The sequence below is a fragment of the Arvicola amphibius genome, chromosome 6, assembly GCF_903992535.2.
Source record: "Arvicola amphibius chromosome 6, mArvAmp1.2, whole genome shotgun sequence".
NCBI classification, from domain to species: Eukaryota; Metazoa; Chordata; class Mammalia; order Rodentia; family Cricetidae; genus Arvicola; species Arvicola amphibius.
In genome coordinates, this window is record NC_052052.2 from 13,474,388 (window position 1) to 13,618,566 (window position 144,179).

Consider the following 144,179-nt stretch of genomic DNA (forward strand, 5'->3'; position numbering starts at 1 on the left):
TTTAAAAAATTGATCTTGGACTGGATGTGGTGGCACACATCTTTAATCCCAGCACTCCAGAGGCTGAAGCAGGAGGTTCGTGAGTTCAAGGCCAATCTGGGCTATCTAGGGAGACCCTGTAACCCTGAACTCCTGATCTTCCTCCTTTCGTCTCTGAATTGCTGGGATTACACGTGTAGCCACCACTCCTGTCCGTTCATTCTCTTTTAAATTATTTTACGCATTTGGTTATTTTACTTACATGTATGTAAGCGCACCACATGTGTGCTTGACACCTGGTGCCCATAGACTGTATCTGGACCCTTTGGGACTGTATTTCACAGATGGTTGTGAGCCTCCATGTGGGTACTGGGAACTGAATCTGGGTCTTCTGCAAGAGCAGCAGGCACTTGTACCTGCAGAGATGTCTTTCTAGTCTCATGAGCTTCTTTTTAAAAATTGCTATTATTATTTTTTTTTTCTTTTTGAGACAGGGCCCTTCTACTTAGCCTTGACTGTCATGGAACTCACTCCATAGACCAGGCTGGCCTCAATCTCAGAGACCCATCTGCCTCTGCCTCCCGAGTGCTGGGATTAAAGGCATGCGCCACCACTACCCAGCTATTTATTATTGATTGATTAATTAATTTTGAGACAGAGTCTCACTATCCCCAGCAGCCTGAAACTCTCTGTGTAGACCAGGTTGTCCTCAAATTCATAGGGATCCACCTGCCTCTGCCTCCTGAGTCTTGTGCCATTGCACCTGGCTTTGAGTTTCTTTTTTTGGTGGGGTGGGGTTAAAATTTTTATCTTATTATTTTATATGTACCAATGTTTAGCCTGAATGTGTGTCTGTGCATCATGTGTGTGCAGTGCCCTCAGAAGCTAGAAGGAGGAGTCTGATGTCTTGGAACTGGAGTTACAGGTGGTTGGGAACCATCATGAGTAACAGTCAAGAGACTGAAGAGCCAGGAATGGAGGCATACACAGAGAGTTCAAGGCCAGCATGGACTGTCTGAGGCCTTGTCACATGCAAACCAATAGTGACAACAGCAACAGAGCTTTCAGGTTTGAGGCTCTGGCCAGGGTGAACCTTAGGAGTGACACAGCCATCTCTGTCCCCACTGTGCAGTATCCTGATAGATCTGACTGTCCTTGTGTTGGGACTCAAGCAGTCAGTACCCACTGGGGGCTTAGTCTGTGCCCAGACCCTTTGGCAGCATCTCACATTACATTTGGCTTCATACCCAACCCAGCCACAGCCTGAAGGGCCTTAGGGAAGACAGTCAGGGGACCAAAACCCATGAAACAGCTACAGGAGTCTGGCCATCCTTCTGTTGTGCCCTGTGAGTGACCAGGCTATAGGTCTGCATGTCTTACCATCAGTGGCTCCTAAAAGAGGGCCAGACTGGGCCTCGGACCCACCTTAGCTGCCCTACCCTTGCTTCCAGCTCCCACCAACTAGATATTAAAGAAGCAGCCAAGGCATTTCTCAAGGCCGGGCACAGGTTTCAGAAACCTGCACAGACCCTTTGCCCCTTCTGGAGACCCCAGGGAGCAGTGGGAGAGAATCTGATTAAGGCTGTGGCTCTGTCTGGAAAGATGCACAGTGCTGTGCTCCTGAGCTAGTAAGGGTTCCCGCTGGTAGAATTCCAACCCAGATCAAAGAAACGCTCTGAGGATATTGCCTCTGAAGTTCTAGGTTCCAGCCTGAGCTCTGGGCCCTCTCTTGCCCATCACTGCCCCAGTCATACTGTGACTGTTAAGGCCCTCCTTTCGACCTTGTTTTGGTTTGGTTTGGTTTAGTTTTGGTTTTTCAAGACAGGGTTTCTCTGTGTAGCCTTGGCTGTCCTGGAACTTACTCTGTAGACCAAGCTGGCCTCAAACTCACAGAGATCCGCCTGACTCTGCCTCCTGAGTGCTGGGATTAAAGGCGTGCGCCACCACCGCCCAGCTCTTATTGGCCTTTTAAGTGGGCCTCAGCCTCTGAGCACGTGTCCCCTCCTCTCCCATAGCCAGTACATCAAGGCCTGCAAGACGGGGAACATGGACCAGGCCCTGTCACTGTGGTTCCTTCTGGGCTGGATCGGTGGAGATTCCTGCAACCTCATTGGCTCCTTCCTGGCAGACCAGCTACCCCTGCAGGTGGGTGGGTCCCAGGCACAGTAGGGCAGCTAAGGACAAGTGGGAACAGCTGTGGGAGAAGAGACTAGGGCTTCAAATCTGCCAGCCAACACTCAGTGGCCACCATGCTGTGGAACCATGGGTGAGTCAGGGTTCTGTCTCTCAGTTCCCCCAATTGCCATGTAAGCATACCACACCACAGGGGTCTGTGGTTCTGAGGGTTTGGGACCCAACTGAAATTTTTGAGTGTGGGGTCTGCAAAGTAGCAAATGGGGTTTTCCTTGGGAATCACGGACATCATTCTAAGGCCAGCAGAAGTAGGGTCAGTGAAGGCCTTGGCCAATCTGCCTCAACTCTGGTACTCGATGCTTTGTGGACTGTTCAGGCTGGATTCTCCCTGGACCCCTTGTCCACCTGACCCCGCATTCGCCTAGGTAGGAACAGGGAACCTTCCGTTCAGTTGAGGGAACAAGAGGCTCGAAGAGGTGGTCACCAGTTGGGGTGCAATGGAGGGCTGCCAGGGTTGAATTGGGGCCTATTGGCAGCCATTGCCCAGGTCCACTTCTCTTTCCCAGACCTACACGGCTGTGTACTACGTCTTGGCCGACCTCATGATGCTGACCCTGTACTTCCATTACAAGTTCAAGAACCGGCCTTCTGCGTGTGAGTCCAGGGGTCACTTCGGATCACGCTCTGCTGGCCTTGGGAGGCCTGGGACCTGAGTTGGATTGGGCCGAGATGGAGACATATACAGATCAAGCTGCAGGAAGACCCCACTTGCCCCCTCCTCTCTGGTTCAGAGCCAGAAAGGAGGGTGCGTCATAGAGCAGACTGACCCCTCTGCCCTTGACGGTCTTTCCTTTGTATCCTTAGGGGAAGGGTACTGTTGTATCCCCATTCTGCAGATGAAGGACTGAAGCTCAGAGAGGCTAGGCCACTTGTCCAAGGTCACATAGCTACTGAGAAGCAAGGCTGGGACTCCCATCCCAGGCTGTCTGCTGTCACCTAGATCCCTAATCTTGGCCTCTCTCCTACCTCAATCCAGTGTCTGCCCCTATCAATTCTGTGCTCTTCTTCATCTTGGGGACGGTGTGTATCACACCACTCTTAAGCGTCAGTGATCCTGTGGCTGTCCCCAGGGAAAGCTTCCGGGGAAGGATGCTCTTGTCTGTGGAGCCAGGCAATAAGGTAGAGGATGGGCCTGTGGTGGTAACATGGTGGGGGGGGAGGGGCTGACTCTCATTGCCCTGCGTGATCATGTAGATGTTAAACGGCTACTCATCCCCCTGGGAAGACTGCTCCCTAAAACTCCCACCAGATAGTGAATGCCCCTTTCTTTCCCGCCCACAGCCCTTCACAAAGAAGGAGGTCATCGGCTTTGTCATCGGCTCCATCTCCAGTGTACTGTACCTGCTCTCAAGGCTGCCTCAGATCCGCACTAATGTGAGCTTTCGGTAGGGGTGTGGGTCATGTGGAAGGAGGGCCGGCAGGTTAAGCACAGCAGCTGTTGATATGGGCAGAGGCCCCCAGCTGGGGAAATTGGCCCCATGACACTTGCCGGGAGGGGTGATTGAGACTGTGTCTCGGCAACGTTGGAAGTCAAGTGTGAGGGAGCCGCCGAGCTGAGAAGCCCGAGAGAGCGGACAGGAGATGCTGAAGACCCCCGCTGGAGGCTTGCCTGGCAGGAGGAGTCCAGTGAGGGGGCCAGCAGGTATAGACAGCCATGATGTCTGTGGTATTGGGAGAAGTGCTTGGAGTTGGGCCCCAGATAGGGCTGTTTTGGGTGCCAAGCCATGCTGCGCATTGGGCACACAATGAAAAACCAGCTCACAGTATGAACCACACAGGGCACACACACGGACACTTACAATCCAGAGTCTTCCAAGCCTGGGGACAGGGCTGTCTGTGTAGCCCAGACTCACCCTTAACTGGCTATATAGTCTAAGCCTGGCCATGAACTCATGATCCTCCTGCCTTAGCCTCCCAAATGCTGGTATTATAGACAAGAACCCTCTCTGAGGGCTCCAACACCACCCTTTTCCTTCTAGTTTCTACGGCAGTCCACCCAAGGAATTTCCTACTCACTGTTTGCATTGGTGATGTTGGGGAACACGTTGTACGGGCTGAGCGTGCTGCTCAAGAACCCTGAGGTGGGCCAGAGCGAGGGCAGCTACCTGCTGCACCACCTGCCCTGGCTCGTGGGCAGCCTGGGTGTGCTGCTGCTTGACACCATTGTATCCTTTAAGGTGGGTCATGTTGGCAAAGTCATGGGGGCAAGGCAGCCACTGCTTCAGCATGCACGGCCCTGTCAGTGCACCCCTCTGTCTGCACATCCACCCTCCCATCCGTTCGTCTGTTTACATATGCATCTACACATCTGTCCACCCATCTGTTCGTCCATCTACAGTCCAGTCTTTTTTTTTTTTTTTTTTTTTTTTTTGGTTTTTCGAGACAGGGTTTCTCTGAAGCTTTTTTAGAACCTGTCCTGGAACTAGCTCTTGTAGACCAGGCTGGCCTTGAACTCACAGAGATCCACCTGCCTCTGCCTCCCGAGTGCTGGGATTAAAGGCGTGCGCCACCACCGCCCGGTTTACAGTCCAGTCTTTTATCCATCCTCCATTTACCCGTATCCAACATCATCCATCCAACATTCAACTATCCATTCACCCACCACCCATCCATCCACTCACTCATCTATCTATCTACCTGTCCATCTATCCTCCCATCCTCCCATCCATCCATCCATCCATTCACCTCTTCGTCCACACATCCAATCATCTACCTATCCTTCCATCTACAATCTGACCTTTCATTCAAACTATGTTTACCCCTCCCACCTCATCCATCACCCACTCACCCACCCATCCATCCATTCTTCATCTGTCCACTCACCCACCCATCCAACCTCCCATCCATCTGTCCATTCATCCAGCCATTCATTCAGCTTCCCATCTGTCCATCTGCCCAGACGTCTACTCACCCCCCATCCATCCCTCTGTACCCATCAGTTTGCCCGTTCATCAAGAGTGTGCACCTCTTTTGTGTGACAGGCACCTAGGCAGGACCAGCACCATCAGAGAGCAAAGAGTGCAAGGACAGAACACACCGGGTTTTTAGATGGTCACTTCACTTCAGTGGCACCACGTGCTACAGAGAGAGTGAGCAGGAGCATGTCACCACTGGGCTACTGTCCTAGTTTGGGGTAAACAGAGGCCTCAACAGGTGTCATCTCACCTGGGTTGAGGGAGAAGTTATTCAGGCGAGAAAGCAAGGGAGCTTTTGTGCAGCAAGAGTCCAGCCGCAGCCTGTGTAAAGGTCCCGGGGAATAGAAGGGCCAGGGCACCCATCCACTGGAAATGAGAGCTAGCTCATGAAGACGCAGGTGAGCGGGCTTAGATCCTGACCCCCGCTGCCTCCTCACAGAGTGACACAGCGTAAACCCTCAGTCCCTCAGTGTTTCTCTCCTTTCATATGAGTTGTTAGTCGTTGTCCCACCCCGGTAACAGCTGACGGCATCAATATCTGAGCACCGTCCCCATGGGACCCAGCACTCAGTGAGTGCTCTGCCAGTGTTTGCCAAGAGGCTCAACAGGATATTATTTGGGTCCCACTTGGCAGAAAGTAAACATGGCCCTTGCTAAGTCCTCATAGGATATCGCGAGAAAGGCCCACAGTGGTCCAGCCTCGTAGTGTTGTAGAGAAAGGCAGGGTCCTAATCCAGGGTTCCTGATGGCTGAGCTGGGAGATCAGGGTTGGTACTCAGGGTGGTGGGAGAGCAAGGGCAAGGCTCAGAAGTCCTGGCTGGCACCTGCAGATCAGGGAAGAGTCATGCGAACAGCTCCGGTCCAATGTGTCTGCCGCAGCCTTAACGCCGCCCTCAGATCTCTGTTCAGTTCCTGGTGTACAGGAACCGCTCCGCTGCTACTGCCTCAGAGCAAGAGCCTCTCCTCCCAAGCTGACCTGTGCCGTGGATGACGGGAACCTCGGCTGCCATCCCAGGAAGAGTAAAGCGTGGGCAGTGATACTGCAGCCCCCGGACTGGGCCTAGGAGGCGGCCTGAGGGAGGCCTGGGACTCTGGGCCTGGTTGCCTCCCGTCCGTGCTTGGACTTAGGACAAGTCTGGAGTTGGATCATGCTATGTCGGGACATTACCTCTCAGGTATAAGACAGCTGCTCGAGGAGTCTGTAGGAGACCCATAGCTGAGCCCCCAGAAGATGGTGTGGCCACCTCCCATCCACCTACCTCAATCTGCCTGTGCACCCCAGGCTACATCCGATCCAGGGGACCCAGGGTTGTCCCTCTGACTGGACACAACCTAGTAAACGATACCTTCCATCTGGGCCTGTTTCTGCTGCTCCTTCCCATGACAGCTGGGGTCTGGGCAGGGACCCATGGTAAGTTCATACTGATGGGGGAACCGTGTCCAGTATCCATGGGCCCTTGGCTTTCTAACTTTTTATCTCTCTGCCCTACTCTGGTGGCATGACATGGCAGTAACAGGGACACCTCAGTGGGCTCCCTGCTCCTGAGGCTCGGGAAGAGACAGATAGCTAGGTGGGTTTGGCTGGACATCCCCAGAGGCTTGGCATGACCATGCTACTGTTCCAGCATTCTCTCCGGGGCTATGTAGGGTGGGGCTTCTGTCCAAGTCAGAACTCAGTGAAGGTCACTTTGGAGGTAAAAAAGAAGGACAAACTGGTGCTTTTCTGAAGAAGGTAGTGATCTAAGCATGGGTGGAAGAGGAGAAGAGTGGGGGACAGGGCACAGAAGTGGCAAGGCTGAAAGGAAGGGAGAAAGGGTTGGTTCCACATTCCTGTGGGCCTCCACCTTTTGGTGACCGGGGGCAGAGAACTAGCTACCTTTCCTGTTAGCCCCAGCTTGTGCACATATATTATTTTAGTTCCAAAAAAGCCAGATGCATGGCCAGGGGCCACCTGACAGACAGACAGACTGCCACCTCTGAGTGCTCTTTTAGCTTCTCTGTCCGCAGCTGCAGAAAAGAGAGGGTCTATGTTGTGGCATAGACCCAGGCAAAGCACTGCTGGCTTCAGGTGCTCCTTGTATCCTGGGACCTGGCTCTATGCTACTTTCCTTGGGCTGGATGGCACCTTTCCCAGTTGGGAGATCTGGGGCCTCGGTGTGGCACATGACCTCAGGCACAGGCCTGAACCGAAGCTGGGTGGGCAGGAGAAGATGAAATGACAGTCCTGCTTGAGAAGCCCTCCTCTGTCCCTCCAGCAGGGGTGACATCCCTTCACGGGGGGGGGGGGGGGAGAGATTTCTTTTTTTTTTTGCCTGTGGCGAATGCCTGGCTGACAGGAGGTGTGGTCTCTACCCAGGGAGTCAGACTGCCTATCTAACCCCGATTCCTCCTCTGTTTTGGAGGCTTGCTCCAGTGCTCCATGGCGGGATCAGTGTCAGGCTTGCATCGTCTGGTTATGCTTACCAGGTCTGTCCCTGGTGAGTGGTCCAGGGACTTGAGGATCTCAAGCCTGCATCAGCCACTGGTGAGCCTTGTGATTTGGGCTGACTCCCTCAGCCTGTTCTTTCCCATGACCAAAAGCGGTACTAGTGACTTTCGAGGGAGTTTAGCCATCTCCCATCTCCTCAGGCTCCTGGGGGACAGCCAGTTTGACTAACAGGACCCTGCTGTAATGATGGCCCCAGCTGTCTTCCCTTTCTTCTTCCTCTCCCACACCTCTTGTTACTTTTTACAGGTCAAGGAGGGGTGGGATGCTCATCTTGACGTGACCTGAAGGTACAGTAGGCCCCTTAGATCTTTCCTCAGGCCTCGTGTGGGCATTTTGGTTCCAGTTCAGGCTCAGCCACAGAAATGGAAATATATGTGCTAGGAGGGTCTCCCTCAAGCCACTCAGAGGGAGTGGAGTGGAGGCCGGACTGTATACCTGCCAGAGATCCCTCCTGTAGTGAGTCAGATAGGTGTGTGTGTGTGTGTGTGTGTGTGTGTGTGTGTGTGTGTGAATTTTTTGAGATAGGGTCTTCCTATAGCTCACATCCGCTCCCAGACTAGGCTTCTCATTGGTTATTTATCAGACCTGGGCTTCTTTCCCCAGTCACTACAACTAGCACAGTATGGCTTCCAGATCTCCTCTTCTCTTGGAGGTGGGGTCCAAAATCACCCTTCTCCACCCCTTCTGAATTGGCTTCAGGGACCACTTTCCCGTCCCTACCTGTCACCCAGCCCTGCCCACCATAGCTGAGGATGCAGCTGCCCCCTTCCTCCTTCCTTCCACACCTGAAGCAGAAAACTGAGCAGAGAGCGTCCGTCTCTACACTGCTATGTCCCCAGGATACAGTAGATGATGTTCAGTAAAACGCCCGAGACACTGTCCGTCTAGAGACTGGCAGTGGGGACCTGGCTGGCTTGCACTAGGTCACTAGCAACCGTACTTGGCGTGGACCACCTAGGGAGCACTGCTTGCTTGACAAAGTCCCAGCATTTCGCTATTGCGGATCAGGGGATCAGGATTCTCCAGCACACTTTTACTTATGCCTTTCCCTTGGGGAAATTCTGTGCGGGCTTTGGTGAAGGATGAACGTGTGTACAACAGTAGCTCTCTCTAAACAAAATAATTCTTTGGGAAAAAAACCAAGCCACCACCCTGGGACCATCCAGTGTGAGAACTCTGCCTCCTCCCACACAAGTTAGCACCAGGCTGCTAGAAAACAGACAAGTAACATCTGCTTGATAGGTGACAATCAAGACTTATAAATTCCTAAGGTCTGCTCAGGCTCACGGTAATGCTTGTCTGGCCTCCTCTTTGCTCACTTTTAAGCTTTAGTTAATCGAATAAACAAAGCCACATAAGAAACTACAATATTCTGTGAGAGTGTCTGATTCCACCAAGAAAGTCCTTTTCCCAAGATCAGGCATTTAGACGTGTCCCCGTTTCCTCAGGGGCTTGAGGAAAATTCCCGCTTGCTAAAAAAAGACAGATTCTTCTGTTTGGCAAGAGGAACTTGTGGCCCTTCCATTAACATATGACTGGCGCCTATTGCCAACGCCAGTGCTTCCTGAACCCCCATCTCAAGCCACACGCCAGCTCACGTGCCTTTTTCCCCCATTTAATCCTATGTGCAACTGTAGCGTTTAAAAGATGTATTTTTTTTCTTCAGTAAACTCGAGGGCAGCCATCCCAATTCACCCTCAGATGGTGTCCATCTCCTCCTTTCCCCTTGCCGCCGACTCCACGCATCCTCTCTGGAACCTGAACAGCACTACCTCCACCACCTGACCCCAGCCCTGCTCCCATCCCCCAGGAAGCAGGTCTCCGGTATATCCTTAACGATTGTGAGACCAGCCTAGGCTACACTGGACCCTGTCTTAACAACAGAAACCTATAGCAAGTGCAAATAAGGCACCAGAACATAGCAATTTAAATAGATTTCAGAGTTTTGTGAGTTTATATAGTCTGAATTTCATGTGTTTGAAAGTATTTATCGAAACTAAGCTTGGTCAGGCAGCAGAAATGACTCAGTTATTAAGAGCACATCCTGTTCTTGCAGACTTGCGTTCTGATTTCCAGCCCCCACAGCAGGCAGCTCACAACTGCCTGTATGTAACTCCAGCTCCAGGGGATCTGATACTCCTCTGCCCCACCCCCAAGTAATAAATAAAATTTTTATTTTTTATTATTTATTTGGTTGGTTTACTTATTTGGCTTATTTGACAGGGTTTTTCTGTAGCTTTGAACCCTGTCCTGGAACTAGCTCTTATAGACCAGGCTGGCCTTGAACTCACAGAGCTCTTGCCTGCCTCTGCCTCCTGAGCGCTGGGATTAAAGGCATGCACCACCACCACCCAGCTTAATTTTTGTGTTTTTTTGGTTCTTTTGAGACAGGGTTTCTCTGTGTAGCTTTGGAGTCTGTCCAGGAACTCACTCTGAAGACCAGGCTAGCTTAGAACTCACAGATCCGCCTGCCTCTGCCTCCTGAGAGCTGGGATTAAAGGCATGCACCACTGCCGCCCTAATAAAAACATAAAATAAAATAAAACCAAGCTTGCTTGGTGGCATAGGCCTTTTATCTCAGCACTGGGAAGGCCGAACACAAATTGAACATCAGCTTGGGCTACAAAGCAAGTAAAAAGGCCCAACTGGGCAACAAAGCAAGACTCTCAAAATTAAAAACAAACAAAAAACCAACTAACTAAGGGAGACACAAATTAAAGCTTAACTATAGAGCAAGCAAGAAAAAACAATGCCAACTTGTTTGTTCTAGGGAACTGTCTACACATCCCAGGCTGACCTTGAACTTTAGGGGCAGCTAAGGATGATCCTCCTGCCCCTGTCTCCCAAGTGCTGGAATTCCAGGCCTACACCACCACACCCGGCTCTACAATCTGTCTTCAGTTTTACAGAAGAGAGACGACAGAGTAATAAGAAAACACACACACACACACACAAGTCTTTAAAAAAAAAAAAAACATCATGTGGTTGCCATATGATTAGGGAGGATCAGGGAGGGCAAGGGTATCCTCAAAAACAATAACAACAACAAAAAAATCAAGGTCATGGTTTGGGGAAGGTCAGGTTCCTGGGCAACTCTCATAATAAATAGAAACTTATTTTTAAAAATACAGCATAATGGCTCCTATCTTCAAGATGGGGTCAGTCAGGCTCCTCACCAGGGCTACATAGGAACACCCGGCCCCACCACGTGAGGACCTGGCAGAGTATGTCACCCTTGAGTGCATGTCCCTTTAAAAGGTGGAACTCCACCTACTTCTCTCTTCCACCTCCTCCCTCCCTCCCTCCCTCCCTCCCTCCCTCCCTCCCTCCCTCCCTCCCTCTCTCCCTCCCTCTCTCTCTCTCTCTCTCTCTCTCTCTCTGCTGTCCCCCAGAGTCTCCTCTGTCCCCCCCCCCCCCTTTTTTTGGTTTTTCGAGACAGGGTTTCTCTGCAGCTTCTCTGTCCCCTTTTTATGTTCCCTTTTCCTTCCACACCACATCACACCCAGCTCTTGGGCTGGGAGTTTTTGAGACAGTATTTCCCTACAGAGATCTGGATCTCCCTAAAGAGAGCTAGCTAAAGATGAAGATGACCTTGAACTTTTAAAACCCTGTGTGAGAATGTTTTACCTGTGATGTGGGATTCCTCTCTGTATGCTGTGAATGCTTTATTGCCATTTATTAACAAAACAGCTGCTTTGGCCTATGATGGCAGAATAGAGCTAGGTGGGGGAAATTAAACTGAATCCTGGGAGAAAGAAGGCAGGGTCAGGGAGACGCCATGTAGCTGCCGAAGGATTAAGATGCGGAAACCTTACCGGTAGGTCACAACCTTGTAGTGATACACAGATTAATAGAAATGAGTTAGTTTAACATATAAGAGTTAGCTAGGAATATGCCTAAGCTATTGGCCAAACAGTGTTGTAATTAATATAGTTTCTGTGTGATTATTCGGGTATGGGCAGCCGGGAAACGTGCAGTCTCCACTTACATACATGTATGTGCGGCAACCCTGTGCGTGCCTGATACCCATGGAAGCTAGAATATGACTTTGGATCACCTGGAACTGTGGTTAAACAGTTCTGAGCCATCATCATGTGGGTGCTGGGAGTTGAACCTGGGTCCTGTAGAAGAGCAACGAGTGCTTAACTGAACCACCACTGCAGTCCCGAGGACCTTGAATGGTTGGTCCTTGTGCTAACTCCTGAGCCCAGGATTTCAGGTGTCCACCACCATGCCCAGTGTGTGTGGTGCTGGAAATCACCTCAGAGCTTTTTTGCGTGCTGGGAAAGCACTCTATTCTATACCTCTAGTCCTCCCGTTTCTTCTTCAGAATCCCCATGGGCCCTGCTAGCCATCACGGCTCTCCCACTGATGGGCATCAAGGAAAGAGCAGAGCGCCAGAGTAAGCCAGGCTGCAAATGCTCTTGGACGTGTCCCATGCTGTCCCTTAGCTAAGTGGCATCCTCACTGCATAGAAGGAAGTTTGCTGTGCCTGTCCCAAGAGTCCAAGAGTAAGAATAAAGAAATGTGGGTTCCAGAAATGGGAATGTAGAAATACATATAAAGTTGTAAGCCTGGGAGAATGAGAGCAGACCGTCAGCCGCTTCAAATTAACTATTAACAATGGGTTACTTTGCTTTACAACCCACAGCTCTGTCTGCAAGGCTGAAGCAGCTCTCTGCAAACTGAGGGTCAGCTTTTTAGATACATCCCTTGGCCACTCATGATCAACAACTGATGTGAGCTGAGTTAACCTTTAAAGGATGGGATGTACTGACTTTTTGGTTGTGCACTGTCCCTTACCCTTCCCTGCTAAGCAAAACTGGCCGTATCGGGAGCGTAGAGCTTCGGTAAACACCATCAGAGAGTGCCACAGAGAAACAATGGGCTAAATACAAACTAGTTTAACTGAAAAACCCTGTTAATGGAAATTGAAAAAAAAAAAAAAAAAAAGCAATTTGTATCTGAGTTTTACCTCGAGATTGTAAAAATTCTTTTGTTCATGCCTAGTGCTTGCTTCTTGCTATAAAAGGGGAGTTCGGAAACCACCGTGGCCATGGCTACAGAAGCCCACCTCTGGCTGTGGTCACAGCTATAGCTGAGCAGCTTTGTGTGCCCTATGGAGATTTTCTTTTTCTGGAATAAAGTTTGCTTCTGATTTAATAGACTCTGGTGGTCTGTCCCCATCTTTGCACGACACGAGGACCCAACAGTCCTACTCACAGCCCATGGAAATGGGTTTTAGGCAAGGCCCCCCTTTTCATCATTCTGATCTGTCCTTACAGGTTGCTTTATTAAACAAAACCCAAAAAACCTAGTTGATTCATGCTTGTTTGCTACATTTTCTCTGAGTTCAAAGCCACTAATCTATGTGACACTACAAGTAGCATTTGTGTGCGCGCGTACGTGTGTGCCTCGCTACGGCTGGCACATGCTAGTGGAGTGCTTGTTCACCGAGCTGCATCTCCACCCAATTCTGTTATTCTTTTTACATTAATTCTGTTTTCGTGTGCACACACGCCGGCCAGTTCTCTCCCCACGTGAGTTCCAGAGATGGAGCCCAAGCCCTCAGGCTTGGCAGCAAGCAGCCTTTCCTACCAGGCAGCATCTTGCTGGCTCACAGCCTCTGATTTCAGTATTTGCTTTGGGACGGTCTCACGGTCTCACTAAGCAAGCCTCAAGTTACTCTGAGGACCAGGCTGGCCGCGGATCTCTGGCAGTCCTCCGGCCACTGACCCCCAAGTGCTGTAATTACAAATGTGTGCCAACGCCCAGTTTTCTTTTTTAGTTGAGACAACATATGGATGTATAGTCCAGGCCAGACCAGCCTTGAACTCACAATCCTCCTGCCTCAGCTTCAACGCTGACAGCACAAGTATGAGTCATGGCACCCAGCCTGCTCTACCTCCCTCCCATGGAATTCTGTACTCCACACAGGACCAAATAAGAGAAACCAGGAGTAATGAGTTGGGGACATCACAGAAGATGGGGCGGCAAACATGGCAGCCACAGAAGCCAGGGAAAGGGATGACCGTCCAGCTAGATAAGGAACGGCGTTAGGAAGCCCTGGGCTCTGCTTCAGTCCCTGAGGGCGCGAGGGGACAGGAACCTGCATGGGGAACGGCTGGTCCCCAGGCCACTGCTGTGCTCCTGAGGTGAAAGTGGACTAAGTGGGCAGATGTGCTGCAGCTGGATGTGGGATGGGAAGAGCTCCAAGATGAGGGAGACAGGTGAGAAAGAACACAAGGCCAGCACTAACTGTGTCCCAGTTTCTTTTTATTTATTTTTTTGTTCTTTTTTTTTCCTTTTTTTTAAGTATGGAGGCTCAAGTAGAAGATGTAGATTTTTTGTTTAAGCTTTACAAAAAAAACCAAAATAAAACAAAAAACTCCTTTTGCATTCCATAAAAATCGACAGGAAAGCACCTGGCCGGAAGCGCAGCCGGTCGCCAGCCGCCACCCCCACTGTGGTCTCCTTGGGTGGGCACGTCCACCGTCTGCGCAGGACAGTGCCGAGGAGGACGCCTCTCTGTCCTCCGTAGCTGTCTGCTGTCCCCCCGGCCCCCAACTCCAAGCAACTCCCAAGTACACATGGAATCTGATTTCCAGTTCTTCTCTCTCACACACCAGTTAGTTCATAAAATGTTTTTGTTTTACATTTTTTACACCAATGTAACAAAAAGATGGGAGGAGAAGTGGCTGACAGTATATATGCTTATAAATGGGACAGGGAGGAAGACGGGGCCCAGGCAAACAAAAAAAAAAAAAAAAACACATGGTCTCTATGGAAATGTCGTGGGAAGCGGGCCTTGGAGCCAGAGGAGGGTGGTTATCGGGCTTTATTCTTGGGGAGCGATGGCGCTGCGTGGTCGATGCAAACTGTTACGTGACCCATTGGGGAGGGAAGGAGGAGGGAAAAGGAGCAGAAAACGAGTTTTCTAAGAAAGGAACCTAACGAGTGCATGGCATGTCCGGTTAGCGTGAAGCAGAGGTTTAACACTGCTGCTTTCTCTTCAAGGCCTCCACCAGGTCGTTCTTGAGAGCTTCTTGCTTTGATTTGTCTGCAAATGTCTGCACAGACCTACAGGAGAGGAGAGATGACATCAGCCATGGAACAGAGACGGGGAGGCAGCCTGGGACCACTGTGGGCTGCCAGGCTGTACCATCAACCCTGAAGAGTGGGAAGAGGACCTGGCTGGGGGCCTGCACGCAGTAACTTGCTGGGCATCATGAGCAGAGGTCATCTCTGCCCAGGCTGTGGGTGACCTGACCAGTAGATCCCTAGTCCACAGTTCGGGGTACAGCCTCAAGCTGCTGGGTGCTTTCAGGAACCATGCAGCCTGGGCCATCTGACCTTGGACCTGCTGCCCAAGCTGAGAGGTGAAGACACTGGGCAGTGAGGGCTTCTACTGGAGCATCTGCCCCACCCCCTCTACCTACAGCCTAGGCTGGCTCCTTACCCTGGAGAAGCAGTGTAGCAGCCCCTCCCCCTGGCCCTGCCCCACCAAGTACATAAGAACCAGCCTCTGAGTCAGTGCAGCTGGCTGCGAACCCAGCCCCTAAGGGGCAGCCTTGGGTCCCGGTGTCACATCCTGGGTTGGCAGGGAAGCACTCTTCATCAGGGCTGGACCTCAACTTGTCTGGTGCTTCTCACGCAGACTCAGTTCTCAGAAGCATCTCAGGGTGGAGCTTCTTCATTAAGCCTAATTCCCAGGTCAGGAAACAAAGCTGAGAGCCGGAGAAAGGTCCCCCACGGCAGCTCTTTCCCCAGCGCACCAGTTAATTAAGAGCATACTAGACTATTTGCAGCAACCGTGGGGAGCTCGGAAGCAGTGGAAGAGCAGGGCAGCATGCTTGGCAAGTGGCTCTAGTGCGCACTGGGAGAGGCGCTGTCAGGAAGTCTACCCTCGTGTGCTGAGAATGGCGAAGGTGAGATGGAGTGGAACACGGAGCGGCAACCCATGAAAACCTGAGAAGAGTCTTCAAGACGGGGAGGACAGGACCCGAACGAAGAAGCCACTGGACGTTAGTGTGAGCTGCTGCCACTCAGGTGTAATTTGCTTCCGCTGGGATGTTTAGGGTCCCAAACTCTCACCAGAGGCCAACACTAGTGTGGCAGCGAGAGGAGCAGTGTGAGGGCTCAGGCAGAGCTTGAGTCGGGCAGGGAGGAAGACACATCTGGCTGATGGGCCGGGGCTCCCCTCAGGATACCTCCAGCTCGTTTGTCAGGGAATGGCGGTAGTGGCAGCGTCCCTTAAAAGGGCTTTCTTCAGCTGGGACACGGGAGGTCTGGAGATGCCAAAGCTAGAACTGATGGCCGCCTTGGGCCTGACCACAGTGGCAGGGAAGTCCCCATTTTGGAGCTTCACGGTAAATCCCATAGGCCCTTGTCTGGGTTGGGCCTTTGGTGTCCAGCCCCGGGGCCTGCAGCTTCCCAGGAGCCTCATTTTAAAACCCTCCTCCTTTCCGAGATGCTGACTGCGTTTGCACATCTGTATTTGTCCCAGGCCAAGTCATGGTTCTTGGCCATTGTCAACAAGCAGGGCTGTTTTCCTTTCCACCAGCATGGCTGCTGGAGGACAGCTGCAGCTCATTAAGGGAGGTTGTGGGGACACACAGCATGGGTAGAGTGCCCAGCAGTGGCCAGTCTGGAGGCGTGCTGGCCTGGCTTAGGGAGTGTTCCATCACTCAGAGGGACTCAGAGGGAGACCATGCTTTCTGAGTCAACAGCCCAAGGGGCCCTGAGACGTAGCTTGTGGGATCCTTGGTAGGAGAGCAGGCAGGAGGAACCGGCTGTACTTCTGTCAGACAAGCGGTGTGTGGCAGCTGGCACAGACCCTGTGCCTTAGCCAGTGGGATGTGTGCACACAGCGCACTCTGCTGGAGAGGCCATAGTAGTGCCAAAGACTGAGCTTTGTCAGGAGCAAAAAGCCCAAACCTGGCCTTTGCTCAAAGTGCGAAGCACACACACTGCACACACGTGTCCACACTATGTGGGGCTGAGGCTATGCGTTAATGTGGCTACCCACCAGCTGTGAGTGGACACAGGTTAGTGGCAGGGTCTTGGCAGGTTGGTGAGTCCTGTTTAGTGGGGAAGTCTCACGCCCTTCAGGCAGGGTACCTGGGTCGGCTCAATTATCAGGCTGGATGTAGACCTGGCGCTGGGTCAGCACTTGAGAAAGCTCCCTCTGCAACTGCTTAAACTTGTGGTTGTCAGGGATAGCGTCAAGAGATCTACAGAGAGTGTTCGGAGAGGATGAAGCCGTAGCAAGAGAGCAACAGCAATGCAGAACAAGAGGCCAGCAGTCATGGGCAAAGGCAAAGGCAAAGGCAGGAGAGGCTGCCTTGGTCCTGGGGCTGAGTGCGCGTCTCAGCCACAGTGGTCTAAGTTGGCAGAGGCCTCGGTCTTGAGGGGTTCACACGTGCCTCCACACAGGCTCAGATTTTCCGTGTTTCCCTGTTATTACTGGGAATGGTGGGGGCTGTCCAGGCCGGAGAGTATATACGGTACATTTGGTACCACAGCCCCCAAGTGTCAGGCCTGATCAGATACTCAGGTCCACTGGGGATCAAGAGGGGCTACTATCTCACTTAACTCAAGACTGCTGGACAAGCTCACAAACTTCCTTGGCCTGCAATATGAAACCGGGGCCAGGAAAGGGCACTGGAAGACTGGGCCCCAAGGGCACAGCAGAGCCCATGAACTCACGGCAGAGCTGAGCTGTAGCGCCCTTCCCAGTTGTTATCAGCTCTCCTAACCCTGCTGGCACTCTGCCTCCCACACAGGACAAGGGCCACTGAGAAAGGTGTGGGAAGGACCCTGTGACTCCAAGGCCATCGCTCTCTTCTTCACTCCCTCCTCAGTTACCGCCCCGTCCCCACTGGGTTCTGCCTCCCACTGTACTACACCAGAGCCAGAGGTCACAGTGCGTCCTGCCCTCTTCTGCAGAACCCAGATCCTGAGACAGTGCTGGGGCCCTCAAAGGGAACACCATGCCAGGCAGCTCAGCTGTCTTCGGCGTCTTGGGATCTGTGTGTGGCTGTCAGGCCCCAATGCCAAAGGGGCTGGGGACAGTCTCTAGGGGCCAGTGCCGAGCTCCAAGGTGAAGGCACCAAAGGTTGCTAAGGTGAATGAGCCCAGTGGACAGAGCTGGTAGAGGTCATAGAAAGTGCTGGACCAGCTTCTGAGTCTTTCAAACTGAAAGCAATCCCTGACCACATCTTGTGATGAGGAACCGGGAGGCCCAAGACCACAGAGCGCTAAGTAGACAGGATGTAAGTCCCATGTTTGGCCTCAACGCTTCAGAGTTTTGGTACATTACCTCAGCCCATTGACGATATCCTTTGTTTTCCCAAAGTAGATCTCATTCAGTGTACTTCTGATTTTATTTTCCATGTCCTGGGAAGGGAGGTAAGTCAGCAGAGATGGCAAACAGGAACCCTGAGGCCCATATCCACCTGCCACCACCAACCCTGCAGTCCCCTCTGTGGCCACAGGAGGGAGGTAAGAGGCTGCTCCCTTGTGCTGAGAGGCATAGCCAGAACCCCACCTATAATTTGTGTTTTGGGTCTTTCTTGTCCTTCAGCATGGAGGAAGCCAACAGCTAGAGACTGATGGCCAATTCTGACCACTGCTGGGCGCGGGTCTAAACCACATTACCAGCACACTGCCTGGCCACCAACTCTGTGAACAGTTCTGTGAAACCAGAGAACACGTCTCCAGTCCAAACAACCCCCCTTCCAAACGAGACGTGGTGACAGGCCAGGCTGTGGCAGCCACAAGTGAAGCTGCTCCAAGGGCCCTGGTGTTCCAGGGATCTGTTTTCACCCCAAGTTCAGATCACTGTTCACACCCAGTGATCAGGGGAAACAGGACTTCATACTTCCAAGGGCCAGCGACAGAGCAGAAGCACTGGGGTGGGTAGGCTTGGAGCCGAGCTCTGCTTGAATCCAAGTCAGAAGAAAGCTCAGAAAACCCGGACAGGACCAGCTGCAGCAGAGACGGAAGCTGCGGAGAAGCACGCTGGTCTATGCTGTACCCGGACTGGGTGAGCCCGGGGCCACTCACCTCCACCAGGCGCCCAATGTTGGCTATGTGTGGAGAACAGTCACTCACGGTTTCATCTTTCTCCATCTGCAAAGACACCAACGTTTAGTCAGAAGAAGCTGCAGCTCCAGGCTGCCGCCAACTCACGGCTGCCCCTGCACGTTGAGGTCCTCTGCCCCCTGGTGGCTGTCCCTGCACATCACAGCCCTCTGCCCCTGGTGGCTCTGTGGAGCTTTTCTAGCACAAGTGACTGAAGTTTGTGGTTGCAAACAGTCCAGTCAGCAGACATTCTGAAGCCCTATTATTTCTAGGGCAGTGTTTCTTGATGCTGCTCTGAGAACAGACTCCCCACTTAGCCCCTAGGGCTACAGTAGTGAGGGCAAAGGGCCACAAGGGACAGGTCATCCTGGGCCGCACTGGGCCACGTCACTCCTGGCAGGCACAGGTCCAGGCTGCTACCCAGATGTGAGCGAGGCCTGGTGTGGGACTGGAAGCTTCCCTGTGTCACAACACTGTCACATGGCAGCCATGGGGACTCCCGGCCTTGCCAGCAAAGACTCCAGGACCAGCAGAATGTAGTGCCATGCCCACAACCATGTGAGCAGCTGTGGAGGAACCCCCTTCTTGCCATCGTGCCAAGGCTGGGAGCCATGCAGGGAAATGGTGGGTTCCTGGTTTACAAAGGACGGGGGACAGCAGCCAGCTCTGAGTGCGTGAAGGGAGGCGACGGCAGGGAGGTGCGAGCCTCTGCCGTTGGCTTCTGGGTCTCCCATGGTAAGCTTTACCTCCCTGAGAAGGGAGTAACCGTGTAAAAGAGAGCAGCCTATCTTCTGTCTCACAGGGTGCCAGGAGACGCAAGTATTTACGAGCTCAACACTGGGGCTGGAGCGACGGCTCAGTGGTTAGAGCACCGGCTGCTCCCCAGGAGACCTGATTCAATTCCCAGCACCCACACGGTGGTATGTAATTGTGATTCCAGTTCTCTCCTCCTGGATGAGACATGGGCTACTGAGAGAGGCCAAGGGATGGCAGAACCTAGGACAAGAGAGATAGAAAAGCCAGTGTAGGTGTGTGGGACCCCAGGATGCCAGCAGGGCTGAGCCGGCCTGCAATCTGGCAGAGTGATCTCTCACGGTGTATGGCATAGGTGGGCAAAAGAGGGAGAACACAGGTGATGGCAGAGGTGGGTAAAAGTGGGGAGCACACAGCTGATGCCAGAGGTGGGTAAAAGTGGGGAGCACACAGCTGATGGCAGAGGTGGGTCTCATCGGTCTCCACAACAGGCATATGCTCACTCTACAGTCAGCTCCAGACTACCAAGGAGAAAGAAGGGGGTGGCCATTTGGTAGAGTGTTGCAAGGCAAGAGTCCAGTCTGAGGTAATTTGGACCCAAGGACCTTCCAAAACAGAGGTCTGGTCCTAGCAAGGGGTTTGCCCAAAAATGGTGGTGATGGGGAGCTGCTAGTTATGGGTGCCTTGATCCCTTACTGGAGGCCCTGAAATTTCCTTGGCACTCTTTGGCAAGGGGTTCCAGGGAGTCTTACTGCTTAGACAGCTGTCTCTGAAGCAGTGAGAATGCTCGTGATGGCCATGGGCCCACTTCAGGTGTGGTCAGCACTTCACAATACCAGAGGAACATCATTTCCCCCAAGCAAAAGCCTGCTGCTAGGACAACTGGTTAGTGTGCGTGTTGAACGGAGCTGGGGAGACACCTAAAGGGCAGGGCCTGCCCCCCATTTCTAAAAGGAGTGTTAAGAAACCAACATCCCACATGGAAATGGCTGCTGTGTCCAGCCTCCAGACTGCTCAGAGTTGCTCTGTGGGTATTTCTGATACAGCCAACTGCACCCTCCCAGTCTTGCTCAGCCTCCTGCTCTATGCAGAGGGAGATTCTTGCCTCCATCCCGCCAGAGTAAGAGGTGAGGGTTTTGTGGTCTCTCATGGGCCATCTCAGTGAGTGCTGGCAGCCCGGGGTGAGCACAGCACCCGGGGTGAAGGGCACTTTCTGCTAGGTGAGAGAGCAAATCAATGCCTTCTCTCCACACCCCCCCCCCCCGCCCTTTTAACTTCAGAATCAAGAGCCACCTTCCAGCAGAGAAAGGCTGAAACCACCAGACCCTCAAAGGAATGGTGTGTATGTGTGTGTGTTTGGGGCGGGGGCAGAAGGACTCCCCAGCAGCACACAGGGGGCCTCTAAACTCAAGATCCTGGCACATACAGGCAGTTTCCATAGCCCCCTTGCCTGCCCCCACTGCCTCCCCCCTCTCCACACCTGGCTGGGGTCAGCTTGCTGGCAACGCTGACCCACCAGGAACAGAACTATTTTTGTAATGCATATATTATTACACCCTCATAAAAGAAGCTGCCAGAAGGAAAACATTTTTATGTTCTGTGGCGGCACAGATGTTCCACAAGGTGGTTCCAACTGAGTCTGGAGTCAGGGCCTAGCTTGCCTGTCCCCAGTGAGACCCTTTCCTCCCTCTCTGCAGCTAAGATGGGGAAGATACAAGTGTACTTGAATCTGGTGGTTGTTGTCCTCAAACAGGGTGGGTGGTGTTTCCCACTGGCACAGAGTATCTTTTCTAGTCTGTTCAAGCCAACAGGAGGGCCCATTCAGCAGCACGGTGTCTGCGCGCCTCCACGCCCTTGCCGCTACTGCACGCTAAGGGATGACCATACATACACACAGTGCCACGGTATGCCTAGCAGCACACACTGTTCGTTAAGGAAGTCCCATGCCCAGGGCCCCATGGCTCGTGCCCAGCTTGTGCCATAGACATGAGGCTGTGTCCGGCTAGGATCAAACCTGCCACCCAGCTGAAGAGGAGGGGAGGACTGTCCGACTTTTGAGTTGGCAGCTGCTCTTCTGGAAGATACAATGGGATCTGCAGAATTAGCTACTTCTTCCTGGGTGGAAATCAGGGGTCAGAGTAGCACAGGCTTTCAATAGACACCGTCCCCCCACAGCTGATGAGAAATGAGAGGATCTGTCTGGTCACACGCTGTGAGGTGACAGAGCTATAGCCTCGACCAAGTTATGGAGGATTCTGAAGGCAGCTTTCGAGGTGACCTCTCTGGTGGGTGGATTTTGTATAATGCTTACCAAAAAAGCAAGGAAAACCCACAACCCGAGATTCAGATTATGAGATGGGTCTCTTCCAATCTCATTGGCCTCATGGAAACCCAGCACCCTGGCCCCTCGTCTCTTCCCCTGTCTTCCACAGCCAGACCAGGCTCTCCTTCTGGCTTACTGTGTCCCAGGTCATTTGAAAAACACTCAACTGCTTCTAGACTTTGCACCACTCAAATAGCACCATCCAGGCCACCTCATCCAGAGCCCATTGTTGGGAGCTATGTTCCCAAGGCAGGCTGTCTCTAAAGGTCTGTGCTACACTTCATTCCCTCCAACACCCACAAGGAAAGGCCATGAGCCAGGGTCCACAGGCAGAGGCTACCGACGGCTGGTTTCTTACTGGACCCTATGGCTCATGAGGAGGGAGGTCTGCCTGCAAACGCCCAATCTCCCCACTCAACACAATATTCCACCTTCCTGTCTAAATATTTAGAATCTGAAAAGAAAATGAAGCGAACATCTGCAGAGCCCTGCCCCGGATGGAAGTCCTTGGATCTCTTTCCGGAGATTTATGGTCCGCCTCATTCCCACATCTCTGCTGTCACACAGCAAAGTGACCTCTCCTAGCAGCTTCCCTTTCCGATCTAGGGCTTGGCAAGCAGCACTTTGTCACTTGTTCCCTGGCCTTCCAGCTGGGGCCTCGGTGGCAGCCTGCCAAGGGGCACCTCTGCCACCGCCCTCACATGGGGCCTCTGCCCTGGCAGGAGGACGCAATGATGCTGTAGTGAGTGTCCAGAAAGGCTGTGCCCACAGCCCCACAGATGCAGGGTTTGCTGAAAGCCTCTCTCCCATCTAACTGATGTTCCCAAGGGACAGCTCTGAGTGGAGGCAACAAAAGGACACAGTGAAGGACAAGGCAAAGCTCCCAGCAGGGCGTCCTGAAAAGCTGAGACAAGCAGCTGGGGCCATTTATCACAGTGACAGGTGCCACCAAGAGGGGTTCTCAACTCCCTCGATGTATCCCCAGAAGCTGTAAGGAAAAGAGGACAGGAAGCATACTTCAACTACTGCCGGGAGGGGACCCCCGAGGAAACAGCCCCTGGCCTTCCAGTATATGGGGCCTGGGATACTTGGGACCTTGGGAAGTGCCTGGGGTCAGGCTGCTGGGGAAGAGCCACACTGGCGAAACAGGGACTTGCTCATCCCTGATGAGGAGTCTCCCGACAGCTGGACAGCGTGGCATGCAAGGTCAGTGCCTGGCACCAGAGGCCTGGTGAGACAGCTCCTCCAACCACCGCCCCCCCGACATGTGGAGTGGGTATAAGAGTGACCAAAACTGCGCGGTCAATGTGTGTGGGGGGACCACCCTCTTTCCCTGCCACTCACAAACGGAGGTCATCCGAGCCCTGACTGTAAATCCAGGCTCTGCCACTTTTGTTCTAGTCAATTATTTAATAGCATGGGCCTCAGTTTCTTCACCTGTGAAGTGGGAATGGCAACTGGCTAGAATGTAGTTCAAGAGACACTTTCCCAGGGTGCATCTGGAACTCACAGCTGAGCCCTCAGCAGCCCCCCTCACCCCGCTCGCTATGCTTTGCTCCCATGCACTGGTCGACCCCCATGGCTCAGTTTCCTTGCTCTGTAAGTTACTTGTACTGGAGCGGAGCCTCGGCTTTGATGCGTGTTGGATGAGTTATGACTCTGGCCCTCAGGATGATGACAGAAGCATGGATTTCCTCAGTAAAGTCCCAAGAGCACAAGGCAGCAGAGGCGATGTGGACAAGGTGTGCCGAGAACAGCCACTCACCAGGGCGAGTTTGGCTTGGCAGGGCTACTGAGTATGGCAGGGCCAGATGTTGGCCACGGTGGACGGCCCTGATTTAAACTATCAGGAAGACGGAGGATTAAATATTTGTGCAGGTCACTGTACACCAGGTGTAATTATAGATAGTTTCCAGCAGCAAGGCAGGCAGGAAGCAGCCTCCGGATGGACTTAGGAGCTCCCGCCCATCCCCTGGGTGGCAGGGAGAAGGAGAGGGGAGGCTGCAGTGGCCCTGGCTGCTGGAGAACTTGGCTGGCCCGCCTATGTCAAGGGGCCATGTCCACAGAGCAGGATGGGCTCTGCCCTGGGTACTAGCGCCTGGTTCTGTGCTGGGCCTGGGACGGTCTGTCTTGAAGATGTAGGCTCCCTACAGTCACTAACCCTTGACACAGCAGAGGCACGGAGGGTTTTCCATGGGAGACTCTAAGGCTCCCATAGTTGCAAGATGTGCAGGCTGGTACTGGCTATCCTGCTTTGCACTGTTGTTTTTCAAATGTATGTAGATGCCCTTGCACATTGCAGAATGCAAACCTACATAAGAGTTCCTAATCTAAACTCTCCTGCAAAGGTTTTCTCTTAAGAGTTATCAAACATAAAATTATCTTGCGTGGTTTTGGTCCTGTGAAGTGAGTCTTCTAGGCAAGAAGTACTCTCCCACTGAGCCTTGTCCCGGCCCCCAGAGTAATAATCTTGTGGAGCGGAGGCTCTTCAGAAGCCAGACGCTCAGGAACAGGAGTTCATGAGCGCTTCTGCTCCTGAGGCCCCGTGCTGTGCTTAGTCTGCTCTCCTATGCTCCCTGTGCACGTGGCTTCCTGCCAGAAAGCCCTCTCTCTCCTAAGATGCGCAGGTGTGTAAAGGGTCCTGAAGGTGTCAAGGTTATAAACATGAAACTTTGGATGGAGTGCTGAGGGTCTGAAACCTGCTTAGGTGCCTCTAGTAGTTCCTGATGTAGCTGCTAAGAGAGGGTTATGCCAGGAAGGCCAGGCTCTATGTTCTACTCACAGCCCGAAGAGACATCATGCAATGTGGCTGCTAGCAGGACAGGGGAGCAATAGACAGGTAGAACTTGGCAAATCTGTGTACAGAGATGAAGAGTCCCCCACCCAGAATCCTCCACATCCAACACACGGGACTCAGACCAAGCTGGGGAGCAGGCACCTAGGACTGAAATGCAAGAAGCAGTTCACGTGGAGTCCGGTCTGACTGCTGGCAAACCGAGCAAAACGTGAGCAGACGACACCAAGCCCTGGTGGATGACAAGCAGCAATCATTCAGTCCTACTACACCAAGCAGCTGGCTGGGAGGCAGCTGGTGTGTAGCCACAAGCAGCTCAGAGGACAGGAAGGCACGAACTATAAGTCGCCCTTAGCTGGTGGGTCGACAGCTGGCCATACACACCCCTAACCCGGGCCAAGAGCTCATTTGCTCTTGCACCAGAGGGCACTGGCAAGAGGCGGGAACACAAGTTCTACCTGTCTAGTCAGGCTGCCTCCCAGGTTCATGGTGCCTGAGCCGGATTTGTTGGTTTGCAGCCACAGCATCACCGTGGACGTCAACTTGTAATGGGCGGTACGGCCGCTGGACTTCTCCTGGGGGAAAAGATGGAGAGCATAGCCTGGGTGAACCAGAGCTGAGGAGAAAGCCATGCCCCACCCCCATGCCATGGTTTTTATAGGGCAGATCTGCAATCATGCCTTAAGCACTCTGGGGAGTTTCAGCATCGCTAAGTACTATTCCCCTGACTTATCTTCATCCAAATGGCTCTGGGCATTTTTTTGGAATTAGTGGGGGGTTATATATCTTAGCATGTCCCTGGGGAAGCATCTGGAGATCAGGGCTGCCATGCAGGGTGTGGCACATGCACTGGGGGGCAGTACCTGTACTTCCACCACATGGATGGAATCCCAGCAGCCTTTGATCTTCTTTGACCCGTCTCCAGCCTTCTTTATGAGGATCACTCCAGCGAAGCCGTGATCCAGATCCCAGAGGTAGACAGATGAGACGCCACCTTCAAAGTACCTGCAAGCGATAATGCCCATGGACTGCTATCAGTAATGGTGTGCTTGGACGATGCCCGAGACACCTGTCTAGGATTAAGAACCTTTCACGCAAGGTGCCAGGGTTGACCTTTTGACATGCCCTGGCTATCCCATGGCTGCAGAGGCAGAAAAGCAAGGCCTTAGATGCCAGGAAGATAGAAGATCAGTCTCAGTTTGAGCTTTGTGCTTCTGGCAAGCTTACTGAACTCCTCTGGGCGTCAGCTTCCTCCCCAGTACAAGATCCAGCACAGTGTGTACCCTCACAGTAGACTTGGCCATCACTGGAAAACATAGCCTTTGCAATCAACAGTCACCTTGTGTAGCATCTGTCTTTCATGAAGGCTGACAAGCCTGCCCCACATCCCCACATCTACCAGCAATCAATCATGCTGTTTTCTCAGAGTGACTTGTTTCAGAAGCCGACAGAAAGAGGGTCGCGTGTGGGACAGCCTTTCCTCTTCAGGTCCAAATCAACGCTGAGAACCCACAGATCAGATGAAACTGAGGAGGGGAAGAACGAACCGGCCATTACACTAGGGCCCCATGTCTAAGGGTGGGTGACACGTGGATGGCTGCTGAGACCTGTGAGGCCAGCTGCTGTGACCTCACACTCTGCCGATAACCAGCCAACGCAACACCAGGTAATCACATCTTGTGGCCAGTATTTTTCCCTCATCACAAAGGCCAATGCCTCTCTAACCTCAGGGGTCAGGGGGCTAGCACCATGGTGCATGGTGACCCTCAGGCAGACATGGGCTGGTGCCAGCGGCCCTCTGATTGGCTCTGCCTATGACTCACGCAGTCAGGGACAATATGCTAAGGAGGGTATTAGAGGCCTACTGTGCAAATCTGGGACGCAGGAACAATACCAGGACATTAAGGGGGGAAAAAAGGTAAGTGGACACCTGACAAATGATTATCTGGGGTGAGGAGGGTGGTTTCTGGCAAGAAGAGATAGGCTCTCACTACCAGGCCCAGGCCAGCCTTATCCTTGAACTCACACTCCTGCCTTGGTCCCCTCAGTACTAGGGTTACTGGTGTGAAAATTATTGCTTTTGATAATAAAATGAAATATATCCAAAGATAACAAGCGTGCTTTAGGTCACAATAAAGTTGTATATTTAAAAAAGAAGCTATATGTTAGAGAATGAGGAGGAGAAAACACAGGAATTCTTTGGGGAATCAGCTCCATACCTAAAGCCCCTCCTCAGGCTCTGGTTAGAAAATGAAAAGGCCATGTGCACCGACTTTCTTGCCTTCTGATTCTCTAAGGACAGGGTAGCTGTTGCTGACTCAGCACTGGCGCTTTCGCTCTCTCAGGAATCTTGGCGGTGTGGGCGCACATGCCCATGGTGTGGGCGCACATGCCCATGGTGTGGGCGCACATGCCCGTGGTGTGGGCGCATATGCCTGGCATCCCAGCACTTGAGAAGTCAAGGCAAGATAAGCAGCAGTTTGAGTCCAGGCTATACATTGATTTCCAGGTCAGCCAGAGCTACAGAGCAAGGCTCTGTCCCACAGAAACAAAGGGTATCAGAAGCAATCTAAAATGACTCAGAATACATGGGAGGAGAGGTGTAGGTCCTGTGTAATTGCTCTGTCATTTTATATGAAGGCCTTGGGCATTCAAGGACTGACATCACTAGGCACTGAGGGTGGGCCGGCTACATTGTTTCTACAATCCCACCTCTACTCCCCATCCCTGAGACAGGGTTTCTCTGTAGACTAGGCTAGCCTCAAACTCACAGAGATCTGCCTGCCTCTGCCACCCATGTGCTGCCCAGTCTGTTTCTGCAAATTTGACCTTGACTATAAAACTATTTCAAACCAACAATACCCCCCAATAAGATACATACCAGAGTAACTGAGAAGACAAAGCCAGAGTCCCCTTCCTGTCAAGGACACCAGTCTTCCCACATCCACATAGTACAGGCGTCATGGCTGGTCTACCTTTCACTCCTAACCCCCTGACAAGGTTCCATTCTGTTCCTGTATCTTTGCCCCCAACCCCCCTCCCAAAACACACACACACACACACACACACACACACACACACACTCACGGTGATAGAGCCACTTCCTGTGCCTCTACTGTGCAGGAGATCAAACTGAATTTCTGGCTGTCTCCCACCAGGCGGAGTGGAACACAGCAGGCCTGCCCAGTAAACGTCTGTGAGTATTGGTCAGTTATGTGTCCAAGTGCTGGGCAGAGCACACGCAGCTCACGGGCACAGATGGGCACCTGTGAGACCAGTGCTCAGGGAATCCAGGATAACGGCTAACAAGGGGTTCTTGGATTCCACTCTAAGGCGTTCATTCTTTCTCTTGTTCAGAAACTCTCTACAAATGCCCCTCTGTCCCTGAACATGAGGGAAACAAAGTACTGTGCTTTGAGGCACAAACCAAGCCAATCTGGAATGTTCTGGAATGTGCAAAGATTGGCTGGTCACCTCTGGGCCAACCCTGCTGGATGAGGCTTCGTGGTAGCAAGATTTTCTGACTGTTCTCATGTTCTGTGGCCTCAGCTGCAAGCCGAGGAAGGAGGCGCAGCCCAGAGCAAAAGCAAAAAGCGTCTCTAAAGACGGAGGCTGCTCTTAGGCTAGGGCTGTCGGAGGCTTCCTTTCTGCTCTGCCCACTTGGCCCTTCAGAGCACAGGCCCAAAGTCCCAGCCAGGCCCATCCTTCACCCACCCATAGCTTGGAAAGCTGCATTCCAGCGGCAGGGCTGCTCCTATCAGGGGCCACTCTTCAGGGTGTTGGCTCAGGCTGCCTTGGCGGCAATCAGCAGACGCATTGGTGCCTTGATAGCCAGTGACCAGTTCAACAGCACCAGATGACCTAAGGCGAATCCCCTAGGACCTACCCTTTGTGTTCTCTGTTCTGACAGAAAACAACAGCATTTATAAGGTGGGAGGGGCTGTCCCAACCCCAGCACTCCAGCCTGAAGCTTGGGTCTGCTCAGGGCAGTTTCTCTCAGGTATTCTCAGCTTCCCCTAAGGGCCACACAGGCAGGGTCTAGAATTTCAAAACTCTGAAACTGAAGGGCGCAAAAAAAAAAAAAAAAAAAAGTAAGCCCAAGGGTGACCTCTTTGTGGGCTTCCCCTCCCTGTATTAAAAACTTTTTCAAGATCACAATAAAGGAAATTTAAAAATTAGCCCACAATACCATAACTCGGCATTTCCCACAAATCCGGTTTTTCCAGAGTTCCTTCCAGTCTTCACCGAGATGTTGCATTTCTGTGTGACTGTGAGGGATGGTACCAGGCCGAGCGTGGCATTTTTCACCAGGTAGTTCATCCCAGCCCTTTTCCACGGTGGCCAGTGCCCCATCGGCAGGATCTTCACAGGCCATCTGACCTTCCATACGGCTCTGTGGCTGCACTGAGCAGAGGCCCCACTGCCAGCTCTCCCTGAGAACTAGGGTATTCTCTGTGGGGGCAGGGAGGATGCACTGAGACTCTGCTCCTCAGACAGGGTCCTAACACCATAACAACTCAAGAACGGACTTGATTCCAGACACCAAGAGGAACCTCTGGGGACTCACAGTGGCTGCAAGTCTCAACATGAATGTCCAATACAAAGGGACTGAAGCTCAGGTGATTAGAAGGGCCATTCTGGAATCATTCAGAAGCCACTGTCATAAGGGCTCCTTGGACTGTCGGATAGGACGTGGCTGTGAGGCCCACAAATAGTTGCACCCCCATTATATGGTTTATGGTTTTACTCTGCGCGTGAAGCATTAATTAAAGAAGACCTCAACAAGGCTTTGAAAATTTATTCTTACCTACTGTACTTTGATCACAGTGACATGAAACAAGGAAAAAAATAATTTTATGTGGTTCACATTTATGAGCCTTTACATAAAGGCTTTTGTGGGTATTTTAAGAATGTGCTAAAATGTTGTCTGAAACCACATGAAGCCACAGGAGGCATTGCCCGCCAGAACTAACAGCACACACATGGAAGCACTTTGATTGGCCTTTGTACAGTTAATGAGTCAAATAGTATTAATATTGTTTAAATGCTAACATGGTATTTCAATGAGGTGGCTCTGCCAGGGTTCCAGGCCTGCTCTCGGGCCTTGCATGTCAACAACACTATGGGATCCAACATGGCCAAGCATGAGAGGCTGGGGGTTCTAGGCGATGCCACTAAGAGCTCTAACTTCTCTAACTTGAGGTGCTGACAATTTCAAAAGCCTCAGTTTTCTCAGGAGTGAGATGGGATCCAGGAGGGAAAGACTACCGGGCCCTTGCAGCAGAAGAACATTCCTTAAGAGAGGAAAGCATGGCTCTTCTTGGGCCTCCCAACTAGGGGAAGGGGACGCAACACAGGGATCTAATCACTGCACACTGTCAGAATGGTGAGTGAGTTGCTCAGATCAGGAGATAGGAGCTCAGGAAGACCACAGAGATGCTATCCTGGACAAGATTGGGCCACGAAGGGAGTAGAGTCCCAGAAAGCCTTATAGCAGACTCAATGACAGATCACCAGGGTGTGTGTGTCAGGGGAGCAGACACCCATCAGCCAAGCGCCACTGGTCCCATCAGAAGTCTCAGTGGCTCTGGCTGAGGCAGAAATCAATGTCTATGAGGGAGAACAGTCCCGTGGAATGGTCTTGTGGCTGGGCCTAGAGAGATGGGGGCGGGGGTTAAAGAAGTATATAGTCCATCTGAGAAGGATGAGGCACCTCTGCACTGGAAGGGAGGAAGCGCAGGGCAGAAGCCTCAGAGGGGCTGGCATTTTGCCAGTGAGACCGACCAGTCACAATTATGCACCTTCGCGAGCCTATTCTACTCTTCTTAAGATCCTTGGACTGGATCACCATTTCTCTTCTGAGTTCGGTGATTTTCCCCTGAAAACCCCTTTCCAGATGCACACTGTCAGTCATACACAGCACGCATGCTCACAGTCTGCGCTGCAGAACAAAGAGCAGAACATAATACACTCAGAGTGACCAACTTCACAGAATTAGGAAGAGGCATTCTGGCCGTCAGAACTTTATGGAGTGTTTGATGCTGAGATGTGGAGGAGACCTTGGATGGAAACTCGCTTTGGGAATCTGAGCTGTAACTGTGACCCACCCAATCTGCAGTCTTGGCTAACCTGAACTGCAGATGGAATGAAGAGATGGGCCTTGAGTGGCTTTGAAAGCTGGCCCATGCTCCTGCCTCCTGGGACAGTGGCCAGGTTTGAGTACTCAAATGTATGGAGTCCTGGGTCACAGCCTTTCAAAATGGCAGCAAGGGCAAGGCCAGGCCAAACTTCCTGGGAACTGACCTCCCAGCACCGTCCAGGACACCAGCAGTGGTTCTAGGGTGCAGAGACATGCCTTCAGTCATGGACTCTGGTGGACTCAGATCTGAGATGCCCATGATGCTGACCACAGACCCAGCTACATCACGAGCTTAAGGAGGGAAGCTGCGAAGATGCTAGGTGGGACTTTCTTCTGAAGCTAGAGTAAGTCAAAGCAAGCCATCCAGGCTTGGCTGAACACACTTGTAAGCCTGTCACTCAGAAGGTTGAGGCAGGAAGGCCAAGAACTCAAGTGTTATCCAGACAACACAGTGAGACTCTGTCGGAAACAAACACAGTGTGGGGCTAGGGAGATGGCTTGATGGGTGAAGAGCACTTGCGACACAAACATAAGGATCTAAGTTGAATCCCTAGCACCCACATAAAAAAAACTGGGCATGGGCTGGTGACGCGATTTAGCAGGTGAAGGCCAAGACTGATGACTTTAGTCCAATTCCCGGGGCCTGCACATGCACACATACAATAAATACATTAAAAATGTAAATTTAAAAAGAAAAGTTGAGGCCGGATGTGGTGGTGTACTCCTTTATCCCAGCACTTGGCAGGCCAAGACAGGCAAGGCCACTTAGGTATACAGAGTGAATTCCAGTCTAGCCAAGGCTACATAGTGAGACCCTGTCTCTAAAACAAAAACAACAAAACCCAAAACAAAATGCCAAGCAAGGCTGTGTGTACCATGCCTGTCTGTGACCTTAGGGTCGGGGGTGAAGACAGGAAGATCTTGGAAGCTCAGGACCAGCTACCCGGGCTGAAGGGCGAGTTTGATAGAAATGAGGTAGGGAGCAGTCAGGGGAAGATGTCCTGAAGGGCTCTTCTGGCCTCTGCATGAGTGTGGCACCCGCCTGCATAGGCAGACATCATACACAGATACAAGAAAAGGAATCCCCAAATGCCTAAGCAAAGGCAAAAAACCAAGCCAGGAATATTAATTGGTACCAACATGGTGCCAAAGACCATTTCCTCATGTGGAAATCAGCTGGTTAAAGCGTGCCTCCCAGTCTCACTCACAGACCCGGGGCGGGGGGAGGAGGGGAGAGGCAGCACTCCTCAGCTTAAGAGTAGATTCATGACATATATCTCTGTCAAAAGTCTCTGTTCACACAGTTCCAGGGACAGGTGATGTGGGCCTCCCCTCTGTATGCTGTGAATATGTTTTATTGCCATTGGTTAATAAACAAGCTGCTTTCAGCCAATGGCTTAACAGAGTAAAAAGCCAGGTGGAAAATCTGAACAGAGATAGAGAGAGAGAGTAAGCAGAGTCAGGAAGATGCCGTGTAGTTGCTGAAAGAGACAGACACCAGAGAACCTTACTGTTAAACCACGAGTCTTGTGGTAATACATAAGTGAATAGAAATGGGTTAATTTAGGGTGTAAGAGTAAGCTAGAAATATGACTAAGCTATTGGCTAAACAGTAATTAATGTAGTTTTTGTGTAATTATTTCGGGTCTGGGTGGCCGGGAACGAACAAGCAATTCCTACTACAGACAGGGACTCACCACCTCCCGAGGCAAACATTTCTCTTCAAACACTGGATGTGGTGAGTGAAGCCTCTGCCTTTTGGTGTCACCTGGGACAGGAAGGGCACACCCCTCACACATACCTGAAGATGTCCCATAAACTCCAAGAATTCTGGCCGTTCAATCCTGCAGTGTTCCTCATGTGACACGGTGTTAAGCCACCACGCTCAGTGTCCTTTCTGAGGTGGGAGAATAGAAAGCTAATACCTGAGCTTTCCCTAAACCAGACCTCTGGGGAGAACAGGACGTGGCTCAGAAGCTCACATCCTTGCTGTCAATATCCCTGCACCACATGCCACTTACACTGCCACATGCTGAGCCTGCAGTCAACCCCAAATAACATCTGCTTTTTAGGTGCCAGCAACTTGTCTCCTACTCTGCCCTAGGCCACCCCACCACAAAGGTCTCTGTGACCTGGAATATGAGAAGCGATGCAGGAGCGTAGCTGTGCTCTTGGCTTCACAGACCAGGAAACTGCAAGGCCTTCCAGACAGCGTACAGTGTGGGCCTGAGCAAGGAAGGCCTGCACGGGAAACTGAGGTCAGCCTGGAGGGGCTACACTCTGATACCTCTGTCAAGCTAAAGACAGAAGCAAGACAAAGGAAGCTCTCAAGGCCTCTGAGAGACGGGTGCAGTAGCTCTGAGATTCTGAACAGCCCCCCTTGCCTCCTCAGTATCCCTTCTGTCATAGACATGGTCTGTTTTGCTTCTGAGATCTCATTAAATAGGAGTATAAGCCTGTGACGATGGTCACCAGGACATTTTTCACTATAACCAGCATGTGTGAACACAGCAGGGACAAGGTCACATAGACAAGACTCATGTTTGATGACATTTTGTGGTAAGGAGAAGCAACAGAGAGCAGAGCAGGTACCCTTCTCACATGCTTCTGAAATGAGAAGGGTACCTGCTTCCCACGGTAGGAGCAACTCAACTTCAGCTCAGGAGGAAGGAGAGCCCTGTACCTAGAAAGGCAGCTGGAAAGGCCAGCTGCCTCCTGTCTGTATGACCAACATTCCTTTTGCACCCACTGGCTCCAAACTCATGATTTGCATATTTCCTGTCAACAGCAGAACCCAGGAGTTGCCTCACATGTACCAGTGTGAAGCCCAGAGAACTGCAGATGTCCGTAACTCCAAGGGGCTGGGCATGGGCGCCCTTCTGGCTGTTACACCAGTGCAGTTTAAGGGTGCATGTGGACATGATGTCCGCAGACAGGAGAAGATCAAGGGCACGGCTCTGGTGCCTGCTGCCATGCATCAGACCCCTATGTGCTCTGAACTGCCCAGAAGTCATCTCTTCAGAGACACAAAGTCCTGCTTGCTGTGAGCAGAGTCCCACCTCCATGGCCCCAGGAGCTAGATTTGGCAGCACACAAAATAGAGATTAACCTTAGTTGTGGTTGGCTGTGTTGTGATACGATGCAGAAAGCTAGTCACCCTTGTTTGTGTGTCAACAGCTGCTTCCGCTACAGTTTACAGAACATGTCTCAATCTGCCCACAGACATGGGACAGGTATTCTGTGGAAATTCCTTTCAGTACACACAGGTGCAATGATCCCCTGAGCAAACATACCAATCGGCTTAGGCATGTGCAACTTCAATGCCAGCGACGCTCAGAGCGCACATCTGGACCACGGCTGTCCTTCTTTACAGCCTTTCAGTTCTTTACTTAAAGGGAAATGAAGGTGACTGGAGGGGCTGGGGATCTGGCGAAGCGCCTACACTTAACATTGCAGTGAGTGCCTCTGCTTGCACGCTCCACACAGAGATGCTGGCTCCGTGGAGTCCTAAGTCCTAAGTGACTCGCCACACGGGACTCTTGGGTACCAACCACCTCAACTGCCTAGAGCTGCCTTTTTTTGGGGAACTCGTTTTGGGCCAGAAGCTTTGAGTACCTGTTTTCACAGTTAGAAAAACTGTAGAGGCTGGGGAGGTGGATCGAGAGCTTGTCAAGTAAGCATGAAAATGGGAGTTGGGATCCCCACAACCCACATAAGAAGGTCATGGCAGCGTGTGGCTACAACTGGCGGGTGGAGACAAGACCATTCCTGGGGCTCGCTGGCCAGCCTGTCTGGCTAATCTGTGAGTTCAGGTTTATAGAGAGACCCTGTCTAAAAAAATAAAGTGGAGATGAACAGAAGAAAACATTCAATGTCAACCTTTGGCCTCCACACATGCATGCAGAGGAAGGGCACACCTGCACACACTCATACGCAAGTACACGTGCATTTGCATGTGTGAGTCCACATAAACACGGTCCCATGCAAACCAAAACTGTATGCTAGGAAGGCAGGGAATGTACCCAAGTCAGAGGCTGGGAAGGAGGCAGCTGGGACAGCTGTCTGGGGTGACGTGATTAAGACATATTCTGTGCCCACACCAGGCTGACTGGCCTCCTGGAACATCCCAGCTGTGGGGAGAAGCAACACATAATGTCCAGGCTGTAATACATGTATGCATGAAAACCTGCCGCCATAAGAAATCAACACAATGTCCAGGCTGTGATTATATGTACGCATGAAAACCTGCACCATAAGAAATCAAAGAGGGCAAGGAGCCCAGAGGTGGCTCAGAAGCCAGGGGATGCCACTGGGTACTCTTACAAGGAATTTGGGAAGGAAAGCCCCCTGCTTCAGGAAGCATTGCAGGACTCTATCCTTGATTACTCGCCCCAAGCAACTGTCTGTCTGTCCATCACAGTAGCCTAGGAAGTAAAGCACTCTGGAGAGACAAAGGGCCTGACAGTGGGGAGCTGGCCTGGCTTCTAGAGATGTCTTATTCCAGCAGAGCCACAGAAACCTGAGCGTGACTGAATGCCAGACGGTTACAGGGACCCAGAATTCAGGAGGATCAGAGTCCCCAGTGCTGGCTTGGGGGGGGATCATGTTCACAAGCGATCTGCCTTTCTACATACTCCTGCTTTCTATTTAGTTTTTTTTTGGCAGATGAAATTCAGACAGTGAACACCAAGGCAACCAATGCCCAGACTGCAGTCGAGAGAGGCCAGATGATGGGAACTGCAGTGGGTTCTTATCACTAGTCTCCTGGACACTGCCCATCTTCCTATGTAATCAGAACAACTCGACTGCAGAGGACCCCACACAGGCTGAGACAGTGGGAAGTTCTGCCCCCCAGAGGCAGAATGTGTTTTCAGAGCTGAATATAGGAGTGGCACACGTTAAAACTAAATACTACTAATCACGTTACCAAAGTCCAAAGCAAGAGACACCTGCAAACCTTTGGACCCAAGCAAGGAAAAGGGCACAGCCCCACGTGAAGTGATTACGTTCTCTATTACCTCAGGCTGACTATGTCCCCTGCTCTTCCTCAGCCTGTTCTAGGAGCTCAGAACCCAAGACCAAGGTCCTGGGCTGACATTCCTGGAGGTGAAAAGCATACTGCCTTGAAATGCAAACCTCACTGAGGCAGATGGAGGGAAAAGCCTAAGCTCTGAGCCAGTCATTCTTCCCTAGGTCTTTCTGCTCCAGTCTCCAAGCCATATCCATGGAACTCTTCAGAATCCAACCTTAAGCGTGTGGGGACCATGCACCTCTCCCCATAGTCTCTATCCTGATCCAATCATGGGGAACACAACTGCCAAGAACTGCCTTTCCCACTGCCCAGAGCACAGTCATGGGCTGCCTTGCCAAGTTCACAGCTATGCAGCGCCATGACTGCTGAATGGTCTCTTCAGCTGCCATAACAGGAACTGTCAGTGCCTGCCTGTGTCCTCATTGTACCCCAAGGAAAGACTTCCTAAGAATCATTAACTCTAGTTACCAGACATTTACTTGATGCCTTGATGTGGGTGTTGGCTGAGCACAGCATAGCCAGGGACACTGATGACATACCCATCACTGGGCCAAGGCCACTCTTGGACACAGAGAAGGCACCCACATGGGTAACCGCTGCAAGCAAAGAGTGTGAGTGTGTGTGTGTGTGTGTGTGTGTGTGAGAAGAAGTCAACTTGTGTGCCCGAGTCACTTAGTGGGTAAGCGTAGAAAAGAGCCAAGGACCCCCAACTCTGAGGTGGCTCATTGAGAGCTGTGGGATTTCACAGGTGGTGTCTGTACCCTGGGCTGGAGAGGCCTTTCTCAGCTCAGACATGGCTTCCCAACTCTGCAGGGTTTCCCCACCACCTCCCACTGTCCCACAGGAGTGGACACTGAATGCCTACATCCAGACAGGGCTGTACCTCAGAACCCACAGCCCAGGGGGACAAAGTTTCAGAGTTCCAGGACACCACAGTGACAAGGAACAGAAACAGCCACAGCTCTGAGATGGCTACCAAGAGGGACGAGGAGCTGGGAAGCCAGGAAAGACCATCTACCGAGCACCCCAACTGCTCCTGCGGAAGCCCATGAGCTCCTGGGATGGCCACAGAACACCAGCCTCGCTCTCCTCTGCAAAGTTCTTCCAGGAAAGCGGGGTTGATTAGAAAAGCGAATCACAGCTTTTGAAGATCCTCTCAGACCCCAGACATGGAAGAACACAGGGCTCCTTCCCACCCTGATCCTGGACCCCCAGACTCTGGCCTTCATTTAAGTTTTGATTTCAATCAATTGCACACCCCCTAAAATTAACTTATAAGGCCAATAAATTGCAACCGCATGTTTGAAGGTATTATCTGCTCCGAGCTAGGAGCCAGGGATCGCAGAGCACAGGGAAAGATGTCTGGTGCAGATGGGAGTAATCAGCTCTGGAGGAGCGGTGCCAGCCCCCTCTGCAGTGACAACATCTGGTTTGGGGCAGAACCAGAGGCTAGGCCAGAGCTAAACCAAGAGCTGGAGTGGGCCAGGACCCTGTCTTCTCTGGGAACCTGAAAGATCAGGTGATGAACCCGGGCTCCTATCAGCCTACTGTGGTTGCTCTGGCTGGTGAGATGGCCCTGTTCCCAGCAGCAAGAAGTTACTGCCCTGCACTGGAGAGTCTACTTCATGTTCCTCCCCAGAAGGACAGGTCTCAGGCCATGTAGAAATTCTGACTGTGAACCAGACAAGGTCTGGGCCTAGAAGAGCTGACTCTGCAGGGAAAGAGTGTCTAGCAATCCATGAGTTTGCCGTCTCTGCTCCCTTCTCCTACTCCCACAGGGAGCTGCTGGCTATACCATCACAGGCAGACACTTGGAACTTGGGGGAGAGAGATGGAACAGCTGGGATTCCAGGGCCAGGGTGGAAGTGGTGGAATCTGAGAGGACTTGGAGCAGGTGGTATTTGACACAGTCTGTCTCTGAGGCGAAGCGTGCTTACATCCTGGGCAGCTTCACAAATCAACCCTTTATCTAAAACCTAGGCTGTCTGGGCACTGTTATCACAGGCACTCTCCAAGAGGGGGAAAAATCATTGTGATCATTTCTGTCTACAATAGCAAAGAAGAAAGGAAATAAATGGGGGGAGGGGAGCTGGAGAAGTATAGTGGGGGGGCAGGGAGCAGGGAAAGCAGGAACCAAGGGACTTCAAAGGCAGCCAGGCAGGACCCCAGCTTGGCTCCTTGGATCCTACTTGCCCTTGTTCACCTTGGGGACTGCTAGCCCTTTATCCCTAATTGAGAAATGTTCACAGGCCTGCATGTGAGCTACATCCCGTGGGAGTTATAAGCCAGAGGGGCCTGCATGGCAGCCACCCTGGCCCCAGCCGCCACTCGGACCAGACGGACCCCATGTGCGGGTGATTAACTCCAATTCCCTGCAAAGTCAAAATCTTTACAGATCCAGGATCAAAGCTGGGGCCTGAAGATAGAATCTAGTCTCTCCTTGGATCTCACGGCAGAGAACCCTCAGGGAGGCCCTGAGCACGGCCCGTCTCAGAAAGGGCTGGTGTGGGCTCCCTCTCCTTCCGTCATCTTCTAAGGAAAACTAGCAATAAAGACAAGGTCACAGCAGGCAACCATGACCACATGCATGCACTGATAAGTTGTACACCTGGTCTAATGGCAACAAGGCCATGGCATCTAAGCCCCTGCATTTTGTTTGCAATGTGTGTCAAACCCCTGCTCATAGCAGGTTCAGCGTGGCCTTCCCTGTGTAAGGGAGGGTTAGTCCAGGAACATGAGGCTCCCTGAAGAGTCATAACTGCACAGTGTTCTTTCTCTATGAGGAGACGCCTGAAAGTTCCTCATAGGATAGGTAAGGTGATTGAAGCCTTGAGCACAGATTAACATGGCCTCTACTCTGTGACTTTCCATGATCCAAGAATTCTGAACTACTGGAGACTATCAGAAGTTAGAGGTGGGCTGTCTGTCACACACCCCTCCCATAGGGCACAGCAGTTTCAGTCACCCGGCCTTCCAGATCTGGAGCCAGCCTGCCTTCCTGGACGCTCAGGAACAGTCCAGCATTGGGTAGGATGTCTCCTCCCAGAGGGCCCTGTGAGTTTGGTCTGTTTCCAATATGAAGAAAAGACAAGCACACAGTCCCAGTAAGGGCTCTGTGGCTTCATTCATGGGGTGACAACTAAGACTTCCTGTGGTCAATGGCAGGGAGGGGTAGCAATGAGGAGAGAAAAGCATGATCTGCCACCCCTGCACACCAGGCAACAATGTGGAAAAGCCCTCAGTGCCACACAGAGGCCTCCTAGACACCTAGGCTCAGACTCCAAAGCCACTGACACTCATACAAACACCACCCAGAGGCTGAGAATGGGGGCTGAGCAACAAACCAAGGTGCTTACAAAGTTAAGAAAAAGATGATCTGTTTTCTTAACATTTGACCCAGAAATGGGTGGTTCAGTTCACCTGAGTCCTCCCACATGTTCTCGGGAGATTCCTTAGCCTCTATGACAATGGATGGTATGATCACATACAACCCCCAAACTTTCCCTCCAGTCCTGCTTCTCCACCCACTGCAGGCCAAGCAGGGAACCTCCCCGTCCCTGAGGGCCTCTGCACTCTCTCCCTTCTCTTGCCAAGCAACACACTTAGAGCCCCAGGGTCTGGAGAATCCAGGATGATCTGCATCTGGAACAGAAAGGGTCCATCCTGCTGCCTTCCTTAGAACCCGATGACAGAACAGAGACATCCACCATAATGGCCAACCAAGTCCCTCAGAAGTGAGCTGGGGGACAAGCAGAATCAAAGGGGAGCAGAGTGAATGGCAGCCCAAGGCAATGCTTCAGAGCCACTTCTCTGAGGGAGAAACACCTCACATCTAAGCCTTTACGTACTCAGGGCCATCCTCACCACCAAACCTAAACATACAGCCCCCAAGGACAACGGTGGGACTGGGTGGTCTCCATGGGTTCTGCAGAAGCACACGAGGCAGCTCAGCTCCACACATGTGGAGACCCAACACACACTTCTGAGAGGCACTCTCCACTCCTACCTGACACTTAGCTGGGGCAGGCTGCCTTCCCAGAATGCTCTAAGGCAGTCAGTGAGGAACTTTCAAAGCTACGAAAGTGCCAAATATGATAGGCTAACTCTGCTTCTGAACTCAGAAGAGACAAGGTGTGTGCACGTCCAGGGTGACAGTCTGGGGACACTAGTGTCAGAGCTCCTCTGTCTGGCTAGACCTTTTGGACATTAGTCCTCAGCTCTACAGTTACCTCGTGGAAAGGCAATGTGTCTCCACTTTCCTAACACCTACTCATTCACCTGATTCACTACACACATACATGTGTGTGTATAGACACACACACACACACGCACACGAATGACTCTGGAGTTAGGTGAGGGTGTGTCCTGGTTGGTTTACATTAACTTGGCTCAAAATAGTCAACTGAAGAAGAGGAAACCTCAGGTGAGGAACTGCCTCATCAGACTGGCTGTGGGCAAATCTGTGGAGTGGTGGAGGGCCTGGCACTGAGGGAAATGCCACCCTTCAGAAGGTGGTCCTAGATTATAAGAAAGGTAACTGAGCAAGCCATGAAAATCAAGCCAGTACACAGCACTCCTCCACGATCTCTGCCTGAGCTCCTGACTTCCCTCAGTGAGGAACTTCAACCCGTTCCTCCCCACGCTGGCTTTGGTCAGTGTTTTAGCACGGCAACAGAAAGCAGAGACGAACAGAATGTTTTTGTCCCCCTAGTTCTGCCACGTTCTAGCTGTGAACATGATGAGCTACTTTGTACTTCTAAACATGTCAACTCATTTCTAGGAGGGGATGGTCCCCAACGGAGGCGAACACACTCCCTGGTCACCAGACAGTGCTATCCTACTGTCAATATGACCGCGACATGAAACTGGCTCCACTTGGCACTCCGGCTAAAGAGCTCACTTATTTGAAGCTGTTTCTGGTGGCAAGGTGACATCAGAGAATGAAAAGCTACAAATAAATGACAGAGCTGGTTATTAGCACTGCCAGGAGGAGCAATCGATCCCACAGGGTGGCAAAACGGGAGATGTGAGACCCATTAGATACAAAAGCCCATCTTAACTGTGAAGTAACATTTGTGCAAATGTCAAGAGAAAGGAGATTTGAATCACCACTCTCTGTGGGCATGTCCTGTGAGTCGTGGGGGCCTCAATCTCTGTGTTTTTCACCAGGGGACCTTGTAACTTAGGTAAAAGGCACTATATGGCTAGAGAGATGGCTCAGCAGTCAAGAGCACTGGCTGCTCTTCTAGAGGACACACACTCAATTCCCAGCACCCATATGACAGCTTACGTAAAACCTCACCATATGAGACACGAAGATAGCCACTACACAGACAAGCATGTGGGGGCCACTAAAGTGTCTGGGACCATGGGCTGATGGCTTCCTGATACAGCCTGTATCAGGCTGAGAAGCAACCCTTTCCTCCCAAACGTGAATGGGGGAGACCAGTCCACAGTCTGGATGCTGGAGCCCAGAGCCTCTCTTCTAACTACGGGGTCACCATTTCTCTCATTTCCATTTTTCTGCCTCCATGCTAGACCAGGGTCGAGTCTAGTAGAGATGGAGGCCGAATCCCACCCACCTCAGGGTTTTACACATTGTAAGGTGACACACAAAAAGACAAAACCAAGACCAGCCTTCTGTGGCCGGCAAGTCCAATGTGGTCACTATCTGTCCCTTCACGAGAGTGTGCCAACCCTTGTTCTGGGGTGTGTACGGGGTGGGGGGGGCTGTACTAACTTCGGACTGCATATCTCTGGTACAGTACCTAACGTGAAATGAGATTCTGATTAAACAAAGCCTTCTCTGGAGTCCCTCCTTGAAGAGTAACAGCTAAATGACTTAGTGTCTTGGTGTCTTGGTGGTGTGGCAAAATTTGAGCAAAAAGGAACAGAAACAAGCATACTGAAATATTTTCCTGTGCCGGTGCCCTGACCAGCTTTGGACTCAGAGATGCTCATCTGGCCGCAAGGGAGGAGGCGTGGCTGGTGAGATGCTGGCTGTGCAAGTCTGACGACCTGGGTTTCAATCCCCAGCGCTTATGTAAAAAGTTGGGCATGGTGGTATAATCCTGTAACCCCAGAACTTGGGTGGGTGGGTGCAAGATAAGGAGGATTCTTGGGGCGCGCTAACCAGTAAGTCTTGCCAAACAGGTGTGGCCCAGGTTTAGTGAGACCCTGTTTCAATAAATAAATGGAGAGTGTGTGGGGAGGATACCGGACACTGACCTCTGGTCTCCACACGTACACGCATCCACATTCACACGTCCATACAAACGAGCACAAAATTATCACACATCACACACATGCACCAAAGGACAGAAGGGAGGTGAAAAGGATGTCAGTTTGGGGAGGGGTTACTGGAACCCTCATGACACCTCAGTTCACTATCCCTCCAACTGAGCAGTCAGCACGGCCCCCAAGGTCCAGTCCAAACGGAGTTACACCTGAGAGCCGTGGTATGTTCTCGAGCATCTGTGGCCTCGGCACTCAGGTCACAAACAGTCCAAGCCACATTGTATGTTAGCTGCAAATTTGTGGTTGATCATCTGTGTTTCAGTATTAGCTCTGCCCCGGTCTCGGGTAAACTTCTTATTCTCTCTGTGTGAGCACAATGTGCTGACGGCACCATCCAACACCTAACTCTTACCGAAACAGTGATTCATTTGAGAGGACCCGCCCCGTGTCTCACACACACAGGTGCTCTCCAGACTTACCGCTGCCGCCATTGTGAACGGTAGCAGAGTAATACAATCACCTCTGCAACAGGTAATTCCAAGTTAGCAAGTTGGGTGACCAGGCAGCAGAGCCCACATAGTCACGCTCGTACAGAAGATCTTCCCCGTGAAAGCCCCAAGAGCTAGAGTGCAGAGGGAAACTCACAGGTCTCGGTATTGGTCGAAGGCATTGTTGGCCTCCACCTCCAGCTTTCTCAGTCGAGCAGACGGCATGGCCCCATCTTCCAAAGGAGGATCATACTTGTTACTCCACGGTGACCTGGAAGGAACGAAACAAAGAGATGGTCCTATGAATCATTCCAAAGATGCTTGGCCTGTACACAGCGAGTCCAAGCTCAGTTGTCTGAAGTTCAGGGGCCAAGTCACCAAGAGGCTTTCTGGACAGGCTTACAGAGCAGAGGTTCAGATGTCAGCAGACTGGCTAGTGCAGCTGGTAATGCCAGCAGACACCTTAGCTCCAATCTCACTTGTTCCTGTGGAAAACAAGGCTGCCTATTCGCTATCCTCAGGCTATTTCGAGGAACAGACAGAAAGAAAGCCAAGTGACTTGGCCAAAAATTTTAGTGTTTCCCTGTGTCCACCATTCAAGTGGTCAGCAGGTGCCCCTCGCCTCCCTGACTTGCTGGAGGCTCCTTGCATCTCAGACAATAAGTTTGAAGAAGACAGCAGTCAGTTACTGAAAAAGGCAGGAGGTGTCTGGCTCCTTAGGAAACACAGTCAATGAACCCATCACAAAGGGCTAAGCACACACGAACACCATGAAGCAAAGAGAACCATTCCAAAGACTTGCTGCATTTTAAAACCACCTTTGCCACACCAGGAGAACATTAGGTCAGCAAGAGCGAGGTGTTCTAAGAAGGTCTCCTTGCTGATTGGTTCTCAGAGGAGGAGGTCACAGGTGGGTGTTCAGAAAGAAGAGAATTAACAAGTGAGGCTGGGGGAGGCTGTAAAGATGGCTCAGCCGTTAGGAGCACTTGCTGCTCTTCCAGAGGACACAGGTTTGATTTCCAGCACACACATGGCAGCCCCCAACCTTTAACTCCAGTTCCATGGGATTCAACATCTTCTGGTCTCCAAAAGCACCAGGAACGCACTTGTTACACAGACATATACACAGGAGAAACATTCATACACACAAAATATTAACTAGTGAGGGAATAGTAAAAAGGAGGAAGAGATGTGATGAACTGGAGAGAAGTCCTTATACCCTTGAGTATGAACACGCCCTGATGCTGCTACACCCCCAGGACTCACACCGCCTTCCTGATGCGGCTCCCCCGGGACTCACACCACCCTCCTTTCTCCCAGGGGTTGTACATGTTCACACACTTTCATTTTAGGATTAATGTTAAAGGAGGAAAAGTCTGACTGTTGTCTCTTGACCCCCAACCTTGGAGAGCTGTCCATAGAGATGTCTCTCCCTGGTACCCAGCCTATAGCAGGGAGTCGCATGAAATGTGGAAGCCAGGGATCACGGCAAGGGAATGGCTGTAGAGTTCCAGTTTTCTCAGGGATGGCCCAGAGTGCAGAAAGGAGGGGTTGTTGTGTGGTCTCTTGAGGGCTCTAGGCTGCAAACGTGCCTACCCACACAGAGCAGGTCAAGTCCCTAGGCTCAATTCCCAAACAAAACAAGAAACCTCCTTTCCAAGCTCAAGCCTGCCCACCTCTACCAACAGAGTTGAAGACTGTAGACAGATGTGGGGAGGGGGCACAGCCCAGAACTAACTGATGACGGTCTGTGGGGGTGCTTGCCTTTATGGCAGCCTGACAAACTCCGCAGGGTCCTTCAGGCCAGCAGGCGGGGAGAAAAGATGGAATTGGGATGGCATTATATGCCGGCAGTCCTGGCTGTTGTGAAGCAGATGCAGGAAGATCCAGCTTGAGTCTAGCCTGAGCTACCTAACTAGGCCCTATCTTCAAAATACAACAAAACAAGGGAAAAAAGGAGGAGGGAGAGGAGGAAGAAGAGGAGGAGGAGGAGGAAGGAAAGAAGCTCAGAAAGGCTTCTTTCCTCAGCTCTCAGAAGACAGCTGAGGGTAGGGTGCTGGCAGCTGCCACTACTAGTCAGCAAGGTTTGGGCTCGTCTACCGGGGACCGTGTACAAGAACTCAGGCCTGTGACCTGGACCACAGCTCCCCTGAGAATCTCCTGACACAACTGTAAGCAGGGCACGTCTCCACCCCCACCCCGCCTTTGCCTTCATATCTGTCTTCATAGAAGACCCAGCTCAGGACTCTCTTTGAAAGGCAACCTGGAGCCTACAAGGTGACACCTGCTGACAAGCTTGATGACCTGACTTCAATACCCAGGACCCACATGGTGGAAGGAAAGAACCAACTCCCCCTAGTTCTGATCTCGAGTGTGTGCGTGTGTACACACACACTCACACACACACACACACACAGAGAGAGAGAGAGAGAGAGAGAGAGAGAGAGAGAGAGAGAGAGAGAGAGAGAGAGAATAAATAATGTGATTTAAGAACTTTAAGGCTAGACAAGAAAACCAAAGCAACCTGCTAGGGCACAATCATCCATCCCATTCCATGCAGACTCGGAGACTCGGGCCTGAAGAAGCCTGGAAGTGTGTTACACATTCCTCCTGCCTCACAGACGACGGCATTTCAAGCCGTTGTTAGGGCCTGGAGCCGGGGTAATTGTAGCTGGGGGAAAATCATAACATTACCCAGAATATTGTTAGTGGAAGGGGCACTCAGAACACATTTAAGAGCTTAAATGGAGGCCATTTGAGAAAAGACAGATGGACAGGAATGCTTAGATTTCCAAAGGCAGGCCTTTCATTTCCCCAGAAGGCTTTTTGTTTCAGCTAACAGGTTTCAAGCAGCGCTGCTGGCAGCAGCTGTGTCATACGGATCTTATTTAAGCAAACGATCAAACACAGGATGGAAATGTGTGGAGAAAATCAGAGGACCTTGAAGTTTCAGATCCAGAAGGGGAGAGGGGAAGTCAAACTCTCTCCTTACCTCCTCTGCTCCCTGTGAGGCTGGAGCCCTCTGGAGCTGGAGTGGGGCCTGCAGGGTGCCCTGGAAGAGCTGAAGCCCTTGGGGGAGGGGCACAGCAGCCACCTTATGGGGATTTCAGAAACAGTGCTGACTGAGACTTGGCTCCATGACACCTCTCTCAGGAAGCCCTAACTAAGCCGTGCCTGGTGAAGGCTTTCTCTCTGGCCATGTGCTCCCTGGCCCACCACATGGCTGTCACTACCAAGGACTGCCCTGTACATCCTGCTGGGGGACCAGCTCTCAGAACCCTACCTTCCACATCACACCTGCATGGCACTTGAACACCCACCCAACAGGCATCTTTAACTCCATCTCCAGGATTCTTCCTTCTCTCGACAGTGACCACACCTTCCAGCTGCCACCGGCCTGTACACGGACCTCTCTCCACTCCTTTCAGTCCCAGCCCCAGTCCATTACTCTCCGTCTAACGTCCATTGAAGCAGGAATGGGACATCACCAAAACCAGTTCTCTCATCTCTCACTGTCAAACAAAGGACAAGCTCTCCGGCCCGAGACTTCAGCAGGTGAGAAGGTCAGCCTGGCTTTCAAGGCCCTTCCCTATTCTACTGGTCTAGATTGTGCCTCTGACCTACCTGCTGCCCTCACAGACTTCTAGATGCTTAGGGCCTGCGGAGCAACCCTATCGCGAGTCCGTTTACCATTTATTATAAAATAAAACTCAGGGACAAATAAAGATAAGAACCCAAGACAAACACAACGACTAGGACGCATGCCAGCTCTGTCCGCTCCCAGCTTGAAAGGGGCTTGTGCCACCTTTAGGCCCCGCCTCCTCTTCGCTGGAGGTAAAGCTTTCTCAGTTTTGGGGAACTCTCTAATCCATTCCGACCAGCTGAATGGTTTGAGCCCCGCCTCTCAAACCAATGTCTGACTTCACTGACCATCAGACCACAACACCCTCAACTCCAGTACTCTAGAGCACAACTGGGGTCAAGACGCCCCTGCTGCGGAATAACCTTTTTGTCCACTGGGAAGGTGTGCTGCTCTCGTTCGTTGGTTTAATAAAGAGCTAGATGGTCAATAGCTAGGCAGGAAGATGTTAGGTGGGACTGGTGGACAGGAAGAGAGAACACTGGGATAAAGAAGAGTCGCCAGGAGACTTGGGGAGAAGCAAGATGAACATGCCATGCTGAAGAAAGGTACCGAGACACGCAATAGAATGTAGGTAAGAAATGTGAGTTAATTTAAGCTGTAAGAGCTAGTTAGTAACAAGTCTAAGCTATTGGCTAAGCGTTTATAATTAATAATAGTCTCTATGTGGTTATCTGAGAGCTGGCTGGCAGGACAGAAAATTCTGCCCACACACCCCTGGCTACCCACTCTGCCTCTCCCTCTCTTGCCCTGTTCTCTTTAGCACTATGTTTGCAATTTTTATCACTTATGCAGTGCACATTATGACCTCACAAGACAGACTCCAGGAACAGAGCCGTGAACAGGACCTGAAGCAAAGGTGGTCCTTAAAGAGTGATGCTCCCGCATGCTCTGCTGGATGAGTGACCACTACTACTTCTGCTCGCTAGAGCAGAGATGACAAGGGGTGGACTAAAGTCCCAGTGCTGGTTTGGAGCCCACATGGCTGCTCCCAGACACCCTGCCTGTTTCTCCAACACCAGCCCTCTCCAAAGAGTGCAGTGTGGTCTCTACTAATCCCAAGCCCAGTGTGTGAAGCCCCAGGGAAATCCCAGAATGTTCTGGGGATTCTCACACTTGGAGTTTTTAAGGGAAATTATCTCAAGTGTGCCAGGCATTAAAGACATGCGCCTTTAATCCCAGCACTTGGGAGGCAGCAGAGGCACAAGGATCTCTGTGAGTTTGAGACCAGCCTGGTCTATAGAGTGAGATCTAGGCCAGCAAGGAACACATAGTGAAACCATCTCAAAATAATTGGTTAGTTGGTTGGTTGCTTGATTGGTTAGTTTACTTATTAAAAACATCTAGTCCAGCATCATCTGCTTCACAAAGTCCTTCTGGAATTGACCATGGCTTCTTCTGGATTCCCCAAGGCCCCGAGCCAGCTCTGAACGGTCTGTATGGATCACAGCATAGTTCATAAGCCACTGGATGTGTTTTCCTGGGCAGGGACCAACATCAACTTGGCCTCTTACAGCAGGCCACATGGCGGATGGCAAAGGAAGGGAGAGAGGAAGGAAGGACATGCCACCCCACGGGGCAGCTGGCTTTGAAAGAGTGTGGCTCTTCCAAGACACTGAGGTCCTCTGTCCAGTGCTCAAGGGGAGGCACCCAAACATGCCTGTTAGTGGACTGGATGGATAGCTGAGAGGAGGAGGAAGAAGGATGAACAGAAAGGGGTGGACGGTCCATGCTGCAGAGGTGAGCACTGCGGTGTGAGCTCACCTATAGGAGTCTCCGTCTCTGTTATAGTCACATAAAAGGTAGTCCTTGCCCACCACCTTGTCTCTGGCGATTTTCAGGGGCTGGTCAACAGATGACAGGAGATCTTCACACAGACTGGGGACCTGGAGAAAAGGGGAACAGGGACAAAGTGCCGTTAAAGAGGCTCCAATTCAGGTCCCACCTCCAGGTCAGGTTTTGACGGCTGGCTTGTAGTGCCCTGCCACAATTCTGAGTCTGTTCCTCTCCACACGTGCCCAACACCAACTGTAGCTCTCTATAAAGAAACCTGGTCGTAAGTTGTCGTGGAGCGTGACTTCCAATGTAGTTTTCTTTCTAAACCCGGGTGTGGCTTTAATTACCTGACCACCAGGGTGGTCTATGGGTATGAGGACTTGTGTGCTAGGTATTGGTCTCTAGAGGACAAAATACCAGCTCAGGCCTTGAGAAGAAGGCGAACACTTCAAATACACAGGAATGCAAAGAACTCAAAGAATAACCAGGCTCTGGAGAACTCCCACAGGCTCCCCCATGCCGGGTGGAGTTTCCAGCACTTTCCAGGCCCCTGGCCAAGCATTACCATGCTGCTCACAGCCAGCTGTATCTGCTACAGAGGTGATGTCCATATGCTTTCCACAGTAGAGAGCAGCCAGCTGACCTCCTCAGCTTCACCTGGGTGAACAGCAGAGGGTGATGGGGAAGGCAGCTTTGCGGCCCAGGTGGGCTGAAACAAACCACAAGGTACTGCCAATTCCCACCATAGTCTTTGAGGGAGCAGGCTGGGGCTGCCTCCTCCCAACACAAACATCGGTTTCCACCAAAATATTCCAGGAAGAGATGACAGCCCTTGCAGAAACGGATGCCTTTCTGCTTGAGTCACTTCCCGTTTCCATGTCCCGACTTTCTCATTTCAGGGTCTGGGTTCATCGTTTACCAGGCAAGGGGCTGCTAACATACTTACAACTCTTGGAAAAAGGGCTGCCAACAGAGGGGGCTATCAGTAGTTCGGGTCCTGTGTCCCTCCCAAAGGCCAGCACCACTAGGACAACCAGGCTCCAAAGCTGTACGCTGTTGTCCTTGGGCACATCACTGCTCAGCTTGGACAGTGCCAGCTGCCACTAGAACATCCCTTGCTCCATGGGATGGTCCATCTCTTGCACACACATCAGTCCCTGAGAAAAAGTACATGCCTCCAACCAAAGAATGACATGCTTGTTTTCAGAACTTGGTCGGGAGGTGGGGGATCTGGAGAGATGGCTCAAACACTGGCTGGTCTTCCAGAAGACCCAGGTTTAATTCCCAGTACCCACATGGCGGTTTACAACTTTTTGTAACTCCAGTTCCAAGGGATCTAATACCTTCACACCAATGCACATAAAATAAAGTTAAATATATATATATATATATATATATATATATATATATATATATATATAATATTTTTAAAAATTAAAAGAAAGAAAACAGAACTTGGTCTATGTGCAACTATGTACCCAACCAACCTGCAAGTGGGGTTATTTTCAAAGTTAAGTGACAACACAGAGTCTCTATCACCTCTAGATGCCCGTTGGGTGTTGCATATGATGCTGGGCCAGTATGGCAAAGCATTCACCTGAATGCTCACACCAGGCCATCACGTAGGTCACCATTATCTTTTTTTTACAGATTACAGATATGAAGCCCAGAGTCCTTAAGCTGCCCAAGGTTCACACCCACAGCCAGCAGCGAATACAGAAATCCAATCGGGACTAGGTAACTTCTAAGATCCTCCATTCTGTCTCTGGATAAGCACAAAGGCACAGCTCCTCCCAGCCTCCACTGCTGCTCAGTTACAGCCAGAATCCTCTACGTGAGATACCCTGGCTGCGGAAGGAAGTGTGCCACAAGCTTCCATGAGGCAGCTCAGTCTGAGGTACTGGCTTTGTTTTATGGGCCCAATGAAATGACCCTGGCACCTGCATGTCACCTTTCATGCTGTAGCTTGTCACCAAGGATACAATCACGTCACTGGGCTATTGCTGGGGACTCCTTGCACAGGAAAAACATGTATGTCAGTTAGTCCTGGCACCTTTTATTCCTCTTCTTTTGAACCTTATGTCCCACTAATACTGCTAATACTGTCTGCTACTGTTGTCTAGCAATGTCAGCCCTCTTTGCACCTCAATACATTGTGCTGCTTCAGATGGTGGGAGCCGAGGGATGTTTGAGAAGCTGGTCTCCGGTCTCCTTTACCAGTCAGGCTGGCAAGATGACGGTAGCTGTCAGGCAAGAGGCTCAATTTCCAGCTGGGTACAGCTGTGTCCATTTGTAGTCCTAGCTTCTGAGGGAGGAGAAGGATTTGAGCCCATGAGATCAATGTCAGCATGCCCAGGCCTGGTGGTACAGTCCTATAATCCGAGATACTGGGAGGCTGAGGCAGGAGTCAAAGACAGCCTGGGTTGTAGAGTGAATTTCAAGCCAACCAGAACAACTTAAGACCTTGTCTCAAGGAAAAATAGCCGTTTAAGAAAGCAGTTCTGTGGCAGGGTGCTTGCTTGCCTACTATGCATGAGGTCCTGAAATTAATTCTCAGGGTTTCAAATAACAAAGAAAACAACCCTACCACCAACCAAACCTCCAACCCAGCCTGAAGAGTCACAGCAATGTTAGAAAGACAGAACCAGAAGATCTTTGGCCACTGCTCTGCTAAAAAAATATATAAATAAATAAAAACAATTATTTTTTAAAAAGCTGTCAAAAAGAACAGGCAATCCATGTCAGAGACTAGATGCTCCTGAAGAGCTGACCTGGGGTCTGCAAGCCCACAAACCCTAGCAATCACTAAAGAATTTGCACTTCAGCCGAGCCCCTGCAGTGGCAGCACACAATAGAACGTCATGGAGATCATGCAGGGTGCAGGAGATGCCCCGAGCACAAGCACCCGGGATGGGTCATGGCTGGCTGGCTCTCCGCCTACTCATGTTCCTTAAGGATAAGTTCTCTAGTTGGGCCACATTTTCAAGTTCTATTCTATCAGTCCCTCTTCTTCTGATCGAAGACCATCTAACTTGGAGCTAGATAACAGTATAGTTATCACTGGAAACAAGTACAGGCCATACAGTATGGCAGGGAACAGCTGTCACAGGGTTCACTGGGGGTACCACCCACCAGTCCTGCCTCTCATTCTGCCATCCTTCCACCTTCCCAGGACTGGCCTACAAGCTATCCCCTCAACACGCAAGTTTTTTAAGAACCCTCCCCATTGAGGGTTGGTACATAAACCGTAAGATGATCATTTAAATGTGAATTTCACATTTCCAGTGAAAACCATTTTAGTCTGACCCTGTCTCAAATGTTACATGGGACGGTTATTTTTACTTGTCAAAACTAATGGTCTAAGCCGGGCGGTGGTGGCGCACGCCTTTAATCCCAGCACTCGGGAGGCAGAGGCAGGCGGATCTCTGTGAGTTCGAGACCAGCCTGGTCTACAAGAGCTAGTTCCAGGATAGGCTTCAAAGCTACAGAGAAACCCTGTCTCGAAAAACCAAAAAAAAAAAAAAACTAATGGTCTATCACATTCCTCTCTGATGCCCCACTGCTCCTGAAGACCCGTCCTGTCCTCCAAATTCAGAGGGATTCCTGGAGTAACACACTGGTCTCAGTAGGCCCGAGTGCTCCTGAGCTGGCTGTCCTAATACCACCAGTAGACTAGTCTTCCCTGCCCCCCTGTCAATGCTCCTGGGCTAATATACTGTGCCCACAGAGGCCAAGAGGGCACCCCAGCCAAGCACCGTGTCCCATCATCTGCAGAGGGTTCTCAATCTCTGCTCAGGTCCCATGGGAGGAGTGTGGGGTCTTGTACCTGAGATCATGCTGCAGAACAATGGCTGTTCACCTCTGAAACCCAGTCAACTATTCCAAGCTTCTGCCCTCAGTTCTTCCCACCCATGGTGTACGTCACACTTTAGGACATCATGAATCTAAGTTTACGGAGCAACTTAAATGCATGACCTGGTCCAACTAGCCAAGAGTCCACTTTGTGCTATGGGGTGGTGGCTCTGCAGCCATTAAGGTGAGGGGCAGAGCCAGAAGTAAGGGCTTTTGGTTGCTCTCCAAACTGTACATCTGACTTACCTGCCACCACCAGCACCAGTCTTTGTATAGAACCTACACCTAATCTATACCTAACACCCAGGCTGCTGGGAGTTCAACTTAATTTTCAGTGACCTGGAACGGTAACACTGTGCTGCTGGGAGGGCCTGTAGGGAAGCCTCAGAGCACAGCAGTCTTTATTGAACAAGAGTGTGGCCACAGCCAAGGGGCAGAAACCACTGGGTACTCTCACCTGGCTTTGGGTTTAGCCCAGGCACAGCAAAGAAAGGTTTTACAGGGGACAGGACAGTGGCACAATACCTGTAGTCCCAAATACTCAGGATGCTAAGGCAGAAGGATTACTTGACTCTACAAGTCAGAGACCAGTGTAGGCAACACAGCAAAACTCTGTGCCAGATAATGGTAATAATAAGACATAAAAGAGATGAGTGTCTGCCGTCATGGGATCAAGTCTGTAGGCGCTGACATCTTCAGCCCCCAGGGCAGATCTTCATAGACACTGTTTTAAAGAAGAGACACACAGGACCCGAGAAACAAGCTGCCCAGAGTCACACAGCCAGTGGCCAGCATCTGAGGAAGGGCACAGTTCAGCTGGGATAAGACATCCGCCACAGTTCTGCTCCTGCCCAAATGGCGTGTTTTCCTACTATCTAACCCAACAGCTGATTGCATGAGAGGCGACACAAATCAGAAGCTTCCGGCCACAAGCGAGCCTGTGCATGCTGTCATATGGTTCTACTTTGCCTCTTCCTCTTCTCCATTTGTTATTAATGTTGAAAAAAATTGTTCAACCAGAAAAAGAAACTTGAGATGAACCCTTAAAAAAAAAAATCACAAAGGCCAGAGTGGTTCAATTCTCTGAATAATCTAATCCCCGGCGCCCTCGTCTTTCAGAAGTGAACCCTTGGACCTTGGTTTTTTAAAAAATGGCCAAGTGCACACATTCCATCGTTTGATCTGCCTGCTGGCTGAGAGCCCGCCACCGGAGAGATAAGGATCGAAAGCAGACCCTGTCCACTCGGGTGCACATGCGGATGAGTGACGGTGAAATCACGGCTCGAGAGGCCCAGCTGGCCCCGCTCCAGAGCGGGGTGGGTGCCAGAGACCCCAGCGGCCAGCAGAGGGCTCACCTGATCCTTTCCTCCAAGGCCCTACTGTGACACTTTTAAAACAATGAGAGTTCCTAGTGGCGCACATGTCGGCATCCGAAACACATCACATACTGGGAAACCAAACAAGTTCAAACTCTGGTCTGCCCCACAGAGAAATTCCTCCCGCACTGAGTATCAGAGTGCCTGCTGCAGGCACAGGACCAGCTGCCAGATACCACAAGCGACAATGCAGACGTCTGCAGTTTTCTGGCCAGCATGGCCCAGCCATGGAAACAGACCAGATGCCAGGGCAAAAGAACCTGACAACAGTAGGTGAGGCTGGGGGTGGGGGTGTCAAGGACGGTGAGGAAAAGAGGGGGCACATCAGCAGGGCATCAGCACACAGCTCTGCAGCAGGAGTCCACCAGGGCGAGTGTGAAAATGGAGGCGTGCACACGGCTAGAATGGTCCCTGTAAGGCATACAGCAGGCACAGGGCAGAAAAGCAAGCTGTCCCAACCCATTCAAGCTGGGAGGACAGGGCCAAGAGAGGACTGAGGTTTGTGCCCACCGCCAAACTCCAGGCCCCACCTCTGCTCCTCGTCACTGAATATTTGAATACGGTGACCTGCAGGGTGGGCATTATTAACACTGTTATATGTACAAGTGTGAGAAACCCCTTCCCAACTTTAGAAACGCTTAATGCGAGTGAGCCAAGCTGGTGCCCCCAATGGCACCCAGTGGCGGACTAGTGGGCTGAGGGCCCACAGCAACGGAGATGAGACGCCCAACACCGACACAGCATCAGGACTCCGGACAAGCCATGGGCATAACATGAATGAGTGGATCAAGACAGACTGAAAGCAAAGATGTGCTCAGGGTGCAGCTTAGTGCCAGGCACGGGGAGAGGGAGCGTGTGCCCACACCCTACCTACTCTACTCAGTTCTAGGGCTATGTCTGAAGGAGGCTCCACCACACAAGCAATCGCGGAGCTCCAGGTCAGTTTCCGACCTGGAACATTTCGTGGCTGGGGCTTAGGTGATTTTATCACCTCTGTGGTCACCCAGGACAGTGTTCTCAGAGTTCGTCAAAAGTTCGCAATTCTCTAAAGCAAAATCTATGAGGTATAAACAGCCAAGGTCAGGACCTGCCCTCCACCAAGTACAAATTACGTACCCGGAGAAGCAGAAGCAACCATCATGGCCTCACCAGTTTCTCCCAACTCCAGGTTCAAATCAGACCCCTCCTTTTTCCCTTCTGGGACTGATCCCTGAACGCTCACCATCCCTAAGCCTGTTCTTTAAAGGCTCTGAGTGGCTAGCGCCTTATCACTACAAAGCAGACAGGGTTTCATGTAGCCCAGGCTGGCCTTGAATTTCCTGTGTAGCGAAGGATGACTTTAACTTTTGAGCCTCTTGCTTCTTTGTCTTGAATGCCTGGGATTACAGGCATGCAGCACAGCACCCAATTCATGAAGTGCGGGGCTGAGCCAGGACTTGGTGTGCACTGAGCTACATCCTCAGCACACCAGCTTTCTGGAACTCACCAGGTAGACCAAGATAACCTTGAACTCAGAGACCCCTCTGCCTCTGCCTCCCAAGTGCTGGGATTACAAGCATGTACCACTATGCCTGGCAATCTTTTTTGTAATATTTAAATAATTTTGTCTGCACATTTGTCTGTGCATCATTACGTACAGTGCCCGTAGAGGCCAGAAGAGGGCATCAGATCCCCTGACTAGAGTTATAGACAGGGGCAGCCACCTGAGTCCTGGGATGGAACCCGGGTCCTCTGAAAGAGCAACTAGCGCTCTTAACCACTGAGCCATCTTTTCAGCCCCACACAATCTCTAAAGGGAAGTATGAAGATGGCAAAAGCCCTGGCTTCTTCAACTCCGAATTCCTCCAACAACTGCCTCCCCCAGTTGCCCAGCCCACATTCCTGGCCTAGTTCAAACATTCAGGAAAGTAGACTGAGCATGTTATATTCTTACCAAATATGATTACCTGTCTCCCAAACTAGGCCTGTTTATGGGACAACCTAGGTACTCCCTGCCAGTGCTGGAGAGGAAATGCTGCCTCCTGCCTGGTCCTTGGGGAGGTCCCAGCTCTCTCCAACTCACTTTTCTGTTTTTGTTTTCTCCTTATCAACCAAAATGTAGAATCTAAGTGAAGGGAACACCTGTCAGACCCTATTCTGACCCTATTCTGGCTAGAATTCTTCAGCTACACTTCTCTGGTTTCCAAGAGCAACAGTATTTTGTATAGACACTGCACTGGAGTGGTCAGGCAGACCTCAAACAAGAAAATCCTATGAGGGCCAGGTCAAGGCCAGCATCCGTGCTATGCCTTCAGCCAGCAGGGCCTCTTCCTCCTCCTCAGTTTTCTCCCTGAGAGCTGCCTCAGCTACCTATGTCCAGGCAGTTAAGCTGCAGGAGGACTGAGCTCTCTCCTCATTTTCCCGGAGTGGAGAAAAGCCAATAGCCCAGTCCTTGGTCCCCTCTTTAAGGGTTCTTCAAGCAACAACACATACAGCAAAGGTTCTCAGAACACCCCTTGCCAGGTCCCAATTCCATGGCAAGCTTTAATTAAAACAAAACAAGACAAACAAACAAACAAACAAAACAAAACAAGGCTGGAGAGATGGCTCAGGTTAAGAACACTGGCTGTTCAGAGGTCCTGAGTTCAATTCCCAGCGACCACATGGTGGCTCACAACCATCTGTAATGAGATTTGGTGCCCTCTTCTAGCTTGCAAGCATACATGCAGGCAGAACACTGCATATATAATAAATAAATCTTTAAACAAACAAACAACAAAACGAAGCCTTTCAACAATTCCAGAAACTTAGATTTCTTCTGCACAGCAGAATAAAAACCAATGGGAGGCCAATGGGAAAGTTGACCCAAGAAAAATGAGGACTTTGGAGACCTGCTGAGCAGCAAACATTTAAAACAATGGAATTTGAAACACAAACACAGAAGGGCAGTGAAGGCCTCAGAAGAGCCCTGCACACAGCTAGGGGTCCTTTAATTGGGAGAAGATCTGCAAAGCCTGTAGGGCTCTGGCAAGCCTCTGGAATGGAAAGAACATGGGACCTAAAGGCAGCTGTTAGATATGTTCCCAAGAACAAAACATTGCCCTTGCCACCTTCAGCGGCCTCAGGTGATCCCTTCCAGGTAACAGAGGAGCACCTGGCCAAGGAGAAGCCAGGCTGCACTCTCCAATTGTGGGTACCCCCTAAGTCTACGAGGGGGCACTCTCCTGTTGCTTTAAAGAAAAAGAGAGATGGCACACCCCTTAATTCCAGCACTCAAGAGGCAAAGGCAGGTGGATCTCTGTGTGTTTGAGGTCAGCCTGGTTGAGAAAGCATGTTCGAGGACAGGCTCCAAAGCCACACAGAGAAATCCTGTCTCAAAAAACCAGAGGGGAGGGGACGAAGCTGGAATTCTGGACTGTTGCACATCCCTATGCACAGGCAGGTGATATGTAATAGCATAGAAAAATGGTATTACCACTGTGCTCCACACAGAGGGACATCTGGTCATGTGGCCACCAGTGAGGCAGTCACAAATCCAATACCATCTGAGAGAGCTCTCTAAACTAGTCACTTAACTTTACCCCCTAGACACGCAGCCTCCCAACAGTGCAGTGTGACTGGATGTCAGGTTAAGAGGACCAGGACGATGGCTTGCACTCCTGCTCTTCTCCTGAGTCAAAATCTGGGAGTCCACAAAGTGTCAAGTCAGGGGCTGAGATCCCTCTAGGGCAGTGGCTGTTCCATGCAGAGGTGCTGAGAAAGTACTCGCCCAACCAGAAATGCCCAAGTCCTGTGAGATCACAGACAATGGCAGTGATACTGGCACATCTCTCCACTGATGTGTAAAGTCACTGTCCTTGACCTGCCCTGGCTTCCCCAGGACTCTCAAGGGCATGTGTCCATGCTATGATTAACTGCAGATCAGTTTGAAGGATGAGCATGTGCTATGTCTGCCACCAGCAAGGGACCTATGAGCCCAAACCCAGACCCAAGACCAAGACAATTCCCAGGTTTAACAGACATGCATCTGCACTCATGCAGTCTCTGCCCAGCTTGCTGAGAATCTCTGGACATGATGCATCGCTGGACAGACATGTATCTGTTCCCATGCAGTCTCCACTCAGTTTGCTGAAGGATCTCTAGCATGAGAAGTCAATTTCCATGGCCCCCAGAAGCCTGCACCACATCTAGAGTCTCCAGCACGCTGCCCTCTTCAGTGCAACTTCTCTCCATCTTCAGTGTCTCCTTTACCTGTTCCAAGAAGCTTCCCCTGAAGCTACCCATCAAGGTGAAACAAAGCTCGTCCCTCTGAGGTATCCAGGGTGCAGTGCTCTGGACTCAGTCTGGAATTCTGTGCTCTAGCTGCTGGCATCTTGCAATCAGAACACTTGTGCTCACCCATACAAGACTCTCACAAGATCAGTTCATTTACGTCTCCTTGTAGAAGTAGGGGAAGGTCACCAGACCCTGAGAGTCCAAGTCATTCCCTCACCTCACGTCCCCCTCAGCTACATGTAACCCCTGACCTCAGAATGGGCATCCACAAATCCCACCAGGCAGCAGTATGGGCACACAATATGGCTCGGGCTGAAGTATGGAGAAGGGCCCAACAGAGACACAGGAGAACAGAGGGAGATGTGACCCATGTGACAATATCCAATCAGACCAGTCATGGTGAAGACTAGGTGAACAAGGCAAGTCCAGGTGCTCATAACCAGATGTGGTTGGTTTGTTTGTGTTTTGTTTTTTGAGATGGGTTTTTCTGTGTAGCTTTGGAGTCTGTCCTGGAACTTGCTCTAAGACCAGGCTGGCCTTGAACTCACTGAGATTTGCCTATCTCTACCTGAAACCAAAGGAGTGTGCCACCCCCGCAGGTCAGATAGACGTGTTCTTTGAAGGTGACCTAGACAAGAACTTCTTACAGACACTGGGGCTGTGGGATAATGCTCTTGTACTCTGTCAAGATTTGTCACTCGTATTAGTTTAATAAAACACTGATTGGCCAGTAGCCAGGCAGAAAGTATTGGCAGGGCAAATAGACTAAGAGAATTCTGGGAAGAGGAAAGGTTCAGTCTGCAGTCACCAGCCAGATACAGAGGAAACAAAAGGAGAACGCCTCACTGATAAAAGGTACCAAGCCACGTGGCTAAACAAAGACAAGTATTATGGGTATATTTAAGTTGTAAGAGATAGTTACTAATAAGCCTGAGCTAATAGGCCAAACAGTTTATAACTAATATAAGCCTCTGTGTGTTTTGTTGGGACTGAATGGCTGCAAGACCAGGCAGGAAAGAAACTTCCGTCTATATGCTGGTCAAAGGGGCATCCTGGAGAGCTGACTGGCTGTGGAGAGGTGGGCCCAAGAGCAAGGGTGACTAGAGGTTCTCTAAAGACACAAGTGACCGAGGGAGGAGTATAACCAGAAATGTCCTCTGAATTGCTCTAGGGAGGTGTGACTATACTCACACCCTACAGGCTGGCTGGGTGGGGGTCTGTGAATGACAATGGGGCATGAGAAACAGTCTCCCTGGCCCCCAGCAGCCTGCGCCATATCCAGAGAGGCTCCAGCATGCTGGCCTCTCTCCTGGACTCATGGTCAAGGTTCTCTCTCTGTCACATGCAGCCTTAGGGAAGTACTGGAGGTGACCGTTGTCACCAAGGGCCAAGCATGGCTCCACTACTGCTGGAGGAAGAAAGTAGAGCAGAGGGTATGACTGAGAAGAGTTCATGTCCTGATCAGCCAGTCAGCAAAAAACTGACCACTTCTGAAGGGGCCACACTTCGCACCAAGCAGGCTGAATGCGGAAGGAAAAGGCAACTGGCTGACTGTTCTGTGGGCTGTGTTTTTTATCCAATCTCATGTCACAGAATCCCATGAAACAAGTACGCTGTCACCTCCTTGCTCTTCGTTATGCCAGTCAGAACGGTCTGCACCTTGCAATGCATGAAGCCCTTGCCCATGGGAACTTTGCAGAGTCCCCTGAGAACAAGGGGCATTCCAAACCCTTCTCTGCAGCTGAGGAAACCGATCCAAGGGCTGAGACAGGTTCTTTAGACTCCCCAGGATGTCTAGGGTGCACCAGGACCCAGCTAACTCAGACCAACCTACTGCCTGCCAGGGCTGATGTCCTGTGAGTCCCACAACTCAGTTCCAGGAGTTACCTGCATGTCCCTTCCCCTTTTACCTCTGACCACACAGCTTGGAAAACATGTACAGCTCTCTCATCCCAAATCTGGGTGGTGAGGGAGCTCACTGTTGATACGTTATGTCCACCTACGGTTGACACATGGCCAGGAATTACCCGATACACTCAAGAGAGAGACCACTACCTCCTACTGGTCTCAGGAGCCAGAGGGTGGTTCCTTGGGAACTAGGGACATAAAGCTACAGCATACAATTACCAGCAAGTGCCCTAAGCCATCCGTAGGTGGGAAGGTCAGAGACTGCTGCAGGAAGGCAGGTGAAGGGGCTCACATGGGGGTGGAGTGTGTATGACTGACTTGTGTGAGGGATAATCATTTCCAGCCTGGGGCAAATCTTCCGGGAATGCTGTGTTAGCTTCCGGTCAACAGTAATTAAGTATCCCCATACATTTCAGAGAGGGGGTGACGGAGGTGAAAGACAACTCGGTCTCCTCTGTTTGGTTAAGCATCTGTCCTTAGAGGAGCCTGCTGTCAGGTCCCCAACTCCAGGCCTCCATCTGATACTGTCCCACCATCTGTAACTTCAATTTTGCTCTTAGTTTAAAGGTTTCAATTACATAAAAGGTAATAGGCCCACCAGGACCTGGCAGTCTGGTGGGTGACGAGAGCCGCTCACACCTCTCCTGCAGCACACCAAGCATTCAGAATCATTTGCAGAGACCAATTTCACAGAAGCCTAGGGCTGGATGGCCCCAGCCCTTCAGGAGGCCTCTCCCAGGCAGGCTCTGTGCACATTATGACTGACAGGGTCTCTAATGAGCCTTAATTGCCAGCTCACCAGGCCTACAGACACATGCAGCAAGTGGGCAGCCACAAGCCACCCAATTACTGAGCAGTGTCCGGCCAGATGAGGGCCCTGACTCTAGAGGAGGGTGGGCCCCAAACTCCCAAAACACTTTAGCCAAAAGTAGCACAAAGCCTTGAGGTGTCTGGAGCCCACCCCAGCCCCAGCTGGTGTAGCCGCTTGGTGCTGGCTTCTGGGTCACGTGGAGGTGGGCTCCATTCCCATTTGCATTTCGTCTTTAATGATGGAGGCCGGACACCCTTGTGGTGTGCAGGGGTAAAGGCCTGACCCTAGGGACACTGAGCAGCACTGCTACTGGCGTTAGCTCTTGTGACGGAATCTGCATTCAGCATCTGTCATCTGCTGGTGACCTACAGTGACAAGGGTAAAGCTAATCCTGGGAGCGGCAGTGGGAGTGGCAGTGAGCTCAGACAGAGGCAGGAGGACAGGCTTTGGAATTCCTCAGGCTGGGGCTGAGAGAGTCTGGGAACAACCACACAGCCTATCTCCTCCCTTCAGAAGACAACTTGTGGGGTGCACATTAGACCCACAGTAGGGGCTCTAGAGCACTGCCCACATGGCACCCTTCTCCAGGGCAGTGAAGAGGATTTCAGAAGGCATTAGTACATGCCAAATGAGTCCCTAGAACCCACCCAGACAGCCACTACAAGCCAAGCACTATGCCAAGAGCTTTCTTCCTTTCTTCTTCTTCTTTTTTTTTTTTTTTTTTTTTTTTGGTTTTTTGAGACAGGGTTTCCCTGTAGTTTCTAGAGCCTGTCCTGGAACTAGCTCTTGTAGACCAGGCTGGCCTCGAACTCAGAGATCCGCCTGCCTCTGCCTCCCGAGTGCTGGAATTAAAGGCGTGCGCCACCACCGCCCGGCTGCCAAGAGCCTTCTGACCCTAATGTCTAACTCGCCAGGTGGTCTCATCTCCCCTGTGAGGAAACTGAGGCCACAGGAGGAGGGCAAGAGCTGAGCATCACTAGGGCTTTCACTTGTAAGGTGACCAGACCTTTGAAGTTCACCTAGGTGCACATTTTAGACACCCAATCCAGACCAGCGCCCTAGAAACACCTGGCTCAGATTCTGCAGGAGCCTGATCGGTAAGTACAATAACCAGGTGGCCTGGCAGGGAGGGGCACCAACTGGAGACATCTGTTTTGTTTTCAAGACTGTACCAAAGCAATCAGCTCTCTGCTTGGAGCTTTGGTGCAAACTTGGCGACTGGCACCTATATATAACAACTTTGTGTGAGAGGTGAGGTATTAGCAGGTGAGGGCTCAAACAGCCTCAAGAGAAAGACACAGAACAAGGGGTGGGGGGAGCAATAAACAGTCATTCAGAGACAGTGAAAGACCCTTAGGGGTGGCCTTGGGGACTCTCAAGCTTGGGGAAGGTGTGTCAGGATTACAGTGTTCTGGAAGAAGAAGATCCCATCGGAGGTGTGGGAGGGTAAAATGCAGAGCAGGTCTGGAAGATCTGCTTCCCTGGCACTGGAGTGGCTGGGGTAAAGGCTGAGACATGAAATGCCCAGAGAGGTGAGATCACCTGGCTTATCCTTCCAACCACAATTTAATTTGGGTAGTCCACCCTGTCCCGACCCTAGGAGCAGTTCTCGATTCAGGGCACTCAGGAGGACAAAAGTGCCCACCTGCAGCCATGGAAAGCAGTGGGCAGGCTAAGAACCTGGAGTTAAGACTTCTCAACACAGTGGACACAGACTCCAGGCTAGTTCTTCAGTGAACACAGGCCCCAGGTGGGCCCCTCAGTGGACACAGGCTCCAGGTGGGCCCCTCAGTGGACACAGGCTCCAGGTGGGCCCCTCAATGGACACAGGCTCCAGGTGGACCCCCTCAGATCCTCAAGGCAATCTGGAGCAGAGAGCTTTTTCCACTTGGCAGCTTTGCCTTTCCAGGTCAAAGAGAGCAGGGCAGACCATTCCCAGGACCACTGAAGGCCTCAGTGAAGACAACCATCCCCCCCCCCAGCTCCAGTTTAAATAAACTGAGCCTCTGTCATCACGAGCTGCCTGCTGTGGAGGCTGGGCCGCGCACCTGTGAAAACACTACAGGGAGGCAGCTTGGGCAAGAGCACAGCCTCTAGGTAGGCAGAGTTCAGGTTCTGGGAGGCGAGTGATGCTAACACAGCATCAACTAACATTTATTAAGAACCTCCCTGCCTCACCTGTTGGCACTTTGGAAGTGTCTTCCTGAATCTTCCATTTACCCCATGAGATATGTTTTACTGGCCCCATTTTGTAATGGAAGAAACTCAGAAAGGCAAAGTATCTGCCTAAGATCTCAAAGCACCCCTAGGCACCCCCAATGATCAGGTCCCACGCAGCCCTGGGGACCGAGGGCTGGAGGTGGTGTCTGGTATACTCTCTAAGTGTAGTTTCCACAGTGGGAGGCAGGATGGTTCAGACCTGAGAGAAATCACTACCTTTTCTGCCAAAGAAAGCAGTTCCTGAAAGTAATGACCTGAACAGAGGGGCACCCACAGCACAGCCCCTCTGCTTCCAGGCCTCAGAACTGAGGTGAGAGCATGAGACCACTAGGACCTAACATGAGTCCTATTGGCCTAAAGCAAGCAGCAGCCACCCAAAAAAGCTTCCTGACTTCCAACGAGGCAGCTCAGACTGCATCTTGCATGCACCAAGCCTAGTTGCAGTCAGAATGGCCTACTGCAGGGCTCTGTTTTAAGGAAGACAGCAGGAATCAGCACAGTGTGACTCCCCCACCTCCACAACTGCACATCAGGAAAGGACTCCAGGAGGTCTTGGCCCCTGTTCTTCAGTTTTCCCATCTACACCTCACAATGTGATTTAAGCTTAAACAAGGTCACGATGAAGATTACCCACGACAAGGCCCATAAAAGGAATTTACTGTCGCGTGGCTTCCGACTAACATTACTTATTTTCCCTCAAGAACAGAGTCAAATTCTAAATGTGAGAACAATAAAAATAATTCCAATCTGAGTCCTGGGCCCTTTGAAAAGTCACAAATGTGCACTGGATAGTTGACTAACGGTGACAGAGGGAGAGAACAAAATCCCCGCCTGGGCAGTATTTTGGACAGCTGGCCACACTCAACTCTACTATCACTGTCCGAAAGCTGTTCAGGAAGGACTGGAAGATGTACCATGGTGGCCTCTTGGTTCTTAACTGTCTGAGCTGAACTCAAAGGAGCTAAAATTATTTTCTTTGTGTGTGCACGTGTGTGCACATGTGGAGGTCAGAGGGGTGTGTGCATGTGCGTGTGCATGTGAGGCCAGAGGTTGATGTCTGGAGGTCAAGTCTTTCTCAACTGCTTCCTATTTTATTTTCTCATTCTGGCAGGGCCTCTCACTGAACCTACAGCCTACTGACTGCTAAACTAGCTGGCCAGTGAGCCAGGGACCTTTTTGTCACTGTTTCCCCAGCACTGGGGACCACAGGTGAATGCCACCATGAGCTGAGGATTTGTGCAGCAAACTGTCATTTGACTAACTAGGACATCTCTCTTATCTGGAGACGGGGTCTTTCTATGTAACTCTGGCTATACTGGAACTCACTCTGTAGACTAGGCTGGCCTCGAACTCACAGAGATCCACTTGCCTCTGCCTCCCGAGTGCCGGGATAAAGTGTACCACTGTGTCTGGCCCCTTCATCTCCTTTTTATTTTTTTGTTATTTTTATAATTTTTAATTGATATTTATTGAGCTCTACATTTTTCTCTGCTCTCCTCCCTGCCTCTCCCCTCCCCTCTTCAATCCCTCCCCCCACGCCCCTCCCATGCTCCCAATTTATTCAGGAGATCTTGTCTTTTTCTACTTTCTACTTCCCATGTAGATTAGATCTATGTAAGTATCTCTTGATGTCCTCATTGCTTTCTTTGCTTTATGTTTAAAAACCACCTATGAGTGAGTACATGTGATAATTGTCTTTCTGTGTCTGGGTTACCTCACTCAAAATAATGTTTTCTAGCTTCACCCATTTTCCTGAAAAATTCAAGCTGTCATTTTTTTTTTTCTGCTGTGTAGTACTCCGTTGTGTAAATGTACCACATTTTCCTTATCCATTCTTCGGTTGAGGGGCATTTAGGTTGCTTCCAGGTTTTGGCTATGACAAACAAAGCTGCTATGAACATAGTTGAGCACATGTCCTGTGGCACGATTAAGCATCCTTTGGATATCTACCCAAAAGAGGTATTACTGGGTCTTGAGGAAGGTTGTTTCCTAATTTTCTGAGAAATCACCACAATGATGTCCAAAGGGGATGTACCAGCTTGCACTCCCACCAGCAATGCAGAAGTGTTCCCTTCTCCCCACAACCTCTCCAGCATAAGTTGTCATCAGTGTTTTTGATCTTGGCCATTCTTACAGGTGTAAGATGGAATCTCAGAGTTGTTTTGATTTGTGTTTCTCTGATGACTAAGGATGTTGAACATTTCCTAAAGTGTCTTTCAGCCATTTTAGATTCCTCTGTTGAGAGTTCTCTGTTTAGGTCTCTACTCCTTTTTTTTTTTTTTTTAATGGATTATGTGTTCTTTTGATGAACAATTTCTTGAGTTCTTTGTATATTTTGGAGATCAGACCTGTCTACTGTGGAGTTAGTGAAGATCTTTTCCCATTCTGTAGGCTGTTGTTTTGTCTTGTTGACCGTGTCCTTTGCTTTACAGAAGCTTTTCAGTCCCATTTATTAATTGTTTCTCTCAGTGTTTGTGCTGCTGGGGTTATATTTAGGAAGTGGTTCCCTGTGCCAATGCGTTCAAGTGTACTTCCCACTTTCTCTTCTATAAGGTTCAGTGCGGCTGGCTTTATATTGAGGTCTTTGATCCATTTGGACTTGAGTTTTGTGCATGGTGATAGATATGGGTCTATTTTCATTCTTCTACATGTTGATATCCAGTTATGCCAGCACCACTTGTTAAATATGCTTTCTTTTTTCCATTTGCTATTTTTTGCTTCTTTATCAAAGATCAGTTGTTCGAAGACATGTGGATTGATATCCGGGTCTTCTGTTCAGTCCCATTGGTCCTCCTTTCTGTTCTTATGCCAAAAGCAGGCTGTTTTCAGTACTGTAGCTCTGTAGTAGTTTGAAGTCAGGGACTGTGATGCCTCTAGAAGTTCTTTTGTTGTACGAGATTGTTTTGGCTATCCTGGGTTTTTTTTGCTTTTCCTCATCTCCTGTTTAAATGGGAAGGAATGAAGGATTTTCCCTCTGGATGGACTAGGACTCATCAAACCGAAAATCAGTTCATGTTTACAGGAGAGCAAGCAGATGAGGGTCCCCAGAAAGCCCCTCTTTCTCAGAGCAAATCACACCATTTCTTCCTGACTTGGTGGCCATCCACTATACCCTGACACAAACAGACGTGTCAGGGTCCTTGCATCAACAACAGGCTGGAGCCATGACAACAGGCCATTATCTTGTAGTGAGTGGTGCTAGCAGGTGACAGAAGGCCACCTCAGACTCCAAGGCCCAGGGTCAGTTTGCCTGCTTGACTCAGAAACTGGCACAAAAAGGCTCCCCACCACCCTCCAAGCATGCATTCATTAAAGTACTGTTGGAGACCTTTAGCTAGAATGCTTTCCCTTAGAATGAGGACTGCAAATGCAGGCCCACCCACAGGAAGCTCAGACATACCAATACAATGGAACCTGGTGGGGTCCTATCCATCCTGCTGTAGCCCCAGAACAGACTGTAGAGAAAACCTAGTAAACTCCAGGATGGACGGAAGGCAGAAGCCAAGTTCTCCCACCTGGGTATTGACATCCAGGGACTGTTCAGGGTCAAAAGAGACCTTCTGACCATTGCAAGGCAATGCCCCCGTCAAACAAGCCAACTACCAGGTTGGCACAGTAAAACCCCAGGAAGAACAAGACTTTGATGAAGAGAGAAAATGTAGTTTTTCTATTAAGATGAGTTGCATGTGAACATGATATGAACTAAAACACATTCTTTTAAAAAGATAAAATCCAAGTGTTCTCTTTGAGACAAGTGTTTTCGATCTGTGCCTTCCAAAGCAAACATGAATCTGTTCTCTGTGCTGTCAGGGATACTCGGGGAGAAAGGAGATTGAGCTGTAGTCAAATAGAAGCCATTTCAAAGGTGGTGAGCAATGGGGAGTGGAGCACACAGATGAGAAGCTGGCACAGTGTGATCTGGGAGACAGGCACAGCTACTACAGCCTTCACCCTCACAGGTATGTATGCCTGCTGTGTATCTTGCTTGACAGAGTGAAGGCTGACCACAACCAGGTGCTCCTCCCAGAATGCCCTCCCACAAAAACACCTGTCAGCTCTACTGAGCAAGGCCTTGTTACCAGCACCTACAACCACACCCAGCACCCGGTCAACGGGGAATAATAACACTGCGAGAGAATAATTATGCCTGGCAGTTCTCAACACTCATCCCCACGAACAGGTGAAGAAGCAGAGTTCTGGGAGACCCATGCTCTGCAGTGATAGTGTGTGGGTTCCTGTAGAAGGGAGAGCCAAGGAATAAGAGCTGCACTCCTTCCAGGGCACAGGCTGAACTCACTGCAGGTATCACCATCATTATCGACCCAAGGTTTAAACCTTCCACCTACCTGTGCTGAGACCCCATCAGACAAGAGGATATATTTCATACTGTCTTTAAATAAAGGAGGGAAAATACCTGCCTAGACCAGTGGTTCTCAACCTGGGGGTCAAACGACCCTTTCACAGGGATATGAAGCAGCAATGAAAATAATTGATGGCTGGGGGTCACCACGACATGAGGAATTGTGTAAAAAGGGTCGCAGCATTAGGGAGGTTGAGACCCGCTGGCCTAGACTGTCAAAAAGATAGTAACGAAGGCAAGAGCGGAGAGCATGGTAAAGCAGCAGACCATGCCTGACCTTTAGAATTCCAAGGGCACGGTTGGCCTCTGGGGGTCCCTGGACCCAGCACAGCTCCATCACCCAGGGACAGAGTGAGTTCCACGCCCCATTCCTCACTGCTGATACTGGAAACGTAGTTTCCAGATTATTTAAGACTCAGCTCATCTGCTGATCAACACACTGATGAGCTTCTAACTACAGCATCAAGCGTAATTCTGTCACTAGTGACAAAGGGGACCTGGCACACAGGATACTTGGGGCAGAAGGTTCTTGGCCTCCTTCACCACACATGTTCTCTAGTAGCCCAAAGGTGTAATCATACCTGTCCATTCTGACCAGTCCTATCCCATCATGCCCCTGCAGATCTCATGCCACCTGGACAATTTCTGGGATCAGTTCCAAGTGCAGTTACTGCTGGGGCTGGAGCAGAATCCCCCTCTCTCCCCTACCAACTCCATGGCCCTTTCTATTTCTGGAGGATAACCAGCCAACCTATTGCTGTAAGGAGGAATATACTGGAACAAACTTGGTCAGGTTGTCAACATGCTGGTGAAGTATCAGGACTCCTGCTCTATTGTCCCCTAGGCCTGACCAGGGTAGCCAGCAGCTCTCCCAACTCTGAAGTCTTCCCTCTATTTGAGGGAGTCTGGGGACACCCAAGAAGGAAATCTCTGGGTTACTACAGGAAGAAAGAAACAAAACAAAATAAAACAACAACCTCCCCCCCCAAAAAAAAACAAAACAAAACCACAGTGACTGCTGTTTGCAGGGCTCGCCTCTGGGCCTGGTAAAACAGATCTGTGGCTATTTTTGGTGTAGTCCTCAAAAGGCAAAGGACGGATGCCATGGTGGGTGCCAATCTGCAAAACCAAACTCCTTCCTCAGCTCAGTGCTCAAAATACACCCAGCAGAGAGGCCAGTGCGCGAAGGCCACAGGTCAAAGGAGACTTGCTGTCACATGATCCCTGGCCCACAGGGCTGCAGGTGTTGCTGAAACAGCTTAGCAACCAACTGCGGCCAGTGTCCCTCTAGCACAACGGAATTAGTATGTAATAAAACGATAGTCCGGCCATCTGCAAAGGATGGTCACTTCCCTGCGCCAGAATCACAAGACAGCAAAGGCTGTGGTACTGGGAAGAAGGAAGAGCGCTGACTCGGCAGGGCAAACCGGGCTCTCGTGACTTGGCTGCCAAGCACATGGTACATTTTGACGCTACCCATAACTGGACCTTGTGTGGATGGGACAGAGTCCCTTGCAGCAGGCTGGCTCTGACATGTAAATAGGACCACTGAGGGGGAACACAGGCAAACCCCAATGTCTCCATCAGTGTCAAGACTGGAGCTGTCCCCCCAGAACAGCTCCCTCCCTGCCTGGCTGGAGCAGGTGAGCACACAGGAAGGCTGTAATCCCTCTGAAGTCTCCAGACTCCAGACAATGGAAATGTGGCCGTAGGCAGCTTGAGTTCTCTGATTACAGCCATGGGGAGAAACTCCAAGGGCATGGGACTTCGGAACCACAATAGGACACAGAACAAGCCCTGAAGAATGAGAGGACTCTGCAGATTTAGTTTAAGAGGAAAAAAAAGTCATCTCTAAGCACTATAGGAGAGACCCACAATGAGAAAAGGGACTTATTGAAAGTGACTTCTACAGTCACAATCACAGGATCCAACAGAAAGGCAGCCCAAGTGCTCCATACACATGTACTGCACACATGGGGACTCTGCAGCCAGGCCATCTCTCACATATGGCTTCTGCAGCGTGCTGGTGTGGCTTTAATGAGCCATGCTTCACTAGACCCTAAGCTACTGAGAAGTCACGCCTCGCTTCTATCTTGTCATCCATCATGCTTCAATTAAAAATTAATAAGCATCCCAGATCCCCAACCACTCTCTGACAGGGGTCTGCTGTCCAGACTGCAGGCAGATGACCCCACGGCTGGATTCACACAAGCCGGCACCTTTCAAGGCACCCCATGAAGCTATGGAAGCTATTCCTGAAAGATCTGGCTCTAAGAAGGGAATTCCTTCATGCCCCATATAATATTTTTAAAGTACGACAACTTAAAATATACCTAGGCATGGTAGCTTGTGCCTCTGATCCCAGTAGTAGGGGAGCTGAGGCAGAAAGATATCAAATCCAAGGTCAACCTAGGATAGTTAGTTAGACCTTGTCTCAAAAAACAAGCAATAACAAGAAAAATGAACATTCCTATGTCCTAACATTACTAGTGAATCAAGTTATTTAACATGTTCTCTGCACACAGGTAAAGCCGACATACCATGAAGACATACCACGGTCAGCCTCTTGCAGGGTCAAAGGTGACCAAAGATTAAGTGCAGAGCAGCAGAGACCTGAACTCCTGATGCCACTTGGCCACACACCGCCTCCCACAGCCTCAGTTTCTCAAAAAGGTGGGTTGGGCATGTGATCTTCAAAAGGTTATTATGAAAAAATCAGAGAAACAACGAAAATTTTGTGCTCAGACATAGGCATGCAATGGTATGCAAGGTTTCCATTACTGTGACCAAATTCCCGCCACAACTTAAAGGGAGGTCATGTTTCTTCTGGCTCGTGGCTTGAGAGCTCTCTGTCCATGGGCGGTGGCGCTGGCACTCCTGGGACTGTGCGGAGGCTAAACACTGGAGTATGAACAGTGGACGGTGGCTGCTCACCTTATGCTAACCACAAACAAAGGAAGAGGGGCCTTCATGTCTTGCCCATAGGACTAACTTCCTTCCACTAGGCCACACCTCCTGAAGGTTCCACTGTCTCCCAGCAGGACCATGAGAGGGGCCAAGTTTTGCATGTGTGTGAACCTTTAAGATCAAACCCTAATTGCTGGGCATAGTTAACTGTTAGTTCGCTCCTACCCCCATCACTGGTATCTCCACCCCTACCCCTCTCTTGTACAGTTCTTGTAGACGACAGGCGAGAAAGGGAAGTGCAGCCAGGTGCCAGGACAGATGCAGTTTGTGGCACTCCACCCTGTGTCTCTGCAGCCTGCACAGGTGACCCGAGGCAGAACGCCCTGACCCAGCATTTGGGGTGAAGCAGCTCACAGCCTCTCGTTCCCTCCTGGACCTGAGGGAAACCGGCAACTGCCGCAAAGCAATCAAGCCACACACATCTCAGAGATGAGTGGTGAGGGCTGGGGCAGCAGCAGCTGTAACACTGCTTCAGTCACCATAAGAACAAAACAGCCCATTAAACACCAAGAGTCGGCAGAGAAATGGGTATTCGTCCTCCTGGGCTTCTGTGTTAGGGGGATTTCAAAACTACAGTAATAACTAAGTTGGCCAACTGAGTTGAACTTCATTCAGCTAAGCACACTTTCACAGAGTTTAAAGGACAACTCCCGAAGCTGAGCAGAGTGGGGACCTGATCACACCTCCAACACTGCCCTGCCTCGTCCACACAGGGTCAGCCAGAGACTGCTGACGAGAAAGGCAAGACTTCCCAGGCTGCACTTGGCAGTGCTGCCTCATAGGACGGACGGCTGAGGGCTAAATAAGGTCACACACTGAGGCAGCGGACACCCTGAAGGCAACATTCGAAGTGGTGGATGGGACAAGCAGCACAACAGCAAGTCTCTGCCACCCCAATGTAATGCGGGCATGCATTTATAGTTTATGTGTGCATGAGCATATGTGTGTATACACACCCTGAGACTCTCCTTCACACACACCTTCTCTTCAAGTCCAGCACGAGGTACCTGTGGCTGGCTTCCTCACAGGGCCACCAACCTCCTGAAACCACTCCCTTCTCATGTCCCGAACAGTCCGCAATTCCTGCTCACAACTCCTTCCACTGCTCCACGCTTGTTTCACACACTTGCTCGCAGCTGGAGCTGCCGGCCCTATAAACAGAGATGGCCGCACTGGGGACCGGCCAGGCTGTGAGGAGTGCTTCATCTGGGATTGATGGCTATCTCCTACCATCGCACTGTTTTCCTGGTGAAAGCATTCCAGGTCCCGACAACAGAATAAAAATCACCAGAGCAGATGAATGGTCGAAAACCCCCACTTTAAATGATGCTTCATTGCTCCACATCCAGGGAGACATGGGACACAATGGGAAAAACAGACTTGGTTCCAGAACCCCATTAAATCATCTATGTGAGCTGGAAGGCCTCATGGGAGCTGATTTCAATTTCTCTTATGGTACAGTGTTGAGTATTTTGTATCTCCAAGTACTACCTCAGTGTCCGCTCATCCAAGGCATCATTTGAAAACCAATTATTTTATATGTTTAAAAAAAGCCCTTTAAAAATGAGCTGAATACTTTAAAAACACACGTTAAAACTTTTTGCTGTTAAGCTTTTTAGGCTAAAAAGGACACTGCTGGTACAGGGCTGGCTGAGGAAGCTCACCCAGTGTGGGGGCCTGGGGCGCTACCTTGGTGGATGCTTGCAGAGGTGTAGCCTACAGGTAAGCTTCTAGAAATGGTAAACAAAGTAACTGGGGGAAGGGGTCATAATTCACTTTACAACCAATGCTTATCCTGGACTTTATCAATACGGATGGGCTCAGAGAAAGACCACCATATGAAACTCATCTTCTCTCTGTCGGGAGGAATCTCATAGCCCAGTGATGGGGTCTGGCTTGGGAGAAAAGAGGTTTCCTGTGTTTTGAATTCCACACAAAGAGCAGCACAGAAGAAAGCAACTGCGCTGTGCCCTCGAGTGAAACCATATGAAGAAGGTACGCACCAGGTCGATCAGGTCACTGAGGTTTTTCTCGATCTGCTGTGGAGGCAGGCGCCTCATTAGGTCCAAGGCACAGTCCAGCTGTTGATCGCTCTGTGGAGAAACAAAGAAAAGCATCTAAGTCACTCCCACCAAAAAGGCATTCGTTTCTTCTGACGCTGCTTCCTCAGGCTACTCTGAGACCCACAGAGCCTGCAGGCCTCTGCCAGGCCTGTGATGAGTCTGCAGCCAGAGGGATGCCATGCAGACAGTCTGCCCCCTTTCCAAAGCGGGCTGTCTGTGTGTCACCCTGGAGTGGGAGAGAGCAAGATGGAGAGTCCTCCAAGCCCCTCGGCACTCCTCTGCAGCAGAGCTGGCCGCTACAGGTGCTAACTCCCGCTGGGTCTACAGTGAGCAGGCTCTTGGAGAAAGGTAGGGTCATCTCTGCTCTGAGCCAAAGATGAATACCATCACATGACACTGCCAGGCCAGGCGCCCTGACAAAGTCCACATCAGAAAGAAAGAAGAACCAGGGCCAAGGTATACAATGGGATTACAAGCTCATCAGTCTGTCAGTCAGCAAGGCCTAGAAAGTTTCCCAAATCCCTGCAACCAGTCTAAGGCTGAAGCACCAAACAGATGAGCTCTGGAGCGGGGTGGCTGAGAGGGAAAGCACCTGTCACCAAGGGCGGCAATCCCTGGGGCTGACACAGAGGAAGGGAAGGACTGACTGCCCAGGCTGTCCTAACTTCCACAAGTGTACCTTGGCACATGCACGCGAGCACAAACACAAGAAAAATGAACTAATTTTAAAAAGGGCTCACTCTAGCCAATAAAATATAACACAATAAACTGTGCCACCTGCTGCCTGGGGTACTGGAGGGTGAAACCCACTCTCGCTCACTGAGCCCCTTTCCAAAGTTTCACACAGGGGCTGTTTAATACACCCCTGATTAACAGTCACAAGGGCCACTGTGTACCACGCACCGCAGAAATAATAAAGGGACAGGAGGTGGGGGAGAGAGAGAGACTGAGTGGGGCAAGACCAGTAAAGAGCAAGGGGAACCTGGTGCACAGTGGGCTGCAGCACAGAGAACTAAGTTCCAGCACCTTGGAACTAAGTGCGGAAGGTATGCTGGGAGAATAGTGAGGACCAGGAAGGGTGGGGGAGAGGGGTGGGGGTGGGACAATCTGAGGGCAGGCAGCCATGGAAGTCCCCAGAGCCAAGAAGAGATTTTGATTCCTATCTAATGCCTGCTCTGGTTCAGTTCATCTCAGGACTTCTGAAGGCCCTAACGAGCCAGTCGAAGAGTCTCATAAAACACACAGGAATCCTTACAACGCCACATTTGGCTGTAATGAGCCACAACCTTCGAGGACTGTTGCCATCTAGACTCTACTAACCACAGCAAGCAGGGGCCCACTTTGTATCCACCAGACACGGCACACTGCTAACTGGAGCCAATTTTATTTTCACATATGTATCTGTGGCAGATTGTTAAAAAAAAAAAAAAGTCTATCCCTTGCTCAAGATGGTCACCCATGTTCATTTATTCTTAGAGAACAAACTCTAAAGAAAGGAAAACAAGGTACTCCCAAGCCCTGCTGCTATTGTTTAACGAGGCATTCGGCAGTCATGAAGTTATTGCTTGTGCCATCCACTTTTAGGCAAGGTATGTCGCCAAGGCCACAGGGACATGGATTTGGCTCACAGGCACAAGAAGCTACTGTAACATGTCAGGACACAGCAGAGGTGAGCTGACTAACTCCACTTCCCACGTCTGTTCCCCCATCAACTTGGAACCTTGGGCCGGGCAGTGGTAGCATACGCATTTACTCCCAGCACTCAGGAGGCAGAGGCCAGTCTGATCTACAGAGTGAGTTCCAGGACAGGCTCCATAGCTACAGAGAAACCCTGTCTCAAAAAACCAACAACAACAAAAAAAGCAATCTCGGAACCTTGGACCAGTTTCTTCGCCTCCACCAGCCTCCATGTGTGCACGAGATGGGGACCGTCATGATACAGTGACATGGAGAGTAATGCATATGGGATGTCAGCACACAGCAGCAGTATGGAATACCTGGAGCATCTTATATAAATATTACTCAGTCCTCACATATGTAAAACCTTGATCTAAGGGGCTGGAGAGACAGCCTAGAGGTTAAGAGCACGTGTTGTTCTTCCAAAGACCAAAGTTCGATTCCCAGCACTCACACCAGGTGGCTCACAACCACTTACAACTACAGCTCCAGGGGAACCCTCTGCACTTCTAGCTTCTGGGGGTTCTCTCTCTCTCTCACAAGATATCACTATTTTAATTATTTTATAATACCCCTCCCGTCTTACTGCTGCCGCCAACTAGACAATGTGTCCAATCCCATTTTGCCCGCAGAGAAATGAAACCCCAGGAGTGGGACATCTGCTCAGCTGGTGGAGTGCTTGCCTAGCAGTGCATGGCCCTGGCTTCCATCCAGCATAAACTGAGCATGGTGGTACATGCCTGCAATTCTAGCACTTGGGAGGCAGACAGGAGGCTAACAAATTCCAAGTCGCCCACGCCTATATAGTAAACTCAAGACCAGCCTGGGACAGGCGAGACCCTGACTCTAAATAAAGGGCTAGACAGGTGCTGGAGAGATGGCTTAGTGGCTGAGTCCATAATGCTCTTGCAAAGGACCTGAGCTCCATTCCTAGAACCTCTGTCAGGAGGCTCATAAATGCCTATGACTCCAGTTCCACAGTATCAGACACTTCTAGCCTCTGTGCATGCATAGCCAAACACATTCATTCACGCACACACTTAAACACAGCAATTTTAAAGAAAGAATAGAAACTCTAAATGATTCCATTAAGCTAGCGTTTCTCACCCAGAGATGATTTCTGCAGGACCTGCCCATGTCCGCACGCAAACCTGACCTGTTCTAGGAGATGCTGAGAGACAGACACGAGAACACTCTTGCTTGTCACAAAGGATAGAGATGCTGCCAGCATTCAATGACGAGGGGTCAGGGATGCCACTGAACTCCTCACAATGCAAAGGACAGCCTCCCTAACAGTCAGTTTTTGTTTTTATGTTTTGTTTGGGGGGGAGGGTTGGAGAAAGGGGAGCTTGCCCCTAATACCTGGTCACAGCAAAGGCCCTCTAAAAAAAAAAAAAAAAAAAAAAACTGGCATCCGTTTTCAAAGACCACTCAGGCCCTAAAAACTAGGGTTCTAGAAAACAGACATTAGCAATCTTCCTCAGAATTCAAAAGAAAATGCCTATATACTTAAGCTGAGCTAACTTACAACTGTAACCCCTACACACTGGAACTTTGTGGGGGTTCTGAATAACAGAAACTTGACCTGTGAAGGTCAGAATGAGAGAGCACCATTCTGACTCTGGGCAGCCTCTTCGTACCCTCAGAATCCCAGCATGCTGTTCCTCCTTACCCCACGAGGCCTCTGCAGAAGGCCTCCCTTCCAGCCAGCCAGACTGCACCCGCTGGCAGGGCACCCCGCTGGCAGGGCACCACTCCTGCCCCGCCAGCCTCAGGAGGACTCTGCGCTCGTCCCCAGTCATCTTAATTGGAAATGTTTCACAACAAATTTCTGGGGCTAAGGATGTTTAACTCTCATTAGGTTAGGAAATGACTAAATGCTTCCCGTAAGTGAAGCAACATGGGAAAGCCTACTGACAGCCCGTAAAACGTTAAAATCAGAGTAGATGGAGCCACTCGAGAGCTGTCCCAAGTCTAAGGGGTCCAAAGGGAAAGAAAACAGCACCAAGAACATGAAGAAAACAGATTATGGTGAGGGGGTTCCCAGGGGACAACCCAGGAGACACCCCCATTTTCATAAGGTCCAGAAAGCTCCATTCCTTTCATAAGGTATGAGAGAACGTGTCTGTTATACATGGGTGCCTATGCACCTTAAACTAATGCAGCAGCTCAGGGAATGACAAATACAGGCTTTGTAAGTGTGGGAAAGTCACACAGCTACCAGAAGATAGAGGATGACCTTGTCCAGGTCTTACAAGTCATGCTGTGACACTTCAAACTTTGCTCATCTGTGGAGTCAGCAGACAAATACCTAAGGATATAATTTCTAAATATTTACTTTATGTGTATGGATGTACTGCTTGCATGTCCATGCTCCCTGCACATGCCTGGTGCCAATGAAGGTCAGAAGAGGGCATCAGGCCCTCTTTATAGAACTTTATATAGGTCTTTATAGAACTGGAATTACAGACAGCGGTGGGCCACCATGTGCATGCTGGCAATCGAACCTGGGTCCTCTGAAGAGTGACAAGTGCTCATAAGCACAGCAGCACCTCCAGCCTCCTAAATAAAGTACTAGGAGGAAGTACCCAGGAGCGAGTGAGGATGAGGTACAGCAGAGGAGGACGTCTTTCTTGTGGCCAGGCGGTCTGTGATGCCTCCTAAACGGATCCTGCCCCTCCTTCCTCATTCTAAATGGAGATGCATGGCTTGGTCCCTCTCTCCTGCCCGTCTATAAAAATCGTCATTCTGTATTCACAATTCAACAACTACGCATTGAGTGCCAACCTTGGGCCAGGCCCTGAACTTGGCCTGATGCATGAGATTTAGTCCCAATTATAGAACTGTCCAAACAGCCACCGTGCTGTGGGATGCGCATGTGAAAGGGACATAGAAGACATGGGCACAGCAAAACGGAGCGGTTTACCTCTGTTCCTGTGCCCATCTTCTCAGGCTGTCCTTCCTCAGTTACTTCCCTTTTTGCAACCTGCAACCCCTTGACTAAAATGGCTTCTCCCAAATGCTCTCCTTCAGAAAGCAAGCCTTCTGGGCTCTCCCTCCCAGAGCACTGGTGGTTATGGGATGGGACGAAAAGGAAGCAGCCAAAAAAAGGCCATTTCACCTCACCATTCACGACTCTCTCCCATTCAATTAGTCACTCAATAATTATTTATTGTTTCCTAGGAAACAGGCTCTGTTTTTGATGCTCAGAAGTGAACACAAAGTCCCTGGTCTTTATAGAGCTTACAGTGCAGTTTAAAAAAAATCAGAATCAATTAGGAAAAAACCACCCGGGACAAGAGTTGAGGGTAGGAAAGGACAAGGGTGGTGGCTTCTAAAGGACATCAGCTGAGGCAGGGAAGATTTGGCTTTTGCTGGCTTTCACATGACTTTAAAAAAAATCACAAAATTGTCTAACTTGCCTGGCAACAAGTAAAATAATGTCCATATGGACAAGAACTAATAATCAATAAAATACCACAAGCTAAAGTATCTGCCGGAGAGCACAGACACCAGAATGACATCCAGTCTTCTAAAGACAGTCAAACCTGCCCTGCTAAGCACACATAGAGACAATTTCCCCAGGAAATCATCAACAAAGAAAGCGTATCAGTCCCTATGCAGGGACACCAAGAGCAGGCATGTCCCAGCCTGTGATAAGCCTGAGCTGAGCACAGACAGTACACACGCTATCCCAGCACTGATAAAGCTGGACAAAGCCCACTAATAAGTCCAGAGGACTCCTAGGGACATGAGGGTAGGGTCTGTACCCCAGGCAGCTCCTGGGGGCCCTACAGGGCCACAGTGTACCTCAGCAGTATGAAAGGTAAGGGCTGATGAGACCCCTTCTGTCCTGAGAGCCAGCACAGCACAGGGAGGGGACAAGCTGCTGGGATCTGGTGTGAGTGGTAACTGGGCCTTGTCATGAGTGACCTGGACTCGCTTACTCCCAAGCCACTCATAGCTTGCTTAGCCTGGGCCCTAGCTTACAGCCTCATTTCTCCATTAGTGTTGCTTTCGAATCTGTTAGAGGGAAGCCTTGCATCTCTGTGCTATGTTCTCTGGATTCTTAACTCTAAAACCCACTGCTCTTTATAGAAGCTTCTGAAGAGTTCCACAGAGGAATAGTAACACAGAGAGGAATATCACAAGGGACTAATTTTGCAAAATCAGCTATAACTAGGTACTCTATTCCCCCATACAACATGCCTGGCCAACCTCCCCCTACTGTACCCACTCGTGTCCACACCCCTTTCTTCTTGGAAATGGGGTGTGTCTATGGCTGTTTTAGCAATCCTACAGCAAGACTAATGCTGAGTGGCTTCTGACGATAGGGAAGACTGGCAGCTTCTCTCCCCCAGGAAGAGAAACTCAGGCCCTATGAAAGAGATAGGCTCTAAGCTCCAGAGCTATATTTGGCTCACTGTGACTATAACAATATAAATCCTTAGGCCAGAATGACCTGGCCAGGATGCCCCCTCGTCAATGACCCACAGAAACTGCCAGAGAAACTTTGGAGACACCAGGCCCTGGGTGGTCTTTTGGATGGCAGTGGCACGCGAAGATCTTTGTGATGACTACTGGGCAGCAGTCTGACTAAGGGATGTGCTTCGGGCAGAAAAGGTTGGCAAAGGACCTTCTCGCCGCCTATGCTCCGAAGGCTGCAGGGTTAAGGGGCAGAACTGAGAGGGTGAGGTGGTGTCTAGGAGACAGGAGGTAGGTGGAGAAGCTCAGAGTGCATCCTGTGGAAGCACAGTGTATCTAACTCCAAGGAGAAGCAGATACTCATACTGGAGAGGGCAGATCTGGACTAGAGGAATCTGGACGTAAACAACCCTGGAAGCCTTGAAGTCTGCAGAGCTGGTGCCTCGGTTTACATTCCTGAGAGGTTTAGTGAACACTCACTTCATAGACAGCACGGGGGAAGCTGCTGGCGCCTGGAGGCTGGGCAGACTTACCACAGACCCGTCTCACTTGACCAGGACTGGCCTCGGATGGTCTTGTGACCCAACAAGCAATTGTTTTAAAAAGAGAATTTGTTTTCTGCTTTGGAACTGGGGGCTATCTGGGAGAGAATCGAGGGCAAATCCAGCCTCTGTGTCAGGTCGCTCTAGAAAAATGCACATTTTGGTTTAATAAAATGAAAAGCAACTCTTCTGTTGAATGACTGTCCCACACTGATGACAGTGGCCTAGACACAAAGTATCCTTGGGATGGCCTTTGTTTCCCCGGAAACATCTTCTACCAAGGGGTCAAAGCAACACCTGGCTGGGAAGAGGGTACTCTCTGAAACGTTGGGGTCTACTGCACATTGATACGGCCGGCTCACTGACATCTTTAAAATAGGACTAACACAAACATCATGTGACATCCAGGGGCCATTTAGTGCTCTTCTGGATCATATGGATGGCCCTAGGAAATGGTAACATCCCAGGGAGAAAGGAGCTCAGGTCCCTGAACAGCCAGCCTGGCCTGTCAGCTTGACAGAAAAATTAACTATTTAAAGTGACCAGCAGAGAGGCAGAAGCAATGTCATTTTGATAGTGCATCCTTCCCACACTGCGGAACTCCCTGAGGCATAAAGACATGGTTGCTCTCCAGGACACACTCTGGGCACCCCAAGACCCATTCTTCCCTGCTTTCTAATTTGACACAGACTTTCCATGTGGGCTGCCAAGAGTCTCTAGGAAGGAGGGTGTCACTTAAGTTGTCAAGTCACTCAGCACCAACAAAGGAGGATAGACTTGAAAGCAACATCCACCCTTGCTCTGTGTGCCATGAAGCATGAGGACCAACGGCTCCCAATAGTTGCAGTGTGAAGGCGGACAGAAGGCCAAGGGCTGACAATGCCACAGCAGCTGTCAGAAGTCCTCCTTGGATCTGTTGCACTTTGCAGCCTGCTTCCTGAAGCTTTCTGACCCGTCCGTTTGGCCCACCGAGGTTGCAGCTGAGAACAGCTGCACTACTAAACCATTTCCTTACTTGCCAGGACTTACAAACCCACCTGAGGTTATCAAAACTGGACCAGCATGACAGGCCTAGAAGAGTCCCAAGATGCCTAGACATCTGACCCAAACTGTGGGAATTTCCGAGTGCTTCTCCCAGTATGTTTATTGCAATGGAAACTCAGTAACGGGAACGCAGGTTCCCCATCTCGTTCCAGAGCCACCACGGACGGCCTTACCCTTCCACAGTCCTTTAGGAACTGAGGCATCCAAAATCACACACTCAGGAGCTGGAGTTGTGCTCCTGTTCGCAGTCTCAGCCTCCCCTGCAGAACTCTGGGTAGGTTCTTCGTGGAGATTAGAATTCACCCTACAAACCTGGGCGAAAGGCAGAGTTCTCTGAAAGGAACAGGTCCCAAGCTCTCGGGAGGGACAGCTGCGTTGGCACCTTCTGACACTTGTAGACCCGCACTCAGCAAGCAGGTCTACTTTTGGGCTCTTCTGGGCATCTGTGGAAGGCAGATGTCCTTATTTCCTGTACCCTCCACTTTTCAACCCACAGACAGTGACCACCTATCAAACCCACACGTATGTCCTGTGTGCTACAGCTCAACTCCCAGCCAGGACTTCTACAGGCGGTGGCTGCCTGACTCTCTCACAGGAGCAGCTCACTCACCTGTCCAGGCTTGGGAAACTGATGCGAGTCTCAGAAACCTGCCACGTGAGGCAACTTGTGGCCCAGGTTGATCTGTAACTCAGTAGACTGGCCACGCAACAGCAAGTGAACCAGGACCCAAACACAAACCCTTCATTCCACACTCATTCCACACGCTTGTGCTTTCCACCTGCTCAGAGCTTAACCGTAAGCAGAAACTTGAGAATGAAGCTCGCTTGCCTCCTCCCCTAGTAGAATGTCGAAGTTCTGTATCAGGAGAATGGACTAAGACAGTATTAAAAGGTCCTGGGTGCCCTGGGTTCCCTGGAAGGAGGAGGACACATGACTTAGGCCACTCCAAGTTTTCGGGTGAACTGCTCATCGTTAAAAACAATCAACGTGCAAAGCAGCATAGCATGTGCTGCTGAGCCACTGGTGACCAGACCTGTGTCCTAGGGGGGATGGCACCAGTTTCACAGGCAAGCAAAGGGAGTCAGGAAGCTCAGGCCACCTGCCCTGGAGCCAGAGCACTACGACACGACTGGCCTCCATGCCCGAAACATTCTACACAGGCCGCTAACCAACAGGCTCCACTCGAACACCAACTTCCAGGAATAGCCTGCTGGCTCAGAATCACTCAGTAATAGTGAGAGTCTTCTCAGGCTGTGCAGGGCTGGGGCAGGCAGTCCTACCACCAATCTGTCTCCTTGGATTACAACCGGAGTCTCACACGCACACTGCTACTGACAGGTGATTTCTTGAAAACACTAAAGCCTTCTGGAGACAGTTTCTCTGGTTGATGGTTTCCTGGCCCCTGCAGAAGAGTCCACAGGGCGCCATCACCTATGGTCTGCTCATTAATGGCTCGCAGATGTCTATAGCTGCCGCCTCTGCACGATCCTGGCTGGTTTCATATAACCAGCGACTAATCCTCCACTTTGTCAGCTGGCAGCTAGACACATAATTAGGGGCAATCCCAAGACTTCTTCAATAAATGGCATGTGTGCTGTCCATATCCACCTCAATGGCACCGGAAACAAGAGAAGACTCTTCTCCAAAACGAGACAATTAATCCAGAGTGTCCCTGTATTCCAAACACAGAAGAAAGCTGTTTGGAAAACAGTGGGCGTGCACTGGCCAAGAGAAGTGGGTTCCTTTTGCAGCAGGGGCAGCCAACTGACAACCTTCTCCTAAACATATTTACAAGGTAGGCTGGATGCAATTTGCAATATCTGGACATGGGTTTGCCTCCAAAAAGCATCTGCACAGCTTTCAGAGGCTGGGATGGGAGTATGACAAGTCAGGTCCAATCAGCCAATAGCACAAATAGAAAGGTCCCAGAGCAGTGTTATGTAAAGAATGTGGAGGGTAGGGGGGTAATGAAGTCTCCACCAACCCAAAATTTCTACCTAGAAGCAGGGCAGGGCTGTTTCTTGATTTAGGTCTAAAGGAAGGTTTAAAAGGAGCCCAATACTTGAGCATCAAATAAGCACTGGGTGGGCTGGGGTGTTGCTTGCCTAACTAACACACATGAAGCCCTGGGTTCGAGCCCCAACACAGGAAAAATAAACCAACAGCACACATCTATTCTAAAACATATTTTAACTTTGAAATTCACCCACATGTACTGATCAGACCAAGGCCTAGCTACCACCTCCAACACACCATTTCTTTGGGCAGGGTCATACCCAGTCCTCTTTACTAGCTATTTTGAGTGCACAGCTAACAGCTACCCACTGGAGGTGCTGTGCTGTGCTGTGCTGTGCTGTGCAACACTGCAGCTCCAGGCAAATGCACCTCTGCACTTGAAGATTCCTATTTCTAGGCCATGAGTGACAAAATTCGGAAGGCTGTACCCAAGTTCTGTGAACTGCTGTCTGCTTGTCCCAGCTCAAAGGCTAGACACTACACACCACACTGAACTGTCAGTCGTGGGTACAGTACAGCAGACCGTAACAGAATCCTAAAAGGACCTCCCCACATCTCTCCACTGTATCACCGAAGCTATTCAGCTGATGGGAACCACAATGCACATTTTCCCAACATGTGACATGTTTGCCTTTTGTTTTGTTTTGTTTTAATTTTGTTTTTCAAGGCAGGGTTTCTTTGGGCAACTCTGGCTGTTCCAGAACTTGCTCTGTAGACCTTGAACTCAGAGATCTGCCTGTCTCTGCCTCCTGAATGCTGGAATTAAAGGTGTGTACCACCACCACCACCACCACCACCACCACCACCACCACCACCATGCATGCTTGCAAATTTAAACTAAAACCTGGTACACCTCTCTTCCGGTTTATATCATGACCCACAGGGCAGGGAGATGCCAAAAGAAATGATACTTCCTGGCTCACTGTTCAAGACCCAAGGCAGACACCTGGCAAATCTGGGGCTGGTAGACAGGACCTCAGAAGCAAGACAGGAGGGTGTCAAGTCTGCACCTGCCAAGTCCTAGCAGTAAGGGTCTAAAAAAGTCACCTTCCTGAGCCTTATTTTTTTTTTTTTTTCATCTGTTAAGTGGAAACAACCATAATCTCTCTCTGGCAGGGTTACTAGAAGGTAATGTCTGAGAAGTGCCTGTAAAGAAACCACAGTCTAAAACCATATCCAGAAGAAGCAGGAATTACCAAGACCCTCATACTAATGATCTGGGGTGCAGGGACCGGCTCCAATGTTCCTAAGTGGAATTCAAAGCCAGGCCTGCCCTCTGCTTATCAGTCAACACTACCCGAAGGCATACAAGTAGGCAGCCTCCAACAGGGGTCTGGAAAATCAATTTGGTCAAAGCCAGTCATTTTGGTTCTTCAGCTAAACCAAAGCAAGTGCCCAGCTATTCTTCCATCGACAGACATGGCTCTGGTAAGCCCTTTACCAGAAAGCTACACCTGCAGGGGCCTGAAACCTTCCCATCCTCTGTCCTTGAATGAATGCTGAGTGCAATGTCTCAAAAAAAGCTGTCAAATGAAGAAGTCAAACACCCATGAATGGGCAGAAAGAGAGGGGGAGGCACCAACACCCCCAATTCCAAAATGTCCTGGGAGCAGGAACTAGGCTCAACCCTGGGCAGTACTGTTGAGTACCATGCTATCAGACTACCATCTTAAGCAGCCCTGATGAGGTCAGGGCAGCTTCCACTAAGCCAAAGTGGCAGGCTCCACCTCACAGCCAACACAGCAGCAAAAATACAACTATAGCTTTGTATGCATATGTGTAGGTGCATGTGCATGTGCACAAATGTACATACATGTGCAGGCCAGAGGACAACCTTTCTTATTATTTAGACAAGGCCTCTCACTGGCTTGGGACTTACTAAGTAAGCTATGGGGGCTAGCTAACAAGCCCGAAGGCCCTGCCTGCCTTGTTCTCCTTGATGGGATTGTAACACAGCTGAGGTCACTGCCCTAAGTGCTCTACAAGCCCATGCTCCCTATCCTAAGACCCTGCCTCTTCTCTGTGATATTTCCACAGGAGAAGCAGTCAATTATTCGACATCTGGGTTGGTACCACTGAGCTGCAGAGGAAGCGAGCAGCACCCTAGATGAGGAACAGTGGAGAGTTGGTCAGCAAATTCAGACCCCACCAGGTCTGTGTGCATGGCCTGGGGCAAGCCTATAAATTCCAAGCTCAGGCTTCCCCTAGAAGACAAGGACAGTGACGTCACTACTCTGCGCTATCCTCTTGAGAGGAAATGGAGGGTGACTAATACATATGTGGGGCATTCAATGTACAGTGACCTTTACACAAGCATCAACAGGAAAGAGAGAAGGAATGAAAAGGTATAAAAGTCTCGCATTTCAAACTAAAGGCCTCTCTGGCCACCTCTAGGAAACTCTACATCACAGCATGGCCTGGAGATCCATGAGCCTAGATGGTTCCACAGCCAGATGGAAGGGGCGTGGACGAGCTTGCTGATTTGGACACATCTCTATGTGCATGTGTGTGAACAGACTTCCGAGAGGCCAGGGTAACTAATCTCTACAGATCCCAACACTCAGTTTCTCAGAATGGCGCTTCTCATCCCCATGCAGATAAAGTCATCCTTATGTATATGCCCGTAGACAGCTTTCACTAAAGGTAAACAGCCTTGGTTGAGGATATAGCTCAACTGTTTCAACCCTAACAGTCACAAGGCCCTGGGCTAGACCCCCCAGTGCTGACCCCTCAAAAATTGACAGTCTCATGGCTGCCTGTAAAGGTAAGAAATGCCACATGCCTCTGAGGCCAGGAGAGGGAGACTGGAGGGAAGGACCAAGGTGTCACACCCTGATTACCTCTACACTGTAGATTCCTAACCTACAGATGACTGACACACAACACCCCACCCAACATGGGGAGACACACTTTCCCAATCGGTGTTGGAATGATTTCCAAGAAAGGGAATACACGGAGCTTCAACTGCTTCTGCGTCATGGTCCTGTGAATGTTCGAGCTGCCTAGATACCATCTGCAGTGTGAGACTTGGCGTGAAGAAGGAGTCCTACACCAGGGGACAAATCACAGGGGCAGCTGGGTTCCTGTCACGGCACGATGTCCTAGTACTGTAGTGTTAGAAAGGCATCTATCGCCGGGCGATGGTGGCGCACGCCTTTAATCCAAGCACTCGGGAGGCAGAGGCAGGCGGATCTCTGTGAGTTCGAGACCAGCCTGGTCTACAGAGCTAGTTCCAGGACAGGCTCCAAAGCCACAGAGAAACCCTGTCTCGAAAAACCAAAAAAAAAAAAAAAAAAAGAAAAGAAAAGAAAGGCATCTATCTGGGGGTCCCTCTACCCCTACCCCAGCACAGGGAAACCAGATAAACAGCTACCAGAGGCCTCAGCAAAGCCAGCTTCAGAACTCGCTCACTCATGACACAAAGAGAAAATATCTTTGCTTCACTTTGCCAAGTTTTTCTGATAGTTAGCTCATAAATTCTGTGACCAAATAGAACAGGGCCAAGTTCAGGAAAGTGGAGGGGGTGTTTGCTCAGCTTTCTGCTCAGGGATAGGTAGAGGGCAACTCACTTTCCCCTCCGACCCTTGACTCCCCAGAGAACAAGTGTTTGCATGGCCAATAAATGCTTGGCTTTCTACAGAAAGAACCCAGACAGAATCCATCCATCCACCCATCCATCCATCCACCCATCCATCCATCCACCCATCCATCCATCCATCCATCCGAGTACTGTTCTTACCTCCCACTGCCTCCCCCGGCAGGAGAGGGACCAGGCACATGGCTCTGAGGTTACACTCCTCACTCAAAGGATCATGGGAATGCTTATGGAAACCCGTCACAGCTCTGCCAGCTGGAATGACTGCTTGGGGAGAAGCTGGAGCACTGTGGAGTGCAGGCCTGACGTGACAGCAGAGGCCGCGCGCAGATGGTGCAGCTATCTCTAGTGAACCCACTGTACTCGGTAAACACGCACGGCTCAGGCTTCAGGAGCAACTCAGGCAGGAAAGGGGGTGGGGCCACTCCATGCACCTCAGCAATGTGATGCTCCCCACAGCTTTAAGGAAGGCAGATTGTAACAAGAAAATTCTATTAGGAAATGAACCAAAGGCAAAAAGGAGAGAGGGAAGTTTCCCAAGATGACCCCCTAGTGTTCCCACCACTAATGTCCTTTGCTTCTTACATGGCAGGGGTGTGGTCTACCTATGTGTGTGCTGTCTCTCATGAGATTCTGCACAAGGCCTGAGGACTATGCCGGGGGCTGTGTCTACACCTCTGCTCTGGAACTTAGGAGTGGCTCCAAGGAGAAGACAGAGGGGCTGACCCAGGCGTCCTCCACTGTCACCAGCAAGGTTGCTCACTTTCTTCTGGTTTCTCTTGTGGCCTCTGGCTGAGGAATATGCCTTAGCTCATTCGCACAGGAAGATTAATTCCAGAGCAAGGGGCAGGGAGGAATCCGTTTCCAATCAATGATGGAAAACAGCTTTGCTCATGGCCGGATTTATTCTTGCATGAATTTTCTCCAAGACCTCGCAAACTCAAGGAGGTATGGAGCATGGAGGTAGATCCTCAACAATGTCTGCCTGCCCCCAGGAGCCGGCTGGCTGGACAGAGCCTAAGGAAAGGCAGGAGACTGCAGGGCTATTTCAGCCCTATGGGTGGGTATCATCGCAGACACCCATTCTTGGAGAACACAGCCGTATACACTTGAAGTGCAATGGAAAGAGTCTACATCAAGTAGCAGGGATTTCTTCGTTTCTTAAAACGCATCACAGACTCTTGGGGAAATTCAGTTATTTCAGAGTCCCGGTCCCTACACTACCCCACAGCACTGGCTACTCCAGTCTCAGCTGATGGCTACCTAGGGACCGTCTCTTTGTACAGGCAGCCTGTTCACAAAGCACTGGCTGCTTGGTAGTTCCCCTTACTCCCACTGACAGTCCTTCTGTCTGCCAGACCCATGCCCAAGCTATCCCAGTTCTTTGCCACTCAGCATCCTCCAAAGACCTAAAGACCCGAAGCAGAGCTGCCACAACCTCCCTGCCAGCTGCTGTTCCCAGCCCCACTTGTCCCATACACAACATTCAGACCACTAATGGGGTGGCTCTGCCAGGGCTTATTGTAAGCCCTGTTCCTGACAGCTCTGGCCCTTAGAAGAGTGAGTGTGTGTGTTTGTGTGTGTGTGTGTCTGTCTGTCTACATGTGTGTGTACATGTATGTGCTCAAAGAGCTCAGAAAGCTGGGTGGTGGTGGCGCTCGCCTTTAATCCCAGCCCTCGGGAGGCAGAGGCAGGCAGATCTCTGAGTTCGAGGCCAGCCTGGTCTACAAGAGCTAGTTCCAAGACAGGCACCAAAGCTACAGAGAAACCCTGTCTTGAAAAATACCAAAAAAAAAAAAAAAAAAAAGAGCTCAGAGAACCACCTCACCTTGTCTGACCTCTGTTTACCACTGCATACACCAGGTTAGCTGGCCTGCAAGCCTCTAGGGATCCTCATCTTCCCAGCCCATCTCATCCTATCTCACGGCAGGGATCACAGATGTGTGCTACAAGGTGTTGTGAGCAGTGTCTGGCATTCCGAGTCAGGTCCTCAGGACTGTGAGGCAAGCGCACCCTGCACCATGTCCCCAGCCCATTTGTTTGGTTTTGAGAGCACCCAGAACTGCTTCTGCAGCTCTTCCAGCTTCGCCCCCTTCTAGTCCAGACAGAAATCCAAACATTTGGGGGTGGGGGAGGCAGGGGAGGGTGGGGGAGGTAGGGGAAAGCCGGGGATGACAACAACTTTTCCCACCACTAAAGTGAAACACCCACGCATTATTGACGAGTCCAGTGAGCTGCCTAGAGAGTGGCTGGAGACAGACTCATTCAGGAGGCACATTAATAAGAGATACCTTAGTAATCAATGGGCCCCGGAAATGGATGCTGGTTGGGATGATGTGAAAACAATCGGCTCTTTATGGAGATTAAGCATTTCTCCTGAAATCCAACCCTCACAGCTTCCCCCACCTTTCTGTAAAATGAAAAGGTGAACTTGAGTCCAGCCTAAGACCAACTGCTCAGAATGACAAACCAGGATTCTCAGCAAGTGGCTGCCACCATGCTCACGGTGGGATCTGGGCCTCAACAAGCGACACTCCTGCCTATCTTGCCAATCCAGCTCGAATCCCAACCAGAGCCTGCAGGGAAGAAACTCACAGCACCCTGGTGCCCTGAGCACACCATGAATGAGCCCATTGGCTCGGGGGCTCTGATTCCAAGTGAGGGTGGGGTGTACACATGAGCGCTGCAGCCCAGCCTGGGGAGAGAAGTGGAACCTCAGTGACAGACAGGGAAGAGGCCTGTCGACAGGGTGAGGGCAGGGAGAGGGACACAGGACACAGATACAACTTCACTCACTGAGAAACTACCACAGGGGATGGCAAAGTCTCCCCTCGCTGCAGCACAGATGCCCAGTGGCTGCCAGCCACCGGGTGGCGGCAGCAGCAGTGCAGGCCTTTAATCCCAGCACCTGAGAGGCAGAGGCAGGTGAGTCTCTGAGCTGAGGCCAACCTGGTTTACAGAGTGAGTTCCAGAACGGCCAATACTCAAAACCCTGAGAAACCCTGTCTCAAAAACAAAAACAAGGGGCTGGAGAGATGGCTCAGAGGTTAAGAGCACTGGCTGCTCTTTCAGAGGTTCTGAGTTCAATTCCCAGCAACCACATGGTGGCTCACAACCATCTATGAGGTCTGGTGCCCTCTTCTGGCGGGCAGGTATACATGCAGGCAGAACATTGTATACATATTAAATAAATAAATTAAAAAAAAACAAAAAAAAGAAAAACAACCATTTTACCCATTTCCCAGTTGCCTTGGAAAAAACAAACAAAAACCAGAGGAGCCAAAATTAAACCGTTTGGACGTAGCACTGAATGCTCTGAGTGCCGGGCACTGTGTTAGATATTTCAAAATGAGGAAACCAAACTGCAAAGGGCCAAATTGCTGCCTAGACAGCAAATACTGTGTCAGAGCACTGGCTCCTATGCCATCCTTTGCTCTATGCCAGAGCCTTGGCCTCACGCAGTTTTCTTTCCTCCTAATATCTTAGCCCCAAGTAACAGAGCCGCCTCCTGGGATCTGGAGCCAATCTGGATGTAAGCCATCTACTTTAAAGACTATAGGAAACTCAGGCACCCTATCTAGAAAGAAGTTCTGCAACTAAGTTACAAATCGGGAAGAAAAACAACCTAAGGGTAAGGACACCAACCCTGGCACTCAGCAATCATCAAGACGGTGTAAGGCTCCGACAGGAAACATACATTTCCGCCATATTCAACAGTCCAGTCCTGATCTCCAACAAGTGTGACACCATAGGAAGACATACAAGACACTGTAACCTGTGTCATTAACAGGGAGTTTCCGAAGCTGTTAGACGATGCAGTTGTGAGAGGCGGAATATTTAAAGTATGGGAGCTCTGCTAAAAATATGCTCAGAGAGGCTGGAGAGATGGCTCAGTGGTTAAGAGCACTGCCTGCTCTTCCAAAGGTCCTGAGTTCAATTCCCAGCAACCACATGGTGGCTCACAACCATCTGTAATGAGGTCTGTAATGAGGTCTGGTGCCCTCTTCTGGCCTGCAGACATGCATCAGGCAGGCAGATCACTGTATACTTAATAAATAAATAAATCTTAAAAAAAATATGCTCAGAGAACACTGGAGCAAAACAGCAAAATGTAAAAGGTTTTATCCATAAAGGGGAATGCTGAGTGACGCATTCCTCTCTCCCACCTCAAAACAGTAAAGTGATCCTCCTGCCTCGGCCTCCCAGTGCTAGAATTACAGGTATGCACCACCAAGCCCAGCAATTCTCTCTCTCTTTCACACAAACTCTTCCATTTACCATTTTTCCTGATTGTATGTTTGTGTGTATGTATGGTGTGATCTCTGTAAAAAGGTAAGGCATTGAAAAAAAATGCAATGCTCCTCACCCCCCAAAGATCCCTTTACCCACATATCCCAAAGGGAATAGTCAGTTTGACAGCCTGGTCCCTGCTGCTTGCAAATGTTTCCTGGTACAAATCATTTTCAGAATAAAGCAATTACTTTAGAGGCTAAGTGGTAGAGTATTTGCCTAGCATGCACAGGGTCCTAGGTTTAATTCTCAGCTCCACAGATGCTACTAACTACTTTAAAGAATAATCCATGCATCTACATATATGAAATGACCAGACAGTGGCTGCCTGGGCAGGGTGGGAACGAAGATGACTAGAAAATGGATGCGAGGGGCTCCTTCTGGGGCGAGGGAGGCATTCTAAAGTCGGTCTGTGGTTATGGTTACACAACCCTGCACCGTTACTAAAAATTTACAGAACTGCATTACACACTGAACACTGGGAATTTTTATTTGAAAGAAAGAAAACAAAACCACAATCCCAAGACTAGAGACTGTGGTGGCTTTGAGGGTGGAAGCCATGGCTTAGGGCTCTGTTACCAAAAGTCCAGGGCAGGAGTACGTGGTACAACATGGGGAAGCTTACCAGATCCCCAGGTCAGCTCCAACTGGCACGTGCCTGGGGGCAGCTAGGCTCACAGCAGCTACCGGCCTCTCTGCAGACATGAGAGACAGAGAGACGGAGGCAGCTCCGTGCCTAAGTGCTATCACAGCTCAGGAGAACCGAGTGCTGAGCTGTGGGCTGGAGAACTGAAAACACCTGGCTTTCCTTCAACAGGAACTCTAAGCCACGGGTCAGGATGGGCTGTGGACGCCGCGGAAGTGCTCAAATAAAGTGAAGGGAATGGGTGAAAGCTAAAATGAAGACTACAATGTGTGCTGAGGAAGGGAAGGGACGCTGAGGCATTACAGAGGGCTTGGGGATTAGAGGCTGGACAAGCTGGATGCCTGCAGGATTCTCTCAGAACTAACTGGCAACTAAGCATCAAATGCTCTTACAATTTTCCTTTCCTTCTAAACAGGGCTTCTCTGTGGCTTTGGAGCCTGTAGTCACAGCAGGAAGTTCATCTACAGCTCAGTGGAAGAGCACTTCGCCTAACAAGCTCAAGGACTGGGGTTCAATACACAGTTCTGCCCCCCAAAACAAACAAACAAAAAAACAAGTTTAATCACCTGCTTTCTTATTCTGATCTCGCATCCCCGCTGCGTTCTAAGTCACCTTCAGTGCAGCAGAAGGCTGAGGGCTGAGAGAATCCCAGTTCTCTGCTTCTCAAGAGCATTTAGAGATAGAAATTAATATAGTGCTTCCCTCATCCTCTTTAATCCACAAAGCTCAGAGAAAAATCTCCCACCCTGCTTCCTCTTTGAACCATGAGTCAAACCTGGTTCCTGTTGTGACCATGCAGACCCAAGGATTATGTGGTGCCCCGCCCCCCATCATCTGTTGATAACTGCACAGAACTCCCTCTGCCTGGTGACCCAACGTGCAACAGCCTGTCACCCAGCCACCATGTTTCCTGGGGAGGCTTTGCAGCAATGGGTCTCCCCCCAACCAAGACTGATGGTACCAGGTGTCCTGAGACTCCCAAAGATTCTGCAGACTTAGCTTCTCTCCCATCTTCCTTTGCTGAGGCAGTTAATATTCTGACCCTGGCAGCCATTTGGCCACCTGTTGTTCCTAAGGTCCACATCAGAATGCCTGGGTTCTGGTTCACATCTTCTGGGCTGGTTGTTGCCTATTCCTGGACTACCTGGCATTCCAGGAGACAAGGGCTCAAGGCAGGAGAGGCAATGGGAGGTGAAAAGAGGCCACTGGCCACTGCCCCAGGCTGCCCTGACCTCCTGACTGCTCCCATCTGGCTCCCATCTGACCCATGCAGCTGGCCAGGTGGTTTTCATTTGTAGACGAAACCCCGGCGGCTCTGTGGCCACAAAAACGCCTGACCTTGGAGTCTCTGGGAGGCTGACACACACAAACCATACTTGTGTGTCACTGAGCAGGGCTAAAAGGTCATACTCCACAGTCAGAACCCTGAGGGCTACAAGAATAAAGTGGGACCTTTTGAACATTCTGATGACAGCCAGCGTAAGGAGGCACTAGGTGACAGGGCCCACCGTGCCTGTCTCAAACTATAGATGCCTCTACATCCTATACCAGTGTGCTCAAGGCAGGAGAAGTAGGCCTCAAGGTGAACCTCCGGATGTCTACACAACAGCATAGTACAAAAGAGAAAAATTGAACTCATAAAAAAAAAAAAAAGCATGGTTGAGCCCTGAGATGGTTCAAGGGGCAACGCCACATGCTGCTAAGCTTGATTGAAATGAGTCAGGTCCCCAGGACCTACATGGTAGAGGAGTCAACATCTAAAACTGTCCTCTGACCTCCACATGTGAGCTACGTGTGGACACACACTTTAAGAAGTGTAATGTACATATGTGACAGAGCCATTGCTAGGGAGAGTCGCAGGCTGCATTTTCAGCAGGCCACGCACACTGTAGACACTTCATGGGTGAGCTCATTCAGCCTGAGTAATAGTTATAAAATATTCCCAGCATCATTCACATTTCATAGGCGAGGGGACCGAGGCAGAGATGCTAAAGAACTTGCCAAACCATGCAGCTAGTACTCAATGGGGGCTGGAATGGAATCTGAACCCAGAATCACGATTTTAACTAACTACCCTGCTCTATCTGTAACAGAATTCTTTATTAAAGACAGCATCTATGTATACAGACGACCACCAAGATAAAAAGCAAAAGGTCAGAGAATCACCCCACATGTCTTGTCCAGGCTGTGGGATGAGGCAGGATTTATCTTCTCTACTGTGGACTGCCAAGTTTCTAACTTTTCTACAACTACAAAAGCAGGGCGTAAGCAGAGCATTTGTTCTGAAGACCGTAACGAGCAAATGGTTCTGCGACTGGGCATTCAGGCCAGCCTGTCATGAGACCAGGACAGGGCTGAAGTTACTTAACTCACTGCCTCCCCTCAGGCACACAATGGGAATGCCACCACAGAACCTCAGCGCCCATGATGATTAGGGATGGAAGAGCACTCTGGTGCGGCTCCTGGCGCACCACGGGATCTTTCCTGAGGAGTCCCAAACCGGAGTCTTCACAACAGATCCCTCCTCTGGCCCGCCCCAGGAGATCCTTAAATGCAGTGAGTCAATGCTAACTCCAGCCAGAGGAAAAGAGGCTGGGATTGCGCTTCAAGACACAGGCCTGTCAAAAGCTGAACCCATGAGATTCGAACAGCTCCTGCGCCAGCCTATGCAGGCGGCAGGGGAAGACAGGCAAGACGAGAGAAATGGGGTGCGGCTTCTCATCACTTGCCCTCCAAAGGCTATGCCTCACTCCATGGCTACAGCACCCCCCAGCCCAGACAGAGGGAGCCCCCTCCTGCTGGAACAAGTCAGTGTAGCTCCAGGGTCTGGGTGCACACTCTAAACCAGTTTAACTTTGAGCAGTTAATTTAGGAAGAAAAGTTTTCATGGCAGCTGCCTGCCCCACATCCCTTTCTTTTTAATATGTCTCCTATGTTTATGAGCTGCCTGTATGTATGTGTGCCATGTGTGCCTGGTACCAGGAGGTGAGAAGAGGGCAGTGGTTCCCTGGAACTGGAGTTGCAGCAGTTGTAAGCCCAGGGTCACTGCACTAGCAAGGGCTCTGGCTGAGTTTCACTCCTGTAAGACAAAGTCTGGCTCTCCAGCCCAGGCTGACCTGGAACGTGTGATCCATCCGCCGCCCTCAGTCTTCAGGAGTGCTGGGATTCCCATCATGCTCTGCCACACCCACCTCTGGGTTTCCTGTTTTATTGTGGTCAGAAAGCTTAGCAGGAACGCTGCTTGTGGACACAGCTACAGCAGGTCATCAAGGCTCCAGCCTGATCTAGGTGGGAAAGAGACCGTCGCTTCCAGCGACCCCAGGAAAGACCACAAGAGTAAATGAGAAGATGCCACCATGGACGGCAATCTTGAAGCCAGGAGACTATGTCCCTATGCAAATGACCTGCACACCTGCAAACAGGTGCCCTCAGAGACTGACACTCTAGAACAGGACATGCTTGCCGTGTTCTCCTTTAAGAAACTAGACCGCGGGGCTCGTGAGATGGCTCAGCAAGTACAGGGAATTGCTACCACACAGCCTTAACACCTGCCCTGAATCCCGGGAACCAACATGGGAAGGAGAGAACTGCTTTTCCAGAGTTGTCTTCTGACCAGATGACAGCGCACCATGGCACACCCTCACTCACAAGGAAGGGCGGGAAACCATGAGCATCCTGGGCTCTTCCCACTCCCAAGCAGGCTTCCTGCTGTGGCTCTTCCATAAGACACAGGACTGTTTAACTCTGAAATTACCTTCCAGGTCACCATGGGGCCCCTTAGAGCGTGGCTCCGCTGTATAAGAGCTTGCTACACAGCGAGTTTGCAAAGGCCCTCAAGCAGCTCCTTGACAGTGCAGGCAGAGGAAGGGCATATGGAGACCATCACTGTAGGTAACTCACTATGCCCAGATGAGAAAACAGAACCCAGAAGGGCAGAGGCTGGCACAGGAGTCCTGGGAAGGGAAACCCTGAATCTCATCCCTTCACACTTTTGAAGCTAATATTCAGGTTGCTATTTGGAGAATCTTGTGTTCATGAAGAAGGGGAAGGCAGCGTGAGGGGAAGGCATCTCAGCCCCAGACACGAACACAGTGCTTGTTTTGGACAGGCCTCAGTGACATGACCGCCAGTGTTTGCCTCTGGAATGGCAGAAAGATGTTTATTATTGGTAAAACTCGTCTTTGCTGTTACATGACTCATTCCTGCCTGCGAGGGCTGCTCTCATCTGCAGCCAAGGAGAGACTGCTGAATTACCAAGTTTGCAGAAGTTATCACTGACCGATACGCTGTGGGGCCACCAGCCACAGGGGGACTGCGATTGTTCTCTCAGGACCCAGCTGCTCCTGTCCTGGGGTTGTTCAGAAATACCCAGGGTTTGTTTGGAGTTCAGTCCGGGGATTCTGGGGCAGAGGAAGGGGAGACTCCAGAGGCAAGCACAAGAAATCACAGGCACAGATAGAAGTTACACAAGCCTTCCAGAGCGAAAATGAGCTATCCTGTAACTGACAAAAGCATGAGCTTCCCTTGTAGTGCCAGGGAGAGCAGGGCGGAGCGCCCAGAGGCAGAGGCAGCACCGTTACAGCACCTACGCATGCTGTCCCTCAAAAGTGCTCAGTCCTCTTGTTCGTGAGTATAGCTCAACAGAGGCCCAGGGCCACAGCGCCATTCAGTGACAAGCTGAGGCTGGGTGGCAGACAATACATCTCCAGACCATCTCACCTCATCTCCATTGGTTGGAAAGGGCCCTGTCCTCAACACGACTATACTAAAACCAAACTTGGGGCTGATCACACCAACCAATGGTTCCCAACCTGTGGGTCATGACCCCTTGGGAGGAGAATGACTCTTTTACAGGGTTGTATATCAGATATTCTGCATATCAGATATTTACATTGTGATTCGTATCAGTAGGAGAATCACAGTTAGGAAGTAGCAACAAAATAATTTTATAGTTGGGGCCACCACAACATGAGGAACTCCACTAAAGGGCTGCAGCATTAGGAAGGTTGAGAACACTGCCCTAAATTGAGCATCTGCTGTGTACTATGTGCCGGTAATAATACGAGGCAGCATCTGGATTGACTACTCTAATTATTTTGTTATTTCTCTCCATCCCCAATCCCTTGACCAGTGACCACAGCTGTCTCCTGACGGAGCCACACTGGACTCACCCTCCCTCCTCCTCTGTATCTTGGTCAGAGCAAGCTTTCCAAGACTCAGACTTGGCTAGTCCTCAGTGCCAATGAGCTTCAAGGGCTCTTGGGAAAAAGACACCTGCACTTGGTCTGGGAGACCAGAAGGACCTGCCCACTTCACCATCCACCTAGAATTCCCTCACTGAGCTCTAAAGAACAATTGTTCTACATGTTATACTCCTGCCTAGACAGCTATTCCCACAGTTTGGTATAATTTCCCTACGCACTGTGCCACCTGAGGCCTCACTGAGCCCAGATAGCAATGGCAAGTCAGATGCTTGCACTCTGATACAGAAAAGGGAGGGGCGGATATAAGGGCAGGGGTCACCTCCCAACTGTTCTACAGGATCCTGAGTAACAGCCACACAACACCTCTACATGGTACTGCGTGCCTCCATGAAGCTGAGCCTCTGCTGCTTAGCGCCTGCACGTCACAACACAAAGCAAAGACAGGAAGAAGGGCTGAATTCACAAGACGTGCACAAGGGAAGGAAGGGCCCAGAGGGACTGGCGGCTCCCAGGCTACAGAGCAATTACAAGCATTCTGGGTGAGGACCAGAGCCTAAGTCAGACTGTGAGTCTAACTGAGTGGTACAGAGAGGCAGCTAATGCCTCTTGTCAGATGAAGAAGGGTGTTCATCCAGAAAGCAAAGGGTCTAGGAAGCATGGTGAAGCAAGGGCGTAGCGTGCAATGCAAGAATGCACACTAGCATTCACAAGGCGCTGGGTTCAGGTGGGAGGGAGGCAGACGGTATGAACATGTGGAAAACAGTAAGAGGGGACCCAGGACTTTCTAATGCACTCAGCAGCAGCAAGGGAATTGGTTCTTATTTTTTCCACTTATATAACTTGCCCTGGAACCGAGACTTCCTGGCTTAGAGGACACTGATGGACTCTGCTGGCTGTGACAGTGTCCTTGGGTTGTAAGTCTGTCAGCCCTTCCTGAAGGACCAAGATGGGCACTTAGCTCTTCTGTTCACCTTGCTTTCATTCATCAAGGTGAACGACGCCACGCAGAATGACCATTCGCCTGGAAGCTCTCCAGTGAGCATGGGTGCTAACTTGAGAGAATGGGCATGGCCGCTGGTACTGGGAGACACACGCAAGCCCTTGTGATGTACAAAAGGCAGCCAGAAGCAACAGCTCTTCACTCTTACCACCAAAGGAATCATGCTAGAGAATTCTCTTCTTCAGGGAAAGGAACCTAGCTCATTCCTGATAAAGGCAGGAAGTGGACGGACACAGGAGCAGACGCGATGGCTTACAGTCACCAGCGCCATCTCCAGAAGTCTTTGTACTTAAAAGCTAACACTGTGCGATGTTATCAGTGCTGCTTGCTTTATTGTGTGTGTGTGGGGGGGGGGGTGTATACACAGAGGTCAGAGGGCAACTCTGCTGCAGTGTCCGTCCTCTCCCGACCCTTACATGGGTTCTGGGGATCCATCTTTAGGTGGTCAGGCCTGCCCAGCAAGTGCCTTTCCTCCACCCACTGAATCATCTTTCCAACCCCAAATGCACGATAAAAACAAAACACAAACTCTCTGGATATTAATAAAAATCCTCAGGAGAAGACCAGATGTAAATCCAAGACATGACCAGCTGTTCTACTTGGAACTTAAAAACAAAAACAAACTCAAAACACCACCTCTCTGGTTTCATAGAGAGACTGGCATGCAAAAATATCTTTCCAACAACAGTAGCCTCAGAGCTCAGTTGTAGAGTGCTTGCCTAGCACAAGGCCCTGGGTTCAATCCCAGCAAGCAAAAGAGGGAGGAAAGGAGGGAAGAAAGGAGTTAAGATCCTTGTCTTAGATTTTTTTACCACGGGTACTCCTAACCTCCAAATCCACTCCATGGGCAGGCTGCAGAAGCACCCCTCCCTGCAAGACTCTTGTGCAGAGTTCATTTCGGACTGTCTTGCCACATGAAACCCTCAAATTGTTCCACTTGGTCAATGCACATCATCTATTTGGGGAAAGGGAAGAGCGGAATCTGTGGCCAGAACCACTCAGATCCGGGGAAATCCACGAGCCAAAACAAAACCACAAAAAATCATCCTGGGAGAAGGCAAGCTGCTGACGTGGAACCTCAGTGGGTATGCCGAATGTGGCACCACTCCTCAGGCCGTGGCACAGAGCGGCACCGAGGAGGGCTGCCGTGTCAACAGGGCCCTCTCCAGGATTTCCGCCAGCAGTCAGGATATGCACCTGGAGACTGGTGGGGGGTGGGCTGAAGGATGGGATGGGGACCAAGAACTAGACAGAACTAAGCCTAGCTTTGAACCCATCCCAATTCCACCCCAGCAAGGCAGAACGAGGCTCATCAGAAAAGCAGCCCCTCTAGCCAAGTCTTGCTGGAACTAAAGTGTGGCAGGAGAGTCGGACAAGGGGGAGGACATTGCGACTAATGGACACTTTAAGTTATGAATTTCCTGAGGTTTCTGGCTAATTAGGCCCTTGGTCATACTGTAATGGATCAAATTTCAACTGAATTCACATAGCAGTTGATGGTGGACGATGCCATGGCAATCACAGAGGACTCCAGAGACCGCAGACAGGCCCATGGCACCTGCCATGGCCTTTATTCCCACTAATGAGGCCGCTCTAATTCCCCATTCAGTGGCACTCAGAGGGCACTGTGTACACTTGGGAAGCTCTCTCCCATTCACAAGTCTCTCATTTGAGGCACATAACACACATGGCAGCTGGGCGGTGGTGGCGCACACCTTTAATCCCAGCACTGGGAAGGCAGAGGCAGGTGGATCTCTGTTGAGTTCAAGCCCAGCCTGGTCTACAAAGTGAGTTCAAAGGACTGGGTGGGAGGGGTGGGTTCAGGGAACACATGCACACACGTACAGGCGCGCGTGCGCGCATACACACACACACACACACACACACACACACACACACCTACACAGCTCAAACGTGAGAAAACAACATTGACTACAACCAATAAGTGCAGTAGATTAAAATATATCTTGCCAACTAAAGGTCTACAAGTGAAAAATGAGGAATATTTTACTGCTTAGGGAGCTAGAAGCCGAGAGAAACACCCAGTGTGGACAAGGAAGCCACAGACCAACACACTGCTGGAGGTGTTACTAATTGACATGACACTTCCCAAATCAATCTGGTGGCATCAGAGTTCTGAAAGGAGACTGGAGAGATGGCTGCTCTTGTAGAGGACCAGGGTTCAGTTCCCAGCACCCACATGACTGACTGTTCACAACTGCCTGTAACTCCAGTTCCAGGGGATCCTGACGCCCTCTTTTGGCTCTGAGGGCTGTGTGCACCCAAGTATTGCACATATACACATGCACAAAGTACCCATAACAGGGACGGAGGGGAAGAAATTCACCCTCCCAGTTACACATTTCTATGTTGCCCGAAAACAATCAGTACTGCTTTTGACAGAGAAACTGTAAGATTACAGTACTTTAAGAGAGAAAATGAGAAACCCACCTTGATATAGTTTTTAAAGTTCCTACTGTCTTCCTCAGTCTCCCAGCCCTATCTGACAGTTCCTAAGGTGCAAAATTTCTTCTATGAAAGGTGAAGATTTGAGAGGAAGAAATATCACCTTCTGGACTCCTAACAGAGCCTGGAACTATGTGGACATTGGCAGCCCCTCATGAATGAGGAGTCCTGTTCCTGCCCAGGGCTACATCGGCCACCTGTATCCAAAGGTCCGCTAACAAATGCCACCTACAGCATCCTCTCCTCATACCCTATCTACACCTGCCCCCATGTCTGCATCTGCATGTTATCTGTTGCCTCACTGACTTGCAGGAACCAGCTACTCATTTCTGAAAAGGAGGACCCAGACCAGGTGGTTCACGTTCTCTTCAAAACCTCACCAGGGCAGGGATGGAGAGATGGCTCAGCAGTTAAGAGCACTGCCTGCCCTTCCAGGGGACCCAGGCTCAATTCCCAGCACCCACATAGTAGTTCACATCTGCATATGACTCCAGTTCCAGGACTTCTGACTCCCTTACACAGACATACATATATGCAGGCAAAACACCAAAGCACATAAAAATAAGTTGAAAAAAAAACTGCCAGGTGGTGGTGCACACCTTTAATCCCAGCACTAGGGAGGCAGAGGCAGGTGGATCTCAGTGAGTTGGGCCAGCGTAGTCTACAGAGTGAGTTCCAGGACAGCCAGGACTGTTAACACAGAGAAACCCTGCCTCAAAAGAACCAAGATCATCTCACCAGGGAGGTCCCTGACGCTGTGGACCCCATTGCCAGGATGTGTCATGGAAGGCAGCATTTGCCTCCCGTCTTCACTCTTGGGGGTTCTGGCTCAGCACGGGATCCACGGGTATTGCCAGGAAATGAGAAAGAGTATTCTCACAGGCTCTGAGAGGTTACTGGACTTGCACAATGTCACCTGCCAGTAGGGAAAGGTGGCAGTCAAGTTTCTCTGAGCCAGCAAGCCTGGAGGAGATTAGACCTTAAGGCACGTCTCTCCCCCTGGGACAGCCAGGCAGTCAGAGATACCGACAGCTCCAATTCTGCTCTTCTCCCTCCCCACCCACTGCCATTCCCTGGAGCTGCTGGCAGAAGCCCAGCCTCACCCAGCTTGTGCTGAGCAGCGCCCCCAAGAGGGCACTGCAGTGGAAGCAGGCTTGCAGTGGATACCGAGATGCTTAGAGAGCGCCTGGGCAGCCACCTGCCTGCACATCATCCCTAAATCCTAAACCAAAAGAACCACTTAAGACAAGAAGGCAAGCCAGAGTGAACTTCCCTTTTAAAACCGAGGTTTGACGTGGCCACTGCAGCTGCACTGACAGACTTAACAGGGGATAGGCTGAGCATGAACTGGCAACCCAGGAAGGATTCTGAATGGTACAATTAACCCTTGGTGTGACAGTAAGCAAATTACTTAATTCCATGAATCTCAATTTTCTCATCTATACAATTAGGATACCACCACCTAGCAGGGACGGGCGAGTGGGGGTTGAACAACAGACAGTCGCTCTGACGTCCGCTCTCTAGGGACAACACACAGGGCAACCAATAAGCGACGCTATGGCCACTGGTCCCATTAGGAAGACAACCATTAAAATGACACATAAAAGGGGGCTTTAAAAAGTCCATTCAACATAGGGCAGTGGTGGTGGCACATGCCTTTAATCCCAGCACTTCGGAGGCAGAGACAGGCGGATCTCTGTAAGGTCGAGGCCAGCCTGAACTACAGATTAGTTCCAGGATAGCCAGGGCTACACACAAAGAAACCCTGTCTTGGAAAAACAAAACAAAACAAAAAGCCTATTCATTCCAATACCCCCATTACACATGGGGAACCTGAGAGCTAAGGAGGGCAAAGATGATGGACCCCTTCTGACTCCCCAAAATGGCATTTACCAGGGGCTTTAGCAAGCAGGCACCCTACAAGTGTACTGGGCCAAAAACTACATTGGGAAAAAACAAAGCAAAACATTTGCCTGTTTACTCATCTACTTTAAAATAACTAAAATAAACACCGGACTCAGTGGTGTGTGCCAATAGCCTCGGCTGCCAATGGGATGAGGCAGGAGAACCATCCTGGAGAACACAGTCAGGCTTGCCTCTTAACAGAACAAGCACCAAGGAGGCCTGGCTATCCCAGCACTCAGAGGGTGAAATGGGGGCTAAGCAGTCAAATGCTACAAAGGAAGATCTTGTCTCAAGAAATTTAAAGAAACAAAATGAGGTATTCTCCAAGTCTGGCTTAAAATTATTTTAACAAAGATTATTTATTATTATGTGTATGAGTGTTTGGTCTGTGCACATGTGTGCACTTCCCAAGGTGACCAGAAGGGGGCACTGTGTCCTCTGGAACTGGAGTTACAGGTGGTTGTGAGCCACCATGCTGGTGCTAGGACTCCAACCTGGGTCCTCTGGAAGAGCGATGGCTCTGAACTGCTGAGCCATCTCTCCAGTACCAAGGGTATGATTTCTTAGAAATTAGTAAGCAAGCTAAGTTCCTCACATGTGAACTCTGATGGTAAAATTCTCATATGACCCCACTAGGGACAGCACAGCCTCACCTTCAGCTCCATGTGGCCTGATTACACAGAACAATTCAGGGAGCAAGCCTTCTGCCAGAAAAACAGCCCCAAGACCAAGGTCACAACCCATCCTGGGGGCCCGGTGGGTTGGCATCCCCTCTAGGAACTGGAAGGCCACTTGGCACCTGAGTTCCTGGAAGGCTGAGAAACGTGACCCAATGACACTCTTCTGATCCAGCAGCAAACCTGTTCAAAGGACAGAGGACACACTTTCTTCACAAAATTTGTATTCGCTTATTATGAGTAAAGAAATATAGGGGTGAAGAGTCCACACAAAAACTTATCCATGAATATTCATGGATAAATTATTCATAATGTCCCCCAACTGGAAGCAACCAAAAGCCACACAGCATACACAGGATAATACTATACAGCAATTTAAATCAAAACAAAACAAAACAGGGCATCATATAGGGGTAGAGCAGAGATAAGAAGGAAGAAAGATTGGCAAACGGGTTCAGGGCACTTGCTACCAAGCAGGGACCCAATGCCCTCTTCTGGTCTCTGAGGGTACCTGTATGGTTGTGGTGCACACTCAGATCCCAGACAATCACATAGGATAAACAAAAATAAACCCTACAGCTAAAAAACAAACATCCTTTAAAACAAACAAGACAGGGTTTGAGAGATGGCTCAGCAGTTAAGAGCACCAGCTGCTCCTCCAGAGGACCCGGGTTCAAATCCCATTACCCACACAGAAGCTCAGAGTTGCCTATAGCTCCAGTTCCAGGGGATCTGACACACTCATACAGACATATATGCAGGAAAACAGCAATGAACATAAAATAAATTAACTTAAAAACAAAATATAAACAAAACAATGAGCAATGAGATAGCTCAGCAGGTAAAGGCACTTGCTGGCAAGAGGACCAGTCGTGACACAATATGGTGAAGGGAGAAAATGGATTCCTGCAAGCTGCCCTCTGACCTCTACATGCATGCTGTGCCCCAGCCCACACAAAATGTGTATTTAAATGTGTATTTAAAATTCTTTAAACGAAACAAAATGCATAGAAAAATGTTATTTATCTAAATCTTCTTGCATTTGAGGCAGGGTCTTGCTATGTAGCCCAGGCTGGTCTCAACTTCATGCCTGTTGCCTCCGAAAACTGGGATTAGAAAAGCATGCAGTATCATGCCTAGTTTCCAATTCTATTTTTACAACCGCCACTGTAACTACCTCCGCCTGGAGTGCATAAGCCAGGCTTCTGGACACACGCTACCAGCAGGCTCTTTCCAATCTGGAGAACATGGTAACATTTTGATCATTTATTTACAGACAGGATGTGGCTATGTGGAATTTGCAATGCTTCTCTGCTCCCTAAGTGCCAGGATCACAGGTGCTGCTACCGCGGCCAGCGCTGTTTGCTTTTCTCCAGGCTGGGGCTCTCACCGCCTGGGCTACTCTCACAATCACTCTGTAGCCAAGGATGACCCTGCGGCTTCACCCACCAGGTGCCAGTTTTAAAGGCAAGCACCACCACAGTTGCCTTAAAACTTAATTTTAACTCCCAAATCAGTACAGTTGGTCCTCTGGTATCCAACAGGGTTTGGTTTCTGAACCACCCACCTCTCCACCTGTGGTGATCTGAATTAGCAATACACTCTCCCCTCCCCTCCCCCCTGTGGAACACTTGGTTCCCAGCAGCTGGTGGCGCTGTCTGGGGAGGTTGTGGAACATTTTATTTTTTAGGACATGCACCCTTGCTGAAGGAAGTGCGTCACTGCAGGGCGGGATTAGACAGCTTATAGCCTCTCCTGATTGGCTGTTCACACATTCTGCTTCCTGTATGGATAAAGAGAGGTTCTGACAGCTCTCTGCTCCGGCCACCATGCCATGTCTTCCCTGACGGACACTGTAGACCCCTAGACCTCTGGAGTTGCTTTTGTTCACAGTATTTTATCTCAGTAAAGTAACAAATACAGAGCCCACACGCCACACCCCACAAAGACCACAGCCCAGGTGCTCCATAGACCATGAACAGTATATCCACCCTCTTTTTAAGATTCATTTATTATTTGTATATGTCTGTCTGTCTGTCCATGCATGTGTTCTCCAGTACCCATGGAGGCCAGAAGGGGGTGCTGAATCCTTGAAACCACCCGATGTGGATCTGAGCTCTGAACTCTGTCCAATTCCCTCTGATAAAGCAGTAAGTGATCTTAATCACTGAGCCCTCTGGTTCTGCTTTTTGTAAGATTTTGTTTTTTGAGACAGAGTCTCATGCAGGTCAGTCTAGTCTTGAACTTGATATACTGCTAGGGCTGGCCTTGAACTCAAATTCTCCTGCCTCTTCCTCCTGAGCACTGGGATTACAGCTGTGTACCACACCTGGCCCCCCTCCTATACAGTTTATATCAACGTTAGATTGTTATAGTACTTAATATAACAGAAATTACTTGCACATGGTTGTTATATTATTTAGGAAATGATTAAAGCATGTTTATATAGATGAAAATTCAATATGGACACAATTTTCTCCAAAAATATTTGTATGCACTGTTGGACCTGTTGACAAGAAGGCAGACTGTACTTGATGCTCTCAAGATAATTCACAAGCACAAGCTGGAAAATGAATGCATGATGCTCTGTGTCCCTGCTGTAGCTCCCCGTAAACAAATTGTCCCTTTAGTAGCCTCCTGTGGTGCATTTTCATACCTGTGCATGCTTTGCTGAGTAGCCCATTTTTAAAAACTGCTAATGCTTTAGCCCCTAAGCACACAAAGGCCGTGATGTTACACTGACCATGCGTCCAATATGAACTCATCCTCATCACACACAAATACTCAGCGTATCCCCAGTCACTCCTCCACTGCTGTGATAAAACAGCACAGCCAAGGCAACTTATAAAGGAGGGTTTGTTTGGCTCCCGGCTCCTGGCTAGTGTCTATGGTGGCCAAGCAGAGGTAAGAAGTAGCAGGTAGCTGGCAGCTGGAGCAGCAGCTGAGAGTGCACATCTGGAACTATAAGCAGGAGACAAAGCTAACTGTGGGGAGAGTATCTAAAACCTCAAAATTCACTTCCACTGACAGACTTCCTCTAGAAAGCCACACCTCCTAATGCTCCCCAAACAGCCATGAAAAGGGGGTAGCAGACGCAGAAGACATTTTGCTGAAATCACCACAGAGTTACATACTAAGCAGATGATGAAAAGGCTGTGACCAAGCCAGGTGGTGGTGGTGCTTGACTTTAATCCCAGCCAGCACTTGGGAGGTGGAAGCAGGTTGATCTCTGAGTTCAAGGCCAACCTGGTCTATAGAGCAAGTTCCAGGACAGCCAGGACCACACAGAGAAAGCCTGTCTCAAAAACAACAACAAAAGACTGCGGCCAGGGCTGGAGGGCACAGCCCAGTGGCAGAGCACATGCTCAGTAGGAGAGAGGACCTGGGTTAAAGCCCCAACACCCACCAAAAAAAAGGAAACTACTTTTAAGGAAAGTCAGCAAGCGCAGCTCGGGCAGGGAGCTGGACGGGAAACAATGACAGCTAACCCTGCAGAAAGGAGCCATCTCAACTTGCAGACAGGCAGATGGAGGAAGTTAAGCTTGCTCTAGGCAGACAGGAGCAGGTCAGCTCCCAGGGCCCCAGAGGCCAGCAGCCAGGCTGAGGCCACTAGGCAAACACTCGCTCACTACATGACCAACAGTTTCACTCCTGGGGACTTCCTCAGAGAGGAGAACAGGGGGCAGGCGGAATAGACAGACAGACAGACAGACGTATAGGAAGGAACCTACAAACTTCTATTAACCACAGGACCCCTTGGACAGAACACTAATTACTTAGCCTTTGCCAGGACTGCCATGAACATACTGCTTGCTATGTGGTCTTCACACCCTATCCTTTGATGGCCACATAAGTCTACATAATAGACATTACACACACACACACACACACACACACACACACACCCCACTAGGCAACCCCTCCTCCACTCTCTCCAGCATCCACACTTCCCAAGTAAAAATCAGGTGTCATAGGTCAAAGATACCTGGGTTTATTGGATTTCTTCCACTGAGTCCCTGGACAAACCCCATACTGTATAAGACCAGCTGAATTCTAAGACTCCACAGAGATTGTAGGCAAAGGATTTGAGAGCAGAGTTAAGAGTACCTGCTTCAAGTCCTGCCTCTGCCAATATTAGCAATTTATAAACATTACACCACTTGGAGTGGAAGGTCCTATGAACCAAGGATCTTGAGCACAGGAGCCTTCTAGGAACTCAGTAGGGCACTGCATACAAAACTCTAAGGGCCGACTCGCTCACGTCTGTCCCAACGTACAGCCCGTCACTTGAGGCTTGGAAATCTCAGTCTCTCCTCCCCAATCCCTTTCCTCAGTGATGCTAGAATAAGACTCAAGCCCCACAAAGCATCCAGTTCATCATACCAAGATGGGTATGGTGACACACGTCTGTAATCCCAGCAATTGGGTGGAGGAAGAGCAGGAAGCCAAGGCCATCCCTGGATACAGAGCAAATTCAAAGCCAGTCTGGGCTACATAAGACCATCTCAAAATTTTTACAAATTAGGGGGCTGGAGAGATGGCTCAGTGGTTAAGAGCACCACCTACTCTTCCAAAGGTCCTGAGTTCAATTCCCAGCAACCACATGGTGGCTCACAACCATCTGTAATGAGATCTTGTGCCCTCTTCTGGCCTGCAGGCAAATCACTGAGAATACTGTATACATAATAAATAAATATTTTTAAAAAATTTTACAAATTAAAGCTTAACAGAAATGATGCAGGATCTGAGGATTCAACCCTGGTTCTATGTCTACATTCTACCAATTAGTAACATAGTAGGAGGACCCCTCCTGGGTGCCTAGCAACCAATTATCTATGATTTCAAGAACTATTTCTTCTGGGGTTGGGGATGTGGCTCAGTTGGTAGCCCTGTGTTGAATTCCAGCACCACATAAAACCAGGCATAGTAGAGTGTGCCTGTGATTCCAAGTGGAAGCAGTTCAGAAATTTACGGTCATCTTTGACTACAAGGAGTTCTGAGATCAGCTTGGTCTACCTAAGACTCTGCCAAGTCCCTGTCTCAAGAACAACAAAGCAAAACAAAACTAGAGGAATTTTGAACTGGGTGTGGTGGCGCACGCCTTTAATCCCAGCACTCCAGCGGAGGCAGGTGGCATCTTGGGAGGCCAGTCTGGTGAGTTCCAGGACAGCCAGAGCTGCACAGAGAAACCCTGGGGAGCGGGGAGAGGGGACTTGAATGTTTTCACACGAAAAATGCCCAAGTAGATAAGCTTACGGACCTAAACATTATATAAAGCATACATGTACACACATTTTACGTTAAGGACACCTCTGCTCTTGTACTAGCCATTCAACCTTATACAAGGCATCTCATAACCTTTCAAGACTCCATTTCCATATCTGCAAACAGAGGTGTGGTAATGACGCAGAGGCTCGCCCGCCCGGTGCTTCCCTTGCACAATGGGCCTGGAAGCAACACTGGGGGAAGAAAGAGGCCCAGGAGCAAATGCTGGCGCCTGACTGCAGGGCACTCCCTGCCTTAACCTGCCCTGGAGATTTACAGGATTTCTTAGTCCAGGGATTCTTAGAACCAGCCCAACGTGACAATCTGCATAATGAATGACCAACTTGTTGCAGACACACACAGTCCTACTTCAAGTGCCCGCACGTGAAGCCTGAGACAGCGCTGTAAACAATCACTCTTAGTTAATCCTCTGCTCTCACCTACAGGTGGGGAAGCTGGGCTTGGGAATGAGGCAGTGCATTTGCGTTTGCACCGGTCCGTGGCAGTCTCAGAGGATGCAGATGTGGAGAGGGTTCTCCAACACATGAGGCTCCCTCCATTCCTCATCTCATTTTCCTTTATCAGCTTCCGTCTTACATACCTGAGTCCCAGCACTACCTGCTTTAATATCAAACACATGTGGGGATGGAAACACAGCTCCCCCTCGGCAGAGTGACTGACTCAGAGGCCCCGGGTTCAGTTCCCAGCACCCATGTCAGGCGGCTCACAACCACCTATAACTCCAGCTCCAGGAAATCGGATGCCTTCTTTTGGCTCCAAGACATACATGGCAAGCACACACAGAGGTGCAAAAATAAAACTTTTTTTTTTTTTTAAATCAGACACATGGAGTGGTGGGGGGCATGCCTTTAATCCCAGGTGAAATCTCTACGAGTTCAAGGCCAGCCTAGTCTACACAGCAAGCTCCAGAGCTACATAGTGAGGCTGTCTGAAAAAACAAATAAAGTATCAGGCATACGTCCTCAAACAAAATAGTAAGCTCCTGAGGCAGTTAAGTCTGTGAGTCCGTGGCAGTTTTCACAAACGCAGCATCAGTGAGAAGCTAAAAGTGACTATGAAAACTTGCCACCTTCAGAAGAGAAAAAAATGGACTGAAAATAAGCACAGTATGGACAAGGAACGCTGATAAGCATTATGCCTTGGCCCCTTCAAAGTCTCCAGGTACCAGGGATGGCTGACAAACAAGCTTGGTCCCTCGTGATCAGAAGATTAAAAAAAAAAATCCATTTTCCCAGAGTGGCTTTTATTATCACCTGGAACAAAAGCCCCATTTCAGATAGTTCGTTCACAGAGCACAGCTACATGATTGGAGGTGCTCAGGGCTGGTGAGGTTTGCAGCCTGCCTCCTAAGAGTCGGCTCAACATCAAGAGACAAGTGTGCACGCGCACACTGCAAAGAGGCATCCACACTTGATGGTCCCTTTGGGTCTAACAACACGCTAAGTTCATAGCATGGAGCTCTTCCCAGCATGCAGTGCAGTTAACAGGTTAACAGACTATGTCTGGCTGTGCACTGACTTTAATCCTCACAAACCCACTGGAAGTAGTTTTCCCCTCTTCCTGCAGTGCTGGGGTCTGAGCCCAGAGCACTTACCCTAGGCAAGCACGCTCCCATTGAGCTACAGACCCAAATAGCTGCTTTTTTGTTGTTGGGTTTGGGGGGAGGTTTTTTATTAGTGCTGTTTGGTTTGCTTGTTTGTTTGTTTGTTTTTGAGTCAGTCTCATTATGTAGCCCAGATTGGCCTGGAATTCAGAGGTCCTCTTGCATCTGTCTCCCAAGTACTGAGACCAAAGGCAGGCACTATCACACCAGCAAGAATAGCTCGTTTTATTCTCACCATTTTAGAGACAAGGCAGAGACATGGACCTCATCCCTAGCTCTCCGCCTCCAGCACATGCCCGCACATCCTTGGACTCAGTAATCAAGATGGCTTGCATCAGTCCCAGACTCCATGAACGGATGCTCGGATTCTCCTGTAACTTCAGGCCAAATGCTCAGCACCCACTGGCTTTATCAGGACCACTGGTGAGTCTCACCAACGTCACACTGTCGGTCTTTGGTATCAAGAGTGAGCTGATATGACCTCGGGGACAGACCTGTTCAGCCCCTCCATTCCTGTCAAGCTCTTGACTCTAATGGCTGGTTTAGCCTTCTGAAAGCGGGTTTAAGAGAAGGCACAGATCCAAGGAACACTACACACTGCTGGGTCTCCCACTCAAATCACCCTGCTCTCTTGCCCATGTATTCTCTCTGTATTAGGATATAACACATATTATGACAAAAACTTGGTGTAGGAGAATTGTCTGTTTTCTGTCAATCATGTTTTAAATAAACGCTGATTGGCCAGGCAGGAAGTATAGGTGGGACAGCCAGGCAGGAAGTAGAGGCGGGGTGATGAGAACAGGAGAATGCTGGGACGAGGAAGCCCATTTCTGCCCAGTCCTGCCCAGACTAGACCACAGAATAAGCAAGATGTGACCTACCCCGCTGAGAAAGGTACCAAGCCATGTGGCTAACATAGATAAAGATAATGGGTTAATATAAGTTATAAGAGTTAATAAGAAGCCTGAGCTAATGGGCCAATCAGTTTATATTTAATGCAGACTCTCTGTGTGATTTTCTTTGGGACTTGCTGGCTGTGGGAACTGGGCAGGACAGAAACCCCAAGAGCAGGCCCTCATGTTACAAAAACTGATACTAATTTTTACCTACCCAAAAATGGCAGTCTCACATGGTTCACCCTCAAATAGGGAAGCTGTTCACAACATAAAGGGCAAATAGACAATTCAGTCATTCAACAAACACCTATAGAGCCACAGCACATGACAGGGACAATGGAACACTGCTGAAGTACTCGCAACCAAGCAAGGGCACCATTTCCCTCCCCAGGAGAATCAACAAACTGAGCAGGCAGAGTAAGAATACCCAATTGGGTGTGACCAAAGCCACCTATAACACCAAGTGCCTAAGGCTTGGGGTGTGATAGACATTGGAACCCTGCAGCACTTACCAACCAATACAACCAGCACACCTCCCAGCAGGGACTGCCATGAAGGGTCAACCTGCTGTTGGCCTTCTTGTCACTCTAGAAGCCTGGAGTGCTGGTATTCCCGCAGAAAGACCTGTCCTGCTGCTGAGACACAGGTCTTGCCAGTGGAGGCTAAGGTCCATGCTGCCAATGCTTCTAGGCTAGGAGGAGTCTTTCTAAAACCATGCTGCAGTTGCCTCCGGCCCAAGAGCTTTTAATTTCAGCAACCTGACCCAAAATACAAACTTCTACCTTCTACACTACACCCAAACTCTCTCAGCCACTGTAGCTGAACTACACAGGGACCATTTGGCTTCAGTTTTCTCATCTATAAAATAAGCAACCCAGCAGAATTCAACTGGCAGAAGCTTTTGAGTAGGATGGGCCTGGAGCTCATGGTAATTACCAGAGCCTTGCTGGGGCCCCTGAGTCAGTTACCACAGTTACCACTCTCTCTCTGAGCTTTGCTTTCTTTATCTGCAACAGGAGGAAACGGATCTAGGGTTGGGGCTGACACAATTAGAGATCAAGATTGTGGGCACCCCCTGGCAGCAGGAAAGGGACACTTGTGCCCAATGGGAGCTCCAGGAGTAGGTAGACAATCAACAACCACCATCCCAGGACCATCAGTGCACAACTTGAGCCCAAAGCTGTCACCTCAATCACAGGACAGCCAGAAACAACCACTGACACGACACGTACAGGGAGGTGCTTGGGCCTGAGTGAGACGTCACCATATGGGTTTTCTGCAGGCTACACACCGAGAAGGCTCACAGCAGAGATCCTCCCCAGTGAATGGCCAGAGAGACGCTTCAGCATGCAAAGGTGCTTTCGGCACAAGCCCTGGGAACCGAGTTCAATCCTTGAATCCCTGGAATTCATGGAAAGGTGGAAGGGATTGTCTTTAATCTACACACACACACACACACACTCCTCAACAGAAGCTGGTGTGATGGCACACACCCTTTAATCCTAGTACTTGGGAAGTGGAGGCAGGAAGATCAGGAGCTCAAAGGCATTTTGTCTCCATAGCAACCTGTACCCTGAACCTACATGAGGTCACTAGGCAGTTAAAAGAGGTGCAGAGGACCAATAAAAACAAACCCATGTGGCACAGGGAGAAATTCTAGAGTGGCTCCCTCAGAGGCTGAACTGATAGGGTCAAACTCTGTACCAGAGGCTGGGTGCACACATGCTCTGCCTGGGTCTTTGAACACCAACTACAACATAGGAGCCTGCACATGTAAAATCAGAGAAAGCCTAGCGAAGTCAAAGCCTCGAACAGAAAAACCCTGAGCCACGGCACAACACAAACCGGACGGACCTGAACTCTCTATCTGCCATTCACAAATGCCAGGAAACCTGGCTTAGTGCTAACTGGAAGCTGGGTAAGACCCATCTGCACCACGGGAGCCTGTACAGGCAAAGGTATCTTCCACAACTTAAGCACAGTCTCACACTACAATAACACTTTAGCCACAGTTCAGCTACATAAGCCACTGTGGTCCCTGAGGGTGCCTGCTGAGAGCCTACCCACAAGGTTGTATTTGAAGGTAAAGATGGTTCCTCTGGCAAATATAATCCCCTAATTTTTTATATGTAAGACCACTATAACAGTGGCCAGTCAGATAATGTTTCAGCCTGATGAGTTCAGCACAAGAAGAGGAAGCTTCAGGGAGCAGTTTAAGCAGAAGTTCAGAGTCGAGGCGGGGGGGGGGGGGGGGGGGGGGGGGGGAAGAACAGCTGCCAGCGACCCGCAGAGTGGTAAGAACAACTCTGAGGCCAGAAGCACAGGACTGAGTTCTCACCAGGCTGGGGTTTAACTGGGCTGGTCCCTGAACCTGCAGGCTTTGGGCTAAGGACTCCAATATAGCAAGCAGTCTCTAGTCTCCTAAGGGCTAGCGCATGCCTCCCAGGCCAGCTGGTGGGTTACATGAACAGCCAGCCATCAACTACCCATGTTAATAAAAATAACCACATAACAGCAGCCAACACGCCTCTCACCCTCCAACCATGCCAGGCACTGCCTACACTTTCCATAGACACTCAGGCAAGGCCAGGGATGGCAACCGCTCGAGCTTTGGCCACTGCTTTGGACCAAAACAGGATAAGAGGACTGAAATCGACCACAGGGAAGTCAGAGACCGCAGAATGAATGTGGACGCAGGAGGAAGCACAATAAATAAAGGCAAAGAGGCCCACCTGGGTCAGAGTGGCGGGCGTTAACCCAATTCTGTGCTTATCTCTAGTTCACCCAGAATCTCAGACACGCCACTTCTCCAGCGTCCCCCACTGAAGCAGAAGACTCTGGTGGATGTTCCTAGCGGGTCTATCTCATGGTAAAGTAGATGTCCACAGAAGGAATGACATGAGGAAAACGGCTGGAAGGTCTGGAGAGATGGCTCAGCAGTTAAGAACTTCTTGCAAAAACCCAGTTTTGGTTCCCGGCACACACTGTGGTTCAAAACCACCAAAACTCCTGACCTCTCTTCTGAACACTCTCACACATAAAATAATAAACCTTAAGCCAGGCAGTGGTGGTGCATGTATTTAATCCCAGCACTTAGGAGGCAGAAGCAGGAGGATCTCTGTGAGTTCTGGGACAGCTTGGTCTACTGAGTGAGTTCCAGGACAGCTAGGGCTGTTACACAGAGAAACCCTGTCCCGAAAAAACCAATAAATAGGGCTGGAGAGAAAAGAAGAAGGAATGAAGAAAGAAGGAAGTAGAGAGGCAAGGAGGGAAGGTGGAAGGATGGAGAGCAGGCAGGCAGGCAGGCTAGGGGCAGCTGGGCCTGGAACCAGGACAGCATAGGAAGGCCTTGGTTTCCTCATCTGTATCATGATGGTAGTAGCATGGCCTGTCTCGTAGCACTGAATGGAATATTAAAACAGCAAATTGAGGCAGCTCTTCTTGCTCTTACATCCACTCTGCAGAGTCTCCCACACTGCAGAATCCCTAGTAGATGAAGGTCTCAGGTACTTTTATGTGCTTAGAACCTAGAGTACACTCAGCTAAACAAGAAGAGCCACCAGCAGATCCAAGATGGCTGACTGCTCACTGGACTAACCAGGCTGAAATGCCCACTCAGTTATCAACCATCTATCAAGGTTCGGTGGACACCATCATCTAGGATTTAAACAAGTCAGAAGCAGTTGGTGTCAATGACAAATCACCCAATCAGAAGGTCCACCCAGCGATTTCAGGGGAGGGGGGCAGGTGCACCCTTTACCCAGAGATGGCAACTCTCTCTAGCTCCCTATGCCTTTCTCCTTCCTTCCAGACCACAGTCACAGTGACGAGACCCTGGGACCTCCCCGGTGCTGCCTATCGATGCATCCCTCTGGCCTCCCTCCTCCATATCCAGGACCTCTCTACACAGCTCAGCTAGAGAATTTGTGCTAAAATACCAATGCTCCATCAGCCTGCTCAAATTTCCACCTGCCCTGTGAGAAATGTCACTGGCTCCACGCTGTCCAGACCAAACGCAAACTCCTGAGCTTAGCAACTTGAATATCTGGCAACAAACACTAGCGCTGTCTACCCAGTGGTCCTGAAACCCACGAGGCTGATGACACACTGACCTTGGACTTGGTACGGGGACTAACAGGCTGATAGTGCCACACCCAAGCCTCCCCTTCCTCTTTGGTTGGGCGAGGTCTTCCTGGGCTCCAGGCCCAGCCCCCAAGTTGGCTTAGGACTGGAGTGTCTACAGAGCTTCCTGGAGGAGGTAGTGACACACACACACACACACACACACACACACACACACACACACACACACACACGCACACACGCACGCACGCACGCACACCTACAACTCACATGTGGCCCTTCAGATTCCTTCTATACGTTCCCTCTCAGCTGTACTAAACTTCTTGGGCACACCTCGCCTTCTCTCCAGGATGAGAGGAAAAGGACTGTGGCTTCCATATGTGTCACATATACTTGGCTATACAAAATACGTCAGAAAGCAGCCATAGCTCCAACTTAGTATGTGACAAGTGTATTAAAAATGCCGTTTTTGAGCCGGGTACCTGCCGTCAAGCCTTAAGATCTGAGTCTGAGCCGGGCGGTGGTGGCACACACCTTTAATCCCAGCCCTTGGGAGGCAGAGGCAAGCGGAGGAGGCAGGCGGATCTCTGTGAGTTCGAGACCAGCCAGTTCGAGGTCTACAAGAGCTAGTTTCCAGGACAGGCTCCAAACTTGAGTCTGATCCCTGAGAGCCAACTCCCCAAGGTTATCCTACAACCTCCACACACAAAAAAAAAAAAAAAAAAAAAAAAAAAAAAAAAAATTAAAACCATTTCCTTTTCCCAGTGTCCCTATGAAATGCTCTCCTCACACTGCACATCAAAGAGCTTAGGGGAGAAAGGATAAGGGCACACACTGAGAGGCCACCAGGACTGCATCCAGGTACACCCGTGCTGAAGGCAGAAAAGCAGAGACAGCCATCTCTCAGGTCACACTTCCGGCTTACTTGGCACCATCACACACTTCCAGAGCACCAGGCAGTCAGTGCAAGGTACAAGTGATAAGGTCCTAGGGCACAAGAGCTCAATCAAGCTTTCTGTCCTCTGTCCTCTCTCTGAGGGGACTCGACCCATGCAGACAACACATCCAAATGTAATCGCTTTCTCTCTCTCTTTGAGGGGAGGGGCGGTTTTTAAGACAGTCTCTCTATGTATCCCTGGCCAGCCTGGAGCCCTGCTATGTAGATCAGGCAGGCCTTGAATTCATAGAGCTCTGCCTGCTTCTGTCCAGCAAGCATGGGGATTAAAGGAATGCACCACTATGTCTGGCTCCAAGTCTGACTTCTTATGCTCTGTTGTCTGTGATTCAAGGCTGAACCTTCCAAGCTTTTGCAAGGCAACAGATTCTGGCAGAGGGCACAGCACAGGGCTGGAGCCCCAGCAGTATCCCCATCTCCTTACGCTCAATCATTAAGCCGGGAATGCCTAAAATGGTATTGCACCAGCTGCTCCCAAAGCCAGGGAAGGTTCATGGTCGCTTCCAGGCTCCAATACCCCACCCTCAATCAGAGGATCTGCTCCAAGCCCCTATCCCTGCAGAACTTATGGGTCAATACTTAAACCCACTGTCTTACACGGGACCTCTTATCACACCATTCACTTCAGATCCTCCTTGAGCAGTTGTTGTGCCCAGATTCTGGGTCAGCGACCGTGGAGGCTGTCCACCATGCCCAGGAACAGGCTGAAAACACACACTTCATTGCACTGTGTGGCAGGCACGAGACCAACACCACTTAAAAAGCCTGGAGAGCAGAGCCCAGCTCAAGCCGCAGCACTCCCTTCCCTTCCATCTCCACCATAGCTCTTGCTCATGCGTGCACAGTTACGTTGAACACGTTAGGGAAGAGGGAACAGGTGGCTCTCTCACGGGTGGCCCAGGCCAGCCCTGAACATGAGTAGCTGGAGTCAGAAGTGTGTGACACTATACCCAGCTTTCCAAGCTGCATCTGCCAGTCCAGGACCCCTCAACAGTGGAAACCAGAAGGCCCAAATCCACGTCTGCCTCGCTCTGCCTCGCTCACCGCTGCCTCCTGGCACATAAGCAGCGCACAGCAGTCACATGATCCACACACACCAAGGCAATGGTACCCAGTAGCTTCGGCCAGCAAGGGGCCTGTATCTGCTGAGCAATAAGCTCCTCCCACTCTGGCAGGTCCCTTGCCCTGCCATGCCACCATATCTGTCCTCCTTCCTCCTCCATAGGATCTAACAGTATTATAGCTTCCAAGTCTTAAACTGGTAATCACCAGTTACTTTTTCTTTTCTTTTCTTTTGTTTTTTTGGTTTTTGGAGGACAGGGTTTCTCTGTGTAGCCCAAGCTGTCCTGGAACTCACTCTGTAGACCAGGTTGGCCTCGAACTCAGAGATCCGCCTGCCTCTGCCTCCCGAGTGCTAAAATTAAAAGTGTGCACCACCACTGCCCGGCTCACCAGCCACTTTTTATAACATCAAAAAAAGACTGGCTGGATTTACTTGAACGGGGTTGTAAAACACATATGGGGTCTCTGAGCTGAACTATGCACTTTTAAGGTATAGTGTTTATTTATTTATTAGTGGGGGGAAGAGACAATGTGAGTGGGGGGGTTAGTGCAAGGTTTGGAGGAACCAACTCTCTCCTTCTCTACATAGGTTCCAGAAATTGAACTCCGATCCTCAGGCCTGGCACAATCACCTTTACCCACTGATCCATCTCTCTGGCATCTGAATTATGTATCTTATCCACAGGAGGAGACCACCAAGATACTTTAGTGCCCACTCCAGGAGTTCGTCTTTTAACAGGGGCGCCGCTCCGACCAGCTCCTATCAGCAATGCCATCTGAGCTGGACTAGCAGCTCCTGAGGGGCCACACTGGCCTTTCACTACTACAGTTCCACCACCAAGCAACAGCATCTGAACTCTCAGAATAATAACCCCTAAATTAGAAGCCAGAGCTCTGACAGGCAAAGTGCTTTGAAACTGCGAAGCACTTAGGGGCAGTGGTAAGATAGCTTGCTACGGGAATGCAAATAAACTCCATTTGCCTAAGCATTCTTAACAGGGATGGTGAACCTGACTCCAAGAAAAACCATGGCCTCCACCCCAAATCAGATGCATTTTCAAATCTCAGGCCTCTCTTTCCCTCAGAAGGAAACTGGAGCTGGCTGTTTGCTCTGCCACCACCCCACTGAAAACAAAACCGCGGTGGTCTTCCTTCATTACCTACGAGGAAGCCCCATTCTGCCAACGGGCTTGATCCAACTACACACACCAGGGCACCAGATCATTCAAGCATGGTATAGATTTGACAACAGGCAGTCAGAAATTACTTAGGAGTCTGGGGGATGTGAAGACCAAGTTAGGGAGTGAATGAGTAAAACTCCAAGTGGCTAAAGCTCAGAGCCACGTGCCGGAACACTATAAGTGATCATTTGTTTGAAACGGGGTCTCATTCTCCCTGTCACCCAAGCTGGCCTTGGACGGCTAAATGGCTGATACTACAGGTGCCACCCTCCCAAGCCATATCTTTCGGTCTCAGGTACTGTTCTAGAACCCAGATAGACAGAGACAGAAACCACAAGACCAAAATCTCAGTCCCCAGAAAGCTCGGGATCAGGATCACGCAAGGCAAGTCTCACTCGGACATTTCCGACTAGGAAAATTCACACTCGGTCTGCAGAGATAAGTACCTGCCCCTCCCTTGCCATGTCTGAGTATCCCATCATTATGTTTCTTAAACAGGGCCATCATATTAGACATACAAGAGCACACAGGGAAGATGACTGCCTGGAACCTGCCAGGCGTGCTTCCACAGGCCAAGAGTGGTCTGTGCGCAGGCTGAGCAACACTCTGAATACGCTGGGATGGATGTGGCACTTTCTCCACCTGTCTGATGGAGACAGAAGCCTAGAGGACTAGGCCACACTCCACAAGCATCTTGGGCTTTGGCCCCCCAGAGCACACACAGACAACTTCATTCTACTTTTCAAAGTCTCACCCAAAACTGTCCTGGACAAGTCCTTCCCCATACAGACTACGGTCAGGGTCCAGACGGCCCAGGCTAGCTGCAATAATACGAAAACGTCTTGCCTACGTTTTTAATCAATATACAGAAAGTTTATTAGCCAATCAGAATTAGGCACCCTAACTCAGCTTATACACCCTTGATTAAACAAGGAACAGGACTCCTCAAAACCATCTAGGCCTCAAAGTCCACTCCCAAATATCTATTAGGCAGGCAGGGAGCCCCCCACAAGGCTGTGACACAGGCAGCCGGAGGATGCTTTAACTCTGTCTACTTTACAAGCTTCCTTGACCAAGTGAGGCCCTTCCATCTAGATGCTAAGCCTGCCCTGAAGAAGATGTCCAAGTGGACTGGGGGGGGGCAGGGTTATGGGTGGGGAGAGACACTCCTCAAATAAGTTGCTAGCATAGTGTGCTTGCCTTCATTACCAAAACAAACAGCACAGAGTTCAACCAGGGATCTCAACCTGCTCGCTCACCTGATCAGAGGCACCTCCATAATCAGCAGTTCCAACCCTTACAAGCTGACAGTTCAGGGGGAAAGGGAGGCTGCGCCTGCTAGGGTGCATCGTGTCCCGGCCCTCTGTTGGGCTCTGAGCTTGGTGGCCTCCAGCCCCAGAGCTGCGGCCTCACAAGAACGATTGTGCGCTCATCCCTGTCCACTTGGCTTACTCGCCGCCAGCGTTCGGCTCCCCACTCAGCCAGGGCGCCCCGCAAGACGCTCTGCACCGGCAGCACCGAGGCGGCGGCCACGGGAAATGCTCTGCTCTGCCTTCCGGGCACACAGATGCCGCCCTTTTCTCCCTCACACCCAAGCAGCCTCCCCAGAAGGGGCAAGCCTCAAGTCTAGGAAGGCACAGCACCCGGACCACCCCCACCCCGGCTGGGGCTCTCCCCCGCTTGCCAAAGACAGCCAAGAAAGAGCGTCCTAGGAATAGGGGAGGGGACACCTGAGTCGGGAGCAGGACAGAGCAGGCAGGGTGTAGGTGAGAACCGCACTGGGCTGACGCAGACTAAGCTAAGTCGTGAGAAGTCTGGGGGAAGGTGATTGCCAGCACCAGGGTCAGAGAGGTGCAGGAGGGGGACACAGCATAAGTAAAGACTTGAGGACCACGGAGAGATTCCATGGTGGTGAAGGAAACAAACGCAGTCTGAAGCCACTGGCAAGGGGTTATAGGGGTCCAGGCTGGGTCTAAGAAGAGGAGAAGAGTTTGGGGGCGAGGGGGCCTAGTCTGGGCCATAGCAACGAGAAGCACCGTCCTAGCCTGGGCCCTGGGAGCCTAGCTCAGGCCATGGGATGCAGGCCTGCGAGAAGGGTGCCTGGCCCGGCCTCTAGGGAAGGAAGGTCTAGCCTGGGATCCTCGAGACTAGCCTGGACATGCAGGGGAAAGACCCGGGGCTCCACTTGGAGCCCGGGGCGGGGTCACGAGCCACCCGAGCCTCCCGCCGCCCCCTCCGGACCAGAGGGGTGGCATCTGCCTAGGGTCCCGGACCCCGCCCCTCCCCCACCCTGGGTCCCCACCCTCCCCAGGCCGGCGGGTCGGCGGGAGAGGGGAACATGAGTTCCAGCGGGAGGGTCCAGGGATGGGACCGTGAGGGAAGGGGTCCCTTTACCATGGTGGCGGCGGCGGCGGCAGTCCCTGTCCCAGCGTCTGTGGCTCTCCCCCCCGCAGCAGGGCCCGGCGCTTCCACTTCCCCGGGTGCCCAAGAGTGAACATCCGGGTCAGCGCCCCCCTCCCCCCGCCCGCGCCGGGCCGCCGCCACCTTCCTTCCCCGCCCCGGCCAGCCCGGCCCGCCCCCCACGCCGCTAGCTCGCAACCAATGAGCGCGCCGGGCCGCGGCGATCGCCAAGTATGGAGCTCGGCGCGGGGGGCGGAGTTAGGGGTGGGCCCTGCGGACGAGTGGGCGTGGTCCCTTTTGGGAGGGGCGGGCCCTAGGCGGGCCTGGAGCGACGGTTCTGTAAGAGCTGGGGTGCAGCGTACTGGAGGGAGCAAGGCAGCCCGTGGCATCCTCTTACGGCCAGCTTTGCATCCTGCCTCTGCGGGAGGTGGGGTACCTGAGAATGGAGAGATTCACTGACCCCCTGGGTGGAGGATGCGGAAGGCCCTGAACTAGGAGGGGACGGGCCCTCCGCGCCCCACCCGGACCCGGAACTGGTGCGCCGGAATGGGGCCCTGCCCCTAGAGAGCGAGCGGAACCTGTCGTGGGGACGCCACCGGCGCTACCGCTCTGGTTGTCGAACACCTGCTCTCACGACCAAGCAGGCAGCCTTTAGGTACCAAAAGGTGACAGGTGGATAAGCAACAAGGATCCCTGCCTGCACTTCCTGGTTACCAGACAGGGTAGTTGTGAAGAAGACACTGGTAAAAAGATTAAAACATTGGGTTCAATAAATGCCGGCTAGTTCGTATACTTTTCTACCCTATCTGCAGAGGATCAGCCTGTTTGGTTCCTCGGTCCATACACCGACTCAGAAATCCCTCTATTTTCAGGACTGAAGATTGAACCTAGAGCTCATACATGCTAGGCTAATGCTCTTACACTGAACTGAAGCCCCAGCCCTAGAAACTCTCTTTTCAAAATGTTTTGTTGAGTTATCACCTAGAATGCAAGTCGTGCTTATAATACCCACCTACCAGACATTCTCATCCAAATCAGGTTGTGAGAGAGGGGATCAGTAAACTTGATCCCTGGCAGACTGTGCCCTAAGCCGCTGAGCTCATAGACAAGTGAAAACCTTCAGGGACAAGCCACCAGCAGAGAAAGCGTCCAGGTAAGTCCCTCAAGAATGGCCTAGACCTGTATTACAGGAGTTCAGAGAAGGGAGTGGCACTTAGAAAGTCATTACGCCATAAATATTTGTTGTGTAGCTATTCGCCAACCAGTGGGCAGACTACAGAGATTAGCCCGTGCTAGCCTAGAGCATGTCGGTGAGATTTCAGTGCTGGAGATGGAACCTCCCAGACGCTGGATATGTGCCCTGAGCTTGAATGCTGTCAGGAGAAGAAGAGTCTTCTTCATGTAGAAGTGTCAAACTCTGGAGAAGCCAAGACGGTTTGATTTCTGGAACTTCCTGATCAGTTAATCTAGCTCCAGGCCAATGAGACATTGTCACGGACAGTGTCAGATGACCGATACCTGAGATTATCGTCTGCTTTCCACACACATGCATTCCTGCATGCCAACATAATGACACACGTACACACACATGATTTTTGAAAGCACTAATATGGGGGCTAAGGAGATGGCACTTTGGGGTAAAGCGCTTGCTGTACAACCGTAAGGACCTTTAACTCCACAGCACCCATGTGAAAGCCAGTTGTGACCATGCATATGGGTAACCCCAGTGCCATGTGAGGGACAGCAGGATCTCTGGGACTTGGTGACGAGCCAGCCCAGCCAAATGGCAAACTCCAAATTCAGTGAGAGAGCCTGGGATGGTGGCCCCTGCACTTGGGAGGCAAGAGCAGGAAAATTTGTTTGAGTTTTGGTCAGCCAGGGATAAATAGACCTTGTTTCAAAGCAATAATGTAGAGCAAGATCAAGGAAGAACCTGGCTATAACACGAATAATAAAAACCCAGAGATAGATATTGGGGTTCAAACTAAAATCAGAAAAGCAAAGCAGCCATCCAGTAGCGAAAATGCTTCCTCTACCAAGGCTGGGCCTCTGAGCTTCTGTCTCCTTCCGTCTTTTTCCCACTTTAATGCTGGGATTAAAAGCATGTGACTCCCTAGTACTGGGAGTAAAGGTGTAAACCACCACCACCTGGATTTGTTTCTGCATTGATCTTGTGTAGCCCAGGATGGCCTTGAACTCAGAGAGATTCGTCTGCTTTTGTCTGCTAAATCCTGGGATTAATGGTGTCACCATTGCCTGGCCTCTAGTAGCTTGGTTTTACCCTCTGATCTTTAGGCAAGCTTTATTTATTAAAACATAAATAAAATATCACTATAGTTTACCTTTTGTATAAAATAAAAAAGGCTATAACTAATATAAGAAAAACTATATACAATAAATACAATAACTATATGAAGTGTATACAGACAATAAATACATCAACAGTGTCTAGTCAATTTGCATTTCACAAATTCAGAGAAAATAATCTATATTTATCCTATCTTGTGAGTCCAAAGTCTTGTACCTCATTTATTTTCTATCATAACTTGCTTTCTGCATCTAGTAAACTTGGAAAACTATAACTTCTAGTCTTCATCTCTTTCAGAGACCCAAAAAAGAAATAATATTAACTAAGTAATAGGAAGTGCAAGCAATTTCTGAAAATTGTGAGAAATAACAGAAACAGCTGGCTGCGTGGACAGTCACCCAAATTTCCTCTGCAATATTGGGGCATCCATCTTCAGCCTACAGGCCTAGACTATCTGACAGACTTTTCTATGAAGCAGGTTTTTTTTAAGATTTTTATTTATTTATTATATATACAACATTCTGCCTCAATGTATGCCCACACGCCAGAGGTGGGCGCCAGATCTCAGTATAGATGGTTGTGAGCCACCATGTGGTTGCTGGGAATTGAACTCAGGACCTCTGGAAGAGCAGCCAGTGCTCTTAACCTCTGAGCCATCTCTCCAGCCCGAAGCAGGGTTTTTGAAGGACTATCCTACCTTGTCTGGGCAAGGTCTGGCAGTCACTCTCTTCTGTGTTCTGCTTATCCCATTAGGACAGCATATAGTCAGCAGGTGGCCAGGGCACCTTCTTGATCAGTGGCTTACTTTTGCCACAAAGAAAGTAAGCTCAATGTGGAGTTTCTTTGATGCCCATTATCTTTTCTGAAGTAGATTGGTACTGGCAGGAGCAGACATGTCTCATTGTCAACATCTTTAATGACATGTTCTGTAAATCTCTGAAGTGTTTAAAAATGACCTGTCTAAAATGTATCTTTCTTTGACTTTTAAAAGATACCTGATGTGACTATAAGTTTGATTATAATAAGTGATTAACTACTAACCTGCATTTCCTTATTATCCTAAACAGTTGATGATAATAATTTGCAAGGATTATATGTAGATGGAGATTTCTGTCCCACCTGGTTCCACAACCATTCAGTTCCAAAGAAACACACAGAGGCTTATATAATTAAAGACTATTTGGCCTATAGCTCAGACTTATTGTTAATTAGCTCTTAAATTGTTATCTATGTTTAGCCAGGTGGCTTGGTACCTTTTCTCACTGTAGCATTTTCATTTGGCTTCCTCTACTTCTGGCTGACAACTGACTCTCTACCTTTCCTCTTCCCAGAATTCTCTTAGTCTGCCTATAGGTCACTCTGCCTATACTTCCTACCTGACTACTGGCCAATCAGTGTTTTATTAAACCAATACAAGTGACAAATTTTTACTGTACAGGAGCATCATCCCACAGCAACTAAAAATTTGTGTTACTTTGTTAAGTATAGATACAATACTTTGAATAAGATTGGAAACATAAACAGTCTGATTTAACAAAATTAATCTCAAATTTGTATCAATATACAAAATTTGTATATATTAGACAAAAAGTTCAATCTGAATCAGCCTTTTCTGAACTCAAAGCAGTTGCCCATTGAAAACCTGAATAGGTATCAATGGTGTGGTATACATATTTTAGTTTTCCAAATTCTACAAAATGAAACCTATCCATCTTCCAGATTTCATTCCTCTGAGTACCCTTTGGGTAACTTCCTGCAGGTAGTGGTGTTTGTATACATAAAGAACAAATAGAACATTTTCTTATAATTTCCTTATCTTGTTGCCACATGATGGAAAAGTCTTTTTTTTAAACCTTTGCTATTGACATGATGTTTTTTTATAAAATTCTAAGGCCTTCAGCACATTTCCAAATAATAATTGATTGATTTCTGCATTACCTTGTGCTAAAGGACCTGGAAGACCCATGTGGGATCAAATATGTGATATATATATATATATATATATATATATATATATATATATATATATGGAATGATGCCTATTCCTGATTATATCTTGCAAGTGAATAAATAAAGTCAATTCTATGTCATCTGGTATAAATTTAGCCGTTTCAATATGCAAAACAACTCTTTCTGCACATTGTAAATCGGTAACTTTGTTGAGAGATTCTTTAAAAACCCTTAGTACCATGAGAATACCATATAATTCTGACTTTGGACAGAACCATAATGGCTTATACCTACTTTTATACTTAAATGTTCTGATTTATAACCTGCCTTTCCTGATTTATTTGCATCAGTATAGAATGTAGGAGCTCCAGTTGTTGGTGCGTCCTATACAATGCGAGGAAGGATCCAATTAGTTCTCTATATAAGTTGAATTCTCTTGCTTTTGGAATAGTTGTTCTTAATCTCTCCCAAAAAAATTACTACAAGCTCTTTCCCAGCGTTCATTTTCTTCCCATACTTGTCAATTTCATCATTATTAAAAGGTACTATAATTTCTGCTGGGTCAATTCCTGCTAATTGACAAAGTCTCAATTTTTCTTTGATCATTAAATCAGAGACATTTTCCACATAAGTTTTTAATTTTTTACTCAGTTTATGTGGTAAAAAGATCTTTTCTATAATAATATCTTCCCTCTGCATTAAAATTCCTGTAGGGAATTGTTTGGAGGGTTATATAACCAGAATGCAGCTAAGATTTTGATCCATATGTGCCTTCTGCAATTTCTTTGAATCAAAGTCAGTTCTCCCTCAGCTTCAACTGAAAATTCCCTGGGACTATTTAAGTCCTTGTCGCCATCTAAGTGAAGGCAGAGATATCAGGTGCTTAAAAGCAATCTCACACTGGCTCAGAACTGAGAGATAGAGTTATTTATTTAGGGGGAAAACTTACAAATCAGGATTCTCTGCTTGAACAGTGGATGGAGATGAGATTTAAACAATCCAAACGAGCAAAACTGGAACAAAGGGAGAGGAGAGAAGGGGCTAGATGCGCTTCGGCATCAGGGTAAATAGTCTATGAGGCCACACCCCAGTAGGCAGGTAAACCTTCCTGTAGCATCTCCCCTTTTTGTTTAAATAAGAGAGTTCTAAGCCTAATACAAAATTAAATACAATAAGAACAAATATCCTATTCTAACTAGCTTAAGTCCTGTATAAAAAATAACATGGGAGCCGGGTGGTGGTGGCGCATGCCTTTAATCCCAGCACTCGGGAGGCAGAGGCAGGCGGATCTCTGTGAGTTCGAGACCAGCCTGGTCTACAAGAGCTAGCTCCAGGACAGACTCTAAAGCTGCAGAGAAACCCTGTCTCAAAAAACCAATAATAATAATAGTAATAATAATAATAATAACAATCAACAACAACAACATGGCCAAGTCATGAGAGGAAAGTAACTAGACTTATCTAGTTTTCAACCCCACTGAAGATCCAAGAAGGGAAATAATGTTACTTGAGTGAATAGGAAGTACAATCAAGCAATTTCCAAAACGTGCAACAAATGACAGAGACAACTGGCTACCTGGACAATCATCCAAAGTCTCATTAGCAACACTGTGGCAACCAACTTTGGCTAGGGCCTAGAATAACAGACTATTTTCAAAGGCAAGAAAATTTTCAAAACCGTCTTACCCTGTCTTGGCAAGATTTGACAGTCCTGCTTATCCATTTTCAGATACTATGTATTTTGTCAGTAGTTGAGGTATGGGCAGTTCCTTGCCCAAAGGCCGGTTTTGCCAAGAAGAAAACAAATTCCAAGTGGAGTGTCTTAGGTGCTCAACATAATCTCGGGAATAGATTGGTGCTGCCAGGAGCAATTGTGTCTCACTTTAACCGAACTCTAAGTTATTTAAATACCATTTTCTATAGCTCTTTGAAGTGGTTGAAGATTATCTGTCTATGCAGAATATAATCTCTATATGTCTAAAGAACCTGACTAACTATAAGTATGACAAACATAGACGACTATTGATCTATAATTCTTAATACCTATATAACTTAAAGACTAAGGCAATAAACAACTGTGCAATAAATGAGGACAATGACCTCCAAATGTAAAGAATGTATAAGTATCTTGATCAGAGGCAGAAATGTACACTGCAATATGATAAATATATATATATATATATATATCAATACATAAAAAATGTTTTAAACAGGTAGAAGCATGCATGATACAATATTCAATTTAACTTTGTATCAATATACAAGAATCTATACTAATGTAATTGTCTATAAATAATAACTCACAAATACCAATCTATTATCCCATCATCCAATTTTTACCTCTTTTTTTTCCAAAAAGATCCCTGAGCTCATTTTGCTGGGTATGGACCATAGAACTCAGGCTCTCAGATTTTGTGCCTAGTGGCTTTCCCTGACATCCTCTTGGTCCCTTAGGTTTGTTTGTTTGATGGTTGGTTGGTTGGTTGGTTGGTTATTTATTTATTTATTGTCAAGACAGGGTTTCTCTGCAGCTTTGGAGCCTGTCCTGGAACTAGCTCTTGTAGACCAAGCTGGCCTTGAACTCACAGAGATCTGCCTGCCTCTGCTGGGATTAAAGGCGTGCACCACCACCACCGCCACCCGGCTTTCTATTTTCCCCATATTTTAATGTTGAAAAAAACTCTCTCTTTTAACTACTTCCTTCCTTTAAGAATTCCCAATTATCTTACTAAATCTACTGATAATGTTGATGAAGATGTGAGGCTTATTGCTGCTGCATAAAAGAGCAAAAACCTGACTGGGTTTCAAGGCAGCTACCTAGTTTGGTAGCAGCCCAAGAAGAGGATTCAGGGAGATCCCGCAACCCATGAGAGAGAGGGGAGGTATCTGAAAAACACACAGGGGATTGTTCAGAAAAACATGTGTGTTGGGGGTCTGCCTGAAGGCTACAACAGAAAAATCCCAAACTATCTCAGAGGCTTGGGGAAAAAAGAAAAGAAAACCTGGCCAGGAGGGGCTGGAGCCCTGTGTGCAGCTGGGGCCTGTGCCAGTGACTTTTTCATGAATTTGTATCCCAAACGTTGGGCATCAAATGTGGTACAAAAAATAAAAACCCAGAGACATATATTGGGGTTCAACCTGAAGATCAGAAAAGCAAAGCAGCCAAGTCACTAGAGAAATCTTACCTCTACCAAGGCTGGGCAACAACTGACTGTTCTCTGAGCTTCTGTCTTTTTTCCCTTTTAATGCTGGGATTAAAGGCAAGTGACTCCCTAGTACTGGGATTAAAGGTGTAAGCCATCACCACCCGTTTGTTTCTGCATTGACCTTGTGTAGCCGAGGGTGGCCTTGAACTCACAGAAATCCATCTGTCTCTGTCTCCCAAATCCTGGGATTAAAGGTGTATGACACCATTGCCTGGCCTCTGGTGGCTTGGTTTTACCCTCTGATCTTCAGGCAAGCTTCATTTATTAAAACATGAATAAAATATCACTATACCAGACATAGACTTCCTCCTTCCACGTGCATACTCACAGGCTAATTTGTGTACGTGCGCATGCACACACACACACACACACACACACATGTACACACACACATTCACCATATGCCACACTAATATGATGCTGCTTCTGTGATAGACTCTATGGAGGTCTTTCCCAATCCTCATAACACGCCCCTGAAAGTAAGGTATGCAGCGGAGATGAAAGAAAGGCATGGGACAATTTTTTTCTTGTTTATTCAAGACAGTGTTTGTAGCTTTGGTGCCTGTCCTGGAACAAGCTCTTGTAGGCCAGGCTGGCGTTGGACTCAGAGATCCCCCTGCTTCTGCTTCCTGAATGCTGGGATTAAAGGCGTGCTCCACCACAGCCCAACTGGACACTCGCATTCAAGTATTTACTGATATGTTCCTGGCAGCATCAGAAGTGGGAATGAGTCCCAGATGCTGAGGATCTGTGTTCATCCACACAGAGAAGATTTCCCATTGATCTAGGAGGAACGGGAGTGGGGTGGAGTGGAGTGGGGAGTGGGAGAGTAAGAGACCTCTTTGAGATGTTCTATTTGAGATGCCTATTGGAAACTTCAATGAGAGGCCCGGTAAGGAACTGGGCATGAAAGCCTGCTGCTAGTGAGTAGCATTTAAAGATGTTTTAACAGCACCAGCTGGTGGGATGAGCTCATTTGGGAATGAATAAAGAGAGAAGAGATCATAAAGAACCAACCAGCAAAGAAGAGATGGAATTCCTCCCAAGAGCCAGGGGATAAGAGCATGAAATAAGTGACATTTTATAAGATAAAAAAATGACAGAAAGTCTGGGCTAGAGAGATGGCTCAGCGGTTAACAGCCCTGACTGTTCTTCCAGAGGTCCTGAGTTCAATTCCCAGCAACCACGTGGTGGCTCACAAACACCTATAATGAGATCTGGTGTCCTCTTCTGGCCTACAGGCAGGATACTGTATAAATAAATAAAGACAGTGTAAGCATACTGCTTCCTTGTTTAAAAACCTCTGAGTGGTACCTCTTCCTGACTAGGAGTGGGGGAGATGGTTCTAGAGTAAAGTGCTTGCCAGACAGACATGAGGACCTGAGTCTGTACCGGCAGCAGCTACATAGCAGCTGGGTGTGGGGGATGCACTTGGAATCCTAGCATTTGAGAGACTTAGGAAAGGCTCTCTGAACTTGCTGCCCATCCAGCCTAGCTAATTCGGGATTTGCCAGGTTCAGGGAGAGACCCTGCCTCAAACAAATGAGATGAAAGGTCTGGCGAGATGGCTCGGCAGTTAAGAACACCTCTTCCGGGGGACCCATGTGTCACCAGAGGGCTCATGTCAGACAGTTCTCAACCACCCATGACTCTGGCTCCAGGGGAATCCAACACACTTTTCTGTCTTCTGTGGTACCCACACACATGTGGCATACACACATACATAAAAATGTAATCAATTTTCAAAGCTTTATTCTTAAAAATATATATGGTAGAGAGTAATCAGACGCCCAATGCCAACCTCTGGCCCATATACACGGACATGTACACACCACGCTGCACAAAGAATCTTCTATAATTTTTAAGTTTTTCATAATAGAAGGAACCCAGAGGGTTCAGGGGCACATACTCCATCTCAGTTCATCTCTTTTTTTTTTTTTTTTTTTTTTTTTTTGGTTTTTCTAGACACAGTTTTTCAGTAGCTGTGGAGCCTGTCCTAGAACTCGCTCTTGTAGACCAGGCTTACCTCGAACTCACAGAGATCTGCCTAACTCTGTCTCCCGAGTGCGCCACCACCGCCTGGCTCAGCTTATTTATTATTCGAGGGGAAACAGGTGTACAAACATTCCACAGTGGGCTTTTGGGAGTGGGCTTTCAGGAGTCAGTCTCTGTGGGTTCCGGGGACTGAATTCAGGTGGTCAGACTTGGTGCCAGTTTTGCTGACCTTCTGCACTATCTCACCAAGGCCCTAGTTCCACTGCTTCTGTGCCTTTGCTACTAGCTGCGTTCGTTGGCTGCCTCCTAGCCATGTGCTGCCAATGCCTTAACCTATCCTGATACCTTAACCCCATCCTGATGGCCTTAATCCTTCTTCGTTCTCCAACACCAGTTTCTATTAACTGACAACTTTATGTCTTTCATAGTTCAGATCCCCAAGACCAAGTCTGATTGGCCAGCCCATTTTTCATTTGCTGGCCAGATCACTAGGTCAGTCTGTGGGTTGACTGCCCAGATGGCAGGCCCCACCTCTAGATCTGTCACCGAGTTCTGTGAGCATGAAGGCTGGACTTGATAGCCTACAAGCTCTGAGTGGCTTGCAAGCAACATAAGTATTTTAGTACTGGCTGGCCAGCGAGTTCCAGGGATCCTGTTGCCTCTGTCCCCCTAGCGCTGGGGTTCCAAGAGCATACCATCAAGCCTGCTTTTTACTAGGTTCTGGGGATCAAATTCAGGTCCTTGTGTGTGTGAGGCAAGAATTTTGAAAGTCAGGTCTTCATTCCTGCAGAGAAGAATTCATTCCTTACAGACAGCCCTCCTTATCCTACTCTGAAATCCCAGCCTAGCCAGGCATGGTGGAGCACTCGGGAGACTGAGGAGAAAGAGAGCCTGCCTGTACCTGTGTACCTGCCCTCATCAGTATGTCATACTGTTTCACCTGCCACTCCAGATTGTTGTCAGGAATAGACTTTCAGGCCCTGTCCCCAGCCTCCATGATATCAGCTTCTCTAATCGCAGCTCAGTATCAACACCACTCCACCCTTACTGATTTCTTCTCTACCCATGAGTTTCCTTCCTTTTACAGGCTTGTCCAACTCAGCCAGAGCTCAAAGATCTCAAGCCTAACCTTAACCTCCTCATGACTGCATTAACACCTGAGCACCCCTCTAGCCTCACGGAGACCTGCGTACCTGTAACCCTGCCAGAGTCTCCCATTTACAACACAGGCGTGCGTGCACACGTGATAAAATGTGTACGTGAGTCTGCACACACACCCTTAATAACAGTGCTCATACTTTCTTTAAAAATCTATTAACCCTTTGTTCCTTCCCTTTTTAACTAACCAGCCCCCAGAGAAGCTCAGTTATCTCCACACACACTGTATTAGAATATTTGAGCATAAAGAATTTGCAGTGGCTGGGCTGTGGTGGCGCACGCGTTTAATCCCAACACTGGGAGGCAGAGGCAGGCGGATCTCTGTGAGTTCGAGGCCAGCCTGGTCTACAAAAGCTAGTTTCAGGACATTCTCCAAAGCTACAGAGAAACCCTGTCTCGATAAACAAAAAACAACAACAACAATAAAAACAAACAAAAAAGTAGTGATGCCAGGCAGTGGTGGCGCACGCCTTTAATCCCAGCGCTCAGGAGGCAGAGGCAGGCGGATCTCTGTGAGTTCGAGGCCAGCCTGATCTACAGAGCGAGTTCCAGGACAGGCTCCAAAGCTACACAGAGGAACCCCAAACCCCTGTCTTGAAACTCCCTTCCCCCCATAAAGAAAAGAATTTGCAGTGACTGCACCATTTTTCCTTGCCATCCACAGACTTAGTGAGCCTGGCCATCCCGCCATTCCTCCTCACTCTGAGATGGGGTTTCTCGAGCTTCTGCTTTTGCGCTTTGGTCCTCCTCCCACATTTTACCCTAAGCCAAAGACCTTGTTTCACACTCCGCACATATAAAAGATTCAGCCCCGCAGGGGCCCCATCATTTCCCAAGTCTCCTGGTCTTTTCTGCCTTTCCTGATTTAAAAATGAAGGAGCCAGCCAGGTGTGGTGGCACACACTTTTAATCCCAGGCAGAGGCCAGCCTGGTCTACAGAGCGAGTTCCCAGATAGCCAGAGCTGTACGATGAGGCCCTGTCTTGGGGGGAAAAACGAACAAATAAATGAATAAAATAAAGGCTGTGTCCCTGCCGCATCCCACCCGCCCCAGCACATGGAGCCTCCCTGGTCTTCAGTTTCTCCCTCTATACTCCTTCATTCCTATCAGCCTCATAAAACATGTCTCAGTATCTGCTGTCATAGAAGTTTTAGTGCCAGCAACCAACGCCTGTTTGGTCCCCTATCTGTTAGCCAACTCTTCCATATTTGTATTCCTGTTCATATAAAAACTTGTGAGTTCCTGGGGACTGGGGACATGGCTCAGTGGGTAATGTGCTTGTTACACAAGCAAAGAATCGGGAGGGTCCCAAGCCCTCACAGAAATGCCGGGTACGATGGTACACATCTATCTCCCTAATGCTGCAGACGGGAGACAGGAAGACGCTGGGGCTCACTGGTCAGCCACTTAACAGCAGCCAAGATGGTGAGCTTCAGGTTTCCTGAAAGATTCTGTCTTAAAATTAAATGAGAGGCTGGAGAGATGGCTCAGTGATTAAGAGCACCTGTTGCTTTTGCAGAGGACCCAGGTTGGATTCCCATCACCCTCATGGTAACTCACGACCATCTGTAGCTGGAATTCCAGCAGATTCGGTACCCTCTTCTGACCTCTGTAGGCACCAAGAACACAAGTATGCACATACATGTATGCAGGCAAAACTCCCAAACACAGAATTAGTGAATAGTAAAATAAAATGGGGAAGCTAAGGAGAAGTAAATGCATCCCAGGTATCAACATCTAATTACCACCTGTGCCCACATGGGCAAGTACACAAGTGTTCAGGCACACACACACACACACACACACACACACGTTCTGCCAGAAGTAATTCTGCATTGAGTCTAGGTTCCCCTCAGGGCTTAGGGTTTTACCTCACCCTTACCTGCCCACAGATTTCATACCTCTCAAACTGACTTGGGAATTTCCTCAAGCAAAAGTCAGTGGCTGCTTTGAGCCTTGGCTCACTCCTTACTTCTGATGTCTGTCGCAGCCTCTCCTGATGTGACTTCGCTTCCCTAGAAATCTCCTCTTCCAATGCATGGCTCCAGGACCCCTGTCTTTTCCGTACATAAGCCTTTCAGTCACAACATCATAACATGGAAGGTGCTCAGTCAAGCTCCATGAACTTAATAGCATCTGCATAAGATGAATATAAGTCAGCATCCAGGATGGAGAATGAAGTTTCAACTGCTTGGGTTTTGTTTGTTTGTTTGTTTAGTTTGGGGTGGGTGTTTTGTTTTGTTTTTGTTTTCTAAAGACAGGGTTTCTCTGCGTAACAGTACTAGCTGTCCTGCAAAACGCTTTGTAGACCAGGCTGGCCTCGAACTCATAGAGATTCGCCCGCCTCTGCCTCCCGAGTGCTGGGATTAAAGGTGTGTGCCACCACTGTCCAGCTGGATGCTTGTTTTTTATGGGTACTTACCACATACATTTGTTGTTGTTGTTGTTTTGGGATGATCTCACCATGTAGTCTTGGAATTATTTACATAGACCAGGCTGGCTTAGAACTCCCAAGATCACCTTACTTCCTGAATGCTGGGAATAAAGGCGTGCACCACCATGCCTTGGATCCTGCATTCTTATTACCTGCTCAACTCCTTCCAATAAATCTTTGGAAATAGCAACTTCAGCCTAGGCAGGGTTTTTTGTTTGTGTGTTTGTTTATGCTTCTCTTTTTGAGATAGGGTTTATTTATTTATCAAGGGTAGGGATCAAACCCAGGGTTTCATAGGCTGGCTTCGAACTCATTGTGTAGCTGAGGATGCCACTGAACTCTTGACCCTCCTGCTCACCATTTCTAGAGTTAAGAATTACCAGTGTGTTCTTCCACCCCTGGTTTATCTACTGTGTTGATGGAGGGGAGATGGAATCCAGAGTTTCAGGCAGGCTGGTCAAATATGTAACCCACTGGGCTACGTCTCTATGACTCATCACTGAAGAAGAAACTGAGGTGAAAACGGACAAGCTGCCTTGACTTTGTTCTTTCTTCATCTGTCTACAGAACCACGCGGCAGATTGTAAGTAGCCTTAGAAGACAAGGATGCCCCGTCCTCCTTCATCACGGCCCTTTATGCAGAGCAGCTGCCCACGAACATCTCTTGAGTTGAGTCAGGGGGGCATGGAAGCCCTGAGCATATCATACAAGAAAAGTAACTTCGGAGGAGCAGGGAGATTGGGATGGTCATTGAATGATATATGATGATGTGGGATTTCCCGCTGTATGATGTGATTATGTTTTATTACCATTGGTTAATGAAGAAGCTGTTTTGGCCTATTGCAGGGCAAAATATAGCAAGGTAGGAAATCCAAGCACAGACAGAGGAGGAAAAAGGGTGGCATCAGACAGAGACCATATAGTTGCCAAAGGAGAAAGACACGGGAATCTTACCAGTAGGCTACAGCCTTGTGATTAATAGAAATGGATTAATTTAAGATGTAAGAACTAGCTAGGAATACACCTAAGCTATTGAACAAAGAATGTTGTAATTAATATAGTTTCTGTGTGATTATTTGGGTCTGGGCAGCCGGGAATCGAAAGTACAGTCTTTGTTTACAAGAGGACACATTTGAGCATTTACTACTCAAAATTTCCTAGTTAGCCATCTTTCCTCCTTCAACTAAGTCCTACAGCTGAGACTTCTGGGTTAGTAAATGCACAGTTATCCCAGAAACCTGGGGATCGCTTAGATCTGAAACCACCTCCCATTCACAGGTGTGGCTCTCTTCCCCGAGGTCACAAGATGGGAAGGCGTCAGTGTGAAAGTGGCCTGTCCACCACAGGCTCCTCTGTCCAAACACTCGTTTCCCAGTTAGGAGTGCCCTTTGGTGAGGTTGAGGTGTCTGACTGGTGGAGGCTGGCCCCTGAGGTAGGCAGACCCTACCTCTAGTGTCATTGTCTCAGCTCTCACTGCCATGCCTTCCCCATAAAGGATTGTACCCCAAAATCCTTCTTCCCTTAATTGCTTCTGTTAGATATTTGGTCATGGTGAAAAGTGTTTAATACGTGTTCTTCTTAGGTTACTGTAGTTCAGATTACGTATGTATGTATGTATGCATGTATTATGCATGTATGTATGTATGTATGTATGTTCTTTTGTAGTGCTAGGAACATTACCTAGGGTTTCATGGTTGCCTATACCATCACTCCTGGCCACCATTTTTTAATTTTTATATTTTAGATTAGTGTATTTTCATGTGTATGGAAATGTTGCCTGTACGTATGTATCACATGTGTACCTGATGCCCACTGAGGTCAGAAGAACACCAGCACTCAAGAGGTTGAGGTGGGAGGATCACCAGTTCAAGGCCATCCTTAAAAACATAGCAAGTTCAAGGCCAGTCTGGAATTTTTTTTAATTATGTATATCTGTGTGTAGGTGTGTACACATGAGTGGGTGCTCACAGAAATCAGAAGTGGGCATCAGATCCCCATGTAACTCCAGTTTCTGGCAGCTGTGAGCTGATGTGTAGGTGCTGGGGATTGAACTCAAGTCCTCTGAAAGAGGACTTAACTGCTGAGCCATCCCTCCAGCCCCAGGATTTTTTTTAAAGAAGTATACACGAGAGAGTAAAAGAACCATTTGAGTTTTAGAAACTTCCATTTTTTGGGACAAAAAGTAGAACTGATGTGGGGGACAGAATGGGGGAGGATACGCTCGCCTCTTTTGAAGACAGAAAACTGTGGTTTGTAGCAAAAGAGGCAGCCTTAACTCGAGAGCTCAGATCGCCCCTTCCACCTCTCAGCATCTTGACAGAACACGTAGCAATAAAGGGGAAGAGGCCAGAGCCCTGGCAACCATTGGCTTAATACAGCCCAAGGCTCTGGTGCCAAGAGGATCATTTACTCTGAGGTTTATCACTATCATCTTGAGGTTTTTGTTTTGATTTTCTAAGAGGTACCTGGGAGAACTCCCAGCTGCCTTCTGCTGGAACAGAAGTGTTTGTATCCTGTCCATCTGGGGGGTCCTGATTGGAGATGTAGAAAGGCCTCTCACATGTGGGCCGGCTGTTGGAGGTTTTATATGCACATCTGGGGAGGATTCACATTCAGTGAGTTAAGTGGGCTGGCCAGCCAGCCACTAGAGTTGGGCTGGACTATACAAAATACCCCAGGCCAGTTCTTAGCTTGGGCTTGGGATAAGTAGCCCCTGTCTTTCTAGGTATTCTCCAACATACCACCAAAAGCTGGGTGTGGAGCCACCTGTTAGGTGTTCCCATGGAAACCATGCACTTTGTACACCTTATCTCTTACTCTCCCCAACTCCCTCATTCTTTGTCCCTACTGCTCCACGGGTTCCTAGAGGAGGTTTAATGAGTCACTTCCTAGCCATTAGTGTAGTTCCTGAAATACAACTCAGCGCCACAAATGGAACCTGTCCAGTGGTGACCCACAAGAAGCTCCGGTCACCCAGGATGTAAACTGAGGTTAGCTCTACTCTCTCCCATCCCTCCTTCAGACAAGACATTGTAATGGTCCCAGTGAACTCAGTCAGATGCAGAGCTTGCCCAAGAGTTTATTATAAAGTGACGGAACTGAGAGACAACCTGGTGAGAGACTGGAATAAATGACAAGAGTGGCTATGGTCCCAGATTCAGGAGGCCGAGGCTGGAGCATCATTAAAGTGCTCAAGTTCAAGACTAGCCTAGGCAGCATAGAAAGGTGTTAAGACAAAAACACTAAAAATAACAACAACAAAAAAGATCCAAGCAATAAAAACTTGGAAGCAAAAAATTAAATGCCATTTATAATAATAGCATTAGAAAAATATATAAACCAGGCATGTGGCATGTGCCTTTAATCCCAGTACTCAGGAGGCAGAGGCAGGGAAATCTCCTTGACTTCAAGCTTGCCTGGTCTACATGGCAAATTCTAGGCTGGGCAGAATTACAGAGTGAAACTCTATCTCCAAATCAATCAATCAATCAATCAATCAATAAAACGTTGCTCTGGCAGAGGACCTGGGTTCAGGGTTCAGTTTCGGCAGTTACTCACATGGTGGCTAACAGCATTCTGCAACATTTCCAGATTGTCTAGAGCCACCTCCTAGCCTTGTGGTCATGGTCATGGTACACAGATATACATGCACACATGCGCGCGCGCACATCTTTAAAAAATAAAAATTAAATTGAGGCAGTAATGGCACATGACTTTAATCCCAGTATCCAGGAGGCAGAGGCAGGTAGATCTCTGAGAATTCGAGGTCAGCTCGGTCTACAGAGTGAACTCTAGGACAGCCAGGGCTACACAACACAGTGAAACCCTATCTTGAAAAACCCAAACAGCCTGGCAGTGGTGCAGGCTTTTAATCTCAGCACGCGGGAGGCAGAGGCAGGTGGATCTCTCTGAGTTCAAAGTCAGCCTGGTCTACAGAGCAGTTCCAGGACAGGCTCCAAAGTGACACAGAGAAACCCTGTCTCGAAATAAAGAAAAAGGAAACAAAGTGCCTGAGGTTCTCTCTCGGGTGCCTGGGTGGCCACTGCAGTTCTATTGGGACTTTGTCTTGACTTCTCCCTCTGCCTCACACCACCTATGATCAATTAGGTCCATCAACATTAATAAGACACATGGTCACCTCTTTCTGAGCACACTGTCTATATTGTCCAGCCTCCTTGGAGTCCTGTGGGTCCCTTGTAGCCACGTTACTGGTTTTTAACCCGTGGTGTGCAAGAGGAAATGACATGGTGACATCTCAAAGCACAACCATAATGTGTCCCTCGTGCCCTGCCTTGTGGCCAGCAGTTGAGTGGATGCAGAGGATCCAGAGGAAGTCACCAAGGTGCAGAAGCCTGCATCTCCTTCAGCGGTAAAGCATGGAAGGGATCTGATCAGATGATGCTTGGGGGAGGAGGAGATACACCAGCGTTGAGGAGTGTTGATTCCAGCGGCTGATGTCTCTCTGATGCACATCTGAGACGTTCTCCTTTGTAGCTCCCAACAGATCAATAAATGTCTGGAATGCTCAGCGTCATTGGAATCGCCATAAAAGTGCAGTGTTTTTACTGATCTTTGCAGATAGAGCAGGGAGGCTGGCCAGAGGCCCTGTGGCCCCATTCGTGGCAAGCCAGGCTTTGAACCGAGCCCTGTCTGCTCCCCAAGGGCAGTTTCTTTTCACTCCTCCACCTCAGTCCAAACAAAGAGGTGCTTAGAAGACGACCAGACTCCGGGCTGCTGTGTGATTTGCTCTCTGCCCACCTGCTTCCGTGGTTGACAGCACAACCTCCTCCGTGCCCCATGGTCAGTGACGTCAGATATGTATGGTGCCTTTCATCTTTACGTCCCCATCATTCCCGAGCACTCAAAGGAAAATGGTTAAAATGATGACCATTTTCTCCAGCGTGCCACATTAATGTTTATGGAACCCGCCTTTTAATGTACGGACCTGCCTTCTCCATCGTCTTCATCCTTGCAGTAGTAAAGTCTGCTGTGATTCCAATGAGAAACATCTCCCATTGGCTCAGATACATAAACACTTGATACTGTTTCTCTCCCACCAGGTCCCACGTCTGTTTAGTCCCAAATAAACACACAGAGCTCTACATTAATTATAAACTGATTGCCCTAGTATCTCAGGCTTCTTATTAACTCTTATAACTTATATTAGCCCATAATTCTTGTTTGTGTGCCAGGCGGTGGTGGTGCATGTCTTTAATCCCAGCACTTGGGAGGCAGAGGCAGGTGGATCTCTGTGAGTTCGAGGCCAGCCTGGTCTACAAGAGCTAGTTCCAGGACAGGCTCCAAAGCTACAGAGAAACCCTGTCTCGGGAAAAAAAAAAAATCTTGTTTGTGTCAGTCACGTGGCTTGGTACCTTTTTCTGGCAAGGCAGTCACGTCTTGCTTGCTCTGTGTCTGGCTTCCTCTCTGTCTGAGTGAAGACTGCAGACTAAAACTTTCCTCTTCCCAGAATTCTCATTGCCCCGCCTCTATTTCCTGCCTGGTTGCCCTGCTTATACTTCCTACCTGGCTACTGGCCAATCAGCGTTTATTTAAAATACAAGCGACAGGGTACACACCATTGTCCCACAGCATGATACCCTCGCTGGTGGTGCTGCTTTGGAACAAGGTACTGGAGAAAACCCCTCACTAGGGACCAGATTTGAGAGTTCTTAGCCTGGCCCTACTTTCAGTTTGTTCTCTGTGCTTTGTGTTCATGGTTGACGATGTAAGCTCTCAGTTTCTGGCTCCTGCCACCATTCCTGTCCCCAGGGTACTCATCCTGTCTCTGCCCAGATGGACTCTTAGCCTTCAGGAACCATTAAGCCAAAAGTGATCCTTTTGTAATGTGATTTGGTTGTGGCTTTTTGTCACAGCATCAGGAAAATGGCAGATACAGTCTGCTCTGTGTCTCCCTTACCTAAATGCTATCTCTGTCCTCCCTGCAGTTGGGAAGGAGCAGAGTGCAGAGCCTCCTGCTGTATTCTGGTGTCCTCCTCTATCAAATGGGGATGCGATACCACCCATTTACAGTCATCACTCGATAGCATAGGCAAAGCTGAAGCAGGTGTATCTGTATAAATTTGAGGCCAGTCTAGTCTACATAGCGAATTCCAGGTCTGCCAAGGCTAAATACCCTTTCTTAAAAAATAGAAAAGAATGTATATATGTGTATATGTTTATGTGTGTGTGTATGTGTGTGCACAGTCATTATAGCTAGAAGCTGGAGATACAGTTCAGTGAGACAACAATTGTCTAATGTGTGCAAGACCCTGATTTGAATCCACAGAGCCACTAACAACAGCAAAAATACCCAAACAAACAAAAAAGGGAATTTATAGCAAGATGAAAGCACAGAAAAAGAAGAAAAGTAACCAAGAAACAACTGCTGCTTTCCATTTAGGACATAAGCCAATCTTGTTCTGTTACACATACATGCATAATTTACCATAATGAGTTTATGCAGCAATACAGGTTTTTAAGTTGCTTTTTCCTTAGCCAATAACTCATCGTGGTTACTTTACACATTAAGGATTCTCCCAGGGCAGGATGTTGGTTTCTCAGTATCTATTTATGGAAGCATCTTGATTAAAAACGAAACATGGGGTTGGTGAAATGGCTCAGCAGGTGAAAGCAGGGACTCTGCAAGTCGGACAGCCTGAGTTCAAATCCCTGAAGCCCACAGAGGATGGAGTCTTCTGATATGCCCTCTCCCCTGTATACCCTCTTCACACACACACACACACACACACACCTACTACTACAAATAATAATAATAATAATAATAATAATAATAATAATAAAAATATTAGATGCCCCCCCTGAGTGTCACATCTTCTCAGCATCACCAAACATCTCTACATGCACCCTTCTGTCTTATTTTCTTAGGAGCCTAGTATAACTCAGCATCCGAAGAAGAGCATGTGGTCTGTCTTTTTTGCTCTCTCTCCGACAAGCAGACACAACTCCATACGCCGTATATGCTATATTATTAATTATATGTTATCATATGCTATAATAACAACTGCAACTACTTCTGCTCTCTGGGAAAGAAGACGATTGTGAAGGGGAGGGGGGAGACGATAAGTATTTGCTAAAGGCCACCACGCCAGCTGTGTTTATTTGTTGAACTCAATCTCCAAGTCCATGGACCAAACACCAATGGTCCTTTAGATTTGTAGTTTATATAGTGTGTCTTTCAACACCCTGAAACTTTGACCCAGGTTGTAGCTGAAGGAAAGAGGGTTTCTGGTAAATCCAGTTTCCAGTCAGGAACCCCAAGCCAAATCTTCCCATCCCTCTTCCTGGAGTGGACCACCTCTGTGGTGAAACCCGCTGGCACTCCATCAAAAAGGGAGGCGGGTTGACTTGGAGCTGAAACCGTAAGTGCTTTATAAGAAATGAAAGACATGGTTTGGGGTGAAAAAGTCATGCTTCCGGGTACAAAGGCAAAACCACTAATAACCCAAGGATTCGGTGTTCCGTCTGACCTGTTCTGATGCTGTCACCATGGTGATAGTCTCCATAAACAGCTGCAAAATAACCAGATGAAAAGGAAGGAGGAAACATCAACCCTGGCGATCTGGAGTTATTTGAGAGACCAAGGCAACGTCACATGGGGTAACTACGGAACGCAGAAACTGTTCTTCTAATAACCACCCTCCCTTCCTTTTGTGAGGTTGAACAAAGGTCTGGCAGATCACAGAAAGAAGTCTTGGCCCAGCGTCTTCAGGGTTCAGGAAGTGCAGCCAAAAGAACTGAAATAAATGGGTAGAGACACTCAGCGTCTTCACACGCTCTCGGCCTGGGACAGTCAGCTCAGCCTGTGTGGAGTCCAAGGGTGGAACAAAGCCGATGTTCTTTGTAGAAGAGGCTGGGTCTGGGACTCCAGGGAACTGGACTTGGTTGCCTGCCCCTGACCTTGATTCCCGAGCCAGCACAGCGAAGGAGAGAAGCATCTTCAAGCCACACCATGTCTCTGGGGCTTCTGCATCTGCTGCAGATTCCTTCGCCACTCCCGGCCTCACGCTAGCTATTCTCTTTGAATCCCTGACTCAGCGAGCTCCAGTACAAAGAGCAGAACCAGCTATGTGTTTCTAATGCCAAGAAAAAAAAAACTTCAGGCAGTATGCTTTGCCGACTTCTTCTTCGACCCTGAAGTTTTCACTGACCCTGAATCACTTCCTCTTCCAATTTAACCCCTTGCTTCCTTCTCTTCCAGACTGCTAAACCAAAGAGCCTGACACAAAGACCATGTTCTGTGGTGGCCAATAGAAAATGAATCCAAAACTCTCCTGCCTCTCCTAAAATGGACATTTCTCCAGCAGGCCTGTAACTGTGGCTATCAGCTCATTTACACCTATTAGAGCCAGGCAGTGGTGGCACATGCCTTAAATCCCAGCACTTAAGACACAGAGGCAGGTGAATCTCTGTGAGTTCGAGACCAGCCTGGTCTACAAGCGCTAGTTCCAGGATAGGTTCCAAAGCTACCTATCAGGATTCAGTGAGGAATGGAGCTACAGGGATAAGCAGGATCCTGGGATCTTTTTCTCTCTCTCTCTCCCCCCACTTCCTCTCTCTCCCTCTCTCTCTCCATTATACTGCAGGGCTTGAACCAAGGACCCCAAACATGCTAAGTGCTCTCTCCACAACCACTTTTTTTTTTTGGAGAGGGTCTCACAGGATGTCCCTGGTTTGTCTGGAACTCATTACAAATTCATAGAGATCTCCCTGCCTTTGCCTCCCGAGTGCTGGGATTACTTTAATGCATCACTACACCTGGTTTAACTTTTGATTTTGAGACAGGGCCTCAGCCTCTGAAATAGTTGGGAATACAGCCATGTGCCATGAGACCACACGGAGATCATATTTTTCAATAAACTGCGTGTGAACATGTGCCCTGGTGCACATGTGGGGTTAGACCTCCCCTTCCGTCATGTGGGTCCCAGCAATGGAACTCAGGTCATTAGGCTTGACAGCAGGCGCCTTTACCTGCTGAGCCATCTCTCCAACCCCAAGACCGTATGCTCTTTTTTAAAATAGATTTTTTAAAGTTATGTGTGTATGTCTGGGGGTGTGTGCAAGCGAATGCAGATGTGCCAGGAGGCCGGAGGTGTTGAGCTCAAGATACAGGTGGCTGTGAGCTGCCTGTGGGTGCATTTCATTGCTTTTCAATAAGGTCGGGCTGTTTTCTTGCTTCGGGTAGAAACGAATTGTGTTTTCTGGATGCTGAGACTCGGCCTTCCCAGCTTCCCTACAGTCTGTTTCTCACAGCTGACCCACCTCTTGCAAGATGATCTGGCTTAATTCAAGTTCAATCCTTTGCCCTGATGTCTGTGCTATCTTTGGGAGTTAAATGAGCATTGCTGAGCTGGATGGTGGTGGCAGTGCGTGACTTTAATCCCAGAACTTGGGAGCTGAGGCAGACAGATCTCTGTGAGTTCAAGGCCTGATCTACAAAGTGAGTTCCAGGACAGCCAGGACTGTTTCACAGAGAAACCTTTCCGAGGGAGGGAGAGAGAGAGAGAGAGAGAGAGAGAGAGAGAGAGAGAGAGAGAGAGAGAGAGAGAGAGACAGAGAGAGAGAGAGAGAGAGAGAGAGAGAAAGAGAGAGAGAGAGAGAACAAGACCTTCATGCCCAGGACTGTTCACTACATGTTGGTTACCTAAGGGACCCCTGACTCTTAAAACAGTCCAATCTAGGAACTGGACCGTTGAAGAGACCATCAGATGCCCTCCTGAGGGCAATGGTTTCAATGGTTCTGGTAAAAGGAGAAAAGTCCCGGAGCCTTAGCTCCTCCTTCTCCTTGGATTGAATCCAGCCTACACTAGAGACGCTTGGGACCCAAGTTGTCTAAGTAAACACGGATTCCTTGATGAGTTTCCAAAAACCAGGAATGCTGTTTGTTCTGAACAGGCTGTGGACCCTAAACCACCACTTTCTGATCACTGGGGACCGGCATAGTAAGCATTTTAGCAATAGATTAAAAAACATAGTGTTTTGGGGGCTTCCCATCCCTTCTTTTCAGGACTCCAAATCTGAACTGTGTGTTGTTTCTGCTGTTAGTGGAAATCAGTTATGTGCTATACTTACTTATTGGCAAGTCCAGGCCTCTAATTCGATTATAACCCCTTTGGATGTGTCTCTACGGAGGTTGCTGGAATATGGAAAGATCCCAGAAAATACCATGCCCCTTCTTCCTGATTGAATCCGACAGCAAAGGAAGAGCAGACATAGGAACCCAGCAAGTGGAGCTGAAAAAAATCATGGGGTGGGGAGGAGCAATAAAGCTGATTATGAAGAAATAGGTTGTGGGTGTCTATCAATTGCCCGTCCTAGAATTAGGCAGATTTAGCCACTCCAGCCAAAACAATGCTGAACAGGGACTGGCCTAGGCCTCGGAAGTCAAGCCTGCCCTATAGGACTGAAGGCGTTAGACACACTGTCCAAGAGAACAAGGGAAGGGAAAAGCTGGGTTTGCAGTCTGTCGCTGTACCAAAACGCCGAAGTCATGTCATTTGCAAAGGAAAGAGGTTTATTTGGGCCCTTGGTTCTAGAAGCCCAAGAGCGCTGCCCTGGCTTCTGCTTCAGCGCCTGGTAGGAAGGTGGCTCAACCTTTTGTGCAGAGTGGGGAAGCGGGAAAGACAAAGAGTCCAGATAGCCTGCTCTCATAAGAACCTACTCCTGCGGGTATGACAAAAATCCTTTCATGACGGCATGTCCTGTGACCCAGACACCTTAAGGCCTTATCGACACCAGCAATGGATTGCATCAGTTTTGGCAGGAATAGACCACATCCAACTCAGGGCAAGCATAACATGTTCAGTTTCTTCTCTCCCGCCCATCCATTAGTTCCATCTTCCTATGGGAAGCAGTAAAAGAGGGGACCAAATGACTGGGGCTACAGCTGTTAGAAGAGTGGTTGCCTAGCTACACAAAGTCATGATTCCATCCACAGCGCTCCATAAACTAGGGGTGGTGCATGCGCATACCCCAGCACTCAGGAGGTGGAAGGAGGGTCAGAAGTTCAAGGTCATTTTTTTTTTTTTTGGCTAAGTAATGAATTCCAGGACAGCCTGGGATACATTACATCCTGTCTCAATCAGTCAATCACTAACCAAAGGAGGATAAAGCAGCTAAGATGTTACCGTGATGCTTCCTGCCCCATGGATAGCTGACACTCACCACCAACAGACACCTTGAAGATTGACACAAAACTAGCATTTGTCATCTGTCACTTCCAGACCCCAGGTTGTGACGAAGAACACATAACTGCTAGAATCTGGAAGCAGAACTTGAGTGTAAAGAGGAAGTTGGCCCTCGAGCTTAGTTTCAATCTTGTAACAGTCCATTTTCTAAGTAGAATAAGTAACATTGGGCATGGGGGTACATTTTTGTAATCCCAGGGCTGGGCAGACTGAGGTTGGAGGATGACGAGTTGAAGGTCAGCCTGGGCTAAGTTAAAAAAAAAAAAAACCTACCAAAAGAAAATTAAAGAGGAATTAAAGAGGGAAGTGGATATAGCTAATTGGTAAGGTAAAAAGCCCAGCAGACAAGAGAAGACTGCCTCAACACACTGAAGAGGGGACAGGCCTTTTTAAAAATAATCATTTCTATTTATGAGTCTGCTTGTATATCTGTGCACATGAGTGGCCTTGTGTGATGCAGGTACCCTTGGAGTCCAGAAGGGGCGCTGAACTCTTTGTGCATATGCGTGAGCCTCAGAGGCCATATACATGCAGGCGTGCTCAGAGGCCAAAAAAAGATGTGGGTCCCTAAGAACCTGAGTTACAAGTGATTGTGAGGCTCCATGTGGATGCTGGAAACCAGCACAGCAAACGCTCTTACCCGCTGAGCCGTCTTTCCGGTCTCACTGGAGCAATTAAGACAGGAGTAGTGATGAGTTAGTTCCCGGACAGGGCTGCATAGTAAGACCCCATCTCAAAATGTTTTTACAGAAGCTAGAGAGATGGCTCAGTGGTTAAGAGCACTGGCTGTTCTTCCAGAAGACCCAGGTTTAACGTCCAGCCCCCACATGGCAGCTCACAACTGTCTGTAACTCCTGCTCCAGGGCATCCAACAGACACACCTGCAGGCAAAACACCAATACATGGCCAGGCAGTGGTGGCGCGCGCCTTTAATCGCAGCACTCAGGAGGCAGAGGAAGGCAGATCTCTCTGAGTCTGAGGCCAGCCCAGTCTATAGAGTAAGTTCAAAGACTGTCAAAGGTATACACAGAGAAACCCAGTCTCGAATCCCCCATAAAAAAGATCAATGCATAAAATTACATAACTTTTTAAATTTTATGTGTGTGTAACACATGTGTGCATGCACATGGGAGGCCAGAAGTCAAGTGACTTCCTTTATTGCTATTGTTTTTTATTAATTTATTTTTTATTTATTTTGAGACAAGATCAATTCAGCTGGGCCTGATGGTCATTTTATGTGACATTTGAACTCGGGTCCTCTTGCTTTTGCAACTAGTGTTCTTGCAAACACGAGTTCCATGCAGCCCAGATTTGAGT

The 144,179-nt window shown here is 49.5% G+C and overlaps 2 protein-coding genes across 4 annotated transcripts in view; one reads left to right on the top strand and one right to left on the bottom strand.

Annotated features, from left to right (window-relative positions):
* Window positions 1–8,943, top strand: part of Slc66a1 (solute carrier family 66 member 1) — a 13,376-nt gene extending 4,433 nt beyond the window's left edge. For all 3 annotated transcript variants that reach the window (XM_038332917.1, XM_038332918.1, XM_038332919.1), the window contains exons 4-9: window positions 1,995–2,124; window positions 2,679–2,766; window positions 3,149–3,291; window positions 3,454–3,546; window positions 4,152–4,337; window positions 5,985–8,943. In XM_038332917.1, coding sequence (XP_038188845.1) covers window positions 1,995–2,124; window positions 2,679–2,766; window positions 3,149–3,291; window positions 3,454–3,546; window positions 4,152–4,337; window positions 5,985–6,062 — 718 coding nt within the window. In that variant the 3' untranslated portion in view covers window positions 6,063–8,943. The remainder of the gene's footprint in view (window positions 1–1,994; window positions 2,125–2,678; window positions 2,767–3,148; window positions 3,292–3,453; window positions 3,547–4,151; window positions 4,338–5,984) is intronic.
* Window positions 8,944–13,830: 4,887 nt separating this feature from the next.
* Capzb (capping actin protein of muscle Z-line subunit beta) lies at window positions 13,831–118,713 on the bottom strand. Its single transcript, XM_038333740.1, has 9 exons — window positions 118,602–118,713; window positions 71,594–71,683; window positions 47,831–47,952; window positions 42,584–42,697; window positions 25,394–25,535; window positions 24,989–25,105; window positions 18,643–18,708; window positions 17,897–17,973; window positions 13,831–14,655 (listed from the first exon to the last, which is right to left on the bottom strand). Exons 1-9 carry the CDS (start codon window positions 118,602–118,604, stop codon window positions 14,568–14,570), a joined length of 819 nt encoding a protein of 272 aa, XP_038189668.1. The 5' UTR covers window positions 118,605–118,713; the 3' UTR covers window positions 13,831–14,567.
* Window positions 118,714–144,179: the final 25,466 nt, after the last annotated feature.

Excerpts from the sequence above, each read along its gene's own strand:
- Capzb (XM_038333740.1), bottom strand. Across the intron at positions 47,953-71,593 it reads TCAGTGACCTGATCGACCTG|GTCCCCAGTCTGTGTGAAGA; the intron begins GTGCGTACCTTC and ends CCTTTTCTCCAG. Across the intron at positions 25,536-42,583 it reads TTCGACCAATACCGAGACCT|GTACTTTGAAGGTGGCGTCT; the intron begins GTGAGTTTCCCT and ends TATCGCTTGCAG.